General features: G+C 37.4%; 1 long non-coding RNA gene across 1 annotated transcript; it reads left to right on the forward strand.

Moving 5' to 3' along the window:
* Positions 1-58,865: 58,865 nt before the first annotated feature.
* Positions 58,866-120,818, forward strand: LOC126646943 (uncharacterized). Its single transcript, XR_007630473.1, has 5 exons — positions 58,866-58,951; positions 59,390-59,490; positions 117,286-117,465; positions 119,001-119,094; positions 120,720-120,818. It is a non-coding gene; the product is annotated as an uncharacterized LOC126646943 (long non-coding RNA).
* The last annotated feature ends 1,078 nt before the right edge of the window (positions 120,819-121,896 follow it).

Here is a 121,896-nt window from a genome sequence, read left to right on the forward strand (position 1 = left end):
AACCAACATAAGGCTTCTGACACAAAAGCAGATGAACCACAGAGATAAGTTTGCCATATAGGCTTTGATCACAACGCTTCATATAAAGCACAGAAAAGTTTCTAAAAGTTCATGATCTCAGAACTCTGGCAAATAGACCAACTCAAAAAAAAAAAAAAATAGTTGCCTACAAGTGGTCTGAAAAGAACTAAAAAAGAGTGGGAGAATCCAGGTCACAAGCTTCCACGCTGGCATTCATCCCTCACCAATACACTTGGAAACACCCAGCACACCAGCACTTGCACAGCCCCTGTCATGGTTCAAAAGCCAGGAAAACAGAGCCCATGCTTACTCAGCTGCCTAATCCCTGTAGACTTCAAGAAGACTTTGCTTGTTGAAGTCCTGTTCCTAAGATCATGTTCTGTTGCAGATAAAACTTTTACACAAGGAGTCCTTGGGGACAGCTTGAGTCCTGTTTTGAGGGTAAATAGCTCATAAGTGTATTCACAGGCAAAAGTACTTAAAGATAGCTATAAGGAGAGCTTTCATCTAGACTTAGTGGGAGAAGAGAATGTAACTTAAATAATAGAAAAGAGGCAGGGACTACTGATGCACTAGGCATCAAGTTGGGAACATCTTTGAAATAGCTTTTTATTGGGTTTTCATGTCAAGGTTTTTGTGCAGGGGCTTCTAGAAGAAGACACCAGAAATTGTCCCCATATCAGAGAGAGAGTTCCAGCTGGCTCCAAGAGACACTCAAAGCCAGAGTAGATATTCTGCTGCAGTCTGTGTAAGACCATGGTGCAGCATATATCCACCCTGCGGTCTGTGCAGGACTCCACGCCAGAGCAAGTGTATGTGCCTTGAGAGAAGCTGCAGCCTGCAGAGAGCCCAGGCTGAAGCAAGCTCCTGTCAGGAGCTGCAGTTCATGCAGAAGCCCACACAGAAGTAGCTTTTCTGGTAGAAACTGATCCATGGGGCAGTCCTTTCCTGAAGTACTGCATACTCTTCTTGGAAAACTGTAGTACAGGATCCACTGAAGAAGCTTATGAAGGACTGTATTCTGTGGGAGAGACCCAATGCTGGAGCAGAGGAAAAAGTGTGAGGAGGAAAAAGCAGCTGAGATAAAGTGTTTCACTGCTTATGGTTGGGAGGACATAGAAGAGTTGTGCTGAAGCCAAGTTTGGAAAGAAAGGAGGGGTAAGAGGAAGGTGGTTGCTTTAATTTTCACAATCTTATTCTACTGTTAATTGGCAATAAATTAACTTTTTTTTCCCCAAGTTTGTTTTTCCCTGTGACAGTAATCAGTAGGTGACTCCTCTGTCTTTACCTTGACTCATGACGTTTTCCATAATATTTTCACCCCTTGTCCTGCTGAAGAGGTGAACTTGATGGGCACCTGGTAGTCAACCAAGATCAATCCACCATAGGCTTAAAGGAATTATGTTGTATTCTTCTAAAAAGTGACACTTAATAGCCTAATGATTGTCTCTATATCAATGTACCTCACATGACGTCCTGATTTTGGTTAGAATATAGTTTAGTTTTTTCAGTAGCTGCTGCAGTACTGTGTTTCAGATTCAGTATGGGAATAATGTTGATAACAAAACAATTTTTTGTTTGTTGCTAAGCAGTGTTTACCCTAAGCCAAGGACTTTTTCAGTGTCTCATGCTCTACCAATGAGGAAGTGCACAAAATGCTGGGAGGAAGCATGGCAGTTAACTCAAACTGTCCAAAGGGATATTCTACACTATAGGACATCATGCCCAGTATCTAAACATGGGGAATTTACCTGCAAAGGGGGCAGGTATTAAAGTGCAATAAGGGGGTTTGGCATCAGCCAGCAGGTAGTGAGTAACTGTATTGGGCATCATTTGTGGTTTTTTTGGGTTTTACCTTTTTCTTCTATTACTATTATTGTTATTATTATTATTTACTTTGTTTCCATTATTAAACTGTTCTTATACCAACAGACAAATTTGACTTTTGATTCTCCTCCCTCTTCCACCCTGGTGGGAGGGTGAGTGAGTGGTTGCATCGTGCTTAGTTAGCAGCTGGGCTTAAACCATGACACATGGGTCATAAAAATGGCCATATACTGTTCAGAGAAGACAGGCAAAGAAGGAGAGGTGGAGGGGTTGCCCTCTTGGCAAAAAATGGATTGACTACACAAACTTGTCTTTGAAAAGCAACAAGGAATGGGTTGTGTGCTTACGGGTAGAAATTTGAGGCTAAGCAAATAAAGGAAATCTTCTGGCTGGTGTTTATTGCAGACTGCCTGATCAAAGGCAGTATGTTGATGTAGCATTCTTGCTTCAGGGAGAAACACTCTCACAGGCTCTCAATCCAGTTGAGGTACTTCACTCACCCTGACATCTGCTGGAAAAGCAGCACAGCAAGATATATGCTATCCTGGGGACTCCTGAAGCATACGGAGGATAATTTCTTAATCCAATCATAGGCAGCCCAACCAGAAAAGAAGTGTTACTAGACCTAAATATAACTTCTTTTGGCTGAAGCTATTACCCTTGCCCCATCAGTACCTGCTCTTGAAAAAAAGCCCTCAACAACTTTCTTGTAGGCCCCCTTCAGGCACTGGAATTGCTGGGGTTGTTCAGCTGGAGAAGAAAAAGCTTAAGGAAGACCATATGGCAGTCTTTCAACACTTGAAGAGGCCTTAAAAGAAAGATACTGAGAGACTTTGTTCACCAAGGCCTATTGTGATAGGACAAGGGGTAACAGTTTTAAACTGAAAGAGTGTAGATTTAGATTGGGTATAACAAAGACATTTTTTACCGTGATAGTGGTGAGACACAGAAGCAGACTACCCGGAGAAGCTGTGTATGCCTCATCATTGTCAGTGTTCAAGGTCTGGTTGGATGGGGCTCTGAGCTGGTCTAGTGGAAGGTGTCCCTGCCCATAGCAGAGCTGTCGGACTAGCTGACCTTTAAAGATCACTTCCAACCCAAACTGCTTTGTGTTTCTGTGACTGGTATCTTGCCCCGGCTAGCCTGAGCCAACACACTCTCTGTCATTGTATGGGGAATCAAAATACATTGAAACATTTTTGCAGCACTAGAAAATGTGCAATAATGCTTTCAGATGTGGATTTGCATGCCCAAGGGAGAAGCAACAATACAGATGTATCTGCTTCTGCAGCTGAATTTCACACTAAGGTTAGGCAAGCCTGAGTACTATCAGTAACTATTAATCACTCAGAAACACTGTGAAGACAAATAGAGGAATTTAGAGCAAAATATAAATTAAGATAAACCACTCTAGATTAAACAACAGATACTACCAGTATGCTACATCAATAATTCTTAATTGAATTCTCTACAGCTATTTGTTCTTTGATCTGAACACAGTGATAAAGTCATTGTGATTTTTAATTGAATTATATTATTGTTATGCTAAACTCATATACAAGACAAAGGCACATTTGAAGGCATATAATTTTAATGTACAAGGATGACTTCCTGTAAACTACTTCTGTTACATTCCATAATATAAGGAACTAGGCTGTTCAATTTGGAATTGCAGGAGGGAATTAATTAATAAATATTTCATCCATGAAAACTACGCAACTGTTAGGCCCTCAGTCTGAAGATTCAAATGATAAGCATTATTAACGATAGAATCTACACTTTTACACCAAATTTTGGTGGGGATAAGTAGCCAAAAGTGCTGTAAAAAACTTGATATTCCTATCACTGTATTTTTGTTATTTTTCTGTACAAATATAGAAAATGTAGTTCCTGCTATTTATTTCAGTTAGTCTTGCCCAAGATTGAACTCATTTTATTTGCATAAAATCAAAACAATTCAAAAATCTTATTTTTAATTATTGATTTGTCTGTGAGAAGAACATCTATTCATTCTCACCAAAGATAACAATAGCCTTTTCACACTGAAAGTAACACTGGAGTTTTCATGACACTTTTGAATTCAGAGTTTCAGGTAAAGGATAACCCTGTTCTTCTCAAAACCTGTCTACAACTTTACAGCTATTTGTACATGCCTCCTTTACGATACCTCATTGTTCAGATGAATGCTGCCACTTACACTTCCACTGAGATGTTCAGAGGTCTTTATAATGTGTCTCTACACCAGAGGTATACCCCTCTCTAAGGTAAAGAAATATATGAATACTGAAAAAATCCCTAATATTCTCTTGAGGTGGGTTCTTCCTGTAAGTCAGTAGCCTTGTACAATGAACAAATAAATAGATAAATAAAATAGCAAACAACAACACAAATATTAAATATATGTAGAAAAAAATGCAAGTAAAATTGCATATAATTGTGCTAGAATTACAAAGTTTTTATTTAATTATTGATTGATTTAGACCAGAGTCTTCGTGTAACCCAGGACACAGGACTCCATCATGCGTAGTGATGACTCGGGATGACAAACACCATCGTTTCAAATGTTCCCCTCTTTCTTTTCCCCCTAGTTTATGTGTTGAGCATAATACCTTAGGATATAAAATATCCCTTTGGTCAGTTGGGGCCAACTGTCCTCTCCCGGCTACTTGTGTACCTCCAACCTACCCTGTGTAAGCACTGCTCAGCAGTAACAAAAACATCCCTGTACTATCAACATTGTCTTCAGCACAAATCCAAAGGAGCCCCAAAGCCGCTACTATGAAGAAAAGCAAATCTATCCCAGCTAAAACCAGCATAATTTTCTTATAGATTTGCTAATTTAGAGTGAGATAATTTTGAGATTAGGATGACCTCATATGCCAAAAGGATGTGTTAGCATAGGGCTATAGGCCTGAGCACTTAATTAATGCAAATTATTGTAGAGAATTAAAATCCAGGGTAAAAAAATGTATATATTACTACCAACACCCCCCTCCCTCAATTAATTTTCTTTTACTTTCCACACACACACATCCTTGCTGGAGGTGTAGAGGAGAAAGATTCTGTGCAAAACAGTTCTGATTTTAAATATAATTCAGTAAAGTCAGGTTTCACAAAGTTCAAAGAGAAAGTGGTTTCTATGCATAGATTTGCAAAACTACAGATGTAGTTTTCATTTAATATTCTTATCTAGCCACATTCTTTTAAATCAGGTACAATGACATTTCTAAGCTCAGATAAACCTCTCTTGGCAGCTCACTCAAAACAATTAACATTAGCACTGAGAACATAATACCGGTGATTTCATTTCCATTTTATTCTCCTTAAAATTAATACTATCTCATATAAGAAATATATCATGTTAATATATAAATCAATCTAAAGGTTTTGCACAAACAAATATTATTTATTTCCTTGAGTGTCGTTAACCCTACAGATTCCCATTGGTAATCTTGGAATTCAGTATTTAGAACATTTCTTTTTATTTTTTCATTTAGCTGCTCCAGCAATTTTGTCTTTCATTTTAAAATATGCTATATCTCCAAACACATCACAGCCTACTCTGATAATAGTTTATAAATAAACATTGTTACTCATTTGCATTTTGCAACTCCTGTAAAAGATGCATCAGCCTTCATTATTCTGTTCATGAACCTAATGATAATTTCTACATTGTCTTTTTTAATTGCTTTCCTAGTTCATAGCACTTCTTGTACATAATAATCTTACATTTACATTGAATTCTTTATCCTGAAAGATACCAAAGCCCTTCAAAAACTGTGAGCTGAATTCCGTCTTCATTTCACCCAAAAACCCACCAGCTGCAAAGAAGTGGAAAATCTCTGAGGAGATAATTTGATATCTTGAATTAAAAAAAATTGATCATTTCAACAGAAAATACAGAACTAGTTCAAACTGGTAAGAAGTGGTTTCCTGTAATTTAATTTGTTTTTCTTCTGGGATTTCTCATTTTTTTCATAAATAGGTTTCTCTAATCAGCTGGAAGTTTGCATTAAGTTCAAAGACAGTCATTATTAAAAAGTGATTTATCTTCTAATTTCATGCCAGTTTTCACTGAATTGCTATAGCTGTGTGCTTATGTCATGTTTTGGGGACTGTTTTCCTCACCCCTAGTTTTTCTTAAACTGTTAAGTAGGTCCAAAATGTCGAAGTTTCAGGTAATTTCCAATCTACTATGTACAGGGGGGATCCATCATGTCAGTCATCATATTACAGGTGGAATGTTCTGGTAGCTTTCAGCAAAAATATTCATGTGCTCTCTAACAATGATTTAACATCTACCACGTATGCTCTAAGTTTCTATTTCCAAACCCCAGTAGTTACATGCTATTCAGCCTAAAAAATCTGCATGAAAATGAAGATTCTATTACCATCCAAATTACAGATTCTGCACAATGTTTTTTAACAATCAAGCGAATCTAGTAAAACAAACCAAAAAAATGTAGAAGTTAGAAAGTTGCCCATTTGGTAATAGTATGGAGTCTGGTAAGGAAAACAAATCAGGTGTGCATTATCTGGGGATTTTCAGGATACAGAATTCTTATGGATTTTTTTTCTGTTGTTTTAATTTATAAGACTGTTTTTTCAAGGGCTCCTTCAAAACTTGTATTTCTTCCTACATCCTAGAAACAAATTAGCAGTCTTTGCATACGTATTTCTGTCTGCACAAGGATGACACTCCAAATTAGGTAAATGTTGAAGATGGTCTAATGGAGCCATGTTTAGAAAAGTGATGGTCAAAAATGAATGTCAAATCATACTTTGTAAAGTAACCCGCTTTTTCACCAAATATTTTTCAACAAATTTTTGTACTGATTCCAGACTACTGCTCTTCCACACTTGCAGATCTAACATGCAATGTAAGTTTCAAAAAATCTTTATAAAGTAGACATGGATTTCTCCCTGTTTCTTAAAATGTTGTGGTAACCTCTAGTCTGCCAGGAAACTTCTTATAAACAAGTCACACCGAGTGCAAAGATATGTAGCAAAATCAAACAAACAAACAAACAAAAAAAGTAATTATTGTTTAGAAAGACATTACTCTGATTTTTTGGCATTTTCTTACTTTCCTTCAGCAAGAATTGTTACAAACTTTCTGAACATTTTTTAAAAATGTGCTTTACAACACATACTGAGAACTTGTTTGGTTTGATAACAGAAGATTATGGGCCTGAGAAGACAGTGTCACTGCAAGTTGAATAATGGCAACATAAAATTTTTTACCCACAGATCTACATATCTGGGGCACTGGGGAAGCGTATTTTGTCCTAATGTGAAATTTAGTTTTTTAATTTCTTACACTGTTAATGGTAATTTTTCTTTATACTCTTCTTCTGATGTGTGAGATTTCTTAATCTCACTTACCTCCCAAAGCATTTAGAACAAACTCCTTGCTTGTTTTCACAAAGTGAATCATGTCCATGAAACAGGGATAAAAAGAAAAATCATGAGACCAAAATGCTCATTCAAGTTTTGTTACAAAACTGACAAGCATCTTCATAAGTGAATACAAACATGAACATAGCTTCTAGAAATCTCAGGGTGGTCCAGTATATCCCATCTCCAGATCTGAGTATCTTCTCTAAGATATATATATTTCCATTCTAGAAGTCCATTCACTTGATCTTTTTTTCTTAGCAAGAGGAACACATTAATCCCAGCAACTTTCATTGTATAGATTGTTACTCATGTTTTTCTCAGATCACTGAATGACAAATTACCTGTTCCCAAAAATCTTTAATAAGTATGGGTTATGAATGCGTATTGTGAAAGTAGGAGTAGGATGGGTTTTCAATCAAAAAAGCAATATTCGTGTTACTAACTAATGTCTCACTCATCTCTGTATTTTTTTTAATTTTATTTTTATAGAAAGGATTCCTTACAGGAATGATTCCTATATCTATTTGCATGAGAAATACTTCTTTATCTGAATTTGTGGCTGTTGTTCATCTGGGCGATCTCATTTCTGATGCTCAGGAGAGACTCCCATAGATTGTCAGCTATGTAAAATCTTGAGGGGCCACACATGGCAAAAAGAGAAAATGTAATTGCAATTTATATGAGACTAGAAAGTGTTAGTATAAAAGGTCACACCATATCATCATTTATTCCTTCGTAGATGAAGTCTGGAAGGAGAATGTTCGGTAGAAATATAGAAATGGTTATACCCTAGAACAATAAGAGAAGAATAACAGGGATCACAGTCACTAGAGGAAGGATCTCAGAGGTGCAGAAAGGAAGAATCTGGAGGAATTCCATCATTATACACCATCACTGGAGAGGTCTTCAAAAACCTCTGAGGCAAACAAAAGAAAAGTCAGCTCAGACACAGATGTCCAAGACATTGACTAATTTATTGTTGTCGGGGTTTGATCTGGCCACTGCCTCTCCAGGCAGTCCTCGCCCGCATTCTCCACCAAAAATGTCGTGGTTTTGCTCTGGGTCAATTTGCTCTCATACCCCCCACATAATTACTATAAGTTGAGAGAAGGTTTATGCAGACAAAAGAGATTTGATTGGGGAAAATAATATGAATATTTATTACTAGCAAAATAAAACTAAAGAACTATATCTACAATAATTCTACTTAAGTAAAAGTACTATGTATTTACAGAAATACTTCTCCCTTCTTTATATTAGTCCAAGGAGGAGAAGTAGTCTCTTTCTCCATTCTCGGAGCTCCAGATCTGTTCAATAACTCTGAAGCACTCTAAAGCTCTTCTGTTATCTCAGGACAACAACTCCTTTTCATCGTAGCTGGAACTCTTTCTTTTTCTCTCTTGCTCTGTGTTGGCCTCCAGGGCTGGGCCTACCCCCCTCCGGGGCTAAGACCGAAGGCTAGGGGTTACCCAGGCCCTGAAGGTCTTCTCTTCCATGGGCTTGCAAGGGGACACTTACTTACCATGGATCTTCACCATAGGGTCACAGGGGATAATGACTTTTGAGTCCACCCCTGTTTCCTGTGAGGTCCCTTCCCACAGGAGAACAGTCCTTGATAGACCTCTCCGACATGGGTCTAGCATGGTTCCCTCACTTGGATCCCAAGCTTACCTGAGCCGTTCTCAATCTGGCGTAAGCCTTAAGGGTCATAAATCTTCAGCAGCAGCATGGATCCCACACACAGATCCCAGTAGCTCACCCAGGATGTCCTCGCTCTGGCGTAATTCTCGTCTCTCTCAGGGTCACAGATTTCCAGCACCAGCAGCATGGATCTCTCACTGAGACCCCAAGCTTACTTGAACCATTCTCACTCCAGCATGAGCCTCATGCCTCTCAGGGTCATAAATCCTCAACAGGACTCTGCCTTATCTCAGCTCTCTCATAAAGTCTCAGTTCCTTATGCATCCACTTACTGGAGCCAGTGTAGGCTCTTCTACGAGCAGCATGGGGGTCTCCTTACCCCAGCAATCTTTCACAGGTAGCAGGGTTTTATTTTTCAGTCTTTTCCCTGCTGAAGGTAGAGAGCGAAAAGGGGGGAGAAACAGGCTTCCCTTTGAACTTCTCTCTCCTCTGGCTGCCAGCTTTGACCTTGGAGGTCCCTTATCTGTCTGCTGAAATTTCTTCTGCAGCGGTTTTTCATCCAAGCAGTCAGTCTTCTAAGATTTTTTTCTTTCACTCTCCTATATGAGAGAAGGGGGGCTTCAGTGCCACATCTGCCCCCTGCCAAGCTGGGGGAGGAGGGGGCCCTGGCCCTCCTTGGGGCCTGCCACCTCTCCTACATGGTTGTTACTCTTAATTTCAACTGCGCCACCAGCCTTCTCTTCCATTTTCTTAAATATGTAATTAGTAAAGGTGTTACTGAAAGATTTCATTGGCTTTTTTTCCGGAAATACACCTGGACAAAAACATCTTCAGCCTCAGGGACTTGCTGGTGGGCAAAACCATTGCAATTGTGCAAGAGGAGCCAAAATAATTTCTCTGTTAGGACAGTCAGACTCTACGCCTAATTGTGCTAGGGCAAATGGCCAATTGAAATTGCACATGAAACAGAGGGAAACTTCCACTGTGTTTCACTCACCTTTTTTGATGATAAACCCTTTTATATATCTCCCTTTGTTCCCATTCACCTTGTCAGCAGCTTCTTCCACTTCATTCCTGTAGATACTGAAAGAAAACTGACTAGGAAACCGTTAAGTTGTCTTTAACTCTGGGTAGTTATTATTTCCCCTAGAGGTAAACCCACAACTCTTACAGGGTCTGTAGTGTCATGAGAGTGTCAAATATCAGACAAAATATAGCCTGCTTTTCAAGGTAGGAAATCACTTGCAGATTATGTTTCAGCCATCTAAATTACATACAGTTAAAACAGACTTACAGTTAAAACTGCTTTTACCTTTTGTAATAGAAAATGAATCAGATTGTTTTTAATGGGTCAGAGGATGTGTAAAATACCCTGAAAAAAAAAAGTAAAATATAGAGAGGTTATGACAAGACATTAGATTGTGCACAAACTCTAAATTTTATCCTATTTTTTAAATTGCACATTGTCAGCAACTGGATTCTAATATATTTTAGAGTATCTGCTTTCTGGGCAACTTGTTTTAAATTTGCATATGTGCAGGAACAGTGGCAGGAGTTACAGGAAGGAGATAATCCTAGGGAGGAGAAAGCAATAAAACTCCTTGCCTCACTGCAATATTTAAAAGATGGAACAGGCCATTCCTCCACTACAAGGTCATTTCTTGTAGTCCTGTTGGACGCAGAACTTGTATTTGCTGTGTTCTTACCTTAGCTTTGGAATGACTAGATAAGTGGGGAATTGGAAACTACAGAAGTGTCATTCCCTCTTCCGTTTTGCAGTGCCTCCTGTAAAGGTACTACAAAGATTTTCTCCATGCTTTTAAAATTACCTTTGACTAGGGCTCTGTCACCATGTTCCTAACTTTTGTAAAGATGTCAGCTGTAAGAGTCAGGCCTTTCAAAACTTAAAGGAAAATCTAGCTTCTCTGCTTGACTGACAAGTTTGTTTTCACACTCATAAGGGCTACAACCTTTTTTTTTTTTTCCCAAAACAAAACGAAACCCAAAACCTGTAATATTTATACTTTCACACTGACTTTTAAGTACTAGGTTTTTCATTATAGTTCTTTCCTAACCCTATTCTGAATCTGACAATGGTAATATTAATTATCAAGAAGACCAAATTTTTAGAGACATACTTATTCCTTGGTGCCTCCTCAATTGCCTCAAGTGCCAAAAGGTTGATGTTAGACCAATAAACAAGGAAACTAGTTTTATTTGCTATTTTACAAAGTCCATCACATTACCAAACAAATTTTCTTAAACATTATAAGTATACTTACCATCATTCTTAACTCTGTGCTTGTAATAATGAAATTTTAAGTTTAAATTTAGTGATTTGAATTGTTTGAATGCAAACTGAAGTTTTAAATACCTTGAGTATCTGCATATTGAAATGATTGGTTATCATTTTGTTTAATTTTTTTAGTTTATAATTTGAAAAATGTAATTATGCATCTTTTTCTATCTTGTTCTCTCACAAATTTTATAAACCACTATTTCTAGACACATACAGGTGTGACAAGTGTAGCAACTGTAATACTTGACTCCAAACCATTATCTTTGTGCAGAATATTCCATGACAAACGAATACAAACATAAAGCCTTAGGAAGCTGAAGAAAGAAAAATTCATATACCTTAAGTCACCTGTCCTGCATCAGTGTCAGTAAGGCAAGAAAAATAATGATTATAAATATGAGTTACTGGTTCTGTACACATACAATGCACTAACTGAGATTATGTCTTGCATAAGCTAAAAATCACTGGAAATTCTTCTTTGTAATGGAATTAGCTTAACATTTATTACTTCTGATATGTTAAGAGGTCTAGTTTTATTTAGAATGATATATTTGTAAGGGACGAGGCCCAAGTGGCTATACTGTGAGGTCAGACAATGCCTCAAGGAAGAGTTCCAGAGGCAAGACAAATGAAATCACAGTGGAGAAAGATAGGGGAGTGGGGTGGGAGGTGGGGGGGGCACAGGGTCTGATGCCAACTTCCCTTGATTGACTAGTGTCACAACCACTCGTAGAAGTGGGGCAAAAATTCCAGAAGGAGAAATCGGAAGTCACAAGGAGGGGACTAGTGCCACTAACCTTGGTTGCCTGGTGCCTCAGACACTCCTGAAACTGGAATGAGAGAAGGCTCCAGAAGTCAAGGTCTGGGATCAATAAACTGGGCCATGGCAAGCCACAGGGCTCCAGCCAACAACTCCATTACAGGCCACCCTCTTTTCCACTGCCCCTCCCCGCACTCCCTCTCTCCCTGCTCTTAACCCTCCTCCACCCACAATGCCCTCTCTCATCTTCCCTCCCCCAACCCACTCCGTAATGCAAGGGCTACATCACCTTCTCATGAAGCCACACAAATTAAGTGGATATAATTGCAAGACAGTCAAAGTTTACAGAATATTTGTTCAAATAAAGTTGATGTTTATGTAAGGACTTTAAGTGTTGTGTCACCTTAGTCCACACTGAATGGATCTGTGAATCTTAATCACTCTCCCCTTCTCCAGGGTGGGATCTGGCATATTAATTGGTGTCACAAACAGGATCCCTTCAGTGTTGGAAGGTCCTGAGTGATACTGATGCTCCACCTGGTGAGCGTGTGGGGACAGCTGAGAAGCGACCTCTCAGCAGTAAGCTGGGAGAGCTTCAAGCAGTGGCAAGCTATGTCTGACCTGCAAATGCCAGTGCTTGACTGCTCCGCTGTTACTGGCTAGTTGAAGGTATATAAGGTGTGCCTTCTCCCATGAGGAATGGCATGAGCCCAAACTAGGCATTGGCACAATCCAGAAGCTGTAGCAGATAGAATTACACTACTTAAGTAACACTACTTAAGGAACAAAAGGCACAAACAGAGAATGGAAAATCCCCAGCGTGTGCTGCACGGGGAGCAGCACCCAGGGTGGTGCAGAAAGAGAGACACCTGACCTGGATGTCACTAACTGCAATGGCATATACAAATATCCCTATTTTTACCAATTTAATTAGAGATATTTATTTGCTATCATATGTAATGATATCAAGATAAACAACAAAAAGCAACTTTGCTCTTACTTGTTCCTATGACTCTATGTTTTTCTGAACCACACTGAAGGCACTTGATTTAATACCTTCTGACAGTGAGGAATTCACTCTTACAGTACTTTTTAGTGATCAGTAATATCACATTTATATAAAGCTTTTATTTTATTTTTTTTTATTATTTTTATTTTTATTTTATTTTTTTCACAATTACTTGGACAGTATGTATTGTACTGCTGTCCTGCAATAGCAGACAGAGCAGATCTTAGTTCTTTACAAAGTGATGGATTAACCCCACTGTGAAATTCCTAGTGACTGTTTTATGAAGAAGAGTGATACCAGCAGTGACACACTAGTGGGCTGCACACTTCTTACAGCATTGTTTCTTTATGTTATTATTTCAAACAACATCTGAGCTGTCACAAATGACCTACTTGTTCAAGGTTTTGTGTGTTTTCATTTCATCTTCAGCATCACTATTGTCTTCAAGAAAGCAAAGAATGAATGAATTTGTTCTTTGGGCACTGTTCCATAGCTAAACACTTCTCAAACTATGAGATGTTTGGTAACGGGAAGAGCCCTTAAAAGTTGTATGACAAGTCTATAAGAAAATCTTTAGTTTACAGCGTAATACCTGCATTAATTTGGAAAACAAAGTAGTAGTAGTAGGTCAGCACAGGTCACAGAACACAAACACTTGTAAACTAACAGATATCAGGTAATGATTGTATGCGCAAAATTATTTACAAAAAGCCCTTACTCGCTGATTTGATTTTTCCATTTCCCATCCTCTGATGCTCATCCATGTCTCCAGAAACTATAATTTTAAGCACAAAGTAACCTTCTTTTCTTTTTTTTTTTTTTTCAGTTGCCTTAGTCACTTGCAAATTTGGATATTTATAATGTTTTTCATTTTGACTAATGTTTTTCATTTTGCTTTAATGCATATGTATTCAGTCCACATTCTAAAATAACAGTGCTTATATCTTCTGTGTAAAGTTTTTATCCCTTTCATCACGTCTTTGTTAGTTTATATGCTATTTACTTATGAACCATAGGCTTCCTTGTTCTAATTTATTAACGGCTGAAAGAATTATGCTAGTGCTAGGTCTGCAAGATTAGGTCCTATGTTTTAACAAATCTCCCTTATAAATTATCCCTTCTTGCAGTTCCTACAGTAGTGCTGCAGGTTCTGTGATTTTCTTTATAAATGTAGGCCAACCTCTTACTCCATTAAAACCACTGGCAAAATTCCTGTTGAATTCAGTATGAATAGATTTAAACCTTTATGGCTCAGTTGTCAGATAATAGCTAACACCTACAGTGATAAACACCTTCTTTTTTTTTTTAACCTTGACAAAATAAGCAGGTTAATGTCAAAGTAAAACCTAATGAAAGTTTAGTTTAATGACACCACCACATCACTTTGCTTTGTAGCTGGCTGTGTTGTTTGTTTTTTTTTTTTAATTTTCCTCTTGCCACACATCAGGTATTCCAGGGGTCTGAAATTAACTTATGGAAAATTAATGTTGCCCTCCTTTGAAACTCTGCATTGTTATGCACTGAAAAAGCATGGTAGCAGGAACAGTTTCACCCTTTGAGAAAAGGAGTTCCTTTGTGGCAGTTCCTAACACATAATGGCCTGGTCCTGCCAAGTCCTAACTACCCTAAGATTTTCAGCATCTTCATCAACAAGTGAAATGAATCAAGTATTTGTTAAATTTAGATCAGATTAAGGAAATCTGCTCTACCCAAGTATTTGGTGTTAAACCCAAAGAATTTAGAGGTACTGTCCTCCACACAAAATCTTGTTCTATGTCCAAGTTTCATACTGTAAGCATTCAATAAGCAGAACAGTGATGAACATCTTCTAAGGTGATGAGTGGCAAGATGGAGAGCAGTAGAAATGTTTATCTTGACTTTATCAAGGCTTTCAACACTGTCTTCCATAACATCCTCATAAACAAACTGTTGAAGTATCTGCTAGATAAATGGTAATTGAGGAGGATTTAAAACTGAACTGCCAGGTAAAAAAGGATTGTGATCAGAGGCACAAAGTCCAGCTTGAGGCCAATGACTAGTGATGTACCCCAGAGACTGCTACGAAATCCAAAATGACCCAGGCCATGGAGAGAGTGAACTCTAAGCAAGTTTGCATATAAAACAAACCTGGGAGGAACTACTGATACTCCATGGCTGTGCTGCTATTCAGAGGGTTCTGGACAAACTGGTGAAAAGGGTTGGGAAAAACCTCATGAAGTCCAGTAGAGAAATGCAAAGTTCTCCCTCTGAAAGGGGATAACTCCATGCACTAGCATACCTTAGAAGCTGACTGTTTGGAGATCAGCTTTACAAAAAAAGACATGTGGGAACTGGTAGAGGCCAAACTGACCATGAGCCGCTTATGTGCTCCTATCAGGCTGGGCTTCCCAGTACACAGACATGGACATAATAGAGTGACTTCAGCAAAGGGCCACAAAAGTGGTTTAGAGCCCGGAGTGTCTCTTGTATGAGGAGAGGCTGAGAGATCTGGGAGTGTATAGCCAGAAGGCAGCTCAGGAGGAACTTGTTCACATCTATAAGTGCCTGACTGGGGGCAGGGGTAGATGAGATGGAGCCAGACTCTTCTCAGTGGTACCCAGTAACAGCACAAGGGGCAATGGGCAAAACTGAAATACAAGAAATCACCTTTTGAGCCACTTTGGGCATGGGCAACTTTTTCTACTGCAGAAGTAGAATTAGGCCAAGAATGTACAGAACGACACACAGGTTGAAGGCAACTAGTCCAAATAGAACCTTTTAAGAATTATATAATATCCTTTATTCAAAGGTGAAGTCAAGCTGTGTAATTCTGTAGTTTTTCTTTCTATAACATAAATCAAGGAATGTTATTTAGCTTATCTTTACATAGTGACAGAAATGTGCCAAATGTAGAGGCATTTTTTCCACTTTTCAATACTTTCTGGTGAAAAATTAAATGCTCTGAACTGATGATCTCAGTTTATCCTGTTTGCATCTCTGCCACTGCCTTTCCTGTAAGACTCAAAGCCATCCTCACCACTTTTAAACAGTCTTTACTGTAGTTTATGAAAGATACTGGAATGGTAACATGTGACTAAGGAGAAATGCTATCAGCAAGGAATTTTTTTTTTTTTTATGTGTTCAAGAGGACTTAATTCTCACAGACTCTAGAATTTAAGGCTTGCTATGATCCCAGTGGTAGGGTACATACCTGAAGTGCCAGATAAAATTATGCGAATTTGCTATACTATGTGCCTATAACAAATAGACTTTACAGATCTCAAGATTACAGCTAAAATCAAAAATTAAAATTTCACACCTTTGTTCACATCATGAACATGAATTGCAAGATCAAAAGTCTTGCTCAGTAATGGAAATATTTACAATCAATCAATCAATCAATCAATCACATACCTCTCTCAAATTCGGTGGTATATTAAGTATTACATTACACCTTGTTTCAAAGCAGCTTTTTTTAATACCACACTTGTAATAATTTTATTTGCTCTACAAACACAGACTGTAATTGGATTTTTTTTTTACAGGGTAACAGAACAATATAACAGCATCAGGCCTCTAACAAAACCAATTTAACAACAGTGTTCAGTTTAAAATTTTGCATATTTTGGCACTGTTAACAAAATAACACCCCATAGGAACCTATTGTCAGAGGTTTCTCTGCTTCTAAGCATTTTTCTCTGTCATTAGAGTGTCTTAGGTTTTGCCATTTTTCTATTAATAGCTTCTGCTGACAGTTAGTGTCCAGAGCAATAACGTTTCAAGCAGCTAGCAACAATGGTAGCAGTATGGAGTATGTTACATTTGATTTTCTTAGGTATGACTGAGGAAAAGGTTTATATTGAAGAAAAAGTTTCAATAATTGAACCTAAATTCCTCAATTCATTGTATTTGAGACTTTTTAAGGGTTTATCTGATACAGTTTCTACTGAAAGAAGTAACGTATCAAATATAATTATTTTCAAGCTTTGAAAAACATAATAAACAAGCAAACAAAGAAATAAATTACTTATAAGACATTATGAGAGACTGCAAATGTTACTAAAAATTTCTGCCTTGAACAAAGATAGAAGAAACCCTCGCATTTTTATCAGTGTCAAACCAAGATACTTTTCCCTAAAATCTTGAGCTGGCAAGTAACAGTTTTTACCAGTAACTTTATCTCCAGTATATAATGTTGGTAATTTTAAAACAGGGTTTTTCAAAATTAAACTTTCTTAAAGCCCCTTCAGAATTTCAGTCCATGATTGATTGGAGTATCTCCAGTGCTGGTAAACATGGTTATGTGAAAATTGTTCGATTCTTCCCCTCTTTCCACCTTCCCCAGGTCCTCCTTTCAAGGATTCCTCCTTGAAAGATGTGTTTCTGCACTGACTGAGGTAGTACACCTCTCACTTTACCCATGAAAATTCACTGGGCTAGTTAAAAAAAAAAAATTATCTTAGGATTTACACTAAGCATTCCACATTGCTATGAGCTTTGGGAAATAAAGGAATCAATGTTCATTGAAAAGGTAGGAAGTAATTTTAGTATTTTGGTAATACTTGAACAAGGTCAAATTGTCTCTGACCTCCACTTGGCTACACCATCTAAGCATATTTGATCATAGAGTTTACAAAAATCCCATCTTTGTCTTTATGAAGCACCATTTCTGCAGGTTCTCCATTCCTGATTTTGTTCAGACAAGTGAAATGTCAGACACAAATTATGTACATACAACTCACATAAGGACATAAATAAAAAACCAGTTTAATAAAGTGAATTCTTTTAACAGGCAGAGTTTATTTATTTATTTACTTACATACTTTGCTGTGTGCTGGAGGAGTGGCTAAGGAGACAGAAGAACATTTTAGCAGCACAGCACTGTCAAACCATGAAACGTTAACTGCAGTCCAACTGTTAAAGCAATAAATGCCCTAAATCCTTCCTCTAAAGTGTTGAAAATCCAAAAAGAAAACCAACAGCATTAGCATGATCTACAGTTAATTTTTCAGCTGCATAGTCCAGAAGTAAATGCTTTGAAACCAAAATAGACTAGAAATCTCTGTTTAAGTGGAAATACATCTGCGACAACACAAACTAACACCAGCAACTCATAGGTGAATCTCACAGCCTGTCAGATAAATTGACAGTTGTTCAGACAAGAACACTAGGTGTAGTGTACCTGGTAGCAAGACTACTTAAAAAGTACCCAGAGCCCCATTTGGCTTCTCTTTCAAAACTACATGAGACTAGATCAAAAATTTTCATACACAGATTTTATGCTTTGGGATTTCTGTCTGTTTATGTGGGTAATGTTAATCACTTTACTTACAAATTCTACTTTTGCTTTCATAGCCTGCTTTCTACTTTATTCTATTTATATTTATTGCAGTTTAAAGTAGTCAACAAAACAGGTTAAAACAATTAAAACAGCAACTGTAGGAGCAACAGAACCAGAAAGTTTCTAGTTCATTTGTCTATCAAAATAAGCTACAATCTATGAAACAAATCATCAAACTCCTACGAGATAAGTCAACACGACTTTGCCCAAGAGTGTTCCTCCTTTAAGCGTACTATAGTAGTTTGCAGGAACAGCCAAAATAGATCCAATATTGTTCTGCAGGTTTGACTGGCATAATCCTTAAGAGTGTCTTGTACTTCTTAGTACAAGGAAAAATTACAAAGTGTCTTTCTGAGGTCTGTTGATATCAAGTGATACAAAACAGCATGCATCACATTATCTTCAGGAAATAGTTGCACCACTGTATTAAATTTTGCAGACGTATATTTAGCATGGGATTGATTACTTAAAACATTCTTTAACTCTCAGTCTTCTACACTACATCTCTGACATACCTGAGCCATTGTAGGTCTGCTGTAAATACCTTTCTATTGAAGGGAATACTGAGACAACAAAGTGAAAAAGTAAAAGAACATGACAAACACTTCTTAATAAGCTTGGAAGACTGAAATGTCATTTAGTATGTGAAGAATATAGATTTTTTAACTAGAATGGCTATTACAAAAACCCCTTCTCTATGACCTAATAAGAATACAAAGTAACTGTTTATGTATTCAGCCAAAATGTAAGCAATATTTAGAGATTTCATTCATAAAAGTATTTGCCCTTAAAGGCCTTAAATATTTTACTTGTAAATAGATGCATCTCTTCTTTTTCTTGCAGTATTATCTAATTATGCATTTTCCAGAATCATGCCCTATACACAAACAACACAGTTGTCTGCCAATTGTTTTAATTTTCTATGTATATTTCTGCTAATGAAATCCAGTCCTTGGAGTCTGCAAGTATATATTCTTGGTAGTACAGCTTGAGCAATGAATACTGCAAATTTCCAAAAAGTATTAAGCAGCTAAGCTCAAGATTTCACATAAATCATAAAGTATGCCACTCTATTGAGTGGCATTTTTTTTAGAAAAAAAAGCAACAAACTGCATCATTACGAAAGGTATAATGGGCTCTTCTATTTAGTTTATGGAAAGCTCTGCCTACCTAGTTGTTATGCACGTCACAAACGTCAATGACCACAGTCTTACAAAACTCAGTCAATCAGAGAACTATTACCATTAGCTTACAGCTGAAGAACTGAATCATGACAATCGTTAAAGGCTGTCTGCATTTATTTATAAGGAGTGCAACGTGAGATGTGTGAGTTTGTAGACCGAAAGAGCTGGTGAGGAATATCTGACACTAAGTGAATTTCTGGAACCATTTCTAGGTGAAGAAAGTGACCTTGAGTGATGCTAGCATGATATTTAAATTTCAAAACTCATTGAATTCTCTGGCCCTCGAAGCAAGCCTGGTAAATTGCATTCCTGAGGAGATGTTTCTAGATTTTCATTTAATTCACTTCTTGCTCAAGTTTCCTATAAGTGCAACTTTTATCAGAGGCTTTGCTCTGCTTCTGCTCCATATTGAACTATTCTTGTGCACTAGTCATGTAATGGCCAGTCAACTCCTCATGGGAATTATGCTAATAAACAGAAGACACAGCAAAGAATAAATCTAAGGTGTCCTACATGTCTCAGAGAACGAGGGACTGAAGCCAATTACAAGCTGAATTGCATTATGTGCACTCTTGAAGTGCCTGCCCAACTCCATTTGATTTAAACATTTCTATCAAATTCATCTGAGATGTGTTCATTTTTTGCACTTTTAAGAAAAAATGCTTGACAATGCAAACCACAGGATAAGAATTGTTTTTTGTAGGATACATGTCTGATCTTAACCAAACCTGTACCACAAACATACCCAAAGTGTGCCACATGGCTGTTGCAGGGCAAGAAATTTAAACTTTTGATCGCATCTTCTTAGTTTCATTCTAGAGATTCCACAGTGAAAGTATTTTCCTAAATGGTTATTTAGATTTCTTTTTAAGTGATAACATGGGCCAGCTCCAAATCCTCCTTTATTCCATAATCTGGCCATGTAGCATGTTCAGATATTCTGGTGCTGTGCAACAGTTTTGTATACTGTCATCCTGGAATACCCAATTCTTTTTAAACCATTAATATTTTTTTGTGGGACCAAATGCATCCACAGACAAAATAAATAATATAAACTCAAATATAATGGAAGTTTTACAGTGATTTATGATGACAGATTAAGTCTAATGAAATACTCAAAACTGTTCTTTTACTTTTTGGAATAGGCAGACAGAAGTAAATAAATAAAGCAATTTTATAAATAGAGTTTTGATTGTTTTGGTCTTGATATTTAGACTATGGTAGGACAAAGCAGACTAAGGTTGAAAGAGGAAGAATAAAAGCATGATGTAAAGAGATTGCCTAGGACAGTAACACTGCTTTACAAATCCTCATGTGTTCTTGAAACATGGGTCCACAACTTACTTCGTGAGCTCCATAACTTGTCATTTCATACTTTTTAGACAAAGCATCAGACTTTTGACAGATGCATTTCAGATATTTTGAGTCCATTACTCTTGTCTTCATTCAGCTCCTACATTTTTTAGTTCCTAAGAGTGAGACTCAGTAGACCTCATAACTGAGGTGAGTAGAGGCAAAATGAACAGTCAAAAAACCCACAATAATTAGCAAACCATAGTAAATCATCCAGTGTCGCATTTCTGAAAGAGTAAAGAATCTGTACCTAGGAGGCATTAGTGCAGGTGTCCATCAACTCCCATCCAGATATCACTAGTCCAATTAATCACCACTTAAGAACTACTAGGCTTGACAGCATGACCCCTGTCAATCACAGTTGGTACAATGCAGCGCTGAAAATGCAGCAGTCGCTAAGGACAGCCCTATTTCTATGGCCCTATTTCTAGCTAACCTGTTTTGGCAGAATGTTTGTGTGCATTAACAGACTGAAATGTCAGAGAGCTGAAGATGATGTGGGTGAACATAAAAAACCAGAGAACACTGCAGAGAAAAAGGAAGAAGCCAGAAGAAAAAATGAGCAAGAAAGAAATACAAAGAAGAGCAGATTAAAAATATGAATCAATGTTGTAAATAATATTCTTAAAACAAGACACAAGAAGTTTTGCAGTAGGAATACAGTTCAATTTGGTTACTGTCACAGGCAGGATAAGCACAAATGAAAATTGATCCTTCAGGTTATTAAATTCTTCAAGTTACAAGTGCCCTTTAGTCACTTGTTAAACCATCAAGTACTCTACTAACTAGAGCCTATATAACACAAAAGGATGGAAAAGGGCAATAGGAGTTCCAGGTCTCAAGAATTTTCTACTCATTCTGGATATATCTATGCTTGATTCTTATGCACTTACACCTAGCACAACAAAGTAGAGCATGTTCAACAGGCATTACCAGTGGAAAACTCTTCAGGGTGTAGATAAAATACTTCAGATATCTGCACAATGTGATGCTTTGATTTGCCTAAAAGAGGATGGAAATAGGTCCCTCCTTTCTGTAAACCAAAAAATATTGTCAACAACTTTGTTATTTTAGTACGACTGTTGATTTGGGGGGGGGGCACCTTCAGGTCTTGGGTGTTAAACCATTCTCTGGAGGTGTAATGCTCTCCCAACTGCCCCTCGAGCACGTGGCTCTACAAGCCCGTAAGAAGGACACGCAGGACCACGGCTGAGGGATGGACGAAAGAGAAAGTTTATTGGGGATGGGGGTTTATATGGCTTTCAGGGGGATTGGAAAGGGACCAATTACAAGGTCAAGGTACTACAGAAAAACCCAATCAGGTAAAGAGTTAATAGCCAATAGAAAGAGGTGAACAAAGGACATTGGGAAGACCTCAGGATATCTTCCCAGGACATTCCTGCATAAGGGTCCTTCACAGGAGGGTGTCAGGAAGGAGACAGAGTGACTTTGCAAAATACAGAAAAGCCATCTTAAGATCTGTTTAAACAACATTAAAAACTTCTGTTTCTATAACATTTGAGCTGTTTCCTTCTTTTCTTCACCAGTCCCTGTCTGGTAGGACCTTTTCCATTCTATATAGGGCAAATCCATTCCTACATTTTAGGACAGTGAAACATGCCAGAATGACATGTTTACAGGAAACAAATTAACTTAGACATCTTTATATTTTGTTGCTTATTCTGCATTTTTGCTTTGTTTCTCTTCTTTTTCTTTTCCCTCTTATCATAGTTTAACACAAACAGAAAAGCATATGGCAGGTTTTTCAGTGACTCTGTTGGTAGAACCTGGCTAGCCAGTCCATGCAAAGAGATGTCAGTAGGTAATTCCTTTGTGGTAGAAACAGACTGAAAGGATCTTGCAGAAGTTAAGCTCTATGATAATGTCATGGTAATTATAAATGACAACCAACCATTATAACATTATCTGGAATCTGATGAAGCTAATGTTATCTATAACTGGTTTTATACTAGTAATTGCCATAACTACCTTTAGTAACTTCCTGTAACCGGCAGATACAGTTTCTGAAAAGTGACACGCTAAACTAGATGCCCCACGTAATACAGAGTGGAGTTCATTACTTTTCAGGTTCATGTCAAGTGGCAGCACAATCACAGAACTCTTGAACCACTAAAAAGTTTGGTTTGGGAGGGAAATTTAGAGGTCATCTAGTCCCACCCATCCCTGCAATCTTTCAACTAGATCAGTTAGCTCGGAGCCCAGTTTTACCTGAGCATAAATGTTTTCAGGGATTGAGTATCTACTACCTCTCCGGGAAAAATTGTATCAGTGTTTCACCTCTCATCATAAAAAATTCTTTCTTTATACCTAGTCTGAATCTACCCTCTTGTAGTTTAAAACCATGACTTCTCCTATTGCTACAGAAGTTCTCCTGCTACTAAGTTTGTCCTCCTTTTTCTCATAATCCTCTATTTAAATATCAAAACCCTTCTCTTCTTTAGGCAAAAGACCAACTCCCATCAAACCTTTCCTCACAGGGGATGTGTTCCAGCCCTCTGATCATTTCTGCTGCCCTGCCCTGGACTCACTCCCATCAGGTTCACTTCTTTCCAACCCTGAGGACTCCAAACCTGGCTATGCAGTACTCCAGAGGGAGTCTCCTGGGAAAGGAGTAGAGGGAGAGCTCTCAGTTAGAAGCCAGGGGATTTAACACAGAATCTTTTACACGGCCTGGTAGCCATCTGGCTATTTGGATGCTACGACCTCTTTTTCATGCTCGCAAGCCAGCCCAGGTTTCTGGAGCGCTCCGCAGCGTCGCGCACCCACCGCCACAAAATACCCCGAGCGGCTGTGGAGCGCTGTGGCTCCCTGAGCGCACTCATCGCCGACCTACATTGGCAGCGCCCGATCCCCCCGAGCGGCCACCGAGCCGGGGCCCTGCGAGGGGGCCGGGTCGGAGCGCTGAGCGGCCCGGGGGGCCGGAGGGGGTCCCCGAGGCGGCGAAGGGCGCGGCGGGCCCGCCCGGGGCGATTCCCGGGGCGGTGGCGCCACCTGGCGGCCGCCCGAGGCGGGGGCGGGGCGGGTGGGGGGCCGCGCCAGGCCTGACCTCGGCATCCCGCACCGAGGAGCGGCCGCCCGGGGGAGAGGGCACCGGGGAAGGGGGGTTTGAGGGGGGAACACCCCCGCGCCCCCCTCTAGGTGGTTCTTTTACCTTTTTTTTTTTTTTTTTTTTTTCCTTGTTTGCTTCACGGTAGCATTACATCATCCCCCTTTCCTCCAGCCTGGAAATAGAACGTAAAGACTCGCCCCGCTGATTAAAATTCCTTGTTTCCGTGCTCCGTGTCCTGCTTTTATGTAAGCAGCGCTCTCGGACACTGAAATATGTCAAATGGGAGAGAAATTTTTGCCTGAAAGACACAATTGGCTTCCTTTGCTATATTCAGTGAACAAAATGCGTACTGCTGGAACACCACCAAAAAACAGAACAAGCTACGATTTGAGAGGTCCCTTTGTTCTTTTCAATCCTAAAAGAAAGCTTTTGATAGGGGAGGAAAGAAAGAAAAGAAAAAAAAAAAAAAGAAACCTGCTATCACAGGTGTCAATTCACCTTAAGAAAAGAACTGTTTGCCAGCGCTGTCTTATTTTAGTCCTCGAACACAAAAGTGCTGCTGGCTGAATCAAATTTATTTCACTGGTAGAATGTCTTTAACAAGGTTTTCACTATCATCACCCCTGCAGTACAGCCAGACAGGAACCATGATGGACTCTACAGGACAAGAGGCAATGGACAAAGCAAGCACAACTCTGTGGATCCCTTACAGTACTAATTTTTATGAGATACACATATTTCTGGGCATATAAACAAATCAGTAAATACTCCAGTTCCTTTAAGGGTTCAGTGCAATTTATTACTGAACACAGGAAGAAAATAGATCTAGTTCCTTTTCCTTAGAAATAATGATGTTACAGCTGTCATTTTGATATATGTATTTCTGATGATATGACAGCATTTTCTTAACTCATCATGCCTTATTTCTTCTAAAGTTTAACTCAAATTCTAACTCTGACCACTCTGAGAATGAAATAGCAGGGGACAAGAGGTGATTTCATTTATGCCTAAATCATTAACTATTCTGCAACTAAGCCAATACTTTACAAATTCGATAATAGAGTGGATATTTAATGTCTGGTATAGTTTTGACACTATACAATATCTCTGTTTGCCCATACAACTATGACCTCTAGTTGGTAACTTGCAATCTATAAAATAAATCAGTGCATGAGGGACTATAGCAAAAGTGCTAATTTTACTATAATACTGTGAGTTTCTAAAAATAGACTGTATCCTTCTCAAATCAGATAACTCCAGGACACGGTTTCTACATACACAGTTTACTGATCCCTAATAGCATGATCTTATCACTGTGTGCTACTTGAGTGACTGGAAAATTGATTTTATCCTGCAGGAAGATAAAAATAAATAAATATATAGATACATAAACATATAAATTAAGATAATAATATCTTTAATTGATTGAAATTTCTGGGAAATTTTGAAAGGAAAATCATAATGATTCATATGGATCCAGTGTAATGTTTCATGTGGATTCAGTTTGATTTGAATTTTGAAAAATTGACATAATATTTCAGGCTTTTATCAGGGCAACTAATTATGTGACATTTCGGCTCTTGGGCTAAGTCAAATTAAGAAACTACTAGGTTTCTGTTCAAAAAAGGCTCTTCTCATGGCACATCCTGGAAGATTTAATTTTAGCATCATATTCCTTCTCTTTTCCCAGTCTGAGCTTAGCTTTCCATCTGGCCTGTGTTTCTCATGAGGTTACCAGTAGCAAGTTGTAGGAGAGCAGAGAGTTTAAAACAGTGCATCTACTAAAAAAAAAAAAAAAAAATTGTCAACAGTTTTATCAACAGGTTTATGAACAGTTAAATGGCCTTTGTTAAAGTGATACTCTCCATCCAATATCTAAGCTTGGTTTGTCCACCTTCTCTTTTCCACTCTACTCCATAGCAGCAGCATTTATTCACTCATGGCTAGTCTGAGAAATGTGCACAGAAAAAAACCTGTTTGCTTTCAAAATAACCAGACATAATAATCCATATGGGTAATCCACATAGGAGAAGTAAAGGATGCTGATTATTCTGATGAATCTGATTTAGCTTTTAGGGTGATGTATGGTCTGTTGCAATTGGCTTTTCAAATTATATGCTGAGCTTCTCTTTGTATTTTGTAGGCCTGGTTGGCAGTTTCTTATTAGATCCTTTATGTCCATGCAACTTGCACAAAAGTTCTCTCCTCAAGAGCTGTCAACCCAGTGGCTTTTTCTGATGCAACCTGGATATTTGTAATGATTGTCCAAAAGGGCACTCCAATGGTGCAAACTCATCTGGCTTTCCTGAGTGAAAGCCAATCTATTTGCTATTGATATATCTGTTAAAAATCATTGCTCTTCCTGTAGCTTAACAGATTAGTTATTTAAGGAATGAATTCACTATAGGAACCTATTGCATGTATATAATAAATTTTTTAAGCAATGTACAAGAAGTAAGGTATCTAAAAATGTGAAATTGTAATAAATAACTGAAATAATGTCTGTTTTTAATGAGTAAATAAATTGGGTCTTATACTTGTTTTTCTGCTTTAAAATTGATGTTGTTACTTCTCACAGTTGATGAGTCCTGAGGATTCCCACTGATTATTGCTGAAATATAGTCAAAGTGCATTTAGTTTGTCAAGTACTTAACATAATGTTGTCTTGTATTGGTCAGTAAACTTTCATAGGGCATATGCAAAAGCAGATAATTATTCAAACTCAGTTCAGCAAAAGCCTCTCAAACACAAAATAGATACTTTTTATTCCTTTTTTTCATAGGCAGCTGCTGTTACTTAATTTAATTGTTATATAAGAGATTTGCCATGTCGTATGAGTACTTCCATGAGATTATCGTTTATGTTCAAAGTAGCACTCAGAATTATGCAGAGACCCTTTTTTTCTGATGTGTCAACCATACTCTACTTCATAGGCTAATGGACAGCAGTATATACAGAAAAAAAAAAAACACCTTTTTTTTTTTTCTCGTCCCTTCCTCTGCAAATTCCTTAGACAAACAGAATCTAGTGTGAACTAGCAAAACAAGCCTAGTCAAAACATGCAGAAGCACAGTGGATTGTTTTATTTTGTGTGGGTTTTTTTGGTTTTTTTTTGTTTGTTTGTTTTTTAATACAGACTACAAGATATAAAAGAACATTGTAAAGGCTGAAACAGATTCAGTAGAGTCAGCAGCTCTGCAGCTTTCTCCCATATGGATTAGCTAATAATACGTTTTGTTATTTTGGAAGCAAACAGGTTGTTTTCTCTTCATGTTGCTCAGATTGGCAGTGAAAGTACAAACAGTACTATTGTGGAGCTCAGTGGGAAGGAGGGGAAAAAAGAAGATACAATTACAGAATTCCTGACATCCACTTATTATATTTAGCCCAGTAGGAACTCAGTTTTTTAAATTGCTTTGCTGTTTTTTGGAATTGGACATACCTTTTCCAGATCTTTCGTAAGTCTCAGACCTTCATGCAAATCTTCAGCTTTCAAGAGTCACAGGACCACCTCTGAAGATACTCAAGTACTTGAAGGAAAATAATATTTTGTAAATACAAAAAACTCAACAAATTTCTATGAGTTCTGAGCCCTCTCAAGTAATTGAGTTCTCTATCTCTGTGAGCTACTGAAAAATTCATATCATTTTCTTCAAGATAATCTAGCTTTTTTGTCTCCTCCTTATTATGCTTGTCTTTCCCTATATGGAAGTTCCTCATAGATATGAATGAATGGGAAATTTTTATATTGTTTTTCTTTTCACGTAAGATTGCAATGAGCCACTTGGGTCACTGACTTGAGATTATGGCAACTGATAACTAGAGAACAGATGCACAGAAGGATCTGCATATACACCTATCTACTGAGGCACCAGAAGTCTGCTAAAAAAATCAACTTTTAACACTGAGGTGCAAATCTCTTCAGCACTGTATCTCTTGTGAGAAGTTAGTAGATCAGCTGGAAAGTAGTCAAAATAGGAAAGGAGGATCCAGATTCTATCACCATTCATTTTTCTTCCAGTCTTTGAGAAAGTTGGGTGTCCCACAATCATACAGTAGCAAATGTGACTTAAATTTTTGTCATTAAAAAAACCCCCAGACCAGTTACTGAAACTGTGAGCTATAAGGGTTTTAGCATTACATCCATGATACCATTTACTGCATCTTTTCCCAGTGGAATTATCATTTAAGTTCCATTTTTATTTATGTCACTGCTTTTTATCTGCCTAGTATCTTGATATACACCATGGCAAGAGTTATATAATTTTTACACTATTTGTTTTACATTTGAGACTCCTTCCGCTATCAACGTTTTGGTCTGTTTTGTTTTGGTTTGTGTTTTTTTTGTTCTGCTGCTTTTAGTTTGTTAGAAGTAAATGTGGATGGTAATTTCCAAAGTTTTGATACTAGTGGTCATATATGTATTTACTGAATAGTAGTCATTCTTGAAAGTGAAAAGTGCTCTATCCAACACAAACTACACTGACCTATGCTCTGTGTGCTGGATAACCAGTTGAGGAAAGACAGTGATGGAAACAAAGATTCTCTTTTAGCATATACAAGTTCTTTTTGAGCACCCAAATCTGCTTCAAGATGTGTGCAGGTAAAAGGAACAGTGATGTAGCTGTGTACGCCACGGTGTGTAAGGAGTTGAAAAGAGGAACCTTACTTTGTCTTTTATAGGATACCATGCAGTGAAAATCCTTACTTTGGAAACTCATTCCTCTAAGTTTTCTTGGTGCTTTGTAGCTCTAAATTTAGCCTAAGCAGAACACTCACAAAATCCTACTCTCAGAACTGCAGGTAATTAAAATGTTAACTTTAAGTTTTTAGTGCTTTTCACATCCTTTTCATTTTTTTTCCTTTCAGTTCTAGTGTTTGGTTTAAAAAAAAAAAAAAGGCAACAAAAAAACCCCAGCTGAGAGTATTGTAAAATAAATAGAATATACTTCCATCAATAAAATTCAAAACTGCTGTATTTACAAAAATTAGAGAAAGAGAGGGAGAGAGAGAAATGTCATTTACAATAAATGTTTTCTTATCTAAGATAAAACCATTTACTGTTCCAGCAACTTAGCTGCAGCCTAAGTTTCTAAAAATTCAGTACTAAAGAAGAGAGAGGGAAAAATAAACCCTTGGCTCAGTAAAAAGTCCTGCACTGTGGGTTTTGACAGAGTTTAAAAATAAAACTGAGACAAGGTAAATCTGGGAGGTTTTTTTGCAGTTTAAATTGCACACTGACCCTTTAAACACTGTTCCAAGCACTATAGCCTTAGGCACAGCCACAAGGCATAACCATCCCTGAAGTGTGACTTCATCATAGGTTCTCACCTCCCTGCCCAGATAGTCCTGAAATATCTAGCAACTTTTCTTGCCCCACTTTTGGAATGTCTTCATATATCCCAACATAATGAAAAATTGCTGCTACTGGTAGTGCTTTATAGACAATGAAGTCCATTGGAGAGGTGAAATAAAAAAAATAAAAATCAAAGGTTTTAAGATAAGGTCAATTTCTTTATCCCTCCCTGTACCTCTACTTAACATCTACTTGACATTAATTGTAATCTACAACTTCATTATTATTTTTTAAAGCATTTGTAACCATTCACCTGTCTTTATTATTTGCTGGGTTCTAATTTTGCATTATTCTCTGGACTCCTTATAGCTTTCATCACTGTTGGGGTCAAGCCTGAATTCTCTTTGGTAACCATGCTCATTTAAATAGGAAACCTTGTTGTTATTTTCAATGTAATAACCATCCGAGCTTGTCAAAAGGGATTATCACAGAAATCCCCTCAAAGTCTCATTACTTGCTGGACAGAGAAAGCTGAATCCTGCAGTATTTTGGAAGGTTTGTCTGACATTAGAACTTTAGTCCGCAGACTTCAGCAACTACTGCTTACATTACTGCGTATAACTCTTCTAAGTAAGTTTTGTAAGAGTTAATGCTGACACAAGTTACTATTTAATTAAAAAAGTAGCAGCTTCCCACTGATTGCCTTTCCTTTTCATTTGTCTTTTGAGTCGTTGTTCTTGCCATGCTACTCTTGAAGATGATTCATTACCAAAATTGCTATCTAACCCCAAGAAAATAAATAGCTTTCTTTTCCCATTATTTATATTTTTGCCACTACAGCTCGAACTGTTTTCTTTTACATATAAAGCATTTATTACTTCAGCAATCACACCCAAAACCAGGCAATTTTAACTATTTGCCTGGTTTTCCCCTGATAAGTTCACTGAAATTCAAGTGTTTTCCAGGCCTCATCAAAATCTACCTACAAATATAAAATATTATAATTCATGCTCTGGAATATGGTGGTTAAAATACTCTGGGAGATCATACTGCCTTTTTAATACATGCCAATGTATTCCTGGGACTTTTTACGTGTGTGGTTTTTCAAGGGTTCTTCCTTTCATAGAGAGAAAAAGAGAGAGTATCTTTAATACAATGTATACAGATTTTATCTACAGTTTGAGATACCTAAGTTCACCCAAGATATTCATACCAGCACAATTCACTGAAAAGAAGTAGCTCAAGCCTGTAAAAATTGGTTCATGTCCTACACCAATTTTTAGGTCTGCATGTGTTTGTTAAAACCTGCACCATTGTTGCTCCAGCACATTAGGACACAGATTTTGTGACTGCATGCTGTGATATGTTCAAGAACAGTCTATTGTACAAGGCACTCTGCAGGACACCTGCTCTTCAGCCATTGGACTGACTTGGAGACAAACCAAGTACATGGAGCCAATATGTGTTTTCAGCACACAGCATTGGGTGGTTTCCAAAAGCAAGCACTATTGGAAAAAAACAGGGTAAGCAAAGAAATAATCTAACATACGCCTCCAGATGTTTTAAATACACTACAGTGTTTCCTCTCACTTGCTCCCCTATACTGCTGTTCCTTCCATTCTTAACTTTCTTTCATGCTAAGTGTCGTGTCTTCAAATCACAGCATTGCCACTGTAATGCTGTCATAGTTTAACCCTCTGCCAGAAATTAAGCACGACCACAGCTGCTCTCTCACTCTACCTCCAGCAGGATCAGAGAGAGAATTAGAAGAATAAATGTGAGAAAACTCATAGGTTGAGATAAAGACAGTTTACTAGGTAAAACAAAAGCCACAGGTTGAAGCAAAGCAAAATAAGGAATTAATTCACCACTTCATATGGGCAGGGGTTCAGCTATCTCCAAGAAAGCAGGGCTCCATCATGCGTGACACTGACTTGAGAAGATAAATACCATAAGTCCAAATGTCCCCTCTTCTTTTTTCCCCCAGCTTTATACAGTAAACATGATGTTATAGGGTACGGAATATCTATTTGGTCTGTTGTGGTCAGCTGTTCCATCTGTGTCCACTCCCAGTTTCCCATGCACCGCTAGCTCACTTGCTGGTGGGAAGGTTGAGGAGGAGAAAAGGCTTTGAGCTGTGTAAATGCTACTCAGCATTTACAAAAACATCACTGTGTCATCAACATTGTTTCCAGTACAAACCCAAAGCATAGTCAGCTACTAAGAAGAAAACTAGGTCTCTCCCAGCCAAAACTAGCACAAATGCATCAATTACTCTTCCAATAACTTGTTTCTTTGTGCCAGTAGTATTCTAAAAGGCAAATGGAGAATTAGTCCACATTTTCCTACTTTAGAAGAGTTATCTTTGCATCTAAGCAGAATATTATGTGTTTAATTTAACTTGGGCTAAGTTCTAACTGCTATTTGAAACAGAAAGTGGGTATTGCTAATTGCCTCAGAACTGTAGTCCTGTCAGTACCCTTGAATTTACACTCCCATAGCACTCACAGGCTAACATGATAGTGATGACACTTCAAAGATGTTTAGCTCTCCCTTTGTACATTTTATCTACCTTTCAGCACAGTGTTCAGTATTCCCGTGCCTTCCCTCATCAGAAGAGAAGTAATATCTTTATATCCTATTTAGAGTGCTTACTGTGTAATTATGTGATTCACCTTAAACACTAGAAAATAAAACAGAATGTAAGCTTATTTCTAGCATATCCAAGAGCCGCCACACATGAGCAAGTACTAAACCAAATAGTCTGATGCTAAATTACTCTGATGTATTACTCCTGTCCTCCCCTGCCTTGGAATGTATCCCACGAGGACTGACCTATCCTTTTACAGTTTTTGCTAAGAGCTCAGCAGTTCCTGAAGGTCAGTTATGATTAGGAGAGAGAGAAGAAGGAAAAAACTGCCATTTAGAAGACTCGTAGGAATTAAATTAACTTGGAATACTTCTAGAAACTAGATATCTTTGTTTTAGCTTAATACAGACTTTGGATTATTGATTAAACTGGGGTGGGGAGCAAAATACTGTAGAGACTGTGATTTAGCTCAAGGGTTTGGAAGGTAAAGGTAATTGTAAGGTAAAGTCTATAAACCATTATGATCTTTAAAAAAAAGCATCGAGGGGAGGGTAAAGCCCACTAACTTTTGAGAATGTAAGACATTTTCTCTGTATTAGTAACTCCTTGTCACCTTTTTTTTTCCATTTAAAATGAAAGCAAGATTTTGAAACAATCTCACTGAGTAGCAGTTGTTTTTTTATTTGTTTGCTTGTTTTCCTATTAATGCCAAATATTTGAAGAGTTGACTTCAAATCACTTCTAAATCACTTCTACTCTGGATGTGCTCCAATGACTAAGACTGAATGTCAGCTGTTTTCTGACTTGACTTTACAACCAGTTCAGCTGTGGCTAATTTTTGATGGTACAGGTGCATTAAACAGTCAGGAACATGTTATGTAGTGTCAGTTACAATTAAAGAAACCCTGTAGTACAGTTTTCTGTTCAGGAGTAAGTTTTTGAATACATACAGTTCTGATAATAATAAGAAGAATTTGCAAATAAAAATAAAGACCTCGGAAGGAAGGACTTCTACCACTGAGTAATCACATACATTCAATTTGTGAAAACTGCAAGCTACACTACTTTTCTTAATAAATTCTGAGTTTAAAATATTTTTATGACCTTGTGCTCTGGCTCATGAGGCTTTCCTGTTTCATCCCACCAATGATAGTTTGGTAGCAATGTCCAGCTAAATAGTGGAATATCTGCCAGAGTATGTGACTCCATAAAGCTGAAAGCCCAATAGGACAACTGAAGCAACATTAGCACTTTTAGCTATAATAATGCATCATGTCTTCAGTCAAGCAAGCCAGTGTACTTTGGATGCTTTGTCCTTCTTCAGCATGCTTCTTAGAGAAAAAAAAATACTTAACTTGACATTATGTATCCACTCGAGAGTTCATGCCACTCGTTCCTTTTTTCAGGAAGCCAGGTATACTGCAGACACCCTGAACATCTGTTACCCCTTATGACAAAGCCAGCTGGGTATAGTTTATATCCAGCCAAACTTAAATCTACGTCACTATTCTTCTGTGTTCCTGTGTCTGTTAACTGTCATCATTTCTAGGCCAACTGGGAATTTTCAGATTATTTTAGAAAGAGTTAGGTTTGGTTCTAAGAGAAAGACATGTTTCCTTTCACTTTCTACACATAAGAAGAACAGTGACATTTGTTGGATGTTCACAGTGCTAGGCAACAGATTAACAAATTAAGGAATAAATTTGTAATAATACATTTATAACTTACCTTAATTCCTAATTTTGTCTATAGAGAGAATTTAACTTTTGGGGTAGTTTTGTATATATTTCAATACTTTTTTTTTTACGTATATCTTTTTTCATTTTAGTAGAGTTTTTTTGTTCTTGTTGGTTTTTAATATCTTCCGCTGTATACTAAACATGTATTTTAAGTCAAATTTAAGTCAATAATTCTATCTCCTTACAATTCAGGAAATAATTTTTATACTCTTAAGATGGAGAAGACTTCTATAATTGGACTGTCATGAATAAGGTTTTGTAAAATTTACTTTAAACAATACTGTTCATATATATTATTTTTCAAAGGAATTCTGGGGCCAGAGGAAAAAAAACCCAAACAACAGACTATTATGAAGTTAAGGAAAATCTGCATCCATACTTGGAAAAACTGCCTGAGTGAGCATTTAATATAAATTTCTATATTACCTTTCCTATTCTTTTCTTTGAGAAAAGTAGTAACATTGAATCTTGATCCCCATTATCAGGTTAGAGGAAAACCAAGGCAATACAATCTAAGATCTACAGCATTTTCATCAATTCTAGAAAGACTATTTGATTCCTTCTTACATAATGATAGGTTCTGATAGGAAGATATTAACAGAGAAAAAAAAAAAGAGTCATTTGGTACAGCAAAAGAATCCATCAGTCATCTTACTCATTGATTTTTTTTATTCCTTTCTCCAGTCAATCTTCTTTCTCCTTCAAATCTCTAATAACTTTTTAAAGCACTACATATACTCTCCTAAATAATTAAAGGCCTTACAAGAGGTGCCTTCTTTTGGTTTGGTTTGGGTTTTTTGTTGTTGTTGTTGTGGTGGTTTTTGTGGGTTTTTTGTTGTTGTTGTTGTTGTTGTTTGTTGTTTTTGTTGTTGGTTTTGGTTTTTGTTGTTGTTGGAGGCGAGGTTGTACAGAATACAAGGCTGAAGAAACAAAGACTACTTCTTGCACGCTGTGAGACTAGATGAGTTCCCTAGAAAATGATGACTGTGGTCTGAAGACTTACTAGCCTTCTACGTTTTTTCTCAGGACACTCATTACTTCCAAGAATGAAGGAAAATAAGAAAGAGGCAACAAGAAAAGGTAAGTAGAAAAACACTTCTTCTAGGCCAAAGTTTTATTAATTAACATTTTTTGTAGGAACAGAATAACACTGATAGTAGTTCTTGGCCTTTTAAATCTCAAAAATCATTACCAAAACCAGCACCTACAGAGTCCTAGGAAAAGATGATCAAATTGTTCACACATATCTATTGCTCCTCTGAAGACTGGCATAAATGTCTGGTGGATCCATGATTTTTTGTGGATAAATTATACCAATTCACACCAGAATGTTTAAAGACCTGTTTCTTGATCTAAAGTCTGTTACAAGTTACATTATAAAACCCAGACTGTCCATCAAATAAAAAATTGCATGCTTGACCTCTCACTAGTGTTGCAATATTTATCAGCTTAACTTTATTGGAACTAGGTGCTGGAAGCTGCTTTTGTATCATGAGAACACTACTATTGATAAATGGCTCTCTGTGTGCACAGTTCAAGAGTCAAGTATATTAATTTATGGTACTAAATTACTGGTCCTGTAGATGATCCTCAGTTTTCAGCCCTCATTGTAACTGCCCCTCCCCACCCCACTCCAATGGTACCATAACATGGTTGAACAATAAATACTGACATATTTTCAGTGTTTAGAAAAACTTTGGGATATGTTTCTGCTCATTTCTACAGGTTACACCAAATGATTATAAAGGTATCAGTGTGAGACTGAAAATCTTTGATGAATATAAAGAAAAAAAGAATCAGAACTCAGAACACCCTCAAACAAACAGGCAAAGAGGCCACAAAAAAAAAAAAGGCAATATATTATATTGTAAAGAAATTCTATTTTATGATGCAAACTGCTTATTTATAGTGAGAAAGCTGCTGCTGAGAGTGACATTTTACCTGCATTTTTTTCACAGTCAGGTATAGTAATTTGCTGTGCTAAATTATTAGTTCTGCAGATGCTGAGTCCCCCATCACCACTACCACCACAGGAGGGATACTGCAGTGTCTCACAGAAGCTTTCTGTGAAATGTTATTTCAATAGCTGTGCAGATACACCTCTGATTAATGAAATAGCCTATATATAAAAAAAGTCCATTTACTGAATGTCTCATCAGAGATTTGTGGCATATTTTGTCACAAATGTTGGATACCTTACAACATGGTGCTGAGAATTATTAAAATGATTGCATTCGACACACTTCCAGTACACATCTTTCTCATTCTCAGTGTTAGTACCACCTTGGCTGAGAGGAGAGATGAGAAAATGCTCAGAAGTATTAAATACTCTTAAATGTTTTCAAGTGTTATATTTTCCCAAATTATCCCATAATTTCTATGTAGATAAAATAAACTTCCGTTTTTTAGTGAATTTAGAATTAATAAATAGCACAGATACTATTATACACTATCAAGCGAGCTAATAAATTCATACCTCAGAATTTCTTCACACATTAATCAAGTATTTTAGTGTGTCCTGCTCTAAAACATATGTAATCTAATTATATAGGAAAATACAGCAAATTGTGAGTTAAATGTAGTCTTTTTTCCTTAAGAAACAAAGGATTCTTACAGATGCTGTTCAGTGAGAAAACAGATTCTGTTCCTATTCAAGCTGATAAAACTTCTGCTACTTTGACCTTACTAGTGTGAAAAAAAATAATCATTCATCTGCAGAGAAAAATAAATCTAAAGACTTTATAGTTAATATATTGTCAATACATTCCTAAAAAATATAGAAGAGTATTTCTAAAACAGTATCCCAATCAGATAGAAATTTGGAGTAATGATAAAACTCAAACAATCTGGTTTATATACCTGCAGGCCTCTAAGAAAAGTAAGCATTTAATTTGCTGCAGTGGGGCCACTCGTATAGTAACAGCTAACTTCTAAGTGACCAGAAGAAATTCTTCTGAGTCCAAGACTTCCATAAAAATGGGCTACCTCACGATTATCCAGGATATTTACATCCACTCCTCCTTCTCAACCTCTCTCTTCTGAGAAGCTTGCACCCCTTGATTGCAGTGCTCCGGTTGTGTGATTCATTCCACCCAGTTTCTCTGATAGCCATTAGGTCATAGTTTTTTAATTGCACCATGGTTTCCAGTTCCTCTTGCTTGTTACCCATGCTGCTCTCTTTGATGTAGAACCGCTTGGGCTGGGCTATTGACCTCTTCACCTTTTGATATGAATCCTCCTTAATTCCTTTAAGACAATTTACAGGTATTTCCCTGCTGCGTCCTAAACTGTTGGGGTTTCCTATTTGCTCTCTGACAGTCAGAAGTACTTCCCCTTCCTGCACTAAATCTAACATAATACACTGCTAAAGAGTCCAACCAGCTTACTTCCCAGAACACTTTTGCCCAACTTGGTCAGGTGTACCACATACCATGTCGACATACTTGGTCTCTGAAAGGTGCATCTGAGATCGTAGAACCCAAAGTTGAATGTGGCAAAATCACAAAGCCAGTCACTCACCTGATCAATTTGCCTCCTTTTTCCTGAGTCCCAGTCTCCTACTAGGAGGGCAGAGGAGAGCATCACCTGTACTCCCAGTCATTCAGCATGTTTCTAAGAGACATGAAGTCTCTTTTGAAATTTTACTCTCTCATCATTGCAGCCTTCCCTGTTCTGATATGAAAGAGTATGAGGGGATGATAGTAGTCTGATTTTACCAGGCTTAGTAATCTCTTTGTCATATCACGAATGTGGGCCCCCAATAGGCAGCAAACCTCTCTAGAGAAGTTATCCCAACGGTTATCCCAATGCTTCTGTGTCTCTCAGTGAGGAGTTTCCAATAACTAACAACTTTTGTGCTTTATTTGTTGCACTAGCTCTAATATGGGTTGTTGATTGGTACCAGCTTTAGATCACTGCCATATTCTTGGTCTTGATGAGTCCTCCTTCCAGCCCCAGAGCATCATACCTGTTATGCAGGGACACACTGGTAGCAAAGGGGAGACTCCTCTTTCTGCTCTGAACAGAAACAAGATCCATTTTCCTTTGTTTCGTGAATCAACCAAGCCTGTGAGCTCAGGCTGTGAAGCTAACTTACATTCCACTTCCAAGGACTTAAGGTAGTTCTATTGCTCTACCTGGATCAGTGCATAATACCATGTATCAATCTGTTCAGATTCACAGGTAGTATGCTGCCAGGTGAGCTCTTCATACAGCATGGCAACCTGCTCAAAAGGCTTATCTATCTCGATACACTCAAACCCAAGGCACCCACCTCTGCCTTCAAACGCCTGAGGAATTTGCAGATTCTGAAGTTTCCCACGACTGAGGGTCTAGGTAGCTCTTTCAGACACCACTCCATTTTCCCGCTCTGTTCACCTCGCTTCTGGTCTCTTGCAATCTGCCCCAATTGCTCCGGTCAACACCTCCATCATATCACCCTCAGTCATGAGAGCTGCCTGTTCTTGGTGGGTCTTTCAGGTCTTGTATGGGTTTACCTGACTCCGGGAACCTCCAGTGCAGCTCATTCTGGTGTCAGCTCCTAGAACTTACTGTGGCTATTGCTGCTGTCACTGTGTACCCCACCAACTGATGATTCAAAGACTTTAAAGATGCTTACATATTAAGGGGATGATCCCTAAAAAGGTACTGTGTTTAGGATACTTATTAAGCTCAGTTGCAACATACTATGACATTGACTCCATAGTCTGGCTTAAAATAAGAAATCCCCAATAACATATCTGTACCATTTCTCAAAACACTTCGGTTTCCCCTTCTGTTGTCCCATTACAAAACTACAACACTACAACACTTAGTAGTTTTCATTAGAAGAACAAATGAGATGAGACCTTGATACCATGCATCTGCAAGCTATAGTATGCGCCAGTCAGTTCATGCAATTCTTCAAGTTCACCTTCCTCTTTGGGATTTGGGGTTAGTAACAATGGCAAGAAGAGAAGTAGGAACAGTGTAAAAGGACATCAACTACTGTGCCTTGTTAGCCTAATAAATTTCTTTCAGAAGGAATTTTTCTGTAGAGATAAAAAATTCAAGGTCAAGTCAGTCATGGAATTTTGTATCTCCGGAAAAATAATTCTAGCGAGAAAAGCTTCATGCATGCAGAAGGAAATCACTTCTAGCTGAATGACTTAAAAGCTTTAAAAGGCTAGAATACAGTATTCAAGCAAATAATTTTTATGGTATCTCTTGTATGTTTAATAATGGAAATGGTAGCTCTTTGGGAAAAACACTAGCAGGAAAAGGCTACACAAATTTTATATCTCTCTAAATCATTGATACAGTATGACTCAGATTAACTTATACTGGATGACCTACTCTGCTGCCTAGGCATTGAAAGTGGGTCTCAGTCACTAGGACAAAGGTTTTTTCTGGGTTAAAAGGTTCATATGAATTCAGAGAGCCTTCCACAGTAGTATAAATCAGGAGTAACACTGAATAAGAGGCCAAATGGTACACAGAGACTCACAATCACAAACATTTTTTGATCCACTGAGATTACAGCATTTTCCAAATAATAAAAACCAGTGAAACTATGGTCTCAACTGTGCCAACTCACCAGTAGTAAATTAACAGTAAGATTTTACGTGTATGTCTGCGTGTTGTGTGTGTGCCGTCTGTTTGTGCAAAGCTTTCTCTAAGACAGCCTGTCCCTTACTTGGTCCTCTTAATAAACTGAGGTTAATACAGTTGTGTTTTCTGGTGTTCCTTTTTCACCTCGTTATTGTCCGTGGCTTTTCAAATGTGGGTGACATACAGGAAAAGAAAGAGACTAAGGGGCAACCTTGTCCTGGCTGGATCAGTATAGCTCAGCTGGGTGATAAATAAATGTATTATAATCAAATATCTTGAAACTTGATTTTGTTAGCTTTATTATAGAATCATAGAACAATATGGGTGCGTGTGACCTCATGGATCATTAAGTTCCAACCCCCCTGCCCCAGGCGGAGAATATTCTAATGTAATAGTCTGTTATATTTCACAGTAATTTGCTAAAAAAGGCACCATGTCACATAAAAAAAATCTAGTATTGGACAGAAGGATGGCTTTTTCAGAAAGGCAATCGTAAAGATCTTGAATATCAAGATAGCATTATCATTCTACAGGAATATGTACTTCTACACTACCTTCACCAGGGGGTTGAGATTTACACTTGGTTTGACTTGCTTGGCTTAACAAATACATAAGTTTGCATTAACTCACTACAGTATGGGGTACTTCCAGCATTATGGGATCCTATTATTGAAGTTTTTAAAAGCAAGGTGCTGTTTTTTTTATTTTTAGTTTTTGTTGGGTTTTTTTATATTATTATATTAACCATCACCAGGTGCAATATAATACATATAGCATAAGCATTCAGATGCTCATTTACTTAAGTAACCTTTGCAAAGACTTGATCACCGTTTGCTCATGCAAAGCTTCTTAGAATTAGTGAAGCTGTTGTATTATGGATATTCCTTTCCATGAAAGAGAAACCCTGAAAACCTGAAAAAACATATCAGTTCTCTTTAACAACTATTTCATTTTCAGACTTGTTATTTTTTGAAGTGTGACTTTAGGCACTTATTATGTCTCTCTATTGCCTAATAAGGCTTGAATCCTATTTAGCAACTTGAATCAAATCTGAAACAAAATTCAGATTATTTCTATCAGAAATTATTTAAATCAATGCCAATTTAGGAAGAGTTATGGGAATATCTCTTTGAGAGGGAGAATTAAAACTGCATGTTCTTTGTGACAGCAATGAACTGGCCAGTCAGCAACCACTTCCTAATCTCCACCAAGTGTTTTTCCTACCTAGTGGCAGAGGATGAAAAGACATCTGATTTATTCTGCCTGGGGGCATTAGAGAGCAAAACGTGCACACTCATTGAAAAGCAGACTTACTTATTTCTAACACTTGTGGAAAATTTTGAATTTAAAAAACTGCTTGTCTCCTGTGTGCGTTAAGCGCTTAGCTTCTATCATGCCTAGTTTATTCCTGATCCGATTTAGTAATTCTCACATGGTTGAAGTGGGGTTGTGATATGGCATCTCAACTCTAGACATCCAAAATACTGACTGATATTCTTTCATTATTGTGCAGGCAGAGTCGGGAGAAGTAATAAAAATATACAGCATAGATTCTCTTGATGGCAGTGTTAATCTCAAGCATTACTGTCTCTCCATTTCTGTCTTTCTGCATATCCTGAAAAGGAAAAGAGCAGAATCCACCTCAGTGAAGCAAAAGAATGTCTGCTTTTTAAAACAGGACTGTAGATAGAAGTCTTTGTAGGTAACTATTCCAATAGTGTGCTGGGGGCAAAACATATTTTCAATGCTATATTAACTGCTAAGATCATTCTGCATAAATAGCTATTAATAAAACAGATATTTACATTCCAAATATGAACTAGGGATCCCAATCAGCTTCATAGCTTAAAAGTCATTCTAATAATCCATAAGTCAGTGACAAACCTAACAAATTAGTCTGGCACATTAGAGACAGAACTTTGAACTTTGATGCATGTTTATTTAAAGCTTGATGTGCTATGTAAATAAATCATGAAAATGTACTTCTGATTCCAACAGTAAATAATAATGGAAAGAACAGCATTTTCTGGTAAAAAACTTGGGGTGGAGAGTAATTAAATGACTTTGTACTTTTTGGCTGGCACAGACAAGACAAGTGAGAACCACCAGCAGCACATTCAGGTCTTTGTCGCTTTCTCCCAGTTTAGTGGAGTGACATATCAACATGGCTTGACTGCTATAAAATGTTGTTTGTATTTTAGTTTAAGGTAAGCAGCAAATATGGTCCACTCTGTATTAGGAATTAGATAGGAAGTTTTATTCTCTAGTTGTATGAGTTCTCACAGGAGAACTTCAATTCTCTTCCAGCACAACTTCTCTGTGTTCCTTTATTACTTGGCTTCTTAGATGTCAAAGTGGACAACTCTGTAAGTACCCCAAAACTAAACACCTCATGAAAAACCTGCTTGGTAACAAATTAAAATGTATTACTTGGAATGGGAACAGCTTTGGTAAGAGCTGCCAGATTGGAGACATTTTCAAGTGGAAAGTAAAAAGGAAAGAGATGAAAGACATACAGCAGTAAATCAATTGATTTTACCATTCAAGGAGTTGCTTTTACTACTTATATTTTTACCATATCTAAGACTCTGAAATGTTCAAAGCTAAAGAAGTAATGAGGTCACATACATACTAAGTCGCACAGCTGTGATTATAAAAGAAAGAAAGACCATTTTTCTTCTATGTGTATTTCCAGGCTGACTCAGTGCCAGTTAAAACAGTGACATGCCTTTTGTGAAAAGAAATGTCCAAGCTTACCGGCAATAAGCAACAATTTCAAAGTGCAAAAAATATACATATATTTGTTAGGCATATGTATGCCTGTTGAGCACTTACCCCTAGATTAATCAAAACCCCGTTCAGATCTCTGGTAACCAAGTGGCTTTTTGTACATGAAGATTCCTTGGAAGAAGATTCATGAGCTCAGAAAGAGTTGCTTATTTTGTATTGTATTGGGTGATATCTAGGTGCTTATAAGTTAAAATTTCACCGAAAAAAATGTATAGGACATGCTTATTTGTGATTGGTTGTAGGGCTTTGTTTCCAAAAAGAAACACCATCTAATTCTATGCCCTATCAAGTTATTAAACGTTTGTTCTAGTTCTGCATAAATTCAATCTAAAACTCTTAATCTCCTTGCTTACCATATGTTATTTCTCCACAAATAATCAAGTTTTTATCTGCACATTTTCCTATTTTCCTTTCCTAATCATGGTATAGTTTGTCTTCATTACAAAGAATTTTCTCAAATAGTGCTTGGTCTCAGTTCCTCTTCACAGCCCATAATACTTGCTCATTAGCACTCCAGAGGTCTATTTGTATCCTTATCTTTTAATCTTTAGACAATTTTTCTGATTTGCAGTACATACTGCAGATGATCTTTCTTTTTTCTTCTCACAAGCCTGTGAAGATCACATATATGAGAACTTTATATGCAGTCAGATTGAAGATGAAGGGAGAAAGAGGGAACAAAAGACCAGGGAGATGCAAAGGCAGTAGGTATTAGCTGCTTGACGCTTGGTAGTCATGTGTAACCCTTTGCCCTCACTTCACCAGGGTTCTAAACCTTTTACTGAGAGATGAAGCTGAAGTCAAAACATAGTGTCCTTACATTCTACGGAGAACAAATTCCTTGTTACACACAGTAATAAAGATTGGAAGCGCCCAGTTGTTGTGAGGAAGAACAAAAGGAAAGGGCAAATAATCTGAAGGAAAGGAGTAACTTAGTTTTCAGGGCTACTGCCTTTTCCCTGGAGACATATGCAGAAGTCTGACAACAATAGATGGAGAAATTTGTACAGCCAGCAGGTCTGAATTTATGCCTCTATTTATAAGGAACCTACTACTAACATCACATCACATCACAAGGATTGCAGATGCTTTCCTTTTAAGATATTTAGTGCCTGCAAACAGTAGATAAGGTCTCCCTACAAAAAAATTCTGGGGTCACAGCTCTGTTTCCATGGAACCCAAACGCTGGAAGAATGAGGCCATGGGTATGAAACTAGCACTACAGATAATAAGAATAGTGGTTGAAGTTTTATTACTATTACATAGTAGTTATAACACATTAAATGCTAATTTACACAAAACTACAGGATTTCAAATTAAATGCTCCAGAGTTAAAAAATTGATGATTTTTTATCCTTTTTTTATTCATTCATTTGATGGAATAGTAAGAGAACCCCATGTCCCTGAGAGAGGGAAAAAAGCCTTTAAGTCTGCTACATATAGGAAAAAACTCTCCATGCTGGAAATTAATCCCAAAGTTTCTGCATTGTAAGAAAAGTGCTTTGCTAACAGTGCAAAGATAAGAACATCATATGACTAGATTAAAAAAAAAGGGAGAGGAGAAATATAGCTGTTTCATAGGTATAATAAATTGAGATCAAGTAATGTGTATTTATCCAATTTTTAGAAATATATTTTATAACACTTAAATTGTCTATAAAATAATGTTTAAGGAAGAAAATTCTTAAGGAGAATCTTAGGAATCAAAGTTATATGATTAGACTAAAGTAAGGAATATAAATAAAACCAGGAAGAAGATCCTTAGAATTGAAATTGAGTAAGAAGCATGTCCTTCATCATCTCAGACACAATCCTGTTTCTGTTAACAAGAATGGTTAGGCCCTCAAACCTTCTGGAGAGCTCACTAAGCCACATCCATGTCTTCAAATGTCTTTGCAGAAGCTTCATGAGCCATACATGATTATAGCTGATTATCCATATATTGCATAATGTACATCTGGTAGAACATGAGTGGTCTGTTTGAAAGAAAGTGTCCTATCTACTTTAACAGTAATTTGGCCACTGCCTTCTCTAAACTTCTCTTAGACTTCTGATGTCCCCAGTAATTAGACCTACAAGGTTGGGGAGGCAAGTGACAAAATAAAACTCAATGGCCCTGAACTGAAATGAAAAAAAAAATCCATTTAAATGTGTATCAGGCTTAACCAGCAGGTTTTGGTAGTGGACAAGGACCTGCGGTGGTGGTCTGTGCAAAAGGAACTTCCTGACCTGGTCACAGCCAGCTATAGGTAGCTCTGCTAAGGACAAAACCAACGAACTGAACAGACATCTGTACCCATCAGAGGAGCATATGGTGCCTCTGCAAAGAGTAATTTATGGAAGGACAGTAGTAGCTAGAAAAGAAAAGACACAACAAACAAACACCAGGGCAGGTGTGACACCTGAGTGGAGGTAAGGGGAAAATGAGAGAGATGCCAGGGTAGAAGAGACAACATATCAGGATGAAGACATGGAAGAAAGGAGAAAAAAAGTAAGACAGCATAGTAAGAGTCTTCTGAGGACGACAGGAGGAGCAGCCCTAGCCGTCAGGAGCAAAGAGACATTCAGAAAAGGACTAGAGACTCCTGAGAAGGACTATATTGATGACACATCTGGACAAAGACTAGGGCATAAAGACAGCTGAGCAGGGGCTGGAGCTAAGAGACACTCAAGCAGGGAAAAAGCAAAGGCAGTCAAGCAGGGCCAGTGCTAAGAAATACCGAGCAAAGGGAGATTCAAAACTGGTGTGTTTTTTTCAGTCCATGGCAAACAGTGCTCATCTGAAGTCAACTGGCCACAGTCCTGGTAACAGGATCTAGCTGGCCCTTAGTGGACTAGACTACAGAACTCCAGTAGTACCTTTCAACTACAGCTGTTCTGTATCTGAGATATTAAGGAATTGTTACCTACTTAACCACAGAAGGCTCCTTTTTCCAAAATGCTCCACTAATGCCTTTTTTAAAATACTCCTGACAGTCTCTAACAAAATTGCAGATCTGTGGTATTTAAAAAATACATGAACATAGGAATGAACAGGGCATTTTCTGGTCTATAGACTTTCCTATGCATACCTCTTATCTTGCAAAAATAACATTGTTAAGAGATCCGAAGGACTACAATCAGGTAATGTAGAAAAGTGGGAGACAAAGACCATTCAGTACGCTGAGAAGTGAACAAAAATGTCATGGTGGTATTACCTAGAGAATAAGAATGCTGCATATTATTTACTTCAGCTTCTGGATCTGGATGAAATTTCTGTGCTAGAAAGAAAAGGGAGAAACTGAAGTTTGTTGTTTATAGTCAACATAGTCAACAACTGCTAGTGTCCTAGAAATTTCCAGGATCAGAAAAAGAGAGATTTTGAAGAAGAGGACAAAAGTAATACCCAAGAAGGCTATGGCAGAGTATCAGATTAAAAACAACTTTGGAAATTAGCAAATTCCTTGAGAAGAATTGTACAGGTGGAAAGAATCTGGAGTCTGGGCCTGTCTAAAAGATTTTACTATTGCTGAAGTTAAGTATGTTGGGTATAGCTTACCATCCTAAGACTCCTTTTTTGAAGAGTCTAATGCCATTATTTCTTTCCTAGTCCCATTCCAGGATTCCACAAAGTTTTAAAGTTATCCTGGGAATTCCTTTATAAGCATGAAGAAATATTTGCCGAGATTAACTTCCTATCTGTTTCTTTTTGTACCATGGCTTGAGAATACAATATGCAAAACAAAAAGGCAAAAAATAGTGGTTTGGACTTTATCTCATCTTGGATATCATGCCTCCCATCCCCCTTATGCTATCTAACTGTCCACTCAAAATTCAAGGAAAGAAAATTACTTGAAAATAAAAATCTAGCTCCCTGATTTTACAGAGACAGGCTTTTGGTAAATAGTTGTCAGTAATTTAAGAGAGAAAAGTTACGATCATTGAGATAAAGCACTATAAAAATAAAACACTATACCCATATTTCACTACTTCTTTCATAACTTTCAACTGATTGCAACAAAAGCTTAGAAAATTTTTATCTTCCAATTAATTTAACATAAAATTTAAGCAATTCTAGAAACAGTCTCACATAATTCTCTAAATAATGGTTGTATAAAACATACATAAAATGTACAGAATGCCACATGGATTTAAAATTCCAGTGACTGTTTCATTAGCTGTTTATTATTATCTAGACAATATTTGTAATTTCATTATAGGTTCAACTGCATATTGGTCAAACAGTTCAACATAATTTATCCTAATATGCAAGGGTCATAAATTATTCTGTAGTTCTTCTTTGTTTGCATTCCTTAACGCCAAATATAATATTGTAAATGTTGTATAATAGAAGTCACTATCTTAATTTATTTGTTTTACTGTTTAACTTTGAACAATCAGCTTAGACCAGTATTTGATTCATATTATCAAACTCAGGAAGCATTTCTAAAGCCTTTAAGCATAACATTCCTGAAAAAACAAGGTGCAGTTTAAAATGATTGCAAAGATTAATCTCTCAATAAGCCTTCAAATCAATAGTATTGATTTCAATTTAAGGCTTTGTTTATCCCTGTTATTTTATTTAGTAAAGATCTACCACTTATCTACAAACAAGACATAAACATAGAGATAATAATAACAAGTAATTTTTTTCTAGTATAAGCAATCTCCTGTCCAGCACTCTGAAGAGGATCTGTCTGTGAAGTAGAGAATTTTTCAGAAGAGAAGTCATTCTTAAATAGCCACCTAATAAAATGCCTTTTTAAGTTAAAATTCTATTATTTTTATTAAGGTTATATTTGCAGTAAAAATTAGTAATTAGTACAAGAAAATCACATGTCTGTAAAAATTATCTGTACTATTGATGTGAGTAGCAATCATGTCCCACTGCATTGAGTAGCACAGATTCACAGAATGGTTTGTGGTGGTAGGGACAATTGCCTTGGCACAGGCACCCATCTGGTCTGCCCTTTAACACTTCCCATGGTGGGACAGTCACAGCTGTGGGTAACCTGTTCCAGTATCTCACCACACTCATTATAAAAAATGTCTTTCTTATACCCAGTCTAAATCTTCCTTCTTTCAGCTAAACACCATTGTCCCTTGTTCTGTGACTACCAGCCTTGGTAAAAAAAAAAATCTCTGCCTTTATTAAAAGTCCCATTTATATACTGAAAGGCTGGAATAAGGTGTCCCTAGAGCCTTCTCTTCTCCAGGCTGAGTAACTTCAACTAGCTCAGCCTTTCATCATAGAAGAGGTGTTCCATCCCTCTGATCATTTTCTTACCCTTCTCTAGATCTGTTCTGAGAGGTTCATGTCTTATAATGAAGACATCAGCCATGCTGGTCATCTTCTTCCCTGCTGGCTCATCTTTTGGCCTGTTCCTATGCCTCCAAGATACCTTTTCGAAGTAAGTCCATCCTTCCTGGACCCTTTTGTTTTTAAGGACTGTTTCCCAAGCTACACTCTGAATCAGCATCCTGAATAGACCAAAGTCTGCCCTCCAGAAGTCCAGGATAGAGGTTTTGTTGATGTCCCTCCTTGTTTCACCAAGTATGGAAAATTCTATCATTTCATGGTCACTGTACCTCAGACAGTCTCCAACCATCACAGCTCCCACCAGCCCTTCTCTGTTTTTAAACAGCAGATCTAGCTGGTAGGTCTGGTAGGCTCACTCACCAGTTGTGACAAGAAGCTGTCCTCCATACACTCCAGGAACCTCCTAGACTGCCTCTTCTCTGCTGCATTGAGTTTCCAGCAGACATCTGTCAGGCTAAAGTCTACCATGAGAGCAAGCGATGGCGATCTTGAAACATCTGCCAGCAGCTTATAGAATAATTCATCCACCTCTTCATCCTGGTTACGTGGTCTATAATAGACTCTCACCAGGATAGCAGCCTTGTTGGCCTTCCCCCTGATTCTGACCCATAAGACCTCAAGTGCCAGAGAGCCAAGAGATTGCCTGACATATTGAGCCACCCCTCCACCTCTCCTACCTCGCCTATCCCTTCTGAAGCATTTCCAGCCATCCAGGGCAGCACTCCAGTCATGTGAGTCATTCCACCAAGATTCTGCGATGGCAACTACATCATAGCTTTCCTGCTGCACGGTGGCTTTCAGCTCCTCTTGCTTGTTACCCATACCGTGTGCATTGGTGTGCATGCACTTCAGCTGGGCTGCTGATTTCAGTCCTAACTTGGGCTTACCACCCTTAGGATCACCACTGGAGAGCCTAATTTCATCCCCTTCCCCCTCCAAACCTAAAGTCCTCTCAATCAGCCCTGCCAACTCATGTGCTAGAATCCTTTTGCCCTTGCTAGATAGATGAAGCCCATCTGATTCTAGCAGGCCTGGTGCCATAAAATTTGCCCCATGATCAAAAAACCCAGAATTCCTCTGATGGTACCAGTCTTTCAGCCATTTACTGGTAACATGGGTTTTTCTGTTCCTTTCATTATTTATCTCTGCTACTGCAGGAACTGAGCAGAACATCCTGAATGAAATGCAAGTGACTGATAACATTCTGTGTAGCTGATTTTCTATTTTGTCAGAGCACGAGTTATTTTTTCATCATATCACAGGGCATTTAATTGCATTACATTTAATCCTTTGTAATCCTTTAAATCCTACATTTAATCCTTTGCACAATGACACCTTTTTCACTTGTACTTCACAGAGTATTTTTAAGGAAGAAGAAGTTAGCCTATGCTTTCAGGAGCAATACTGCATTACAGAACTACAATCAACACTGACTGTGACACCATGCAGATTGCATAAGTATCATTCACCTACTTGAACTGTGTCATACTGTATATCAACAACACCTATTTGACAGAGTATATGCAGCAATCACATATTTAAAAAAATCCATGAAAGTCAGTGGGATTTAGAGATTTGGAGAAGTCCCTCTATAGAAAGTGACCCTTAAAATTATGCAGTCTGCCTACTAGGCACTTGTGTTTAATATTGTCATATAGTTCAAGTAATTACCACACTAGAAAACTTAATCTGAGGCTTAAAAGAAGAACAAAACCAATACGCATTTGCATTTGTAATACTTTTAATTTACATAGCCAGTGGTTAAAATGAAGTTATAGATTGCTTAAATTATTATTTGTACATCACCATTAAGCAGTGCCATTATCTCTAATATTATTTGCTGTGGTTTGAGGTTCTGGTTGTGGATTTTCTTTGTTTCTTCCCCTCCACTGCCCCCCAGTAAGATGTCAGTTATATTATTCACTGATGTTACATGCACTTCAAAGATGTCTGCCTAGAATACCTAGAGACATAAATATATATATATATTCTTATATAGACTTGTAATTTGCCACTGGTTTCAGGTTATGAATTCTCTGTAAAGAAAACATGGTCTACACTTTACAGAAATTAAAGCACTGAAAACCTAACAGTATTCCAAAATCTAGTCTTTGTGTGTATGACACCTGATAATCTGTTCTAGTAAAAGGGCTGGATGGCTAATGGACAGGGAAACCCAGAAAGAAACACATAAGGAAGAAAACTCTTAAAAACATATTGCTCTGGGTATAGCTTTATTTCTCACCTCCAGAGAAGATTTGTACTGGGGGTAGAAGTAACATTTCAGCCACAAAGAGCCTTTTTCAGGAGTGGAGTTTGTATTCAATAAAGAACATAGCTTAAGTTTTTTAGAGATGTTGTACTTCATAGTAATCCCTGATGTGGTCATCTGTGCCTGAGCTGCTACCCACACTAGCACACAAATGATGTGAAGCTAAAGCAGCAGATGTTATAACTGAAGTCTTTTAGTACTGTCTGTAGTCCTTAAAAGTGAAGATATGTGGCTCAAGCCTTTAAAGTTAGAGACTGAATAATAATATGAAGTACAAAATCATATGGAATGAATTAGCCAACTATATATAGCACACAGGTGTGTGGAATATTTGTTTTGAGAGGTGTTCAGATTTTATTTTGATTTGCTTTGGTAACTTGATTTTCTGTATGATACTACCAGAACAATATCTGATGGCTATGTGAGGGTAAAAAAAGGTAACTTTTCAGACAATCTGTAATATGGCTAAACTAAATCTCTGAATTGCTAGTGCCCAGTTCTTGACATTGATGCTGCACTATAACATGTACACAAAATTCATCAACAAGACAACTTTTAGTATTTTCTCTATATGTTATTCATATCATGTTATGGTTAAATTTTGTGACCAAAAGTAAAAACAATAGTTAACATACGAGTTATCTATTGTTAACACATATGTCTGCATAATCTCTGACATTCCATGCACTTAAGATTAATTAGATTTCCAGTTGCCAAAACAGCAAACTACTCTGCTGTACTCTTAGCCCGAGTTATTTTTGTAACTTCATACACCTTGTACCTCCCCCAGAAAAACGTACAAAATTGCCTGCAATTTTTTATTATTCTTTGAAACACAGATGTGTACACATACATAACCTGTAATAAAAGAAACAAACACAAACCAAGCAAGCAAGGAAGTTCAAGATTTTGTGTGTGTAAGAAGGCGTATATTTAGGATAGAAATTAATTATAGTCAGTTGAGAATTCTGCCTTATTATTTTTATATTAGTTTCTCGCATCAGTAAATTCTTAGGTGGGAAGGAGAATGTGACAGAATGTTGACAGTCACTTACTGGAATTGCTCAATTTTGTCTATAACTAAACTGATATGTGAACGGAGGATCATATCATTTCACTTTTTAAAATATTGTTTGTCAAAGAAAAGTGAGAGAATTCCCACTTGTCTGTCTGTAGCCTTCAATGTGATCTCATTATCACAAAAACCTCATGATCTCATTGAAATTCTTGAAAGTAAAGGAAGATAAAATGTCTCACAACTATTTAATCTGTATGAACTAAATACTAAATAAGTTTTTAACTGTTTACTTTTGTAATGGCAGAGCTTGCACTTAGGTTACCCTTTTTCCAGTAGAGACATCTCTAACAAAAAACTGTAAATCCCTCAAGAATCTTGATTTTCATTAAATTGCTAATATTTGATTGTCAGATATTGAGATTCATGTGATAAACACATTTCGGAAACCAATTTTTATTCTAATCTATAGCACTGTTTAACAAGAGAGATACAATTAAACAGTTATACATATACAAAAGAGTATGATGTCAATGAAACCAAGCCTTATTTGGAGAAGAGTGTTTCACTGCCTTTACATCAGCGATACAAGAACAAAACCAGCTGCTCCACAGAAAAGCATTGTATGTAAACAAACAAACCTTTAATGAAGGAAAATGCCAAATTCAGTCTTCAGTACGGAACTCATATTGCATTAATAAAATTAAAATTGTGGAGTCTTTTTTTACCCTACCCCATCATACAAATGTGATTGTATTTCACACATTTGTGCATGTCTCAATAAAATATAAAGAAATGCATCACTTAAGAACCTGTATAAAGAAGATATATTATCACTTGATTCCTTAAGTAAAGAACTATGAAACTACTTTACCATATGGGTTAGGCTGCCTGTCATGGAAAAAGAAGCTGCTGAATCTCAGTCAGCATTCTTAAGTAAGATTTCTTCTTTCTTCACTCACCTTTCATATTTTTGCAGAAGACCAGCAAAATCATCAAAATCACCAAAAGAAGGACAAAAGTAGGTATAAAATGTTTATCTTCAAAATCTATAAAGTACTTTATGGGAGATAAACCAGTAAGTATGCTGCAAGAGTGAAAACAACCTATGCCCAGTGGCAACCCAACATGCAACTTTTGTGTTACTTAGTGATTTAAGTCATGTCAAATAAATGCTCACATATTTTTAAATTTGTTTTTAATTAATTAAATATGTACTATTTATTCTTAAACAAGAGATAAATAGGGAAATCTAACACTATAGCTTTAAATATAGATATTGCAATGCTACTAAATACAGAAAGGCTTCATAATCATAGTTACAATGCCTTCTATAATAAAAAAATCATTTAAGGCACAGGAATTTTTGTGCAAGGAGGTGGAATGGTAAGAGGATTTCTGGAGCAACAAAAATGCAAAAGAGGTTTAGACAGAGCAGAAAGACTTTGAAAAGACATGGGAAGGCATCCTGGTTTGGGAACAGTACCTGGTGTGATTTCAAAAATGTGAAACTATATCCTTAGGCAGACACATATGTATGGCCTGTATGAACTGAAAACTTAATGAAAGTCTAGTGTTCACGAAGCTCTGCCTTTTCTCTGGTCCCAAAAAGCTGAACTTGGATTTGAAAACTGCATTGCAAATTATGACAACTGAGGGGATGTAAATATTGTTAAGTGGTGCTCCATGCCAGACAAGCTAAGTTACAGTGAGGGAACATCTTGTTTAAATTGAGTTTGGTCATATCCCTAAGGCTGCATTGTTCTTTTAACTGAACTTCTAGATTTCTCAAACCCTAAGTACACTGAAGTGCAGCCAGCTGACTTACATAAGGCTGGCAGGTAGAAACAAGAATGAGTGAGCAGCTGATTGGTTGGAACTAGAAATTACTCTATGATCCAGGATCTTTACACCCAGAAGTCATCATTTGGCTGATTACATTCTGGCCTGCTCTGAGACAGCCCTGAGTAGCTTCAAGCCAAAAGCACGATGAAGAAGTACTGTCTGACTTGTCCAAATTAAGCCTGGAAAGAAAACACTACTCTATGTTTCCAAAACTGAAGAGGAACAAAGAGAATAATACCAGCAAGTGAATTAACTGGATGACACTCCATCAAAACTAGCTATTTTCAGAGACAGGTGGTACAAAAGAATGTAGATGGCCACTCATTTTCTACACAATTGTAATGCTTTGGTAACATCTGTAAATCCTAAAAAGAAGATGGTTGTATTATGCATTGGTCAAAACTGACAGTGTAAGCATGTGCACTCCCCTGAATCACAAAGATATAAGAAAAAGGGGATTTCTAAGGCAACTGTAGACACATATTTTTAAAGAAAAAGAAAAAAAAAAAAAGGTACTGTCCCAAATAGGATGATACAGATCAAGGTTTTTCTTTTAAAGACACTAGTCATTCGTTTGGCAGTACCTCTGTTCTAGAATGTTTTACTTAAGACATACTAAAAAAAAATGCTGACATCTCACCTATGAAAATCAAACCTCTTATTAGGTATCCAAGTTATGTGCAGAAGAATAGAAATATTTCAATTTACTACTCATTTTTGAAGATCTTAGAACTGTAATCCTCATTTCAACAACGTAGTTTTAGCTAGCTAAACAGTGAGCCATGAACAGCTTGCTTTAGGTTTACTTTCCTGTGAACGGAAAAGAAAGATGTCTCTAGAGAGTGTTTCAGAATACTGTAGACTAAAATAGAGAAAATGCCAAGTTTATTATCAGTAGCACTACTAAGTCAACAGCATGTTGACTGTCTAGAGAGAAGCTGTAATCAATTTTTCATGGATGCTATGTAAGAGCATGTTAGAGAACACCAAAAGAACAAATATGAGTTTATAAGCTAGATTGAAGAAGTACCTTTAATTTTATTTCCCTTCTACTTTTAGTAAAGAGTTCTAAATTTCACTGTAAAGCTGAAACAAAATAAATGCACATTTTTGTAGTTTTTTGAAACAGGAGGCTAAATTCCAACCTTTGATCGTATTCTTCCAGCTCAGATTTAGAAGATGTCATCTTCATCCATCAGAAAGCATGCAGTTATGTCAAGGGTGGGAATTATCAGATCTGCATTTTATTGATATCTTTATTGTTCATCTTCAAGGAAAATGACAAATTTAGTTATGCATGTCACCATTTCTGCATTTTCAGTTTGTCTTTATCATCACCCAGAGCTTAAGTGTGTCCTTCTTGCAATTTCTTTCCAATCTACATCTGGGAATCCTTAGACTTTCTGCTCACCAATGAGCAAAAGAAGTCCTGGCTTCCCATACTGAGATTGTTAATGAAAAGCAGTTTTCCTAAAGAGTACTATGTTCTACTTCCAAGTTTTCTTGAAGTACGTCTCAGCAGTATCTGCTTTGACCATGGAAGAAAGATCTCAAATGAAGGAGGGAGTACACAATAGCCCCTCTGCCTAAGGGAGACCTTCCTCCTCTGCTATCCTTCCACTGAGCCCCTGACACAACTGTGCCCATCTGGAGGTCTGATAGCCAGAATCAGAAGCCTTAAACATGTGATAACCTAATTTTCACCCCTTTCCTCAGTTTGAGGCTGTTTTCTCAGAAGTTTCAACTCCTTTCAACTATTTACAGTAGCTAAAATGCCTTTCATACCACAACTTTTTTTATACATTGGAGAAAAGAACATTTTCCTTTATAACAATATGTTTCTAGGATAACTGTCAGACAAAGTACTTTATTTCTATATAAAGCAGTATAATAAAGGGCTTTTTTCCTCTTTCCTTATCTCTGCTTGTAGTTTTGATCATATACTTTATTGATATCATGTATTTTTAAATATTTCATGTTCCCTTACCTTTGCTGACAGTGGCTACTGCAGAGAAATTATACACTACCTAAATTCAAGTCAATTTTTTTGAATCAATTTTGTATCAATGTTCCTAGTGTAAGATGACTATGTGAGTAATTTCCTCTGGACTGCTGTCTTTCAAAAATTATTTATTAAATATCTCAGAGAATGTGAATTTATGAATGTGCATTCATTGCATTAAATCTCAAAATAGAAAAAGTTAAAAAGTCAATAGTAGTCGATACATAAACAGCTGGCAGAGCTTATATTTCAAGAGCATTCAGATTTGGTGTAGAAAAGGTTTTGGCCTTTTAGTCTTTCTAGCAAACACAAAGCAAGTTCACATATCCTTTGCAAATCTTTATATAAAAAATAAACCTTTTTTTAACAAGATTTATGTTCAGAAGAGGCATTCCTGCAAAGCCAAATAAGGAGTATATTGCATTACAAAGATATTCAGAGCATTGTTTCCAATCCTATCTCAGTCATGATCTTTCTGCAACTAAAACGTAAATAATAAGATAGCAATAGTCAGTAGTAACACCAGAATCACAAACTACCATAAAATCCATGATTTTATCTGTATTATCTATGGCAGTTAAATGCAATGCCATGTAAACAGAGATTTCCCACTGTGTGCATTTACAAGATTGGTGCCAGCACTCTAACGAAATCCACCCACAGAAGCAGAGGATAAGTGAGCACATCGCAAAGTTCCTGGGAACCAGTCTGACCATGACTACAGTGATCTGAACCTAAGTGCTCTTCATTTCTTTCCAGATGTGTGCACTTTGATACAAAATGAAATGTCCTATAAAATGAAGATTTATCCATTCAAATTGGCATTAGCTTATGCTTCCCATTCCAGAGAGTTTGACACTGTACAATAATGTGGAATGGAAAAATATAGGAATAATAACAAAACCAAAAATGTTCTGATAATTCTTCATCATTCTAAGTTATATCATTTGAATGTTTTTAGCTATGCAAATATGTAAAATTTTATGCTTAATCGTTCTTTGTTTAGAAAAACTCTTCAAGCAGGACAAGTGTTTGCTAAGAATATAAAATGAATGCTGTCATTGAGTATATACAAAATGTTCTACTATCTGATATTTCTCATTGGGACCATCCAGACTCTTCCAAATATGGTGAAATTTAATTAAGTGGTTTGCAAATCAAAATCCCACACTAAAATAAGAAAATAAAATATAAAAAAGGAGGTTTTCTCACAGTTTCTGCATCAGAAACTTTTCATGCTATGAAGACCAATCAATGACTTTAACTTTGTCTCTTACGCCTTGAATTTCTACGCATCACTGGGAAAGAGACCTTCAAAGAAACAATAAGGACAACAGTACCATATATCACGATAGAGTCTCTTTGTAGATGCAAGATTAACTTGATAGACCAAAGGGATAAACAGGCTTCTGCAGAGCTTGAGTCATTGCAGGCAGTTTCTCTGGAGTATCAGTATGGGAAATTTATAACTTTTGCCCTATATATAATATATGTGCTGGTTCTAAAGAGACCCTAAGTTTTTATTACTTCTTACTTGACCATTAATTCTATTCAGATTTGTCTACCTGTTTATTTCCACAACAGCCACAACCATTGTGGTCTACTACTGACTTCAGATAGCACTTTGCTTAACTTTCAGAAAATTCAGGCTTTACTGATTTGTTAGGCACACAAAGTAACAGTATCCAATATTAAAGTAAGGAGTTGAAATTAAAGTCATGCTTTCCAGGAAGACCTAAGCTGCTTTGAACAGTCTTTTCTTGTTTTATCCTGTAATTCTCTGATACCGTTCTCATTTTCTTATTACATTAAGTTAATAAATGTAATAAGATATGACCATCTAGAGATGAGATCTTTCATCTGTTTTTTTTTTGCCTATGGAAATAAACGCGAGGAATTGATTGTTGAAGAACTGCCTAGAAAAGTAGCAAGAGATGATACTTAAATCTTCTGCAATATATTCTCCAATGTAAATAGATTTCTTGTTTTATTTTCTACTATTGCATTTGCTATGCTTTGCCTTTTATTTTGGAAAATCCATGTATGTTTGCCAAGCCATACCTTCCACATGTTGTCATTCATAATTTTGTTTTCTATCATCTACACTACAGTATAAAGGTCAGAGTTTAGATATTACAGCTCAGTATGTGGTTTCGACCCTGACCTGGTTCTAAACTCAGATATACATAAAGAGGGAAGTTTTTTTATTTGCAAACAAGTGATGATTTTTTTCATTGCTGTACTCTGGGAAGCTTTCTGAAGACAAATACAAGTCTATAATCACTATCGTTGGCAGTGAACAAGGAAGAACAGAGGGGAGGAAGGAGAAGTAAGTGATGTATTTTGAACATCAGAGATTGTAGAGTAAAACCTTTTGGTGTTGATGAATTTTGAGTCCTTTCTTCTCTTTCATGCAAGAAAGAGAGAGACTTGGTGTCTTGTAATAGAAAGGCTTTGTCCAGCAGAAAAAAACAAACCAAAATAAAACCTCAAACCAAAACCAAAACCAAAACCAAACCAAAACAAAACAACAACAAAACAAGAAAAAAGGAAACCAAAAAGCTTGTTTAGATTTAATCTTAACTTATTTACATAGTAGCACTACTTAATATATGTTTCATAACAGTGAAAGAATGTCAGGACTTGCATACAGCTTTTTTTCCGGGTCAGCAAAGAACTGAAGAAGACCTAGAAGTTTATCAAGGTATATTCATGATAGAGAACAGAGGATTCAGCTTGATGTAAACAGGTAGAAAAGTGACAACATTAGCATCTCTATATGGATAAGAAGCAGCTGGGGATATGAAAGTATTTCTTTAGTAGTTTGAAAAAATGCAACATTGAGTCAGAAATCTTATAAAATTGTAAAAGATGTACTCTGTATTCATTTTACCCAGTCATTTGATTGGTTATCATTTTCTGTACACCACAGGGAATCTCAAAAAGGAGCCTTTATTTGCTCTGAAACAAAAACAGGCATTGATTATGAAAGTGAGAAAAATATGAGATTCATAATTTACATAAAAGACATTTCCACATACTATACCCTCATGTCTTCATACTGTGTATATTTATAAGATATAATTTAGGATTGCTCAATGATTTCATTTAGATGACCTTATTTACTTTCTCAGTTTTAAACTATTTATTTGGATTATTTTTAACAGCATTTGCTTCTGTTCCTGGTTTTTCTTAACAGTTTAAATAAAATGTTTCATCCATGTCTAATAAAGAAGTTAGAAGAAACATGGATTTGCTCACGTTGAAACATTTTAATGCTAATTTTGGTGTGAAAAGCCATTGTTTTTGCACTGAAAAGATTTAAGCTGATGGAGAAGCCATCTACCATTTAATTTGTGGACAGAAAGTGCCACTGAGATAAAATAGATTAACAACTAGACCTCTCCTTGAGATACTAAGCAAATTTAACCCATAAATATATGCCTGCTTTCTGTTTTGAGAGACAAAACTCTCTCAAGATTGCATCTTCTGAGCCTGCTTAATTCTGTCATGCAAATCATCAACTCACTTTGTAGATGTAGAATAAATAACATGACATAGGATAATGTCAGTGCCATGGCACACTTACTCTTTCTTCCTAGCATTATTCCCACAGACATTGCTGCAGTGGCCGCTGAAATAACAAAGATCTTAAATTTCAGCTATTTTGAACATCAGCATAAAGGAGAAGAAGTGACAACACAATGTAAAAATTAAGGATAAACTTACTCATTCTCAACTAAAAATTAAGGATTAACTTACGAAAAAAGGTGGAGATGCAGTGGCATTCCTCTGTGGTGGTACATTTGCACTCTCTTTCTCCTCAAGTCACTCTATGATCTTGAGGAATTCTCATTAGGTCCCTGTCTTGAGTAAAGAGTTGGGTGATGAGCTTCCTTATCAGAAACCTTATCAGAAACCCATGCACAACTAAGGTGGAGAAGGCACTGCCTGTACTAAGAGCTCCTGTTGCCTAAGCAAGGAGCAGGACAAGAGCTTTTCAGTCATCCCCTGATAGCCTAGGAGCACTGACAGGTGACTTAAGCCAAACACCTCATGACCCTATGAGAAGAAGTCCTAAGTGAGGCCCTTTGATCTCTCCAGGGCTGCTGCAGCTGCACCAACACCTCCTTCTCAGGGCTTACCAACTCTCCAATTTTCGACACTCGAAGGACCATTGCCGAAGCTGCTGATGGGATCTGGACTGATACCCCTGACTCTTGGCATCACAGCCTTTGCCTGTTGAGCATTGACAGGGCACCTGACATGAGTATCTCACTGAACTTGAGGGGCATTTTTAATAGTTATATAAATATTTGTAGGTAATTCTCTGTGTCTGTATGTATGCATGTGTGAATTGGATTTAAATACCTTGTAGCAAGCAGAGTATGAATATTTCCACCTCAGATCTATAAGTTGCTACTGTGATCATAGTAAATCCTACTGTATCATTTTTTAAGTGTTAAAACAGTCAACAAGTAAGTGCTACTGCTAAATTTTCAAAAATTTGCATTAAAACTTGCTTTACAGATACATTTGACAGTGATTCTTTAAGTGGCTAACCACTCATTCATGACATCATAAAGACGACTGGAAAGAGGGCCAGGAGTGGCAGAGAGACAACAAGGTGGTAAGTAACAGGACAGAAAAAAGTTGGTTGCTGTGGGACTACACATAGATATTCCATATTCCTGATTTATCATTATTTATTATCTATCATGAGCCAGTCAGAATAAAAAAATGATAGCCTGTTATTGTTGGTTTATTATTAGTTGTGTTATATTTGCTGGATATATTTGTCAAGCTCAAAATCCAGACTTGCTGTTATGATCTTACTTTCACACATTTGCATATATAAAAAGAGTTACAAGGATGTTTTCAATAGTCTCTGTGTTCATTCAGGAACCCAATCAAAAAGTTTCTGAATAAAAAAAAAAAAAACAACAGAGCAAAAAGACTATGTGGAATAGATTTTTTTTTTTTTTTTAATGTGTAAGTTTAAGGACGTTTTGGTTTTGTTTGAGCAAAGATGGCACTAAATAGTACTACTTTCCATATGCTCTTACAGATATGGTGGCTGGCTCTGGATTCCAGAAATTGTCAATTCCTGTCTTTCTTGAGCTGCACTGATGCTTTGACATAAACTACTCGATAACCCATGAAGTGGCAGTAAGTGGCTGGGGGTATCACCTTATTGGACATATTTTAAAAACAGATACTTGGCTTCATTAGTGTCTTAGAGAATAAACACTCTGTAAGTAATCATCCACCAATAACCTTTAATCTCTGTAATTTTTTGATGACTACTTGGTGATTGACTTCTGCAGAGAGAGAGGGTAAATAGATTTATTTGTCTGTTTCAAAAAAAAAGTCTTCTAAAAAAATTAGAAATTGAGGTACTTTTGCATTTTACGGGTCACCATTGTTCAATTAAAAAAAAAAAAAGAGAAAGAAAAAAAAGATTGGTGGAAAATTAATGCAACTGCAGTTTGAACTGCATTTCTTCTAATGTTTTTTTCTAACAGTATTGCTATGCATAATTTGAGAGTATTCTTCACAGAGCTTGAAGTATTAACAGTTGCCTTCAATGTGATGCTAGATAGATTTTTACTTATCAAAGCCACTTACTCATCTGTTTTAACATGATCTATGTGATTGAGTTAAAAAGTTAAACTTGTTTGAAAGTGAGTGTAATAAAGTTTTTGTCAAGACCTTGACTTTATATTTGATCTCATCCTATTCATTCATGTGGATATACCATCTGCATCAACTTTTTATGACATCAACATCTATTTCTTTTCATTGCTTCAGCAATTGCATCATTTAATGATAATATATCATTAAATTCCAACTACTGCACAGGTTGAAATAATCTTTTAGTAATATTAATCTCTATTTTATTAACAGCCATAATTTCAGTGAGGGGAATGAATTAATTGGAATAAGGGGTGGAGATTGTATTAGGTCTGGCTGAGCTGGAGTTCAGTTCCTCATTATAACCCTCACAGTGCTCTGCTTTGCATTGGTAGCTAGAAGAGTGTTGATAACACACCGGTGTTTTGGCTGCTGCTGACCACAGAATAAGCACTGTAACATTCCTTCCTCAATCGTAGGCCAGCTGACCCGGGATGACCAAAGGGATATTCCAGATCATATGACATCAGCTCAAATGTGAAAGCTAAGGCAAGGAACAGGAGGGGATCATTCATTTTCTCCGATGGCTGCCTGCTGAGGAACCGTCATGCGTGCTGAAGTCCTGCTTCTCAAAGTCCATGGTTGCTGATGGGAAGTAGAGAATAAACCTTGTTATCTTTCACTTTGCTTTTGTGCAAAGGTTGATTCCACCTTACACTCTCCCCTGCCCAGCTGGGAAGGGGAGTGATAGAGCAGCTGGGTGGGCACCTGGCATTCAGCCAAGATCAACCCACCACACTTGCATATCATAGAATTTTAAGAGGTTAGAATGGGCCTTAAAGATCAACTAGACCTAACCCTCCCCTGCCCGGGGCAGGGACACGTCTCACTACACAAGGTTGCTCAAGGCCTCATCCAGCCAAGATCTGAACACTGCTGGGGCTGGGGTATCTAGAACTTCTCTTGAAAACCTGTTCCAGTATCTCAAAATCTCCATGGCAAAGAATTTCTTCCTACTCTCTTTCAGTTTGAAGATATTCCCTTCCTATCACTACAGTTCCTAACGAAGAGTCCCACTTCAGCTTCCCTGTAGGCCCCCCTTCAGAGGCTGGAAGGCTCTTATGAGATCTCCCCAGAACCTTCTCTCCAGGCTGCACAGCCCCAATTTTCTCAACCAATTTTCCCAATTTTCTTTGGGAGGTGTTCCAGTCCTCTTATCCAAGTCGTTGCCCTCCTCTGGACTTGCCCCAACCATTCCATGTCTTTATACTGGTAACACCAGAACTGTAAGCAGTACTCTAAGTGGGGTCTCAAAGAAGGAGTAGAGGATGAGAATCACCTCCTCTGATCTTCTGGGCCCACTCCTTCTGATGCAGCCCAGGATTTGTTGGCTTTCTTCTCTGTGAGTGCACGCTGCTGGGTCATGTTGAGTTTTTCATCAACCATCATCCCCAAGTCTTTCTCCACAGGGCTGCTCTCAATCATTTCTTTGCCCAGCCTGAAGGTGTTGGCTGGGATTGCCATGACCCAGGTGTAGGACTCTTTGCTTCTCTTTGTTGAACTTCATAAGGTTTACCTCTCCAGCATGTCAAGGTTCCTCTGAATGGCATCCCTTCCCTCAAGCTTGTTGACTGCACCACACAGCTCGGTGTCACCAGCACTTTGTGTAACAGCAGCACAGTGTCAGTTGCTCTGCCCCTATCCACCAGTGCTGTAGCCCTGTCATAGTAGGTCACCAGACTTGCTGGACATGATATTCTCTTTGTAAAGCCATGTTGGCTGTTACCAATCACTTCTGCATTTTCCATGTGCCTTAGTATAGTTTCCAGGAGAATTTGCTCCATGATTTTGCCCAGCACATATGTGAGACTGACTGGTCTGTAGTTCTCCAGGTCTTTCACTTTCCCCTTTCTAAAAATGGGGGTTGTATTTCCCTTTTCGAGTCATTAAGGACTTTACCTGACTGCCATGATTTTTCAAAATTCATGCATAGTGGCTTAGCTACTCAGAGACAGCTGCCAGCTCCCTCAGGACCTGTGGATGAATCTTGTCGGGTCCCATGGACTTGTGCACATTTGAGTTCTTTAGAAGGTCTTAAACTCAATTCTCTCCTACTGTGGACTAAAGGTCTTTATTCTCGAAGTCCCTGCATTTGCCTTTCTTGACTTGGGCTGTGTGGCTGGAGCACTTGACACTGAAAACAGAGGGAGAGGAGTTGTTAAGAAACTCAGCCTTCTCTTTATCCAGGGTAACCAGGTCTCTTGCTTCCTTCCAGGGAGGGCCTATGTAATTCCTATTCTTTCTTTTTCTTGTAACATACCTATGGAAGCCCTTCTTATTTTCCCTAATGTCCCTGGCCAGACTCAATTCTAACTGGCCCTTGGCTTCTATAACCTTGTCCATAGCTTCCAGTACAATTTCCCTGTATTCCTCCCAGACTACCAGTCCTCTTCTCCACTTCCAGATGATTTCTTCTTGGTTTTGGCTTCACAGTCAGGATTTCTATTATGGTATCCACATCAGAACAATGAAACAGCACTTGAAGATCTGTAAGATTATGATCAAATAAATTTTGCTAGTTTATATAATTTCTAAAAATCAAACTTTTTTTCAATATCTGTTTAGGTAATATTGATGCTCCTGCACAAAGAGCAATATTTCAAAGCTTTCAGGAAGAAAGAGTGTGTCTGATTCATGTTTGGGACTCATTGAGGGGAGATAACCCAATTTTAAGATGGCCTTGGACATTCTTAAATGAAAGTTTTCATTCAACAAGATGTTGTGTGTGTTATGCTCATAGAAATAGCACCTAGTCATCATAACAAACTTCTACGTAGTTGACTTTTGAAGTTATGCAATCTATAAAAGCCAGTGCTGAACTGGGCCTGTGGAATAAACTGATGTCAGCATTTAAACCTCTTATTAAATTTTTCAAAGATTTAAATGTAGCAAAACGTCACTGATTTTATAAGCCCAATGTGACATTTGTGGCTCAGCCTAGATAAATGGAAAAAAAGGAATCCAAAGAATATAAGAAATAAAGAATATTTTTATTCAAATACCACCTCATATCTCTGCTTTCCATAATAACCTGTTTTCTAATGTTAGGATTTTAATGGTTACCAACAAAGGAGAATGGATATTTTTTCTTTCCATCTTCTCTTTTATTTTCCCCAGTAATCTACTCATTTGCCAGATATGCTACTCATACCAGCTACTTCCATAGGTAATTTAGAACCTTTTTACTACATCTTTGTTCACTCTTTTTTCCTTTCCTCTGAACATATCACCCTCCACCACAATTTATAAAGATTACAAAATATATTTACTAAATTTTCCTGCATATGCTCCATCACTGCTTTGATTCTGACTTTCCAGTTTTATCTAGTTTTTGCCCACCACCATACTGTAAATATATTTTCTTGGGAAGCAGGGAGCTTTTTTTCTCTATTGCTAATTTCTGCACTACTAGTGTTATCTCTTCAGGTGGTTACAGGTACAGATAGTAAAAGGCAGTGACAATCTTCCAACGAACCTGATGTGTAAGCTTGCCCCTGCTGATGGTTTTATCTCATCTACGTGGAGTCAAACCGTGTCACATAATTAGTTCATTGTGTACTTACTCCCCTGTGGCAGGATAAATAAACAGTGTTCACTGCCAGCCTCTGTGCTTCAGAGTTCTTTGGATGCTTCTCTTGGAAAACTGGTAAACAGAAGATTGTATTTTATTTGTTTACTTTAAAATAGTAAATAGCTTGATATTTGCTAGCCTGACTTCTAGTAAAACACTTCCTCATTATTACTTTTTCTTGTCGCCCTGATGAAACTACACTCAGAATCTGTTAGTTCTTTAGTGTTAAATGACAGCCACCAAAAGGAAAATTCTGAGGTCAGGTACGATAGAGGCAAACCAAGTGCTGTCATTTCCAGATAAGCTTTTTCATAGATATTGCTCCTATCCCCTGAGATGACATCTAAAGCCAACCAACAAGGACCCTTGATCCCTCGATTGTTAAAATGAGAAGACCAAACTGGTTTGATGAAGATAAGATTACCGTGTCTCAGATGTGAAACCTAAAATAGAAGAACCAAATTAAATAAAGTAGAATCATGCATAGAGGATTTTGAGGTTGACTTAATGGCATGGTATCACTTTCACTATGTTTAATACCCTTATGAGCTTATTGAGTTGCATTCACAGTGTCAATTTCTTTCAGAGCAATCTTTATCAAAATGCATCAGTTAATTTTTGTCTTCAGGGTACAATAATTATGCAGACATACTGCAAAAAAAATTATTCAGTACACACATCTGAAAATGCCACACTGCACACATTTAAATTTAGTTCTTTCACTGATATGATCTCAAGATACTCATTTGAAGATGGTAGACGAACTAGGAATTGTAACATTATTTTCACATCCCAAGTAATATAGCTTGCAATTTTGCACTCTGTCATCTAACACTACTCAGAAAATTGAAAGATAATCTCTTCTTATTGGATGTAGTTTGTGCTGCATTTGAAAAGATGCTATAGATACACCATTCAAGACAAAAAATTTACTTAATTTTTACTAAAGAAAATGGGACAACTACTGAAAGTGTTGCCTGTATATTCTGGTAAGAACTGAAAGTCTTTTTCTTGCTGAAGCAGCCTAAGAGAGTAAAGGTTAGAAAATCAAACTACTACTGTTAGATAGGAATATCCTAAAGCTCTTTTTTGTTTATATTCTAATTAAAATGTTTTATAGGAATAGGTGGTTTAAAGCATATCTTATTTATTCTCAAAGAAAAGCTCTATAGGAACTAGATTTAAATTGTTAAAAAATACTGTTTCAAATGCATTAAATGAGAACAATTACTCTATGTACTTTACATAAAAAAAGGGAATTAAATGTTTTTACAGTAATAAAAATCTGAAAAATAAAATTAAGCTTTTGGAAATTTCAAAAATAAGTAGTTTACCTAGATCTAATGTTAGATTTTCCTTTCTAGTTCTCTTGTTTTGTTTTGTTTTGTTTTTTAAATCTTCATTATGCATAATTTGAGAACATAAAAGTCTGACACGCCATTTCTGCCCTAATCTAACAGACAAATATTTTATCACCTTAGAGTCATTGATATCCAGAGTTTACTTTTCTATCTGAAAGATAAGGCCCTGAACTTTTGATGCAAAAGATCTACAAAGCAGATAAGATCCTAAAATAATCTCATTTTCTATTATAATCTGAATCATATTCAATCTGCAATTTGCATACCCTAAACAAATTAGAAAGCAAAAAATAAACAGATGAGTAAACAAATGAAGAGTCTTGGTGAGAAAAAGCAGCTTCTCTAAATCTCTGGATTTCTTTCTTTTCTGTGGAGCTGAACTGGTTTGGTTCATGCAAGGTTAGAAAAGAGCATTGATATTTCTCCAGGAAAGAAGTAGCATTTTGATAATTCCAATTGCTAATGGTGTTCTTTCTTTTTTCCAACTACCTCATGTGATTCCTTGACTTTACATAGCTTAAAACAAAAGATGATGTGAGAAATGGTACAAAGATCCAAGGTTTACCCACTTCTGCAAGTCGAATTTCCACATATCCTTATTTGTCTCTTAATATGCAACTCCAGTTTAAGTCCCTAGCACAATGTGCTTCTTGGGCAGAAAAGGTCAGAGTTCAGTACTGCCACAGCTGGGGAGGGGATATGGCTAAACACTCCTTCTAATTCTTGCATTAAAAGTGTAACTCTGCTAAGCACAGCAATACAACCTTCTCTCCCCATGGGTCCTGTTAACACACTTGTTAATTAGTCATCAATAGCTGTCAAATTGTTAAACAAGCAGCAAACACCCAATGGTAACAGTACTAAGCTATGGAATCGCTGATGAGCCCCTGACTTCAGTAACTTGTTATTTGAAATTTAGAACATGTTTTCCTCCACTGAAGTCCTGTGGCAGACTTTCTGTTCCCTGACTGTATAATCAGGTGATTAGTGGTGGAGAAGTCCTGACTGAAGCATTCTACAGCACATATTCAGCTGTGCTAAAAGACGGAAAATGTTTGCATTTCAACATAAACCCAAGGTCATCAGTCACTCTGATGTGGTAACACAAATCACTCTATGGATGCAGTGAATGACTTGATTTTAAAATCTATTGGGGAGAAAAGGGAAGGGATGGTTTGCCCATTTTTTTTTTTTTCCCCAAGCCGAATTTCATTTCAAAATGCAGCAGGAAAGTGCCTGCTAGTTATCGATGCTGAAAGAGAAGAACGAGTCTGCCAAACAGCAGACTGATGATATAAACTTCTGGCAATCTTTTGCGCCTTTTGAAAGTATGTTTCCAAGTAAAATTCAAATCCTCACCTACCACTGCAGAAGCCATTGTTGAACTCCAGTAGACACATAAAGCTGAACCTTTACAAGTTGGGAGCTTGGGCACTTCCTCAGACACCCTCATGTATTAAAGCAACCACAACACACTATACAAGTGTGGATTTATGATTAAATCTTGTGGTAAAATGTTTAGCAATGCTTAAAAGAAGGATGGTGTGTCATGCTAAGTTGTGCTACAGTTGAGGTTGAAAACCATTGAAAGCACTTTCTTTCGTTTCAAACAGTGTAAAAAAATTGCAGCGTTCAATAACCATCTAATCTCTCACTCCTGGTGACATGATTTACTACTGTGTTTTTCAGACTGTGCGTTTTCCTGGTAAGGCCTGAGTCTTCCACAGGGGACACACAACCCAGTCAAATGATTTGCTACTTGAGTGAATCAGTTTTGCTAAGCACAATAGGATTGCACACATCTGGACCCTAATCTGAAAACCACTGGGGTCACAGGGAATCATTACACTGACTGGAGCAGGCTTTCTGTCAACTGCTTGATGAAATCTTGATCTGAAATATATCTGTCTGCAGTGCCGATTTTTAAACTGGTGCTTTTGAAGGAAGGGGTAATATTAATAGCTTACCATGCTCTTGTGGCTCGAGACTGTGCTAAAAATGTCTTCTCACACAGCCATTTCGTAAAAAATCCATAAAGAGAACACCTGTAATTATTTTGCGTGAAGTATTATGTGGCTGGCCAGTTTTATAGACTCCAGCTACACTAAAAGACCTAGGAAAGTATAACAGTGTCTGTATAAATGTTTTGAGCATAATGTAGTTCATGACATCTGGGATTTTCCTGTCAGTCTGTCAGACCCTGTTAATAGCTGCAAAAAGAAATATCTTGCCTATCTGCAGACTGTGCGCATATTAAAAAAAAAAAAAAATTAAAAAAAATATAAGCAACTGGTGTCTTTATAACCATTACCCAGGAACATTGTAACAAATTAGAAAGGCATAGAGTGATTACTTACTGTATGATTTCTTTGATGTTACATATGAACAAACAGAAGAACACAAGAAAAAAAAAATGGATGTATATGCTTACAACAGTTCATTCTTGAAATGCTTAGAGAGAAATTAATTTCCTAATTTCAGAGAGGTTTTTTATGTCTGTATAGAAACAGCTACCTTTTACTTGAGCTAGAGAGCATCCTATTCTTAATGATGAAAATATCTCAATGATTTTCATACATTGTCAGAAAGTCTAAGTGCACAGGAATACCATCTTCGTTGCAATGTGAGCGAATAGTGTCAACACAGATATATACATATCTTCCCATTGGTATGTTTAGAAATGGAAGATTTAAATGAGAAGGTGAAGAGGAAATATTTCTAATGGATAACACCTTGGAACATATAAAGGAGTGTATAAAGCAAAACATAGACACAGAGACATTTCCCCCAGATACTGTATTCCAATAGAGGAGGAAGATATGTAATTCTAAGCCAAGTTTAATAGAGATAGTTGATGGTTGCATTTTCTCACATTAACATTACCTATTAAAAATTCCTTCATATTCCTGTCAAAATGAAATCATCTAAAATTTTAATGAGGGCATTGCTAATGTTCTTAAGTGAAAATATATTACACACAAATGTTTCTTCATCCTCTTCATTCCTAAAAGGCACAAATTCCTAACATACACACCCTTCCCTCCTTCACCTTTCAAACACTTCCCTGTCAATTTAAGTCTCTTTAGTGAATTATCACAGGCAATCTATTTGCTTCTGTTTCCAAATAAAATACATGGCATTAATGGCTGGTGAACAGGGTTGCATCCAGTTGGCGGCTGGTCACCAGTGGTGTCCCCCAGGGATCAGTGCTGGGCCCAGTTCTGTTTAACATCTTTATGGATGATTTAGATGAGGGGATTGAGTCCATCATTAGCAAATTTGCAGACGACAACAAGTTGGGAGGGAGTGTCGACCTGCTGGAAGGCAGGAGGGCTCTGCAGAGGGACCTGGATAGACTGGAGAGTTGGGCAGATTCCAACAGGATGAAGGTCAACAAGGCCAAGTGCCGGGTCCTGCACTTTGGTCACAACAACCCCCTGCAACACTACAGGCTTGGCACAGAGTGGCTGGAGAGCAGCCAGGCAGAAAGGGACCTGGGGGTGCTGATTGACAGGAAGCTGAACATGAGCCAGCAGTGTGCCCAGGTGGCCAAGAAGGCCAATGGCATCCTGGCCTGCATCAGGAACAGTGTGTCCAGCAGGAGCAGGGAAGTGATCCTTCCCCTGTACTCAGCACTGGTGAGGCCACACCTTGAGTATTGTGTCCAGTTCTGGGCCCCTCAGTTCAGGAAGGATATTGAGGTGCTGGAGCGGGTCCAGAGAAGAGCAACGAGGCTGGTGAAGGGACTTGAGCACAAGTCCTGTGAGGAGAGGCTGAGGAAGTTGGGGTTGTTTAGTCTGGAGAAGAGAAGGCTCAGGGGTGACCTCATCACTCTCTACAAGTACTCGAAGGGAGGTTGTAGCCAGATGGGTGTTGGTCTCTTCTCCCAGGCAATCACCAGTAGGACAAGAGGGTACAGGCTTAAGCTCTACCAGGGGAGGTTTAGGCTGGATATTAGAAAGAAGTTCTTAACAGAGAGAGTGATCAGGCATTGGAATGGCCTGCCCAGAGAGGTGGTGGATTCACCATCCCTGGAGGCTTTTAAGATGTGGCACAGAGTGCCATGATCTAGTAATCACAGTGGGGTTGGATCAAGAGTTGGACTAGATGATCTCAGAGGTCTCCTCCAACCCAATTAGTTCTATGATTCTATGATTCTATGGTGATCATATGAATATTCCTTTCTTTTCATACCTCTCTTCAATTATAATACCCTGATATTAGGTAATTCATGCATGTTTGAGAGCAAGAAATACCTTCACTGTCTGTAGCTTTTCATGGATATATCAGTAAGAATCAATGGTAATAGCCCTTGTATTCATTAGATCATATTCCTTAACCACACCCAGTAGAACAAAGTGTTTCCTCTGCCAGGTTTATACTTCTAAAAGGGTTCAAAATAAACCAGTAGGCTTCTTGCTTGAGGAAGGTGAAAGGATATGAGTGAACTTTCTTCATCAAGGAAAGGAAGGAAAGTAATATGGCTCAATAATGTATTGCTGAAACTACTAATGACTTCAATAGGCTAATATTTCATTCACCTAAAGAACCACTGCATATGTAGCCATTTTAAGGAATTTTTTTACTCAGAAGAATTAATATATAACCCTGTGCAGAAGATAAAACCAAACCCAACAGAACAATCATGTGTTTTTCAGCTTCATGTAGAGAGGTATTTCTTCCCACTCTGCACCAGAATGAATTTCATGCATTATCACTGTTTTTTCCTGACACAAAATGAAATAACTAGACAAACTAGTTTATAAAAAGCATGTAATTGACATGACCTATGGATCTGATCTCATAGTCTGTTTTGCATAAATGAAGTTATAAACTGACATATGCAAACTATGAGTTGAACTATTAATGTGACATCAGCATTTTCTACGTGAACTTACACATGACAAGATGACTTTGTAAAAATAGATTTCACGAGTACCCCAGTCTTGATCATATTTTCCTTAAGCTTCTTCCATGCAGAGTGAATCCTGAATGAGCATGCCATCAAAAAGTAGCCATTGCCATTTGTAAGAGAGTCTGGAAAAAGAAAGGTTGCCAAATGTTAATGTATCTCTACACGCTCAATTGAAACACAATCCAAAAGTAAAATGGATTTTGAAACATCAGCAAATGTCTGCCAAAAAACTTATGCCAACCCACATCTGCTTTGTCTGTGTAGTGTTTACTGCAGAGATAGAACACACATTTGACCATGAATGCTATCTTGTGGGACTTCCTTCCACAGCTGTTCTTTAAGGATTTAGATAAAATATGTCCTTCAGCTACGACTAGTTTTCAAGAATGCCCATGACTCCAGTTCAGAGTATCATGATACATCTTTGCTACTATCTTTGATTGCATATTGGCATTCTACAAAACACAGAAATTGAAAAATGGCACCATAAGAACAAATTTCAAAGGACCATTGTTTCAAATCTCTGTTACCCTGTAATTAAACTCATTTGTGTTGTTTTCATTTGAGACACATGCATAATTATTGGTCTTATAGCCTCATAATAATTCATTTTGCCTGTTTTTTTTTCAAAATCTGATAGAAATGTATTTTTAATATATAATATAATAAAATAACCATTATATGTGACAAACATTATATGACGTTGAAGGAATGGAACTGCTGTTCAAAAGCCAAATAGTTTCTTTCAGAACAATTTTACTAAAAGACAAAATGAAACAGAGCTCTCCTGAGACTTAAATAACCCACATGCTTAAGCACAAACATAAAGGGACATAACCAATGCATTGTGGGCTGACATGGGCAAGTGGGCGGGGAGAATATAGATGAGAATAATGGCAGCTGAAGGGAGCACAGAAGATCATTCATGTTACAGACCCCAGTCATCTTGTCCCTTTCCAGTCTCATCAGTACAGGTCAAAATTGAGTCCTTTTTGTTTACAATATGTCTTAAACAATATTGCTCAAAGGTCTTTGAATTTGCTAACTGGATGTGATGAAGCAGAAATGCACTGGTGGAACCATCCTGACCTTAAGTGTCGGATTCTTATGCTACTGACGCTGCTCTTGATTTGTTAGCTTGGACTAACAAAAGAGAGAGAATTCATGTGTCTCATCTTGGCAATAAAAACCATAACACAGGGTTTAGGGCACTCAGAATTTAAAGCTGCAGAAAAAAGAAAAATTAATAATTTCCTTACTCTTACAAAAATTCTCTGAACACTGCAATATCATGTAAAAAGAATTCTGATACTACCTTGTAGGTGAATGTACTGAACTGATGCTACATTTTCAATACTAACCATTATAACTGAGATTCAAGGTCTATTAGGTGTCTTCTGCAAACTGACATAAATCATTATCTGAGAGTATTAGCATACTTAATCCCCTCAAAATGTGGGTATTTCAGTGTAATAAAACCCCCAAAAAACTCAGCCAAAAAGTTTATCTTATGGTGTTTCTAGGTATCATCCTTTTTAATTACATATAGTTAAAAATATTTAGGCCCAGACCCTCAGAAAAGAACAAGACCAAGTTCTAAACAAATACTTCAGTTCATAATTGGTGGTTGTCTTTACTGATTCTATTGAATAATTTTTGGTTAAATAGTATAACTTTTTCTTCCTGAGTAACAATTACTTTTGAATTTCAGAGAATCTCCCAGGTATAAGAATTGTTAATTATAGATATTTTACAAAAGGTTTTGTTTCCTTTCTAGGAAGAAATGGTGCCTTTTGCCTTTATACAGAAGAGGTACTGCTTTCTTTCTTGGTGAAGCTGGCATAGTGCACAGTCTACAGAATAGCCAAAATTACAAAAGAACTAACTTTATTACATGCAAGCAAAATTAGTGCTCAAGGAATAGGAGAAGCAGCTTTTAAAAGAGCATAAACAGTTTCAGTGTTTTCAGGCTTTCTGTCAAAAATAGTGGGGTTTTTTTGAAAAGTAGTCTGTCAGTATGAAATGCAAACACAACCAGTCGTTTCTACTATGCACACATGAAATTATGGGACTGCTACAGGACAGCAGTTTAAGCCACTAAGCCTGATAGTGAAAGCAATTCTGAAAATGAGAGTAGATCTTTCTAGACAGGGTACTTTCTAGACAGCAGTAAAAACTGCTGGCTTTAGAAAAAAGAGTATTTCTGTTTTTAACAGTGTGCATACAGCTTCTGAAGCCACTCAATCAACTAGAAGAAATGTAGTAAAATTATCCTCACAATTCCAAATATACTAAACTGCCATTTAGAAAGGAAAGGAATAATATCATCCTTTTATGAACAGAAGAAAATGTAGACTTCAAATGGAAATCAGTGCTTAGGCTATTTTCTCTTCAGTAAGAGAATAAAAAAAATACTTTTCTTCTGTGCTTAGAAGAAGCTTACTATCAGTTGGAAAAATTCAATAGTATGCATCTTGTTGCAACAGAAACTGGAGGTATTTTAATGAGTTCTTGTAAAGTTTAGTGGTTTGCAGTTTACAGAAAAACACTGAATAGTTAGTCAACTGTAAAACACCTTAGATATAAAGAGGGTACTTATTTTTGGTTTTTAATGAAACTGCAACTTATTGTGTAAAAATAGAATTATGTATTTTGAGTTCTAATGAAGACCATGGTGATATAATTCAACACAGTGTCTTCTATTAGACACATCAAAAATTAAAATATTTTAAACTACCTTTAAACAGAAAATAAGTTAGTTGTCTTTTGTATAAATGTCTCTTTTATCACAGAGATATTTGAAAAAAGTATTAATTTTTCTTTCAGATTTGTCAGGATGTTCTTTTCACAAGTCACAGAATGACAGAATATGCTGAGTTGGAAAGAACTCATGAGGATTACTGAGTTCAACCCTTAGTCCTGCACAGGACCATCCCCAAGAGTCACACCATGTATGCAAGAGTATCATCCAAATGCCTCTTGAACTCTGCCAGGCTTGGTGCTGTGGCCACTTCCCTGGGGAGCCTGTTCCAGTGTCCAATCACCCTCTGGGTGAAGAACCTTTTTCTAATATCCAACCTAAATTTCCTCTGACACAAATTCAGGCCACTCCCTTGAATGCTGTCCATGGTCCAAAGAGAACAAGTGCCTGCCCTTCCTCTTCTCCTCACAAGGAAGTTGTAGACATCAGTATTTTGGATGTTTCTCACCAGGCTTGGCTACTCTTGGGAGCCAATCAGGCGAGCAAGGGCCATTGCCAGGACCATTTGGAGGTTATTTAAAGAATCTCTAGGAAGTCTGGCAACCCAGAGTGCAGCGACCAGTATCGGGCAAACAGGGGCGTGGTAGTTTGCACAGACCACTCTCCCAGCTATTGCTGATGGGTTGTGTGGTAGTTGTGTGTGGTTTTGTTTGGTGGTTGTTTTTGTTTTGTTGTGGTTTTTTTTTTTTCCTCTCTCCAACTCAAATAGGTCCATCAGGGGGTTCCAAACGATGAAAAGCCATTCCTGCTGCTGCTGCCAGCGGGAGTGTTCTAACCCAGACAGAATGCCCCAAGAAGGTCACTGCTGTCTAGGTCATTGGCTGTAGAAAGTGTCTTAGCCTGCCATTAGTACCAGAGGAGAGTATGAAAGATATCTGCATACAGTGCAATCAGGTGAATGATTTGCTCTGTTTAGTGGCAGAGCTTAAGGAAGAAGTAAAGAGGCTAAGGAGTATTAGGGAAAGTGAAATAGACTGGTGGAGTCACACCCTTTCAACCCCAGAAAAAGTTCAGCAGGAATCAGAGAAGCCCTGCCCTCTTGCCATCAGGCCAACAGAACAGACCAACTAGGTGGGGACCAGGTCCCTGGTCAGAGAGGTAATAGAATATCTTCCCAACCCCCATGACCTCCCTAAGTGTCCCTAAAGAATAGGTATGAGGTCCTGGACTTAGGGAGTCAGGGAGATGACATTCAAGAAAAATATCTGTCTGGAGGGTCTCCTAATTGCAACTATTAAGAAAAAAAGAAGGGCAAAGAACCCTAGCATATAAGTTGGCAGAGCTGATCAAGAGGGTTTTAAACTAGGTTTGAAATGGGAAGGGGATAAAACCAGACTCTCCAGTGGTGAGGGGGTGGTAAGCCCAAGTTAGGGTTGAAGTCAGCAGCCCAGCTGAAGTTCATGTACACTAATGCATGCGGTCTGGGAAATAAACAAGAGGAGCTGGAAGCCACCATGTAGCAGGAAAGCTATTACATAGTCGCCATCACAGAAACATGGTGGGATGACTCAAATGACTGGAGTGCTGCCCTGGATGGCTATAAGTGCTTCAGAAGGGATAGGCGAGGTAGGAGAGGTGGAGGGGTGGCTCAATATGTCAGGCAATCTCTTGGCTCTCTGGCACTTGAGGTCAGTGATGATAAGGTTGAGTGCTTATGGGTCAGAATCAGGGGGAAGGCCAACAAGGCTGATATCCTGGTGGGATTCTGTTATAGACCACCCAGCCAGGAGGATGAGGATGATGAGTTATTCTACAAGCAGCTGGAGGATGTCTCAAAATCACCAGCCCTTGTTCTTGTGGGTGACTTTAACCAGCCGGATGTCTGTTGGGAGCTCAACACAACAGAGAAGAGGCAGTTTAGGAGATTCCAAGAGCGTATGGACGATAATTTCCTGTTGTAGCTGATAAATGAGCCTACCAGTGGTGGGGCCCTGTTATAGACCTGCTGTTTGCAAACAGACAAGGTCTGGTGGGAGCTGTGGTGGTCAGAGGCTGTCTGGGGCACAGTGACCACGAAATAATAGAGTTTTCACCTTACTTGGTGAATTAAGGAAGCGTGTCAACAAAACCTCTACCCTGGACTTCCACAGGGCAGACTTTGGCCTATTCAGGAAGCTGGTTGGAAGTGTGCCTTGGGAAACAGCCCTTTAAAATGGGGATCCAGGAAGGATGGCCATACTTCAAGAAAGAAATCTTGAGGGTGCAGGAGCAGGTTGTCCATATGTACCAAAAGGTGAGCTGGTGGGGAAGATGACCGACCTGGCTGAACAGGGAGATTTTGCAGGAAATTAGGGAAAATAAGACAGTCTATTGCCTTTGGAAAAAAGGGCAGGCAACTCATGAAGTGTTTAGGAATGTAGTTATGTCATGTAGAAAGAAAATTAGAGAGGCAAAAGCACAATTTGAATTTAATCTGGCAACTTCTGTTAAGGGAGAAAAAAGTGTTTTTATAAATACATCAATAGCAAAAGGAGGGGCAAGGAAAACCTCCATTCTTTGTTTGACATGGAAGGGAGTATAGTTACCAAAGACGAGGACAAGGCTGAGACACCTTCTTTGCCTCAGTTTTCAACAAGAAGACAGGTCGTCCTTAGGACAACTGGCTTCCTGGGTAACAACAGGGAGCTGAAGAGTCCCCCGGTTATCCAGAATGAAGAAGTTAGTGATCTGCTGAGCCACTTGGATCCTCACAAGTCTATGGGATCAGATGGGATCCATCCTAGAGTAATGAGGGAACTGAGGGAAGAGATCACCAAGCTGCTCTCCATCATTTACCTACAGTCCTGGCTCAGTGGGGTGGTCCCAGATGACTGGAAGCTGGCTAATGTGATACCCATCTACAAGAAGGGCCAGAAGGAGGACCACGGAAACTACAGGCCTGTCAGCCTGACATCACGGCCTGGCAAGGTTATGGAACAGATAAGTGCAATCCTACAGCAGCTACAGGATGGACAAGGGATCAGAGCCAGCCAGCACGGGTTTAGGAGGGGCAGGTCCTGTTTGACCAATCTGATCTCCTTTTATGACCAGGTGACCTGCCTAGTGGATGAGGGGAAGGCTGTGGATGTGGTCTATCTGGACTTCAGCAAAGCCTTTGACACTGTCTCCCATAATATACTCCTGGAAAAGCTGCAGCCCACAGCTTGGACAGGGGCACTCTGTGGCTGGAGAGCTGGGCTCAGAGATTGGTGGTGAATGGTACTGAAGTGATTCCACCCCTGTCAGCACCAGTTAGGCCACACCTTGAGTATTGTGTCCAGCTCTGGGCCCCTCCGCTCAGGAAGGATATTGAGGTGCTGGAGAGTGTCCAAAGAAGGGCAATGAGGCTGACAAAGGGACTGGAGCACAAGTCCTGTGCAGAGAGGCTGAGGGAGCTGGGGTTGTTTAGCCTGGAGAAGAGAAGGCTCAGGGTTGACCTCATCACTACCCAGGGAGGTTGTAGAGTAACCATCCCTGGAGGTGTTTAAGAAACTGGATGTAGCACTTGGCAATGGTCTAATTGACAGGGTGGTATTGGGTCATGGGTTGGACTCAATGATCTCAGGGGTCTTTTTCAACCTGGTTGATTCTGTGATTCTGTGGGTAATGCTTCCCAGAATAATCATCTCCATAATTTTACTAGGTACTGAAGGGATACTGACAGGCCTGTACTTTCTGGGGTCCTGTTTCTTGCCCTTCTTGAAAACTGGGACAACGTTCACCAGCTTCCAGTCAGCTGGAACCTCTCCTGATTCCCAAGACTGCTTGAAAATCATTGAGAGAAGTTTTGTGATGATATCAACTAGCTCTTTGAGGATTCTGGGTGGAATAGGGCCCATAAGGCCCCACTGATTTGTATGGATCTAGCTAGAGCAACAGATCATGCACAATTTCAGGATTGACTGGGAACTGATCATTCCCACAGTCATGATCCTCCAGCTCAGGGCACTGAGACCCCCTTGGTCCAATATCTGTGCTGAAGACAGAGGAAAAGAAAGCATTAAATACCTCTGCCTTATCTCTGCCTCTGCTTATGAGGTGGCCATCCTCATCCTGTAATGGGCCAGTGATATTTCTATGCTGCCTATTGATATTAAAATATCTGAAAAACCTCTTTTTATTATCCCCTATATTTCTGGACAGCTGCAACTACAGTTGACCTTTGGCCACATGAATTTTCACCCTACAGCAGTGAGCACCATCTCTGTATTCTTCCCATGTCACTTGACCTTGCTTCCAGTGGTCATGCATCTTCTTTTTTTCACCTCATCTCCAAGAGAAGACTCCTGTTCAGACAAGCTGGCCTTCTGTCTTGCAGGTTTTTTTTTATTGACTGCTGGTTTTGTGTGGGTTTATTGGTTTGGGTTTGGTTTTGTTGGTTTTTGGGGTTTTTTTTGGGGGGAGGAGGGGGAATTGGGGTTTTTTATCCAAATGCTACCACCTTTATAAACAACATTTCATGGGATCTGGACACTGATGATCATGTTCCTCTCACCAAGGCAAAAATTAAGAGTTAAAATCCCACTAGTTGAATGAAAGAGGGTTGTGAATGGATGAAAAATAAGAGCAGAAAAACAGTAGTAAAGGTATGTAAACCCTGCAATAATAGAAGCCTTTGTCCTGGTGTATGTACAATTTATTGTAGACAGATATAATCTTAGCTTTTTTGTCAGCTTTACGTCAAGTTATTGACTGTTAGGGGACAGTTGAGGGTACCCTCTTAAATAAAATGATCCATTTACTTTCTCCTTGAAAAAAGAATATTACAGTTATAAGCATTTTAGGATAGAATATGGTATCTTGGACAGAAGAACTGTGTTTAAAAGGGAGTCTCCAGTGCTCCATTTTAAATAAAATGCAAAGTAGTAAAATCTATGAGAAATATGAAATATTCTTTTACATAACTTATTGCGACACTCATATCTACCCAGTAGTATGCTGACTCTGTACTTCAAATGTGTGAGAACAAATTGTTTCATGAAGTTAATGCTTTCAATTTGTGTTCTTAAGGACTCTAATGCTGGGCCTAGGTTTTGCAGAGTTGGAAAAGGATTAGAATTCATCAATACTGTAAGAGTATGGGAAAGACTGATTCAGTGATTAATCTCATGTTAAACACATGGGAACAAAACAGTGAGTATATTTGTCTCCATAATCCCTTTTCCCAAATGTAATTACAAATTGATCAACTCGTGTGTTTCTTCTGAGCTTGTGGTAGACATATTAGAATTGCTGGGCTCTATAATAACTTAGTACAGATCAGCAGTCTTCAGTGGTAGAGGGAATTAGTTACTAGAATTGTATTTTAAGAGAAATTTTAAATTTCAAAATTTGTTATTGACTATTTTCAAACAAAAAATGTAAATTCTCTTAGAACAATGACTTCTGTAATTTCTAGCATATCACTTGTATGCTGAATATCTCCAGTCCCTCTTAGGGGGACCAATTATATTCTATGTATTAAATACTAACTGAGTTAGAACTATGTCTTCCATGACCTAGGCATCTCTTTTGTGATTAGTTCTTTATTACAAAGCAAACTTCTACTGCTGCCTTTGATACTGCTGGTTTCTGTGGAAAAGAAATAGAAGGCATTTGGAGCACTACAGATATTAAAATGATATAAAGGGAAATGCCATCTTGAATCTTTGAGCTGGTTGCCTAGGTTTTTGAGAGAAACAGAGCTGAGCATATTTGTTTTCTCCAGGTTTTCTCACTGGCTATGACCTGATCGGTATGTTTCCTATTCTGAAGTCTGTTCTATGACCCTAGGACCCTCATGGACTCTATGGGGCAGAATCAGTTGTTCACCTCAAGTATTTTTCACATAGCAAAAAGTAATGCAATGCAACACTGTGCTCTACAAACGTTGAAAAGCTTTTGTCGTCTGAACTCCTACCAGTGTCAGACTCCGTGTTTCCTCCCACAACTCTGCAAACAAGCAATGCTTCACTAGAGGTCTGAGGCTATAAGAGCTTGTGTGTAGGCATAAGTTTGTTCTGTCAGCAAATAGACTGTCAAACTATATATTAAATTCAGTTTCTAAATGTGCCTAACAGTGTATTCTAACTGCTGTTCATTTAGAATTTCATTTTTAAAGACAGCTACAAGATGAAATAAAATTTAGAGTGCTTAGACTTAGTTTAATGCTTAAAGTTTATGTGTTCCTCTGACACAATTAACAGCTCTATGATTTCCCTCTATGTTCACCATTTATATCTGATGGAGTTCTAAGCTATCTTTCAATAGAAATGCAACTTCTGCAGTTACAATCATCTGGTGATTAAATGTTCATAACAAAAATATGAAATAACCTTTAAATCCCCCACCAAGTAAATGAACTCCAGTTACAGAGATTAGTTTGTTCTCTGTTCTTTTTTTCTTTTTAACAAACATGGTATATTTACTGTGATCAATCTAGAATCTAAACTATAAGCAAATAGCAACATTTTTGTTCTTAGACACATTTGCTACCCTGAAAGTTTCAGTTTGTCTGCTAAAATGAATTGCTTACCCATAGATAGATCACACACATATTCATATATTTATATTTATATATATAGCACACTTTCACTGGTGACTTCAAGAAGAGAGAAATGTTTCCAGTATCTGTAGAAAACAGCCTTTGATGTACTTTGGATGAAGGGAAGGCTGTCTGGTTCTGGTTTTCTTCTGAATTAGCATAGCAGAATTATATTGAGAGCAAAGTTTGTTATTGTTATTAATATCAGGAAGAGCTCAAAAGATATGACACTTGGGCTGCAGTGATACAACCTATTCAAGCTTTCCCTGGACAAACACATGATTTGGCTCTGAGGTTTCTTCATGAGACCTGTTTCATCCCCTTGGAAAAATTATTATTAAAGCAATATATCTAGACCTTTTCTAGAGCCATATAGACTTACCCTTGCTGAGTTTCCTTTGGAAGGAAGAGCAGAGGCCTATCACTCTCATTGGTCTGTGAGCACAATACCAGATGATACACATCTGTTAAAATAGTAGAAGGATACTTGTCCCTTTGGGGAATAAACCTGTGCCAGATGAAAGGTGTCCCCTACAGAAGTCGCATGTGATCATACAATTAAAATTCTATTGAATAAAACATGCACGTCAGAACCCTCAAGTATTCCTGGAAACATTCATTTTTGAATTTACAACTTCTGTCTGCTTTACTTCAACATCAAACTTCTGTCAGCATAGTTTTCATGTTGCTACGGACAATAAGGGTCAGAAGGTGGAAATTTGAAGGGAATCAATATTATCTGATGTGTCATTACTGGAACACTGAATAGCATGAGAAAGTTTTTGGTAGGTTTGTACACAACAGGTTTGGCTTTGAATTTGGTTTTAACCTTCCTGTTGTGAAGACTCCTCAGTCTGGAAGCAAATTGATGCACACCATGTGCATATTTTTGTCTTGTCTCTGATGGGACAGTAATGATATTTGAAATAACTGTGGTTTTAATTCACTATCCCACTCTTTTATGTGTTTTCAGTGTGTTCTTTTATGTAAAAAGAGAACTTTATTGGGTATTTATGGGTACTTTTTAAAAAAATTTCCGTTCATCCAGCCTTACAATAAAACAACATTAATTGGTGATGTAAAACCAAGAAATAAACAACTCTTCAATCCCGAGTCCCTGATAACTTTACCAATAAGATTTGAAATGCATCAGAGTGAAAATATTCATGTAAAAGCACTTTTCAGCAGCTAAAACAAATTGCTTCATCTATGTGTTAAGATTTTGTCGTCTTTAATTCTCTTGGTCAGTTGTTTTTCTACAGTTCACAGTCACTGTTTTGACAAGCTGCCTATCAGGTTTTCAGTTTCACAGACAATTATTTCAGCTATGACTTTGTTGTAACTGAAGCAGGGCAGAGTTTCTCCTTCTTATTCTTTTGTCTGAGTGTAGGCATTCTCTCTTGTACCTGTGTACATTCCAAAGCTCCAAAGAGGTACACTGTTCTGGAGAGGTTTCCTTTCCTTAGCAAAATGTGACCTTACAGTAGCTGAGCCAATCAGAGATGAAGAGGAGTAAAAGCACAAAACAGACTCACGTTAGAATGCAACTCCAGCCATCTGATGTCTTTATTAAACCCATCTCATTAAAATGTTTATTGTGCAACAGTTTTGGCTACGTTTTTTGTAAAGGTACTGATCCAATCTAAAAGTATGCTGATAAATTCGCTTAACAAAGGATAGACCCAGCAGTGTAATTTAATCCCTCCCCAATCCCCCCATACACACACACTTCCACTCCCCGACCCCTCCCACCTCTCCCTGCCCCTTCAAAAAAGCCCAAGAATGAAGACCTGATAAAAGTGCTTGTGAGAAAGGTCAGTGTAGCAGACCAAAAACAATATATATTAGGGGGGATGGAACAAAGTTCTGTTTGTGTGAGGACATTGAATTCTCATGAAATGGAATATAAAGTCTGATGTTGGGAATCTGATTTTCTAAATAATTTTTTCTTAAGCTAGATTAAATCTGTTCTATCATCAGAGATCTTTCTGCTTATTGTCATCTACCATATTCTGTGACATCACTTATTTCAAAATAATTTCTGGGTATTTTCAAATGCAGGCGTGTATCAAAAGTATCAAAAGTTCAAGGTGTTATTGTCACACTAGAGAATTATAAGGCTTTGCATATCATAGCAGTTTCTGGAGAACCCTTTTACCCCTTTTACTTTATATATTTTTATATATATAAAGAATATGTGTATACCCTTTTACTTCATACATCTCACTCACCACTTTTTATACTTTGAGTGTGTGCATTATGAACTAATCAGTGTTGAGCTAATGAACACTTATCTGTTATGACTGATGACACTATGCCTCTGCAGAGGACGGGAGGATCAGACGGAATAGTCTTTCCAAATACTAAGGGGAGGAAAAACCTCCTTCAGGAAAAGATTTTACAGTGAAATTGCACAAATTAACATTTCAGACACTGGGAAATATTTGGATCTTCAGGTCAGTTTTAGTCACTATCTGTTAAAGGGGAGGGAGCTGTAGAGATATTGCTGCAAAGACATGTAATGGATGGGAGGTCTGCTGTAACAGTATAGATGAAATATCATCTCCGTATTCACTTATTCAGTGTCTGTCATCTGAACAGACTGATGCAAACCTGGAGCATGCATAGGGGGCTGCTGAGTGGAGGTTCCCCAATATAAAACAGTCTCTCTAGAAGACAGTGATCAGTGCTATGGCGTAGACTTTCAAGGCAATTGAGAATGAGGGACCTCTGTGGAGAGGTCTTTTCCTGAGCCTCTGCACCATCCTACTTGAGGAACTGGAAGCTCATGTTGCTCTCTCTCACAGCCAACAGAATAAGAAAGCGGTTGAATGAGCAACCCAGTCACATGCTAGGTTTTTCAAGCTCTGAAGGCAGCTTGTTAGCCATTACAGTGATACAACCTTTGATCTCTACATAGCCAGTGACAAAGCATCACAGGCTTCCTATTAAGAACTGATATAGTGTGTATGTTTAACTAGTAAAAAGAATATTAGTGCACAGAACCTATACAAGACTTTGAATGGAAGGATTTATTGAGCAAGTTTATTCTTAAGAAACAAAAGACAAAAATTTAACCTGTATCTATATTGACATGTGAACTCAGTTCAAGAAACTGAGAAAACTTTAAGGTATCCTACTGTGTTACTGTCCAGGTGGCTGGACAGGAGGCTGAGTAATCTGATCTAGTTGAAGATGTTCCTCCTCATTTCAGGGGTTGGTGGATTAGATGAACTTTAACTTTTTAGATGTCCTTCCCAAACCAAACTATTCTGTAAGAATATCATTCTGTCATTCTGTCATCATTCTATCAGGTCCTTGCTGCTACTTCTATACATAATTTCAAGTCAGGCAAGACATCTTGCTTTCTGGATTAAGTACATTTTAAATTTAATCTGTCTGCTATGATCTTTTCTTGGGCTACAGGTCAGCTACTAAACCACTGTGCAAATTATTTTTGAATCAAAAATATTGGAACATATTGTCTCTTTGCTTCCTAGATCTTGTTGTAAACTGTCAGTTTAGGAACTCCAGGCTTGTAGCTTTAATTCTTCAATTATCTGAGATACTAAAAACACTATAAATAAGAAAATATTTTATTTGAGGTCACAGCTCTATTTTCTGAAGGATTTTGCTAGAAGTAATGTAAGTGGGAAATAGTGGTTTTAAATTATCACACATGCATTAAATGTACATGAACCCTTCCAGCACACATTCTGATAGTAAGCTAAAACTTTAGTCATCAAACTACAACAAATCAAAGACTAAGTAATGAAGTTATATCCTTTTTCCATTAAAATAAATGCAAGTTTGATAAGAAACTGTTGATTTTATTCCACAGAAGATTTTATAAAGTCAATGTTTCTCTTGTAACTTAAATGTAACTACTGTATAGACAGCTAAATTTGCTTTATAAGGGACAGAACAAAATACTCTTTGTTCTGGGAAATAGTACACTGATTTAATTAGAGTTGAAGAATCTAAGAAATCCATTTTTGACATATTGTTTCAGCCTGTACATCAGTATATCTCTCTCCCTCTCCACACACCATGATTTTAATTTCTATCTTGAGACAACAGGATCCTAGAGAATTGGATAGAATCGTGAAAATTAATTGAGGAATTTTAGCTGATTAATGAGGAGTTTTAGCTGAATTATTGGTTATTTCTTCATTTGTAAGTTTCTGTTCATAACAAGGGTAAGGTTTCATTCCACAGAATGGATTTTTATCTTTTAATTTTTTTATATTTGGTTGATGTTATATATGAAAGCTATATTGATCTTTGACCCCACACTTTTTCTTATGCTGGGTCATTCTCCCTAAAGTGAACACGTGTTAATATTCTGTGGGGGGTACTCTTGTGACACCAAAGAAACCTGCATGATACTCACCCAACTACAGATTTTACTCATTTTTTTTCTCTAGCCTTTTTTCCCTTTCATTTTTTTTTGGTTGCATTTATTCACAGTTGACCCAGTATTTTTGATGCTGTACAAGAGTTGGTATCCTAGATATCCCAGGGATTTGAATGACTAGTGTAATGCCTGCATGAGAGATAAGAAGCAGAAGTATATTGTTGAACCTTTAAAGAAAGGTTGACATTTTTCTGGCCCTTGAGCAGCTCTCTTCGGTATTGAAGCTTTTGCAGCTTTCAACCCTTTGATTTATGAGCAAAAGTGTAGCACGTCTTGGTCATTATGGAATCATAAAAGTCCTTTAAGTCTTCCCATTCCATTTTTACTTACAGGAAAAGAAAAGAAAGTTAACTCCTTTCCTATTCTGCCTCTTTCTGCTTTTTGGATATTTTTCTATTTTCCAAATAGTGATGGGTTTTTTGGTGTGGTTTTTTTTTTTGTTGTTGGGCTTTTTGTGTGTTGTTTTTGGTTTGGTTTGGTTTGGGTTTTTTTTGTTTTATTTTGTGGGGTTTTTTTGGTTTTTTTTAGTATGAACACTTTTAGATGTAAATTCTTATTTCAAAGAATTCTAAAGAGATTCCCAGGAAAGGTTTCAAATTCTGAAGTCAGAAATTAAAATGTAACAATTTTGATGAGAAGAGAGGGCAATGAAGAAAAACTCTGAAAATTGCAAAATATTGTGAGTTTTGTAGGATTCACATGTTAGGGTTTCAAATCACCTAAGCGCAAAAAAAAATTATTGAAATTAATCTTACTTAAGCTCTAATGTAGTGTAACTGTTTTTACTTCAAGTAGTCTGCAGAAGTCCTTTAATCATAGAACCATAGATTCGACCATCTTGGAAAGGACCTCTGAGATCATCAAGTCCAACCCTTGATCGGACACCACAATGGTTACCAGACCATGGCACACATGTGCCAATTCCAGTCTCGTCTTAAAAATTTCCAGGGACAGAGAATCCACCACCTCCCTGGACAGTTTCTTCCTAATATCCAGCCTAAACATCCCTTGGCACAGTTTAAGACTATGCCCTCTTGTCCTACTGCTGATTGCCTGGGAGAAGAGACCGACTCCCACCTGGCCACAACCTCCTCTCAGGTTGCTGTAGAGAGTGATGAGGTCACCTCTAAGCCTTCTCTTCTCCAGACTAAACAACCCCAGCTCCCTCAGCCTCTCCTCACAGGACTTGTGCTCAAGTCCCTTCACTAGCCTCGTTGCTCTTCTCTGGACCTGCTCCAGCACCTCAATATCCTTCCTGAACTGAGGGGCCCAGAACTAGACACAGTGCTTGAGTTGTGGCATCACTTCCCTGCTCCTGCTGGCCACACTATTCCTTATGCAGGCCAGGGTGCCATTGACCTTCTTGACCACCTGGGCACACTACTGGCTCATGTTCAGCTTCCTGTCGAGAATGAATGTAATCATCCATTCTCAGTAATAGTGGTAAAAATTTTGCTGCACTGCAGTATTATCAAAATTATTTCAGATTTTTTAATGGAGGAAGTATTTATTATCTTATCTTAATGTTCAGAGTTGTTATTCGTTGTAAATTATGTCTACAGACTCATGCAGTTTATATCAGTTGTAATCTCACTGCAATTCGCAATAAAATTTCCATCAACTACATTGAAGGCAGAATAAGACTACTCTTAGCATAGCGTGCCTTTGGTCAGTGTGGGCACTTTATGACAATTACATTAATCCCATTAATGACATCACCTGCATCTGTGCCTTTGTCCACAGGGAAAAACAAGCTGGTCTTGTCCTAAAAATGTAGTTCATAGTTGGGCTTATGCTAGTAAATCCTGAGCATTAGTAGGATTTACTGATTTTGGCCCAGCTTCACTCTAACACTGAAGCTAAGCTCACTACTAGTTGACTTCTACAAGTACATGCAAGCCCTGGTAGTAAATAGGCTATATTCTTTTCTTTTCTTTTATTCTTTTTTTATTTTGTGACTAGAAATTGACAGAAAGAACTATTCTTGCTGAAATTCACCTTATTCACCTCTGTTGATTTTACTGAAGATGCCCCTTCCAAATAATTTCTTCCTTTAGTCTTGCAAAGTGTGCAGTATAAAAAGATTTGGAAAGCAACTTTCCATCATGCCATGCCACTTATAATATTCCGGTAAATATTTCAGCTGGACAGTAAAAATTCAGATGAAGGCTGATAAGAGCAAGTGAACTGAGACATACATCTCAGACCTACATTATTGATTTTTGAGACACTCAAGAGGAGACTTAGTTCTGACTCTATACTGTGCTATTAGGCAAAAAATAAAAATGTATGTATTCAGATTCTCTTGACACAGAAAGAATAAAGTTTTGAAAGCCAAAAATAATATAAAATCATTAAAAATAATATGGTTAGTATGCTCAGTTTTTAGACACCTTGCTGGGTCATATGATTTAGCACTTAACAGCTACACTTTGAAAACTCTGGAAGCTATATATTTGAACATCAGTGTCATTGGAGGCATCTTATGGAAACTAATTTTCTTTTTCCAGCTGCTGCTGTGAAAGGATGTGGAACTGTCAAATTTCACAGATAACGCCCTGATGTTCAGAATTCGCCTAAGTTTTTTAAATTACACTTCTATTTAAGAAAAAAAAGCTCCACACAGGGCTTAGGTGCACTATACTAAATGAGAAATCCAAAAGGAAATAGTTACTCAAATTTAGGTCCCTCAATTTTTGTAGGTTTTTTTGCTTCTTTACATGTTTGTTAGTTAAAAAAACCCCGTAACTATCTATCAGCACTCAGAAATTTATTAGATTAACTTGAAATATCAATTAGCTGGTGAATAAGATGTGAGGTACATAGTAGAGTAGTTGTTGTCTTATTTCCTCCAATAGTCTGCCTATTGATACCAATAAACCGTCCATATGGTAAACTCTTCAAGGAAATACAAGGGAATTAACAAGTCTGAGTAATGTGAGAAGTAAATAAAATTCACAGAAGTTAAAGGAAAGACATGTATTTATTTGTACCATATAAAAGATATGCTGCTTTATGTCTCATAGTCTACAGAGGCTTTTAATATCATTAGGATGATCTTGGTACAAACAGAGATGGCAATTAGAATCATTTGAAAATGAGAAAATGATAGTTATAATATGAAATAATATCATAAAACTCATTGTATTTCAACTGAAATTATGAGAGAAAATTCTTAAGACCTTACGTAAACTTAGAAATCTTTATTTGTATTTTATATTATACAGTTGGATTTCCCATAGGCAATATAAATTTCTTTGAATGTAATATTTGAATTTTCCCATTTTCTTTTCGTTCCAATGCTCCATTCTATCTTATTTTTTAAGCTCTTTTTCAGACAGATTTACTACCTTGTATTGACAGACTAAACTTTATGTTGCTCCCAAGTGAGTTAACGTGCTCATTCTCTTTTTCATTTTGCTTCTGACTCCTTTGGGCAAAAACAGTGCCCCCCTATCATACTGGAATGTCAAGACACTTTATTAATACATTAAATAATTTGGATTGGGATTTCCAGATATAAAGTGTTGTAATCATAACAGTTTATTTCATACACTCCTATAACAAAGTGAGACTTTAAAAAAAAACAAAGCCATGATGGATTATCTTTAGGGGCAAAAGAATGACAGTTTTATTCAAAAGTTGGTTATCCTTAGCTACTAACATGAGAAAAAGTTTGTTTACAGGACTACATAACATTAAATGAACATCCAGAAGACCACTACCTGATCCAAAGTCTTTGAAAAAAAATGGGAAGAAAATACATATGACTTCACTGATTATGGAATGATGCAGATTTTTTATGGGATTGATTTTTTTGAAGCTCTGATTATAATGTGGTTACTGCCTCATGTATGCAATATGTAAACAGGGTTTCAGGCAAAACACTTAATGACTGAATAGGAGTTACTGTAAAAGGTGAATCATAGGGTTTATATTTCTACCCCTTATTTGAATGCTATGGCTTCTACTTTAGGTAAGGTGCTTGTGCTGTAAGGAACCAGATCATGAACATAGAGTGAAGGGCCACAGTATCATCCACAATATCTTTCTAGCCTGCCATCTTCCCTAACTACGACATCTTGGAAAAACATCAGAGCAGCGTAAAACCATAGAATAATTTTTTCTAGAATCTTGCCCCTCTGGGAAGTCTCTTTTCAGGTGTTTCCTGTTCTAAATACCTCCTGTCACTTTATATAGCAGCCCTTGATTTTTATCAACATGAATTTCCCTCATCAAACTTTCTTCAACCACATTTCTATAACCAATTTTAGCACCTGAACTGCCTCTTGGCAAGGAAATAGACTTTTTCAATCTAATAACAGTATAAAGAAGAATCTCTTTCTCTTTACTTTGAACATGCTATTTCCTGGTTTAAGCTGGTGTCTATACATAATCATATTTGAACAAACTACAGACATTCTTTCCACTTCCTATGCTAAACTTCATATTGCCATACCCCTACTTATCCCTTTATATCTTTTCCAGTATGTAAAATGCTAATCTGTTCATCTGCTTCTTTAATCAAAGAAAACTCCGTGGACACCTTATTATGACCTCTCAGTCACCTTAAGGAGCCTACAAGAGAGGTGGAGAGGGACTTTTTACGAGGCCATGTAGTGACAGGACTAGGGGCAGTGACTTTAAATTGAAAGACTGTAGATTTAGATTAGATGTTAGGAAGAAATTCTTTCTCTGGGGGTGGTGAGACACTGGAACAGGTTGCCCAGAGAAGGCATCGATGCCCCATCCCTTAAAGTGTTCAAGGCCAAGCTGGCCAGGGCTTTGAGCAACCTGGTCTAGTGGAAGGTGTACCTTACATCAAAGAGGGGTTGGAACTAAATGATCTTTAAGGTTGCTTCCAACCCAAACCATTCCATGATTATATGATAATAAGATAATTAAATCAAATCTGTTCTACATAAATCAGTGTTGACTTCTACTCAGTGCCTCTGTGTAAAAATCCTAGCAGAAGGAAAGATAGAGATCCAAAAAGATAATGCAGAATGAAGAGATTCTTTATACCTTAAGGACAATACATGGCATGTATTTGAACTAGAGAAAATTGTTTGAACAATGGATTTATAGCTTATAAGCCTAGCTACATTTAATCTTTTTCTCTAGTTTGCCTCAGTTGATGATTTAAGTAGTTCAACTGTGGTCTTGCTTTTGTTGAATTAGTTTCTCGTTGTATTAAGCTGTCTTTGTATAAACTGTCTTTGACTGAAAACAACAATTGGAAGATAACAAATAGAATTTGCAAATTGAAAGTCCAATCTGAGAATTTGGCAAATCTCACAAAATTACTGAGGTCTAATTATATTTTTAATCATTAAACTTTCCTAATTAAATACATGGTAAGCATGAAAATGTACATTATTTAATTTATTAGTAAAATACTAGAATATTCATGTTATAAAGTAACCATGAGAGAACTGAAAAATAGTCCAAACATTTAGGTATCAACATTCTTTCAGTAGAGTCTTTGAGTAGAAAAGTATTTCTGATAGAGATGTTGTGAATTTATGAAGCAATAAACCTAAGCTGTATTTCCTTCATGCAGAGGCAGCAATGAGATGGAAAACAAAAACAAAAGAAACCTGTAAGTTTGAAGAAAGATAATCCTTAAACTAATTTACCTTAAAATGATTAAAGTCTGAAGCAGGATTCAGAGGTTTCAGAATTAATCACTTCATCACCAGCTTATAGAATACTTAATGGGAAATGTCATTGTAAAGAATAAAAATTAATAAAATAAAAATATTTGAGTGAAAGTAATCTGCATCCAAGACAACATTCTGCAAAGGGAAATCTTGTCCTATAGTATATTCTGACATGTAGTTCTTCAAACCTTGTGTTTGATCTAGATAATACAGTTTTGATTTATTACTGTTATTAAATACAGTATTCTCAGATTGAAGATTGGGTTTGTAGATAGGATTTGTAGATAAACACACAAATAAAAGGCTCTTATACAAACAGATGATCATAAAGCTGGGGCTGAACTTGAATATTTTATTCTTTCAGACACTAGAATTAGTATGACAAGGTTCATGGTCTCTTTCTGTAGTATCTCTTCTTAGAGCACTCCTACTACTGTATTTACTTGCTTACTCTTCCACATAAAGAAAGCACACTCCTCTTTCCCTTCCTCTCATCTGCTTCTAATGCTCTTTTTAAATGTATTTGGCACCATTGTTTTAATGTATTCCAACCATCATCTCCTTCCCGTGGCTTCTGTCAGCTTCATTTGTCCTATTGTCATCAGAAATGATAAAGAATTCCTGTTATTCCTTTGCAGTGTTGTCTTCAAGGTGTTTAGAGTATAAGATCATATCCCTAAAGTTTTCTTGGTTATTACATGTAACTCCCTTCATATCCACTAATACTTCATGTTTCCAACAATTATTTCCTTTTTAAATGTTCTCTTTAAGTTAAAGAAACAAAAAAAAACAAACTTCTGTTTGCAATCTCCCTGCTCCCTCTCCATTGCAGCAATGTATATTAACATGATTCCTCCCTAGGTAATACTCCTAATTAAATTATAATGAACATTAACTTGTTTAACTAGTGTACCAAAGAGTTTCTGTGTTAAACTGCATTTTATCCTACTTGTGAGAATTTATTCCCCAATCCAGGCAGACATGCTAAATGTCAGCTCCAGGAAGACTACCTTTTTTTAATCAATATGAAAAGGACTTCATGTATTTTGCATTTTGAAGGAATTACAGATATCCTAAAAAAGAAATAAGTACACTCCTGTCTATAAGAAGAAAACAAATGGCTTTGGACATGTCTGTAACTAAATTAGACCAGTTTACCATATCTGAAACTCATAAAAAGTTCAGAGGCTGTTTGATTCTTCTTCTTTTGGTAAGGGTAAGAAATGACAGGCTTATGTGACTTGGAGCTGATATTTGTGGTGGGGTTTTTTTGTTTGTTTGGGGTTTTTTTTGGTTCTTCACATTGAAAAAAACCCCAATAAACAAGTAAAAAATTAAAAAAAAAAATCAAAACTTATTCTTGTTTTCTCCAAAAAAAATTAGCTAATAGATAGGTAAATACATTATTTGCACAAACCTGCATACAAGAGTTATCTATGGTTAACAAAGACACATCTGTGAAGTTGTCCAAATTAGTTGCTTTTGTTTTGTTTGTTTGTTCTCAAAGATACCAGTTTTAAAATAACAGTAAAACCTGATACAACAAAGAGCAACACCATTCTCTCCAACAGGAGAAGAAATGCCTATGTGGGATATTGTTGCCTTCAGTGTCAAGCACGAAGTACGGGATGATCTGAAAGAAAACTTGACAGAGTTTTCTGGATTGTGTTCTCTTTCCCATTGGAATCATTGGCATACAACTTTTGCCAGTTCACAAAACCTTTAAGGAGTATGCACTTCCTATCTAACCCATGACATTTTTCTGCTCAATTCCACAGGAAAGAGTGAGCTTTTCAGCAAGAAGGAAGAACATACTTCAAAATTTTTGCAACTTGAAAAGATATTAAAGTTTAGGGGGGGAGGGAGGGTCCAAAGGGAATTAATGAAATTTACTTCCCTTTTCCCTCTTTGAGATTCAAAATTGTTTCTTGAAGATTGAAACCAAGAAGGGGTATGTTAGAAGACTCTCCTGATAAAATTTGGGACTGGGTTTAGTATAAAGTGATTGACTGTCAGCCATATGTCTCCAGGCCAGCTGTGTCAGCTCAGCAGGTTTAAGTTATCAGCAGTATCACTAGTTTATTCCTTTATCCAGGTATTTTACCAAGTCTACTATATTCTCATTTCATTATCAGGGTGTTTAACTTCAGATCATGAGTCAGACGCTTTTATCATTATTCAACACCAAAAGCACCAGGATGCCCCTTTCTTCTTGTATCACTGATAGCTTTGCAAATAGGGCATTGTTCAAGTTGTTTAGCCATTTCAGGCAGAGCACCCTGCCACACTATCATCAGGAATGAAAACCTTCATTGCCATATGCACCATTTTGACTGGATATTTAATGAGGGAGATGTTAGGAAGGTGGTAAATCTAAAGTCCCAGAAGAATAAACTTCTTCATCACTGTCACACTCTGTCACAGTATTCTGTTCCTATTGCCTTGGGTGAGTATGTCTCAGAGCTTTTCAGTATTGCTACATGTCCTGAGTTCTGCTTTAGGAAGTGTATTGATCAAAAAAAATAGTATTCAAATGAAAGGAGAGTTTGGAATGATGTATTTCTCTGTTATTTTAAAATGTAACTTGCTGCATCATTTCTTTATATATTGCTTACTTCACAGTCCTTCCGTTCAAACACTTCTTTTTCTGTAAGTCAGTCTGAACTGGGAGAATGAGGGTGGTGTGTCTTTTATTAAATTTTTTGGACTCTTTATTTTATTTCAAAACTGCCATTTCCTCTATTTTTGTCTTAATAGTTTAATCTGTTTTAGAGCTCAGGAAGACTGGAGGGGATTTTTTGTGTGTTTTTAATCTTAGACCTGAGACACTTGAGTCTGAATAATCAGTATTGAAATGGTGCAGCATGTAATGCTGGAGATGCAGTTTAGTTAAGCTGAAGCCTCGAGACAGACATCAAAGCAAAGCAAACATGTATTGTATGCAAACATGTAAGTACGATACAAAGCCCAAAATGCAGCATAGAAGAACAATCTTGCCTCTTGTCTTCCTCAAATCCCAAAAGAAAGAAAGAAATTTTACTACTTCCTCTGCCCATTTTTAGAACAACTGATCCAGAAGAACGTATGCAATTTAATGCTGCTAATTTTCGCTTCTGTCCACACACAATTCTAGGAGTAAACAGACAAATCTTGCACAGTCTCTGTGGTATAGCAAAACTCAAATTTGCCAGCATCCATATGGTCTTTCTCTATAAGATTAATAGAATCTTAATTTTGAAAACCCTAAGAATACCATTGATTTTCCTGAGAACTCTGTAGATCTTCTACTTCCTCCTCACACTCTCACAAGGCCTTTTCCCCCCACTTTTAATTTCACTTTAAGGGTTGAAGTCCCTTTTCCTGTTTGATTTGCTGTCTTAAACTTTGCCAGACCAAGGTGTTGGCCCTCAGATAGATTTCCGTTAATCTTCACTTAATTTCTCAACCTCTTGCCTTTTAGGGAATTTTTATACTCTCTGCTTATTCATAACACATTTCTTGAACTGCTTATTCACTCCACGGGGTTTTCACCCTCTCTATAATCTTTTCCTTTTCTTGGAATACATAATTCCTAATATCTTTAGTTATTTGACTGGAAGAAATTCCAGGCCTTTCTCACATTTAGGGCCCTAAGCTCTTCAATGTAATTGACTTTACTAATGATTCCTTTGGTTCAGTAAAGTTTGTCCTCTTTTAAAATCCTGAATCTTAGTTCCTTCCTTTCATCCCCTGTAGTAAAATTTGACCTCACAGCTGAATATGCCCTGTTCTCTTTACTCCTGTTTCTTATGTTTTTTACCAACTTTTGCTTTATGTCCTTGAGCTTCTCAAAGTTTTATTTTCTTCATGAATGACAGTAGTGTAAAGTGAGAAAAGAGGTCAGTTGTCCTTTGAAAAGTTTTCAAGGAGAGCACAGGGGAGTTCTATTTTAAGGGTTCTTTTTCAGGTATCTGTAAAGACAGAAATCCTTTGACTAAAGAGATACAAAAAGTCAGATTTTTTTCTAATGTAATATGCTGGCTCTTTTATTTTCTTATCACATGTCTTTCCAAAGCTTAATTTGTATGCCAGCCCCTTCGATATGGCACATCATGCATGTTACTAAGCATTCACCTGTGGGAGAAGCTGTAGGGTAAAGATGCCCTATCACATACCCTAATCCTGCAAACAAGTGCTTTTCCTTTGTTGATTTAGAGATTTAATTGCAGTTTTCACTGACAAATATTTCAGGACTCAAACACTTAGTAGTGATCTTTGGAGCTGCACCTTTAAAGGAACAATTTGTCTTGTTAAAAGAAAAATTAATTATTGTCAGCAAACTTAACCAAATGCATTACTTCCTGATGATTTCTAAGGGCCTAATTCTGAGCTCCCTTGGCAAGCCAGGCTTCTTGGAAGCAAGTTTATTTCTTCTCTGGCTAATTGTCTCTGCTATAATTAAATGAGTAATTGGATTTCATTTCTTGAGTACTGCCCTCTAACAAACATTATTGTAGCCTGGAAAACTAAGTTTTTAAAAAAGAAAAAAATTAGAAAGAAATCAGCTCAAACCAAACACAACTTTGTAATTTGTCTGAAGAAATTAGGAACCATACCAAGAACTAGACTAAAATTTGTGGATGCTCTTGGCTTGATGGATTCCAAAGGTATTGGCTGAAAATGTAGCTATTTTGTTTCTAAATGTCTGTATAGTAAACTGAGTAGCTCCTGAAGCAATTGTTTTCTCAGTTGTACCCTTTGTATTTAGTCTAAAGCTAAATGGGACTGAATTTACCACTCCTGGATGAAAGTTCATTTTTATTTCTTGACTATATTATCATATAAATAATTTAAAACTATCTTTCAGATTGTTTCTTATTTGAGTCTGAACACACAGGAGTAGTCTAGTTATGCTCAAAGCCATTAACAGCTCTTTTTCAAAATGGTCTAAAACTGCCACCTTCTGGCTGTTTTCATTGCTTTCTACATGAGCCAAAAGCAGAGCTACATGTATTGACTTGATTACAGCTTAGAACTCTGATTTCTGGCAATGCAAATAGTATAGAGAACAAAATACATAAGAATAAAGCATGCTTACTGCTTTTACTGTTAGTGAGAAAAAATAAAAATAATGTCAATTAATCAGATGACCATACAAGACTTAGACTTTTTTTGATCTTCATCTTGATACAGCCTAATATCACAGGCTCAATTTTTATTTTATTACACACACTCTTTCCTCTGTTATACATACTGCTAGAACCCATTTCTTTCTATCTGCTTTCAGTTTTGTGCTTATTCCATCATTTTAAACCATCTATTTTTCCATTCTGCTCCTTAATTATGGGTTCTGTGGTTTTAGGGTCTTTTCCTCCAGTACTAAATGACAGAATACATTGTACTTTCCACAGTGATTCCAGAGCAGGTGAATGAAGAAAATAAAGTAGAGTACATTCTTTCAAATATGTTCAGAATTGTCAGAGCTGTTACTACTGAGCAATCACAAGGATTTGGGATTTTTTTTTTTCTCTTTTTGAGACAGATAAAATTGGACCCTTAGCAGCAGTTGAACTGTACATCTTAGTGTTAGGATGACAACATGAAATAAACCATCATTAGTCATTGTCTTTTGTCCATAGGGTAAAAAACAATTTCATATCAATCTGATTAATGAAGGTATCCCACAGTAAAACACAGCTTCTGTCTCCACCCACAAAGACATACTGTAAGTGAGCAAGTCAGAGCGGCTTCTGTGTAAAGATTTCCCCAGATTAATATATCTAATTAATTGAAGAGGCTCCTCTTTTTTTTTTTTTTTTTTGGAAGGACTACCATTGTTACATTTTGCTTGTCCCATATCAGCTTTCAGTTGGTAGTATACTAATATCTGGAGTTGGCTAAGTAGTGAGTGCAAGCTACATGACAATAACTGGTTTTTACAACGTGTAATATTCTGCTGAATCACACAAAGAGGTTCCTCCTCAAGATGAAAGATCAAATAAAGAGCTACATAATGTATTACCCTTACACCTTATGTCCACATATTAGACAAAATTCTAGAGAAATAAAGATCATATATTCAGAAACTAACAGATTTTTCCTGAAAGCTCCAAGATTTTCTTTAAGGATTACATCTCATATGCAAGAAATTAAGAAATGCAGTATTCTTCCATTAATGTAGTCTTACCTCTTCTCCACTTAGCAAGGTCTCCCATGTAGGCAGATAGTTTTTTCTTTCACAGCAGTATAATTCCTTTGAGGGAAAAAAAGGCAAACCAGAGATCAATTAACCTAAATAAGTAAATAAACCCCACCCAAAAATCCCAACAAACAAAAAAAGAACACAAGGCTTTAATTTTCTACTGAAATAACAGAATGCCAAAGTGCATACATCTTTACCTCTTTTAAAAAAATATTGTGTGTAAAAGCATGACAGAAATATTTATAAAATGAAAGCAGTCTGTGTGTAGAAGTGCAGAATCTGTGAGTGGAAATAAAATATAGTCATCCATAGTCTCCCAAAGTGACCAAAGAGTTGAATGTGGGTTTACGTAAATACCTGCTAGTAGTTTTCCATTAAATATAAACTTCTCTTAGATATGTGGTATTTTAGAAGACTTTAATACATTAAAACATGACTTAACCAAAAATGAACCCCCTGTTTAGCAACAGGACAAATGCATTGACTTTTGCAAAAAGGGAACCATGAATGAATATCACAAAAATTAACAGCAATTGTATGTTAAGTTTTCAAGTGATTGGGGGCCATTTCATGACATATTATTGAATTCATAAACCTCTCCTGCACAGAGAAAATAGAATTGTGATATATGCAGAAGCAAGTGAAGGACAAAGGGAATAAAAATATTTTTGTATTAGTAAGTCACCACAGCATGCTATGCTGTGAGAAGAGATAAAGAATAGACTAGACCTATTTGCTAAATAAGTTACAACAGAGAAATAATTATGACAGTTTTAACAAATACACATAATACTGCACCATAAACATTATCAGCCGGTAGATTATGTTCTCTTCTAAATTGTCAGCACTGAGACCCACCCACACTTGGGCCTCAAGTCATAAATTCTTTTCCAAACCCATTGTCCTGGTTCCAGCCAGGACAGAGTTAATTTTTGCAGCAGCAAGGAGAAGGTATAGCTAGGACTCAAAGTTATTCTTTAACACCTCACATCATTTTCTGGGGACCCTTCAGGGTTGCATAGCATCTTGGGGGTCAGACATTGTCGGTCACTGTCTAGTGAGCAAATCAACTGTGAATCACTTGCCTCCACTGTACATCTTGTTATTAATATTGTTGCTGTTATTCTTCATTTCCTTATTTCATTGCTGTTTCCAGTAAATTTTTCTTATCTCAAGCCATGATCTTTACCTTTTGTGTCTCCAGTTCTCCACTCCAGCCTGCCACAGGGGAAAGAGGAAAGGGAGAGAAGAGTGATCAGACAGCACATAGTTTGGGGTGTTTCGGAGGGAACACTAAATTGGAAATGCCATTCCTAAACCACAACACATTCATCATAGAGGAAAAAGATTTTATGTGTGTGACTGCTCCAATACTGACACAGACAGCTTAGAGAAGGTGTGGAGTCTTCATCCATGGAAATATTCAAAGTCCAACTAGACATTGTCCTGAGCAACCTGCTGTAGCTAACTGTGTTTGATGGGTGGCAGGTGGCACTAGGGTACATGGTTTAAAGGTGAATTAAGCATCACTAGGTTAAAGGTTGGACTCAATGATCATCAGTCCCTGTATACCCATTTTCTGTCACATTTATAAAAATAAAAACATTCTTTTTTTCCAAATTCTGCATTCCTGTATGCATTGCAAGCAGAATTTCAATGGAAATTTGAATCAGAATATGGCCTAGTCTGGCTTCTACATCATGATTTTTTTTACCATATTTTTGAGTTATTTTTATAAATTTTCAAATCTGTGATAATATGTTTCAAGACTAATATCAATGTGTAATCAAGACTAGATTTCAACAAATACTAGGAAAAATACCAGGAAAATCAACGCAGTACAAAAATGCAGAACAGTCTCTCATCTTGTAACATCTCTGTTGGGAGTCAAATCTCTTCCTTCCCAATCTATCTTCTAGTATAAATAAATGGAATATTGTTCACTAGCCTTGAGCAAAACTGCTCTGTGTATCAAGGCTAAAACTTTTCCTATAGTATAAGAAAGTGCAGCTCACTGCAAAGTACATATGCTGAACTATACTTCATCCATTTCATAATGTGTACATTTCAACAGAACTTAGTGTTGAAATACACTAAGTGTATTTCAGCACCAATGGTTTTGAAAAAAGCCTTGGAAAAAAATATGTCAAAGCACCAAATCCGGTATTAATTTCATATTTATCCAACTCCGTTTCTCTTTCTCATACTTATAATAGGAGATCTCAAGTATTAATTGAACAGCAAATTCAAAATAATTATGATTTTATGATTTCATAACTTTTACACAGCTGGAAATTCATGTGAAAGGAAATAAATTAGCAAAATGCAGAAATGCTGTAGTACATTATAAATGTTGGAAACCTCCATGAGAAATACATGGCTAAAGACAGTATAAAGTTCAGATATACAAGAAAAAAAGATAGCTTTGAAACATTTCTTAGCTGAAGACAATAACAATTTCAAGGAAATTCTTATCTACCTTGGAGGAGTACAACTTGAACCCAGAAGGGGCTATGTTGTTATGCCGAGTTTGAAGAAAAATTATAGACTGCCTTAATTCTAGGCTTTAACTAGGCTTTAAAAAGCCTTTTCCTCCTTCTTTCTTTTTTCGGGTGTTCTCAGTTTCTCTTTTTTATTATTATTTTTCAGTACCAGTAGAAATTAATTCAGCCAAAAATATCTTGTGTGAAGTCTAAATGTTATTACGAAGGCAGAAAGTGTATGTAACACTGTAGCTCACAGCCAAAAGAAGAGCAGGACTGTGACCTTGAGAAAAGAAGCAACTACTCCAATAAAAAAAATAACAGATAACAAAGATCCACATCTAAGAGGAAACATGCGTCTATTGGGACCAAGGAAAGCAAGTGCAGAACAAGCTGAGCCTCCCAGAAGCCCTTCTCAACACCAGTGGAATGAATTGGTCACAGGCAAAAATGGGTTATGAAAGAAAGTTCTTTAAGAACTCACAGCTGTGCAAAATCTGTACAAAGTACAGAAAGCACTGACTATGAAGAGAAAATACCTAACTACAGTTACTACGTTGCCTTATTTCAGCTGAAGACATGGAGAATACCGAAATCCTTAGAAAAGATATAGTTGTGGTTTTCCAAGCCTCTGACGAAATATTCTGAGGTATTTACGGTAGTGCAAACTAGGAAAGAACTATTAGAGAGAGAATAGATATAAAATTTCTACCAGGAAAAAAAAACAAACTAAAACTAACAGTAACAAAAATTATAAATCCTACAAGAGACCTGCCCTCAGCTAATGTCGTGGTTTTGCCCACCAGCCCATCCCTGGGGCTGAGGATGGTTTTGTCCAGGTGATTTCTGGACAAAAAAACCAATCAAAAAGTTCAGTGATGCCTTTGCTAATTACATCTTTAAGAAAACGGAAGAGAAGGTTGTGGTGCAGTTGAAATTAAGAGCAGCAGCCATGTAGAAGAGTAGCAGGCCCGAGGAGGGCCAAGGCCCCCTCCTCCCTGGCTTGGGCCGGGGGGGGGCAGGTGTAGTACTGAAGCCTCCCTTTTCTTCTGTAAAAGAGTGAAGGAAAAAAAAGTTTAAGAAACGAACTGCTTAGACGAGAAACTGCTGCAGAAGAAGTCCAGCCATGAGATAACAGGACTTCCAAGGTCAAAGCTGGCAGCTGAAGCTGCAACAGGAGAGAGAGATAAAAAGTTCGAAGGGGAGAGAGCTGCTTTTTTCTCCCTTTCGCTCTCCCTCCCTTCAGCAGGGTAAAGACTGAAAAATAAAACCCTACCACTTGTGAAAGTTTGTTGGGGTGAAGAGACCCCCCGTGCGGCTCACAGAGGAGCTTGTGGATGTACCAGAGATTTGTAACTTTAACAGAAAGAGAAAGCCTTATGCTGGAGTAGAAGCGGCTCGGATGAGGCAGAGTCCTGTTAAAGACTTTGTAACCCTTGAAGGGGACGATGCTTATGCTGGAGCGAGACAGCTCAGATAAGCTTGGGATCTCAGTGAGAGATCCATACTGCTAGTGCTGAAGATCTGTGACCCTGAGAGAACCTACGCTGGAACAGAAAACGGTTCAGGTAGGGATGTTGGGATCCATGTGTGCGATCCATGCTGCTGGTGCTGGAGATTTGTTATCCTGAGAGAACCTACGCTGGAGCAGAAAAACGGCTCGGGTAGGGATGTTGAAGATTTATGACCCTGAGGGGAATGAGAGAACCTACGCTGGAGCAGAAAATGGCTCAGGTAGGATACTGAGATCCAAGTAAGGGATCCAGACTAGACCCATGCCGAGAAGTCAATCAAGGACTGTTCTCCCATGGGGAGGGACCTCCATAGGGAAACGGGTGAACTCTTAAACCATTATCCCCTGTAACCCTGTGGAAGAAGATCCATAGTAAGCAAGTGTCCCCTTGCAAGCCTATGGAAGGAAACCCTTCAGGACCTGGGTAACCCCCAGCCTTCGGTTTTAGCCCAGGAGGGGGGTAGGCCCAGCCCTGGAGGTCAACACAGAATGAGAGAGAGATAAAGAAGTTCCAGCTGCGACGAAAGTGCTGCAGAGTTACTGGAGAGAGAGAGAGAGAGAGCTGGAATTCCGAGAACAGAAAAGGACTGCTTCTCCTCCTTGGACTGATATAAAGGGAGGTGGGGGGAGAAGTATCTTCTGTAAATACATAATACCTTTTACTTAAGTAAAATTATTGTAGATATAATTCTTTAGTTTTAGTTTGATAATAATAATAAATACTCATACTTTTTTTTTTCAATTCAGTCTCTTTTTGTCTGCATAAACCTTCTCTCAACTGATAGTAATTGTATGGAGGGTATAAAATTAAATTGAGCCAGGGCAAAACCACGACAGCTAACAAATACATTATGGTGAAAAGACTATAGCCTGAAGAAACTTGATGACAAAAGTTCCTGTGTCTGATATTTCCAGTTAATTACGTGTAAGATCTGAAACGGTGTTAGCACATAACAGATACTAAACAAATTATTTTAGGTGGAATTCAGGCTTTAATAATCAGTAAATTTTGTCTTACTCTTTATCTGTAATTATACTGTGATAGTTCTGTTACAGTTGTAATTGTAACTGTGCAAGAAATTTTTGTTACAAAACAAAAGTAATTGACTACTGAGTCCAGGAATTAAGAAATTACTTATATGATACTCATATGAGTCAAGCCACTAAATCCTTTTGCTTCACAACAAAAATTATTTATCCCTAAAATCCCAATTATTAGGAAATTAATTAATACTTCTACTTGTATCTTAGCTTATATATCCACAAGAAAGCAGGCTTTGTATAGCTGTCCTTTCTTACCTCAATTTCTTTTTGTTGTGGTTTTTTTTTTTTTTTTTGGCCTATCCAGTTTATCAATCTTAATTTGACTGAAGCTACTCTTTACTAGTTGACAGAGTTCCTTTACAAAAAACTACATGCACACACTCAAACAACTTTCTCTGTGTATATATATACATAAGTCTGGTTCAATCTAAACTTCTCTAATTACTTACACTAGAGAAGGTATTTTTGAAAGATTAAGTTATGTTTTAAAAATTCAACATTTTACAGTGTAAATACTTTTCCAGATTCAGACAGGTGTCCATTCCAGGTATTCTCATGTCCTGCTCACACTACTGCAGCTTTCTCTGCTAATCCTGTCAACATAATTCTCTCCACTGCTGCACTGTGAATTGTGTCAGGAAACTGAGATGGATAAAAAATTAAGTGACTTCTGTGGTTTGGGGGTTTTGTTTGTTTTTGTTTTGGGGTTTTTGTTGTGGTTTTTTGTTTTTTGTTGAGGTCAATTTCATCATATGCTTTGGACTGTAGCCTCACAAATCATTGTGTTCGCATGAATGATGAGAGCAGGAATGAGTGTTCACAAAAGAAAGAGTGTTCTAAAATGTTTAAACAGGCCTTACTGCTGTGACTATGAGGATGGAAATACAGTAATATTTCCTCACTTTGTAGGTATCTAAGCAAGAAAGATAATGTAATGCTAGCTTTCAAATGCACAATATTAGACATAGATTACTAATACTTAAAATCTTCAAATTACTTTATGTCCATCTTAGCTGAAGTAGACTGCTTTTGAAGTACTACATTTTAGATATAAAACTGTATAATAATAAAAAATGCAATAATAATTTTCCTTGTCATGCAATCTCTACTGCAAAAGTACCCTAAGGCCTGAAGAACAATCATAACCCATTTTATATGATATAAAATAACCCTAGTTTTATCAAAACTGTGCAAGGATTTAAAAAAAACAAAAAAACTCAGACAAAAGGACACATTTAATGTATAACCTTTATTATCTACCTTCATGTCCTCAGATGGTAATATTTCTGATTTGTAAAACTGAATATGAATTTATCTCTGGAAATGTTACTCATACATAGATCACCAGGCTTTTGACCACATATATATTCAAGGGAACTACTTACTGGTTAAATTGCAATTAATATATAACAGAAAAGTCAGAGAAAGTGAATTTGGAAATCTTATCTGGGGACATACTGAAGATCCAGAGCAGTTACAAGCTTTCACTATCACAGTTGTCAGTTATATACAAGAGTTAGTGTCTTTTCAGCTCTCTCACCAGGCTCATGTGTTTTGTTTCAAATGTGCTTTGAGAATACATAAGGTCGATAATTTTTAGTCCTTATTGGGGTTTAACCCTCTCTGACAACTACACATCACACTCATTCACCCCTCTCCACTCCTATGATGGGATGGAAAAAGAATTGGAAGGGTGAAAGTAAGAAACAAAGTCATACGTTGAAACAGAAAAAATTTAATAATTAAAAAGAAATAAAATTCAAAAGAATAAAAAACCAAAATTTTGAAAAACATTAAAATTGTAAGGAAAATATGAAAAATCAATAATAAAGAGAGATGAAAATAAAACCCTGATGAGACCATTTGCCACACTTTATATAATATGTATAATACAGATTGCCACATCTGTATAAAATCAGTATACTGATAAAGTACTGTCTATTTTCCTCTTTCAGCAATGTCTAGAGCAAGCTTTCATCTCTGCACACTTACTAGGTTCACTCTGTCCTTCAGCAGTTTCTTCACCACATCTTATGGGACCCCACAAAGCCTTTCCACTTCTGTTATTTTCCCATAATACAAGAAGATCTATCAATGAACAAGATACATTGATTTTTATTTTCTGGTAATTTATTACAGAAAAAATTCTGTGGCCTCTTCAGCATGAGTCATCTCCTCTGGCAGTCCAAAGTTTCAGCCCTCTGAAAAGTCCATAATCAGTCCCAGGATTTCTGTGCTTCAGCATAAATTACTTCTGAAAAAGCTCAAACACCTTCATAGGCTGACAATTTCTTTTCCAGTTAGAGCGTAACAGACTTCAGATCCTCTATATTCCTGACTCCAAAAATTTAGAGGTTGACTTTGAGTCCCTTCAGGCACTTTCTACCAGAAGTTCTTGAGGAAGACATTATCCCTGGCTGAGGTATAAAGCATTTTTTTCACACTTTGTCCTGTCTGGACTGGCCCAAGTGCTACAGCTACAGCAACAAACTATCTCCCATTTAATTTGTTCAAAGTCTTGCTGCTGATCAGAGTTCAAAGTTGTTCTCCTTCCAGGACACTCAATAGAGAGGGCTCACAATCAGAACGTAACCTGGAATATGCATTCTTCAGAAGCTCACAATACTTAAGAAAGATTGTGTTTCCTTTTGTTAGTTGTTGAAGACATAGCTGCTATTTTATTGATCAAACCCACTGAGATATCATAATGCCCATCTTGCTATTTTATTCCTAAAATCTGAGTCTCCTGTGCAAGTCCTTTGACCTTACTATGCTTTATAGAGAAATCAGATTTCATAAGAATCTGGATTACTTTTTTCCCCTTCTAAAACACTTCCTCTGCTGAGTTTCCCCATTATAGTGTCATCAATATACTGCAGATGTTCAGGAGCTTCACCTTGTTCCAGTAAGCCTGTATCAAGTCGTAAGACCGTATATCCACCTGTATACCAGTAAAATCCACATGGAATCAAGCTGTCATCTGCACTGTACTGACAAAGGGATAGAGAAAAATGAGTTACTAATGTCAGTTGTTGCTTATCATTTGGTAGCCTTTGACTCCAATTCATACTGGAGTTCTAACATGTCTGGTATGGCAGCACTTACTGATGGTGCAACTCTGTGGTTATGACATTTCACTGTAAGTCTCCATTTGGCTTTTGCCACGGCCATATGGGACTAACAAAGGGTGAATATGCCTTACTGATCACTCCTTGTCTCTCCAGTCACCAGAATGGTTTATGGCTGGAAGCCAGGGAGTCTTGATTAATGTGATATTGTCACCTGTGCAGTGTCATGGTAGCAATTGGAAACTGATGTTCTTTAGCCTGCAGCCAGCCCTCAACAGAACAATCCTCTGAGACACCATGCAAGCTAGACAGCTTATCCATGCTGAAGGCAGCTATACTGTCTTGAAGCATACCTTACTTCTCTTAAGTAACTGTCTCCTGAGGTAGTCTATGCCAAGGACATATGGAGCCTCCAGACCAGTCACAACAGGATACTTTCACCACTCATTCCCAGATAGGCATACCTCAGCCTCCAACACAGACAGCTGTTGTGATCCTCCCAATATTCTAGAAATACAGATTAATTTTTCCCTGTAGTAATGTTATGCTATTAGGGTACATTGTCCATTTCACTTTATACTCCTGTAGGGTTGATATATCAGGCCATGTCAGGTCGCTGTGACAGATCCATGTAGAACAGATGAGCTTTGACAGAGGCTCTCCTGAATGTTGCAAATGCTTTGTGCTGCTGTTACAACCAGGGTGAGAGGGCAAGGTGTTTAATCCAGTTCAGTTCTGTGCTTTTCAGAGTTACAATAGTCCAGTTTTGCAGGTGTGACAGCCCTATAAGAAAAGCCCTACAAGACTTGCAGGAATTTTGCAGTTTAGCTGCCCTGCCGTATGCTAAGAAGGAAGAGGTCTCTGATGGTACAGTTTCCTTCCATCAGGTCTGTTTGAGTGGCAAGTTAACTGTGTAATCAGGCTTTCAGAGATGCCCTTTTTTCACCTGGGTATTGCAGCTTTTCTCTAGTGACGTGTAAGGTCTCAGGCTGTGCAGATTCATGCCCAGTTGGCATATATCAGAAGTGACCTTTAACTTAAATGTCTCTAATCAGTCTCCCTTGTGAATCCCCTAAACTTTGTGGATCACATTTTACTGTCTTTTAAGTTGAAGTGAGGAATTTTTTTTTCTCTATATTTGATATTTTCTGCTGTTCTGTGCAGCTCTGTGAAAGTGCCTCATTTCTTAAGGGCCTCGGCTTTTCTGTCAGTTTTCTGGATTTTGTTAAGCACTAGCTGTGGCTAGTATTTGTCTGTAGTCCCCTTCCTTTCTTTCCTGCAGCTAAAGTTTTATATGCCTCCACCACTCATGTTCCAACTGTAGATGGATCAAATACAATGAGGGATAGTAACTGCTGAAAAACAGTTGCTTGAGCAAATTGGTTGAGCGATTGTTGCTTGGATCATTCTCATATTCATTTCAGATGTCCTGTACTATTTTAATGCTGACGTTACAATATGGATTTTTATTCTATTCTGAGTAATTTTTTGAGGAGGAGTATGGAATCAGGAAAATTCATTTAAAATATCTTTTTAGAGCTTATTCTATTTTAATTTTGGAGAAGGATTTTAGCTGAGAAATTCAGGATTACAGTTTGCACAGAATTATTGTAAGAATGCCATTATGTTTTTCTTGCTATTTTGCCTCTGCATTCTTTATTAGTGCTATTTACCTAGTAGAGCATATACCTTTGCAATAACCTGTAGTCTTTTAGCCTAATTCATTCTGAATTCATTAGTTCCATGTCCTTTGGTAATAACTGCTCTTTAACAGTGTACAAGGTAGCCACTTACAAATCACTAGCCTTACTAAAATCCCTTCATAAAGTGAATTGCAGCAGTCATATAAACAAATTTGTTGCTGTACCAGACTCTATGTCCTCAGTTCAGAGAAGAAAGGTCTAATTACAACATTAGAGAATAAGAAAATGTTAGGAGTACTTATACCTTCAGACATAAGGAAAAAAATTTTGATATCTTGTATATTCTGTTAACAGATTAATTCCATGACTTGATCATCTCAAATCAAAATCTGAATCTGAAAATTATTGTCTCCCATCCCAATATCAACCAGAGTCAGCAATGTGATTGCTACTTGTGAATTAGTCTGAGATTAAAATATAAATGGTAACACAGCATGACTAAAACCTTTTACAGTCTTTTCTGCTCTGCACAGTGCAATAGACAGTAGAACAGACACAGACAATAAAAATTGAGACAAGAGGTCTGAACTAGTTTTGGGTATATACTGAAACTGGTTAGCCCATGTCCAGTGTGACTACTGGATTGTACAGTCATGATATGTTTACTTGAATATAGTCAGGCACTCATTCTGCTGTGAAGTCTGACTTTTTGCAAATGATCAATCATTTTCGTAGAACTAGGAAGCTGCAAAATGTTGTTCAGTTAGCTGGAGAATTCAATGTTATATTTTAAAAAAAGATCCCTAGTATTATATAATATTCCGCGCGCTTGTAACAAGCATGGGTAGAGCCCTTCTCAAATCTTTGTTAGCGAAGCCTAGCCACTATGAAAAAAATCCATAATAAAAGAATACCTTGATTATTTTTTCTTTTAGAAGTGTCTACATTGAAAGGTGGAGAGTCAAAGAATATCCTCTAGTATGAAAGCAAATGTAATTCAGTGGAACACTGAGTACAATATATATTTAATTAATTTCTGTGATGTAGATGTGCTTGTCTATTGTAAAATACATCCTGGTTTCATAATAGGAAATCATACAGGTCTCTGGACCTGAAAAATATCAACAGAACTATGGCTAAAACAGAGACCCACCCTTCAACTATATCTGTTGTCCCTATCATTAAAAAGAAACAGTGGAAGTGAAGTCAACTCATTTAGTAAAGGATGTAGAATCTTCTTTTAAGAGAAGCGGGAGAGAGAATCAGATGAGACTGTTCTGCAGCAGAGAAGTCACAAGAATGAGAGGAGGAAGGAACTGAAATCATAAGTGAGAAACCACCCCAATCTCTATTCCAAGGTGAGCTTTCAGACATGCAAAAAGATTTCTGACATCAACCAGCCAAGCTGTTTACTTCAGTGTTGGGATATTTGGGTGAACAGTCAGGAATCAGAGGTTAAGAAACCCTGGTAGCTGGGATCCCTTGTTGGGGATAAAGCCATTGACAAAGTGATTGGAACAGGACAGATATCCCTTCAAGGAAGATCTTGTAAATTCCCAAAATAAATGAACCATCCTTCAGGAAGGTATCCAGCATTTGAGGTAATCATTTGAGTTGGGATGCTCTATATTATCTTGAATGACCACCAAGTATCCAAAGGCCTGGAAAAAATCCGAGTCATTCTGTCCATGTGGCAAAAGTTTGTAAGTTCAGGGATGTCATATGCCAACACTGTAGCAGTAGTGAGTTGGATAGACACAGAGGCACCAACTATTAATAGGTTGGCCAAACAACTCTGAGAATATGAGGACAATTTCACTTCCCTCCTGTGAGCCTGCGTCTTGACTGCAGAGAAACTGACCCAAATGTTGTCTGAGCAATTCAAAAAGGATTGGTCATCTTCGTGCATACTTACCAAGGTTTCAGTTGTTAGGAGTCAACCTTTTTCCACTCAAGGGAAAGGGTATTGGTGAAACACACAACACATCTGTGTGTAATCCTATGGTTCTTCCTGTATGACTGGGGACCACACGAGGAAGTGGGATGGTACACCTAGCTGGACACTAGAAGCTCAGATACAGGAACTGAAAGATAAAAATCTAGACCAAAGGCATGCATCCAGGAAAATTGCTTCTCCGGTGTCTGTTGATCAGATTAGAAGGGCTACATACTTTTGACCCTGGTGAAGGGAATTCTTGTTGCAGTTACAAAAATCAAGTAATAGATACTTCAGTCAGGAACAGAGGGGTCTTACCTTTTTCCAGGAGGAAAGTGAGAACTGGATTTACTGGAAAATGCAATCATCATGCAAACACCTATCAAAGATATGAAATACCTCATTCAAAACCCATTGTACAACATGGTCTGTCTAAAATAGACCGTGTTGCAAGCTCTTCACCCTCAGATTCTATATAATGAAAACACATAAGCAGAGACTTGTAGACCCTCAACAAGAGACCCAACTATGTCACAAATTTTAAAGGATGCTGTTCCCTCACCAACAAAGCAAGCCATCCTGTTTCTTTCTGATCACAGGGTAGATCCTTCAAGACAATAAAAGACACAAACTACAGAGGAGTAAGGGCAAGAGCCTAGATTACAGGTAAATCTTGCTGATCACAGAACAGAAAAAAAGAGGCTGCCATGCATGAGGGACATGCACTGGAGGAACAGTCCACTTAGTTTCTCATATTCTCTTTATTGACAGATCCACTTCCTTCTCCTATATATCTTCCTAAATCAGAGAGATACATATTTGGTGGGTGGATGAGGGATTGGGTGGATGGTTGCATCCAGAGTTGATGACTCAGTGGCTCAATGTATAGAAGTGGATCAGTGATAAGTACTGTCCCTCTTGAAAGGAGTATTAGTTAATACTTTCATCAATGACATAGATGAAAGAATTGACTACAACCTTAGCAAGTTTTCAGAAGACACCAAGCTGAGTGGTGCAGTTGAGAACCTTTAGGGACAGGATGCCTTCCAAAGGGACCTTGAAAAACTCCAGAGGTGAATCCATGGGAACCTTATGAGGTTCCACAAAGCCAAGTGTAAGGTGCTGCACATCAGTCAGGGCAACCCCCATATCAATATAGGCTACAGGATCAATGGATTAAGAGCAGCCCTGCCAAGAAGGACTTTAGGGTCATGGTGGATGAAAGCCTGGACATGTATCGACAATGTGCATTTGCAGCCAAGAGAGACAATTATATCCTGGGCTGCATCAAAAAAGTGTGCCCAGAAGGTCACAGAAAGTGATTCTGTCCTTCTAGTCTGCTCTCATGAGAGCCCACCTGGAGTACTAAGTCCAGGCCTGCAGTGCCCAGCACAAGAAGTACCTGTTGAAGCCCTTGGAAGATGATCAGAGGGCTGGACATCTCTCCTCTGCAGACAGGCTGAGAGAGTTGGGGTTATTCAGCCTTGAGAAGAGAAGACTCCTGAGAGATTTTGGATAAGCCAGAAAGCAATAGGGTGTCCATTTCCTAAATTATTACGTGACATCTGGGAATTTCACACCTTTGGGACTTTTCAGTATTGTGTTGATTTCCTGCACCCTGACCATTAAAGGCTTTTTTTTTTTTTTTTTTAACTGATTTTCCTCTATACTGAGCCCTTTCTTTTGCATGATCTGAAATTTGTTTTCCAAGATGACCATGTTCTTGTAGGAAGAGATAATTTATTTTCAGAAACACCTTGCCTGGTTACATACGATCTGTTCCTACAATAAATAAAAGAACATTTGGTATTTTTATCCCCTGAGAAATTGCTCTCAGTAATTAGATGGGATTGGGTTGGCAAACGGTTTTTTGGCTTAGACATGGTGAGTTGAGCTCTTCAGTTTTTATCCTGTTAGGCTTCTTACTATTCCTGATGTAACTCTTTTATCTCATGCAGAACTGAATTGGAACATGGCTTAACACATAGACTTGATTTCCTAACAGGACTTCAGATGGAAAGGAACTCTGTATGTGTAGTACTGCATAGAGGTTGGTGAAAGAATTCAAGCAGAAAAACATTAATTTGGAAGAAAATTATCACGTGTGCTTTCCAGTATCAACATTCATTGCGTCTATATTTTTTCTCTGTTCAAATATCACAACACAAATATATGTATTCCATTTCTGTATAAGTGTAAATAAAGGAGCAGACTGAATACGGTGACAAAATGATGCAAACCCTGAAAAATTTAGACAAGGTACAATCTGGTTTTAGTTGTCTTTAGTCTGTCTTTACTTGTCATTAGTTGTTAAATGAAATTATCATGAGGATAAACAAAAACTCTGTGGCGCCCAAATAAGATGCTGGTTTGTTTCCAAATTTCTGTGCATTTCACAGATAAAGTATGGTAATATCTAAAGGGAAGGTAGTTAATTCTTTAACAGAAGACATAAATTAAATATAAAAAAAAGTTATGAAATTTAGAAAGAAAGGTTTCTGAATCTGTGAAAGACTTATCAACCTCCTTTTTTTTTTTTTTTTTGTGACTATGCAGTCCATTAGAACAACCCTCTTCTTTATCTTCTCTATCTCTTGGATCAGGAAGTTGTCATCAGTTCTATCTAGTAGTTTCCTGGGCTGCTTATGCTCTGTTCTCCTGTCCCGCAGATACTGAGCTGGTTCAAGTACCTGATGAGGATCAGGGCCTGGGAATGTGAGGCTGCTTCCAACTATCTGAAGAAGGTCTTATCTACTTTTCTTCCTGACCAAGTAGTCTATAGCAAACACCCACTGTAATGTTCCCCATATTGTTCAACTCCTTTATCCTTACCCAAAAAGCTCTCACCTCATCTCCCATCCACAGGCAGTGATGCATGTAGTTCAGTTGCTCTCTCACATGAAAAACTGCCCATCCTTGTGTTCCAAGTAAGTTCTTTCTAAAAACCCTATATCTATCCATTATAGCACTCTAGTCATGAGTATAATCTCATCACATTTCTGCAATCCCAACAAAACCATGGCCCTGCAAATCCACACAGATCTCTAATTCCTTGTGTTCATTCTCTATACTGCAAACAGGTGCACACACTTCAGAGATGCATGTCATCCTGATGATTTCCAGATAGGATCTGTGTTTTTGCCCTGTAGTGATGTCATGGAGTCACTTCCTTGCTTGAATATAAATGTTTGAGATGACTCTTCTTCAACCCTGTTTTGCTGATTATTTATTCCCTTTTTTCACATCATCCCAGGCCCTTTGCTTGCTTGACCTCGTTCATCACTCTCTCACGTGACTTCTACTCTTTTCCTTTCTTGTGGTACAAATCTCTTCCAGTCCAGTCAGACAATTTGACTACTCTACTCAGGTACAGAACAGCAGCAGGGTTCTGCCAGTAGAGGCTCCTTCAGCAGAGGGGACCCTTTTTCTGCATTGCCTGAAATTTCTGTCACTAGCACCTTGTCCATGCAGCTGGTGGGGACCAGCTGACAACCCCTCATCCAGGAGTTGCCAGTATTCAAGCCAACGCCTCACATAAGAGTTACCAGTACAATAGAGAGCAAAGATAAGAAAGAAACAATTACCAGACCCTGGTTTTACCATGCCTTCAGAGTCTATATATCACCTTTCCCTTTCCATGAGGAACAGAAGGCAGGGGGAATGTTTGTTTTGCTTTTATTTCCATGCTTGGTCCTCTAAGAGTGGAAGCAAAGAGGTCTGGCATTTCAGATACCACATACAGGAGACTGTGTGCTTTAGCTAGGTGAAAATCAAATATCCTTATGTAACAAAGAGGAAGGTCGTCAGAAATATATATAAGGAAAAGAAGATGGGACAAATAAGTATGGCCAGTAGTTTCTGATGTTTGCAGCATTAGTGACTGCTGCTGTTTCAAGAAGGCTCTGGAAGTCATGGCAGTCACTGCTGCTGTATCGAGGGACAATCCATAACTTCCTGAAACCCTGCTTTAGACTTAGACTCCGAAGTCTAAAAACTGTAAGAGAATAAGGGAGAACTATTTAAACACAATAACAAGTTCTTCTTCAGTGAAGTGTGTGTTGAAAATTTTGACTGAAAGACAGACCTCTTACTTCTCATCCTCACAAGTACACTGACATGGCCAGCACAGTGCTTTGCTCAGGTGTCCTGTGCAGAAGCTGTTCTCTGAAAGCCATGGTTTGCTATGGAGTAACCATAGAGGTACATTGCCTTGACCCTGCAAATTTTAGTCATATTGGTACTACTTGAACTGTAAAATCTGGAGACCTTATCACATGTGGCTGTCTTCTTAAGGTATCTGCTGTGGATAAAAGCCCCAAGATGGGTAAGACATCCTGTCTGCTCCATTATTCCAATGAGTACTCCTCACTAAATGGTGAATGACTAATCTGTACAAATTAACTTCTACAAGTACAACTTGTAGAACTGGGACTTGCAGGTCTGTAAATGGTTTGAAAATCTACTGTAATATGGAAGGAGCTCAGTAAATAGGTTATTATTACATAGATTTTTCCACTCTTTAATTCTACTCTGAAGATGACTTGGACAGAAGTGCCTCACTTCTTCTCATTCCCAAGCATTTGCAAATCACCAGAGTTCAGAGCTGAAAATAAGTGCCTAGTCTTTTTTATTCTGTTTATAAAATGAAAAGGAACTACCAACAAAGAAAGTTTAATGATCATATTTGAAGATTACCTCTTTTACATTCTTTCAATCTATAGATGCCAGAAAACAAGGTAGCAATTCAAAATGCAAATCTCTTGTGAACTTGCAAAGCCATAAGGAGCTTAGTCTCCCTTGTAGACTTCTTTGCATACAATGCGTCCTCACTTAGAAGAGAAAAGGAGTATTGTTAGCAATTAAAAAAAAATAAAAAAGCAATATCCATACTAATAAACAAGAAAAACAACATACAAAGTGCCCAAATATTAAGCACTGGTTGAGACACTGAAAGAGTACTTGTAATACATGGTCCTAGGAAAATTTAGTGATTGCAATAAAGAATTAGAGAAGAGGACTTCCTTCCTTTCTTTCTTCCTTCCTTCCTTCCTTCCTTCAGCTCCCACAGCCAACAATCCTGTGTGCAAACTCATGCTTGATCAGAAGATCAGTGAGTGATTAATTTCTGTGAATGAGTAGCACAGAAAAAAAAGACTGCAAAAAGCACACCTAACATTACACTCAGTGGCACCAGCCCAAATAAAAGAGCATTTTAAAAGGAAGAAAAACTCGCAAAAAAAAAGCAATGGAATAACATTTCACATTATTTCCCAACACCCATCAGCAACTATTTCACCTATGCCCTTACAACTAAAGGCACATAGTTGTAAGAAAATCCAAGATTTTGTTTACATTTTAATTTAATTGTCAACATTCAACCTAAAAAGTTCAAATACTTTTAGGTTAAATTTTACTTGTTACAACCTGTTTCCACATATTAACAGCCTACTGGCTGTTTGAGTTTTTTATCATAGAATTCTATTAAAACTAAAAATAATTTAAATAAAATATGTTTATATTGAGGTTTGCATTTAGTATAAGTTGTTTTCACTCTATAAAATTATTTATATAAAAATTAGTAAAAAATATTTTATGTGTGAGAAACAGTTGCAAAATTTTAAGCTTTCTGGTGCCACTGTAGGCCAAGAAAGAAGGCTATTCAGTTTTCCTTTTAATATTTTTAAAAATTTCTCCTATTTTCCATTACAGAGTATCTTTATTGTGTAGATCATTAGAATTTATTCAATCACAGTGGTAGAAAAGTAGAACTTTAATGTCTTTAGCTGATGATCTCCATATGATATGAGATAAACACTATGTCCTTTATTCACATAACAACTCATGATATAATTTCACAGACTGATTCTGTATTAGTGTCACTTGATGAGTCACTCAGCAAAACTGGGTTGCTAATGTCATCAGCAGAGACCTTTCACTGCTGTTCACCAGCTCTGCCTTCTCCTGCTGGTGCTCTTACTTATCTCCTTTCATTGTTTGTTATTAATTTACTCTTTCTCTTCCCTTCCCTTCCCAAACCAAACCAAACCAAACCTTCCCAAACCAAACCTTCCCAAACCAAACCTTCCCTTCCCTTGGCTTGCCTTGCCTTCCCCTCCCTTCCCTTGCCTTGCCTTGCCTTGCCTTGGCTTCCCTTCCCTAGAACCTTTGAGTATCAAGGACTGCCATAGAGCAATGTAATAGCTCTGGCAAAGCAGGGCAAGGGCACTTTTGTCAAGAGGCAGGCCAAGCTGGTCAGAAGAGTTTTACAAAATGGAGTAGCAATATTGCAGAGCACAGCCAATTAAAGAGATAACAGTAGAAAGAGGTGGAAAGCAGAGGGTGAAGAGCAATGGTAACAAAAAAGAATGATGAAGTAGAACATAAGTAAACCAGTCTGAAGTACATGCTCACAAATATGTGCAGCCTGGAAATAAGCAGAAGTGACCAGAACTCCATCCACAAAACTGGGACATTGTTTGAAAAACTGAGGTGTTGTAGGACAGCTAGCACAGCTTCAGAGTGATGGACAGGTTTAAGATCTTCAAGAGGGGTAGAACAGGGAGAGAAGCTGCCCTTCCTGTGAAGGAGCACCTTGGATGCATGGTGCTCCTCTCTGACATGTGCAAAAGGTGATCTGAGAGCTCATAAGGTCAGGTCAGAGATCATGCCAGTAACGATGGATTGATTGTGTCAATCCAACCAGGGCATGGAGGTCGGCAAGTTTCAATCATCGGAAAAAGCCTCTGTGTCATAAATCCCTGTTCTCAGGGTGAACTGTAGCTTCCCTGATATCTGCTGCCAATATAGTGCAGTAAGGTTCAAGAACTCGTGATTTCCAGAAGATGTTGAACTGATATGCAGCTGGATCTGCTGTTTGATAACAAGGGAGATGAGGTTTTGAATGTGATAATCAGTGACAGGCTTCCCTGTAGTGAGTATGATATATCAGAATGGTTATGAAACATGGTCTAAACTAATTTAATCTTCCAGAAAACCAAGACAGAGCCAGAACAAATAGCGTAAAGGTATGTGTTATTCTGTGAAGGGAGCAGACTTTTTTACTGTGAAAAATTGCCAAGTGATCCATTAATTAGAATGATGTGCTCAGATCATGCTTTTCAAGACCTCCTAGAAGTTACATAGGATTTAGAAGCACAAAATAATTTTTAAAAATAAATGAAATAAAATAATAAAAAAAGAGGTTTCTCTTGGAAGAATATCTTTCATCTAACAATAAAATGAAAATTCTGACTTCTGTAAGGTACCAAAATAGCAGGCCTCCTTTCTTGCCCTGCATGTGGACATGGTGTGTGTTGTATTTTTAATAATTGTTATTTTAACAGCAAAGACTACTCCCTTGAGATCACATCAGAATCGCATGACATGGATTTTCATTTTCTTTTGGTGCATTTAAAGTTTTGTTTATGTGAAATGAACTCTGTTGACTGCTATGTATTAGATGCAAAACATCCATCTTTTTGCAACAGAAATAAGACAATAAGAGAACAATTTTGGGCCAAAGAGACTGTGGAAGAGGATAAGGTATAAACCAGTTTATGAAAAAAAGAAAAAAATAGTTAATTATACATATTTCATCCTACGTTAATGTTAATTCATTATTAGCAACCAAAATATTTAGTAACTGCATAAAAATGAGTAATCAAACTATTTAATGATCTCTCACTTGACAAACTGCTTGCTCTTAGAGGAAGTACCACATACTGTTACTAAATAAAAAGGACCACATAATTACAGTGGTTTTGAAAGAGGAATTTAAATAACAACCCATAAAAGGTATAAAATAGTGCAAAACTTGGAAATGCAGTTATTTATACTTACATATGAATACATTATATCAATGTTTGAAATATTTAACTGTTTGTGGTAAAGTCTCAAAAGGTGTTAAAAATCTTATGAATTGTAGAATTCTTTATGTTGAACAGGACCCTTAATGACAATCTATTCCAAACTCCTGCCATGGGTATGGCATCTTTCACTAAAACAGGTGTTAAAAGCCCTGTTCAATCTGACTTCAAACACTTCCAAAGGTGAGACATCCACTTCTCTGGGCAAGCTGTTCCAGTGTCTCAAAATCCTTATCTTAAAATTATCTTCCCTATATCCAATCTAAATCTACTCTCTTTTAGTTTAAAACCATTACTCCTTGTCCTGTCCTAATTACAAGCCCCAAGAAAAATTCTCTGCCAATATTTCTTCAAAGCGCCTCTTTAAATAGTGAAATGCTGGAATAATAGTGAAATGCTGGAATAAGCCTTCTCTTTTCCAACTCTCTTAGCCTTTCTTCAGTGAGAGATGTTCCAGCCCCCTAGACCCTCTCCAAAAGGTTCACGTATTGATGCAGATCCAGCACCTCAAGTAGGATCTCACAAGAGTGGAGTAGAGGCAGAGAATCACCTCCCTTGACCTGTAGGCCACACTCCTTTTGATGAAACCAAGGTTACAGTTGGGTTTCAGAACTGCAAGCAGATATTTCCATTTCGTGTCCAATATTTCATCTACCAGTACCACCAAGTCCTCCTCTGCAGACCTGCTCTCAAGCAATTCATTACTCGGTCTGTGCTGATAAAGGGAATTGGCTCAAGCAGGTGCACGACCCTGCACTTGGCCTTGAACTCCATGAAGTTCTTGTGGGCCCACTGCTCAAGCCTGTAAAGGTCCCTCTGGATGGTATCTCTTCCCTTAAGCATATCAGTGGCACCACGCAGCTTGGTGTGGTCTGCAGAGTTATCGAGGATGCACTCAATTCCACTATATATTCCCTCAGTGGACATATTAAATAATATATACTTTTGAGAGACAGCACTTATCACTCGTTTCCATTTGGAGTTTGGCATGTTTACTGTTTTCTTTGGATGTCAATGAATCCAATTCCTTTTCTGTGTAACTGTCCATCCATCATATCCATATTTTTCCAATTTAAAGGAAAGAATTATGAGGACCTTATTATTATGAGTCCTGCAGAAGTCCATGTAGATTACATCTTGCTGTCCCCTTGTCCCTGAGAGATTTAGTCACTTCATTGTAGATAGCTATGACATTAGTTAGGCAGGACTTGCCTTTTGTGAAGTAATGTTGGCCATCTCTGATCACCATCCATCTTCCATATGTTTCAACGTAAATTTGAGGAGAAACTATTCCATGATCTCAGTGGGAACAGAGATGAAGATGACTGGCCAGTATGTCTCAAGGTCCTTCCTTGTATCTTTTTTAAAAAATGAGTGTGAAGTTTCCCTTTTTTTCTAGTTGCTGGGACTTAGCCTGACTGCCATAAATTTTTCAGATGTGTTGGAGACCAACTTGGCAATCACATCACCCAGTTCCCTCAATATCCTAGTCTTCATCTTTTTGGATGTCATGACCTTCTGTATATTCATGTTCCTTAGGTCATCTTGAATCTGATCTTCTCTTCTAACGGATGAGTCTTTCTTCCCCTGCTCCCTGTCTTAATGTTCACGGCCTTGGAGATGTGAAAAGAGTTATTGCCAGTGAAAACTGAGGCAAAGAAATTGTTGAGTACCTCAGTTATCTTCATGTCATTTTCATTTGCTTTCCTGTGAATAAGAATGAATTAGAAGTCTACTTTCATTAGTATAGTCTAAGTATCTACTCATGTTTACATCCAAATAGAACTTCAGGATAGCATTAAGCAGTTTGACATAATGTTAGTCTCCATATTCTCAGATAGTACATTTGCCTTCTCTGGGTTGACACAGCTTTAGGTGCAGGGAAGGTTTGAGTAGGAAGCTGCTACATAAATAAAAAACAGGGTATGTTCACTGATAACACAAGTACAACTGTTTATTAAATTCCCAGCTCTACAATGAATTCAACTGAATGAGCTCAGGAATGCAAAACTTGAGCTCAAGTGTCTTTACTGGAAAAAGAATAAAATCCACACAATATTTCACAACATCTATAACTTTTAACTGCAATTATATTCTAATTTTAATTTTTTCAATCTGATTTGTAAGACATATTTCAGTTATATTTATATCAGTTTAAAAATTAGTGAGAGACTTCTGGTTCTGACTCTCCATATTTGTAGTCACGTAAGTATTCCTTGTTGATACAAGAAATGTATGGAGTTACTTATCATGCAAGAATAGATGATAAACATTTCAGTTGTAGTCTCTTCTGATGTCTTTTTGGTTTTGGCCATCATCAAACTCCTTTTGTCTTTCTGTTTCACAGATAGATTTCCCAGAAGAAATTAAATGCACTTTTCCCTTTTGGCATTCTTGACAAGAAATCCATTTGCTTGCTTTTATGAGAGATGAAGTCCTTGAATGGAATGAGCACAGTTCATCATTCTGTTCCCCACTGAACTCATGATCTTGAAGAATATTCGGTCACAATGACAAATCCCACATGGTAAGATTAGAAGACAATATATTGATAGCAATCCATTGTAAGTACTCAGTTTTGACGTAAACTAATCTAATTACACATCCACTGAAAAATAAACTTTTTATTATTGTTTTTCTTCTTTTATTATTATTAGAATTATTATAATATTCCATGCATATTTACAGGATGATTACTACACTGAAAACAAAAATGGAATTATTCTTTTCTTAATTTTTTTTACTTTTTTGAGCAGAGTATGTTTGAAACCTCTCCATTCCTCTCCATTCATGTATTTAACATCTTCTAAAGCTAACATATGAATTCTGAGTACACTGTAAAAATAGCCCCAAGTATTTCCATTTCACACAGAAGCAGTACCTGACTGGTTTAACTTAATGGTTGTTTCATGCAATACTCTTATTCTTCCCTGAAATATACACAATTACTTTATCTGTAATATATTTTATTATGCATTGCAGCTTTAACCAAATGCTGTTTTGAAATGACAGTGCAAAAACAAGCTGTTAATTGAACAAAGTTTGAGGTTTGAATGCTCAATATCTCTAAAAATCAGACCTTCAGTGTTGTTCGAGGAAGAAAGTAAAACAACTGACAGACTGAAATTAAAGTAGACACAGATAAAAAGCAACCTGTAATCATAGTTTTGCTGGGCTCAGTTCTATCAGTCAGAATACTGTGTTCATTTTCCACCCTCGAGATGACCTTAGCATGGATGATATTACTACAGAGACCACTTTTGTGGAAAATAAGTCAGATTTTATCGCAGGCATAAAACATGGATCTTTGTTACAAATGCCCTTTCATAAAAATAAAAAAAAATATTACAATGCTTAACTTAGTTTTCAATGAAAAACTCTATTTTACATGTTTCCTTTTGGTGCTCTGCCATAAACCTTTTCCATGAGATAAACTCATGACTGGTGTCAATGCCTGCCCATATCTGTCTTAATACCTGCAAGAATTCCAATCTTCTACTTCAGCCATCACATGACCCAAAAAAACCTCTAAATGTTTAATATCTACAGCAAACATGTATAATTTCTGCCAGTGTTCAGGAGTTTAAGACCTAATGTGACATTTTGACAAAATACTGGAATTAAAAAAGCAGTGGAGCAATCAGCTGTTTTAAGACTCTTTTAAATATTTCATGGTATAAAATGAGACAGAGTTTTAAACAGTTGTATAAAGCTCCAATAGCTTTTCTCCAAACAAATATGTTCTAAAGGATCTAAACCAAGATGATGTATATTTACCAGAAATTTTTATCTTGCATTGCATTCTGCTGCACTTTAGCTTAGCCTGAATCAATTTATATAGAATCTCTACATGTTGGAGAAAAAAACTATCTTTTTTCCTGTCTTACTTTAGATCAAGGAATATTCCTACTTTGTTTCAAACTTTATTCTGCTCCTGTTAAGTGCAAGTAATCACACAATTTATTTTACCTTTTTTATTCCTAATATCTGCAATTTAAGACTAGGGTATTTTAATGTTTATAAGTTCCAGTGGTTTGTCTAAATAAGTTGTCTGTTTTTCAGGTTTTATTTCTGGGAAATGGGATTGTCTAGGAGAAGATACCACATGCAAAGTGGATGGGAAACCTGAATGCAGGGAAGCCTGTGCTGCTGACAGGTACTAAGTTGACACCATTGTAGTAACCAACATGCCAGAGTTTTTGCTTACACTTGGATTTTAAAATAAACATGGTTTTGTTGTCTTCTTTCTTAGTTTCCTGAGCATTTGCACCAAAAAACTCATTTTGAAAGAGGATTTGGACACATTAATTCATTATTCAGATTTGTGTGGCAGATACACAGTCTTTGAGTAATATGCTGATGAAAACAAAGCAGGACATTATATGGGGGACTGAACAGAAATAGTATTTTTGTCTTCTTGCTTGTGCTTGGACCTACAGAGGACCAGCTTGGTCTCTCACTCAAGTTAGATTTGCCTAAGGGATCTCAAACTGCACCATCACTGACACCTCAGTCTTTTCTTTATTGTGATGCTTGAATAAAGTACCTGTTACTCAACTTTATGCTTTATTTTGTTGTTCTTATAAGACTTCACTATCTGAACAGCATTTTTTTTCATTTGCACATATAGTTAATGACTATTGCCATTCCTGCTTTGGAAGAATATAAATATTCTGTGTCCTCTTTGAGTTTATGTTCCATTTCTTCATTCTAATCTTTCCACTACTGCACCATGGTTTAGGTGAAAATCAGGTAGCTATTCATATTTCATTTCTTTGGAATGCATAGTCATAATTCCTGTCAATTTTTAAGAATTAGATAGATTTTCAAAAATAATAATGAATTACATTGATAAAGGAAATCCTTGCTGAAACTATTTGTTGTGATGATTAATTTGATCAAAAATATATTAATCTATTCTTATTATGTCTAGAATAAAATGGAAATAAATTTCCTAGAACTTTACTGCTTTGTAAAATATAAATTTATAATATCATTGCTGCCCAAAGGAACTCAGGCCGGCTGAAAAAAACAGTCTGAGGAATTCTTTAATGTTTTAAGTCCCATGAATGACACTGCTTTTTGCCTAGTCATTACTTTTATACTGTGATTAAAACATGATAAAAGGGCTGTTTATGTCAAAAGTGTGGGAAAAAGTCCATAGTAGTCACTCTTTCCTTTTAACTCAAACATTGCTAATTTTCAATATGTTTCAAGTGACTTTGAATAAAACTGATAAATGTTCAAAGGATTTCCTTCAGACTAGAACTATGTATATGGGAGTGTTTTAAGTAAAACAACTCTTATCTCAACTCTATCAGCCTTTAAATGTTTATTAACATTTCTAAGCCAATACAGTGTCTCTTCCCCAACAAGGAAGCCTCTTGCAGTTTGACAATTCCCAGAAAAAAATTTGGCCCATTCCCACTTGGGAGACATACACAGAAGAGAGTAGTCCTTAATGTACTAGCTGAGAAATCGTAACAGTGAAGAGTCATCCTACAGGGCTGACACAGGCCTGCTTTTTGAAAATTCTAGTACCATTTTCTCAATGAGTAACACCTGCACTTTGGGAAAGGAAGTGATTGAGACTAGCCCTGTGGAGAAGGACTTGTGTTTCAGGGTTGACAAAATGCTCAACATAAGTCAGCAACATGTTCTCGCAGCCCAGAAAACCAACCATGTCCTGGGCTGCATCAAAAGGAGGCCAGCAGGTCGAGGGAAGTGATTTTCCCCCTCTACTCTGCTCTTGTGAGAACTCACTTGCAATATTGTGTACAGTTCAGGTGTCCACAACATAAGAAGGACATGCAACTGTTGGAGCAATTCCAGAGGAGGCCATGAAGTTGATAGTAGGACTGGACCACTATGAAGACAGGCTGAGAAAGTTGGTGCTGTTCGGTCTGGAGAAGAAAAAGCTTCATGGAGACCTCATAACAGCTTTTAGTTTGAGAAACCTTGTCTAGTTAAAGTTGTCTCTGCCCATGGCAGGGGATTGGAACTAGATGATCTTTAAGGTCCCTCCCTAAACCATAAAAAAAAAAAAAAGATAACTGTCATCCTGCAGCAATCTAGACAGAGAGCCTTTCTGGTACTTATAACTCATTGTTTTTGTTATTTTGTAACTGGTGGAAAAGCACGAAAAAACCTCTAAAATTACTAACCTATCCTGGAATTCATTAGTTAAAATGTCTGTGTGCTTTCTGAATTAAGACTGTTATATATTTCTAAAATAAGGCAGAACAAACATCAGGAATCTGTATTACTTATGATTATTTCCTTTCATGTATTTGATGTTTTAAATTTTGACTTTTTCATTTAAATTGTGGGTATTATCTGGCATTATCATATTGATAAATAAGAAAAAAGTAATAAATTAAACTGTTGCCATCAATTACTATTGTTTGTTGTTGCATTCTTCAAATAATACTTCTTCAGGAACTTGTAAGGCATACTTTACAGATTCTCAAAATTACTGATGTTGGAAAGTACTCTACAGTCTCTGGTCCAAATGCTCTGCTCAAGCACAGTCACAGAATCACAGAATATGCCGAATATGCCAAATATTCTTAGTTGGAAGGCAGCCTTAGCCCTGTACAGGACTATCCTCAAGAGGCACACCATGTACATAAGAGTATTATCCAAACTCTTCTTGTACTCTGTCAGGCTTGGTGCTGTGACCGCTTCCCTGGGGAGCCTCTTCCAGTGCCCAACCACCCTCTGGGGGAAGAACCTTTTCCTAATACCCAACCTAAACCTCTTCTGACACAGCTTCAGTCCATTTCCTCAGGTCCTATGACTGGTCACCAGAGGGAAGAGATCAGCATCTGCCCCTCCTCTTTCTCTCACGAGGAAGTTGTAACAGCATTGAGGTCTCCCCTCAGTCTCCTCTTCTCCAGGCTGAACAGAACAAGTGATTTCAGCCACTTCTTATACTGATTCACCTCAAGGCCCTTTG

This window comes from Myiozetetes cayanensis, unplaced genomic scaffold (genome assembly GCF_022539395.1).
Source record: "Myiozetetes cayanensis isolate MyiCay16 unplaced genomic scaffold, myiCay2020 scf4, whole genome shotgun sequence".
NCBI lineage: Eukaryota > Metazoa > Chordata > Aves > Passeriformes > Tyrannidae > Myiozetetes > Myiozetetes cayanensis.